This window comes from Rhinopithecus roxellana, chromosome 3 (genome assembly GCF_007565055.1).
Source record: "Rhinopithecus roxellana isolate Shanxi Qingling chromosome 3, ASM756505v1, whole genome shotgun sequence".
In the NCBI taxonomy this organism is placed as follows: domain Eukaryota; kingdom Metazoa; phylum Chordata; class Mammalia; order Primates; family Cercopithecidae; genus Rhinopithecus; species Rhinopithecus roxellana.
This window is the reverse complement of record NC_044551.1, coordinates 56174287-56318465: the sequence shown is the minus strand read 5'-3', so window position 1 is coordinate 56318465 and position 144179 is coordinate 56174287.

Here is a 144179-nt window from a genome sequence, read left to right as displayed (position 1 = left end):
GGGATGAAGCCCACTTGATCATGGTGGATAAGCTTTTTGATGTGCTGATGGATTCGCTTTGTCAGTATTTTATTGAGGATTTTTGCATCGATGTTCATCAGGGATATTGGTCTAAAATTCTCTTTTTTTGTTGTGTCTCTGCCAGGCTTTGGTGTCAGGGTGATTCTGGCTTCATAAAATGAGTTAGGGAAGATTCTTTCATTTTATATTGATTGGAATAGTTTCAGAAGGAATGGTACCAACTCCTCCTTGTACTCTGGTAGAATTCGGCCATGAATCTGTCTGGTCCTGGACTTTTTTTGGTAGGTAGGCTATTAATTATTGCCTCAATTTCAGAGCCTGCTATTGGTCTATTCAGGGATTCAACTTCTTCCTGGTTTAGTCTTGGGAGAGTGTAAGTGTCCAGGAAATTATCCATTTCTTCTAGGTTTTCTAGTTTATTTGCATAGAGGTATTTATAGTATTCTCTGATGGTAGTTTGTATTTCTGTGGGGTTGGTGGTGATATCCCCTTTATCATTTTTTATTGCATCTATTTGATTCTTCTCTCTTTCTTCTTTATTAGTCTTGCTAGCGGTCTATCAATTTTGTTGATCTTTTCAAAAATCAGCTCCTGGATTCATTGATTTTTTGAAGGGTTTTTTGTGTCTCTATCTCCTTCAGTTCTGCTCTGATCTTAGTTATTTCTTGCCTTCTGCTAGCTTTTGAATGTGTTTGCTCTTGCTTCTCTAGTTCTTTTAATTGTGATGTTAGAGTGTCAATTTTAGATCTTTCCAGCTTTCTCTTGTGGGCATTTAGTGCTATAAATTTCCCTCTACACACTGCTTTAAATGTGTCCCAGAGATTCTAGTATGTTATATCTTTGATCTCACTGGTTTCAAAGGACATCTTTATTTCTGCATTCATTTCGTTAGATACCCAGGAGTCATTCAGGAGTAGGTTGTTCAGTTTCCATGTAGTTGAGCAGTTTTGATTGAGTTTCTTAGTCCTCAGTTCTAGTTTGATTGCACTGTGGTCTGAGAGACAGTTTGTCATAATTTCTGTTCTTTTACATTTGCTGAGAAGTGCTGTACTTCCAACTATGTGATCAATTTTGGAATAAGTGCAATGTGGTGTGGAGAAGAATGTATATTCTGTTGACTTGGTGTGGAGACTTCTGTAGGTATCTATTAGGTCCTCTTTGTGCAGACTTGAGTTCAATTCCTGGATATCCCTGTTAACTCTTTGTCTCGTTGATCTGTCTAATGTTGACAGTGGGGTGTTAAAGTCTCTCATTGTTATTATATGGGAGTCTAAGTCTCTTTTTAAGTCTCTAAGCACTTGTTTTATGAATCTGGGTGCTCCTGTATTGGGTGCATAAATCTTTAGGATAGTTAGCTCTTCCTGTTGAATTGATCCCTTTACCATTATGTAATGGTCTTCTTTTTCTCTTTTGATCTTTGATGGTTTAAAGTCTGTTTTATCAGAGACTAGGATTGCAACTCCTGCTTTTTTTTGTTTGTTTGTTTTCCATTTGCTTGGTAGATCTTCCTCTATCCCTTTATTTTGAGCCTATGTGTATCTCTTCATGTGAGATGTGTGTTCTGAATACAGCACACTGATGGGTCTTCACTCTTTATCTAATTTGCCAATCTATGTCTTTTAATTGAACCATTTAGTCCATTTACACTTAAGGTTAATATTGTTATGTGTGAACTTGATCCTGTTGATATTAGCTGGTTATTTTGCTCATTAGTTGATGCAGTTTCTTCCTATCATCGATGGTCTTTACATTTTGGCATGTTTTTGCAATGGCTGGTACCTGTTGTTCCTTTCCATGTTTAGTGCTTTCTTTAGGATCTCTTGTAGGGCAGGCCCGGTGGTGACAAAATCTCTAAGCATTTGCTTGTCTGTAAAGGATTTTATTTCTCCTTCACTTATGAAACTTAGTTTGACTGGATATGAAATTCTGGGTTGAAAATTTTTTTCTGTAAGAATGTTGAGTATTGGCCCCCACTCTCTTCTGGCTTGTAGAGTTTCTGCCGAGAGATCTGCTGTTAGTCTGATGGGTTTCCCTTTGTGGGTAACCCGACCTTTCTCTCTGGCTGTCCTTAACGTTTTTTCCTTCATTTCAACTTTAGTGCATCTGACAATTATGTGTCTTGAAGTTGCTCTTCTCGAGGAGTATCTTTGTGATGTTCTCTGTATTTCCTTAGTTTGAATGTTGGCCTGCCTTACTAGGTTGGGGAAGTTCTCCTGGATGATATCCTGCAGAGTGTTTTCCAACTTGGTTCCATTTTCCCCATCACTTTCAGGCACACCAATTAGAAATAGACTTGGTCTTTTCACATAATCCCATATTTCTTAGAGGCTTTGTTCATTTCTTTTTACTCTTTTTTCTCTACACTTCTCACTTCATTTCACTCATTTGATCTTCAATCACTGATACTCTTTCTTCCAGTTGATCGAGTCAGTTACTGAAGCTTGTGCATTTGTCATGTAGTTCTCGTGTCATGGTTTTCATCTCTATCAGTTCATTGATGGACTTCTCTGCATTGGTTATTCTAGTTATCCATTCTTCCATTCTCTTTTCAAGGTTTTTAGTTTCTTTGTGCTGGTTACGTAGTTCCTCCTTTAGTTCTGAGAAGTTTGACCGACTGAAGCCTTCTTCTCTCAACTTGTCAAAGTCATTTTCTGTCCAGCTTTGTTCCATTGCTGGTGATGAGCTGCATTCCTTTGGAGGGGGAGATGCGCTCTGATTGTTTGAATTTCCAGCTTTTCTGCACTGCTTTTTCCCCATCTTTGTGATTTTATCTGCCTTTGGTCTTTGATGATGGTGACATACTGATGGGGTTTTGGTGTGGGTATCCTTTCTGTTTGTTAGTTTTCCTTCTAACAGTCAGGACCCTCCGCTGTAGATCTGTTGGAGTTTGCTGGAGGTCCACTCAGGACCCTATTTACCTGGGTATCAGCAGCGGAGGCTGCAGAAAATAGAATATTGATGAACAGCGAGTGTTGCTATCTGATTCTTGCTCTGGAAGCTTTGTCTCAGAGGTGTACCCAGCCGTGTGAGGTGTGAGGTGTTGGTGTGGACCTAGTGGAGGATGTCTCCCAGTTAAGCTACTCAGGGGTCAGGGACCCACTTGAGCAGGCAGTCTGTCCGTTCTCAGATCTCAAACTCTGTGCTGGGAGAACCACTGTGCTCTTCAAAGCTGTCAGACAGGGACATTTTTCTGTTTGCTTAATTTTTTAAAATAAACAGCTTTATATTCTGCATTATCAGCATTAAATATAATATGAGCATACATTTTTATTCTATTTGGGCTTACAAGTCATACAAGGTTAAAAACAGATGACATAGAAATAGCTTTAGAAAAAAAAATAGTTTTAGAAGATGGTTAGCTTCACTGTTATAGTAAGTGTGCCTGAAAATAGTTTCTACAATCTTTTTGGTAACTTGAAACCTAAAGTTACTACTCGGCTAATTATGAATATTCAAGGAACATATTATTCCCAAATAGAATACTGAAACTTTAATTGCTAAACATAAATGTATTTACTTTGGCTTTTAAATATTTTACAGAGAAACTTTTTGCAGAGATATTTGAGTCTGTTAATAAATATTCTTTTTTATACATTAAAGTATTTATAAGGAAAATGGCACCTATAGAAATTATGAAAAGATGTCTTCATACATTTGCTATTTTGATACAGAATACTGATATGTGATAGACTGACCACTTTCCAGTTTTCTTTGTAAAGGGTTACTAATGGTTAAGATTATACTTGATACATGTAACTGAAACTACTAATTATATGGGTGAAGAGAAACAACTTTGAAAAATATGCAACAACAGTAGGGTGTATTTTTATAGGAATTCATTAGAAGGTTTGAAGGATATGTTTTTATTCAGGAAAAAAGTAAGCAATTTCATTCTAAGGTAGAATTACTGATTGTTCTATAATAAGAAAGAGGAAAATGTGGGGTGAAAAAACCCTGAATGCATATAAGAAAGTTGAGAAAGTTTGTAAAAAAGCAATTTTATGTGTGGTTAAGCTGACAAAACATTTAAGTTAATTTATGTTTTATTAAAAATGAGCTTTAATATCAAAAGTATACCAATGTAAAACTAGAATTTTGTTTCCTCTTTGTTAAAATGACAAAGTTTTCTGAGTTACGGGTGCACTCACAATAAGAAATTGTAAAAGGTTTTTCTTTACCCTTTAAGTAACTTGACTAGGAAACTAAGATTTTGTGCTGTTAATCTTGATCATGTCCTCATTATTTAAGAGAACTGAGACCTCTCACTTTTAAATGAACTAAGGTTTTTACATTTTTGACAATTTTGCCTTCCCAAAATGAAATCCTTAATGAAATCTTCTTGTCCTTAAACTGAACTGCTTTCCCAGACAGCTCCTGGAAAATTTCAAAGGATTCTCTATTTCATCTTGTAAAATGTTTTTTAAAAATCAATTTATTTGATATATTAAATTGTATTAAAAACATTATCAAATTAGAAGTGATGCTTTAAACTTCCCTAGTTATAATTGTATGGAAAAATATTCTTAATATAAGTATTTGAGAAATTGTATGAAGTTCATAGAAATTTGCCAATAACTTCACTATCCATGACATATTCCGGTATAAAGCTATCAGTAATAATTGTGATTATTTTTGTTGTGTGTCAAAGAAAAAACCAAAGTTTCTTGTCAAATAAACTCTCAGCAGATATTTAACCATGGGCATTTTTTTTCTTTGTCATCCACAGATAGTTTTTGTTTAGTCTGATGCTTTCCTGAAAGAGCCTGCAAACAAAAATGAAATTTTTTTCTTCCTATATAATCGCTTCAAAATCTGAACCTCAGGCAGGGCGCGGTGGCTCAAGCCTGTAATCCCAGCACTTTGGGAGGCCGAGGCGGGTGGATCATGAGGTCAGGAGATCGAGACCATCCTGGCTAACATGGTGAAACCCCGTCTCTACTAAAAAATACAAAAGAACTAGCTGGGCGCGGTGGTGGGTGCCTGTAGTCCCAGCTACTCGGGAGGCTGAGGCAGGAGAATGGCATAAACCCCAGGAGGCAGAGTTTGCAGTGAGCCGAGATCCGGCCACTGCACTCCAGCCTGGGTGACAGAGCAAGACTCCGTCTCAAAAAAAAAAAAAAAAAAAAAAAATCTGAACCTCTTACTTACTACTCTTAATTTCATGGCAATATAATTATTTGCATAAGTTCAATAAGAATCTGTTCTTGCAGCAGGACACAATCGCAAAACTTGGTTATTTACGAAGGCTTTCACTGGAATGTCATATTTGAGAATGAGTCATAGAATATGATATGATCAGATAAGATCAGATAAGTTTAAGGAACCACGGTTGACTTTATGAATCCAATGCTCACAAAGCCCTCTTGGAAAAATTGGCCTACTGCCTGGCTTACAGGGTTCTCAACCTTAAAAATGGGTAGGGAAGTTCACTTTCTTGGAGGCCAGAGAACCCAAAGATATGAAAACCTCAAGATGAGAAGAATTCACCCAGATCTATAGGCACTGCAAGTGAAGTTTGCTGGTGAGTTCCTGGCTTGGCTTCCCAGCTTTGAGAGGCTTTTTAAAGTCTTAATTCCTTTCTTAAGATTCCTTATCAAAACCTCCAGCAAAGCAAACTGAAAAAAACCTATGTAATCAGTTACCATTTTTGCTGGACTTATGAAAATAATTGAGCCAAATCTAATGACACAAAATTTTGCAAACAAGAATATTACTTTCATTATCTTTGATAGAAATAGGGATGATTATAGACAGAAAGTGTATGTTTCAATGGAAAGCTATAGCACATCATACGTCGTGGTGGGTACCTGATTATAATCCCATTCACTGTTTTTCAGCTATTTTTTACCTCCATAAACTCCATTCTACTTTCTAATTTGTTACGTACCTGTAAACTAGATTGAATCCTAAATTTTTCTAGTTTCCTTTCATATCCAGCTATAACCCTCTAGACTAACATTTCCAAATTTTATCTTACCCTCCTGACTTGGCTGAGAACTAAAACAGAATCCCTGCAAGCTAAAGCTGGACAACTTGATATAAACTTTAAAGAAATAACTGTAACAGATCATGTGTAGTTAATGTTTGTGCCTGCACTATATGGGCCACTCAGAAAGTTCACCAAAACAACAAATGTAATCACAGAACAACCAATGCCATCACCAAAGACATTCAAATTGTAAACCAAGAAATTCCTCGGATGGCCACTACCATTCTCACTTCACCATCTAAAAATGCTTTCAGCCCAAGTTTAGAAATCTTGACCTGCTGCCCTCTGGAGTCAGAAACTGGGTTTGCAACCATTAATCTGTTTTTATTTTATTTTCGTAGAAACTCCCCTTATTAAATATCTGCTTGCTAGCATCATCCAGCAAATATCCTCTACTACCAATTTCCAATATATAATTCTGCAGAACCTTAAAAACAAAAGATGACAGAATGAGGCATGGACTTTTATTGTTCATTCTTCTTTCCTTGAACAAGAAGGTAATTGAAAGAGTCTCTTCTTGAACAAACTCTAATGTCTCCTCTGAACTCTCTTCTCAACTAGGCCTTGACTCTTGGGCTTCCATGTTCCTTCTGTATCATCCACTTTTAGCAGGAATATTGCTAATCAGTTTACCCAGAATATCCCACCCTCGATACCTGATCATCCTTGACACTTGGTTAGGTTCATCTTCTACCACCCTCCAGGTGATGTCTGATCACCCTGGCCTGCCTTCAGCAAGAATCCTGTTAGGTCAGTTTAGCCAGAATCCCCTGTTACCCCTGATGTTTCCTTTCAGTAATATTTCAGCCACCAACTCCCCTAGCTCATCTCTTTGGCTGTAAATTTCCTCGTTTTATTGGTGTACTCAGAGTGGAGCCAATCTCTCTCCCCAATGTAAAACCCCATTGCAGTGGTCCCTACACCTATTGTGATGGTCTGAATAAAGTCTCCCTTAGTGTTCCTGAATAATTAAATAATGTTTTTCTTTAACAGCCCCCACTCAGGGCTGACATGGACTAAATCTGTGTCTTTCACAAAAGTGGGGTACACACTCTGCCCAGGTAACATGCTGATTGGGAGTGGGGAAAATACCAATAAAATCACCTGCTGATGCTTCCTAGGCTCTTACCTCCCAGAGAGCCAAATGACTCTCTGTGAAGAGATAAACTTTATACTTGATTTTTATGAGCAGAGATGAGAACATTTCATTTACTTCCTGCAAGAACTGAACTTCCAGTAATGAGCATTTAATCTGATGTAGAGCTATGCAAAGACAATTTTGTTTGTTTATTTTCTTGAGTTTCTAAAACTGTGCCCTTTATAAAAACAGTCTCAGGGTACAAAAACCATCAAACCGTATCAGTAAAATACAAGAAAAACAAGCTTCAGTAATTAAAATATATGAATTTACTAAAGCATATTTTAATCGTATCTTAATTCATTTATCATTTAGGGTGCTTAGAAGTTCCAAGTACAGATGGATGGTGGCCAAACAGAATATTTAATGCAGACAAGGTGAGTGTCTCATTTGAAGAAATTATAAGAGTGTGGTGTTGCATGAAACGGACAAAAAGGATGACAACACAGCAAAACTGTCCTTAAAAATCACCACCAAGGACCTAGTAGTCACCTGGGCATACCAGTTAGACTACCCTGAGTCATAATTTGTGCCCTATGCTGGGACAGAACCCAAAACTGTCATTCTTATCTGGGCCTTGTCTAAGTTCCTGTAAGGTTGGGCTCAAAAAGTAGTTCTGACAGGCAGGACCCACCTCAATAATATTTTTATTTTTTCATTTATTCAATAATTATTTATCAAATATTTATTATGTTCAAAGTTTTCAGAGCTATACAGATAAATAAAACACAGGTTCTGTCCTCCAGGAGTACTATGGGCTTTGTGGTAAGAAGGTTTTTATCCATCCCCTACATATTCTTTTCCCCACAAATAACGTTCCATGATATTTTTCACTTTAATTGGAATGTGTTTATGTCATTAACACTAAAATCCTTGTCCCCTGCCCCCCGTCCCAATAATTATCTTAACTTGTGAACCTCCCTGTCAACTCAGTGTAAATGTATTGAACATAAGTTAATGTCAGTCTTTTGAAGAAAGAAAAGACACGTAATTATAGACAGGAATGTCTCACACCCAAGAAGCCCAAGTGATGCCAATAAAGGAAGACAGTATGTAAAAGTCTTTCATGTGCAGTTTGGGTTAGTGCACATGCCAATGTAGGGTTACTGTATTACTAAGAAACAGAAGCCAAAATTTACAACAGCAACAACAATAAAACATTAAAACAGAACCTAGTGATCTTAGATAATACTTGTTTGAAGTAGAGAAAGGGATGTATGAAGATGTAATAAAGCACTTAGAGAAGGTAACATGGGGTCACACTTCCACAAATTGAAAGAATCTAACTTTATATCTTTTCATTATTCTATCTTTGCATTTCCCACATCTCCACAAATCAGATCCCTACCACAGGAATGACTTTCCCCTTTCTCAGTTCTGTTGACACTTTGTAAAACTGGGATAACTGCAAATCCTAACTGGCCAGGAAATAAGTTTCTATGCCATTTTATGACTTTATTTGAACTAAGCGTGTGATACACAAAGCCTTCCTCACTTGCAATTTGACATCAATGGGTAGCTGGAATTGGCCTATCCAGATAAGGGGATGACATTCACAAGAGTAGAGGATAAGAATGGAAGTCTCATCAACAGCCAAATAGGAAGAACCCATGTGGAAATGACTTGGGAACATTCAGGAAGTCAGCCTCTGAAATCTCAATTCAAGAAGGCAGGGAAAGTATTTGGCCCATGACAGGAAGCCCAATTAGAGAATTTTGAAACTATATTCCAGACCTATCTCTCCAGAAGCCATGTAGACACCTCTATGAAAGTCCACTGAAAATTATTACAGATATTCTATTAAACATGGTAGATTGTTCCAAAAAATAATCCGTTTCCTTCAGAAACTTTAAAATTAGAACAAAGGAATCAAACCTGTGTGCCCAAAAGGAAAAGAGAAGTAGAAAGTAAATAAGAGTAGACAAGAAAGGTCATCCAAATTTTGCAAGATGGAAAATGGACAAAAGAATAATGGTTGACTTAGGTGAAATTGTACTGCTTGCAATTGTGCACACGGAGAAGCAAACAGATTCACCTGAAGGATCCTGGAGAAGCAAACCGATTCACTTGGAGGATCCCAGAGAAGCTCAGGATTTGGAATAAACAGGTACACAGAAGTCAAGGACAACACAAAGGACTGATATCAGATATTATTGAAAGTCTAGTTGGAATCCCAGATACCCTCACCCACTTGAAAGAAAGAAGCAACCATGCCTCCCCAGTTCCTGAAAGAAATTAGTAGATATGAATCTGGAGGACTGAACTGTGGAAGCTCCAGGTTCAGCAACACCAGGCACAGGCAAGTGTGGGGAGGCCCCGACTGAACAGAGAAGGCATATCCGACAGGTTGAATAACGAATGATGAGGCCTCCCAAATCCCACTCTTCTTACCCACCATCAGCCACCTTCCTCCACTTATGTCCAGGGTCACTGGAGCCCAAGCAGGAGACTAGAAGGTTCTTCTGTAGGGAAAAAGAAAATCCCCAGAGAGAAGTTCTACATCTCCACCAATAACCAAACTAATCACCTAAACTATTATGAAACTGTTGAAAATCTGTCTGAATTCACAAAACTTCTAAAAAATTTTAAGTGTTACCCTTAACTATGGACAAGTGAAGAGAACAAGACACTTGGAACAGAAAAATAATTCAAGATGAACGACAGAGAGAAAAACAGACAAAAAAAATCAGAGGCAGACAAAACTGGAGGGAGCAGTAGAATCTTTTATAGTTCTGTCATTAATATCCTCTGAGAGATAGAATGAGAAAGAAAAAGAAAGTGCTATTAAATAGGAAAGTCATAGAACATGAAAGAGCTTTTGAACATTAAGTCCGTGATGGCTCATATAAATTGAGCTTAATGAAGGGATTGGAAGATAAAATCAAGGAAATCTCACAGAATAGATCAGCAAAGACAAAAGATGCACAATATAAAATAATTGGAGCATCACCCAAAAGGCCCATCATCTGAATGCTAGAAGTTCCAAAAAGAGATGGCAGGAAAAATGAAGAGGAAGGGAAACCTTCAAAGAAAAATTTCCAGAACTGAAGCCTTTGAATATCTCGCTTGAAAGTTTTATCCATATTGTTGCGTGCAAATATAGATCATTCATTCTCACTTCTGAATAGTATCCTGTTTCTACCATTTATTCCTTAACATATATGCATGCAAAACTTTTGTTAAACAATAAAAGTTTCTATTAAAGAAAAACGTAAGCAAGCTATCAAATGCTTATTTTTAAACTATCTTTTCAGCCAATGATCACTTTAAATAAACAATTTTTTTTACAGAAATAGTTGGAGCTTCCTTTTATCCCTTTACATTTTTTAGGAAACTGTAAATTCCATTAAATTCTGTGTTAACAATATAGTTAATGTGAAATATTTTAGTGAGACTTTGCCACTATTTACAAAAACAATGCAGATGAAGCAGTAGTGAAAATATTTTGTAAATTGCCAATACAGCACAAGAGGTAGAAATGAATGGAAGATCCCTTAAAAAAGAGGCTGCAAGCTTCTTAACTCAGCCTTCAAAGCTGTCTAAGACCTTGTACTACCTACTTTTTCAGTTTATACTCTACCATATAGTAGATTTCTCTGCTCTAGTCACTCCAAGTATAACTTCCAACCCTCAGCTTTGTATCTTTCTCTCTTCCTTTGTCCCCATTCAAAAATGTTCTTTCCATTTCTTGCTGCCTAGCAAACTAAATCTATTTATAATTCATAGAGAATTTCAAATGCTGTTTTCCAAATGATTACTTTTCTAATCATTCCAACCATAGTAAACATTACCAATGTCACCTTGTGCACTTTTACAAACAGACTCCTGGGCATAATTACCATCTAGGTGAAATCCATGTTAAAAGAAAAAGAGAGACAGACAGACAGATAGAGGTAAGCTTTCCTGATGCCTCTGATAACAGTTATATTTAGGTTCCATTGGTCAAAGTTACCTGTTCATTAATTAGCATACACATACTACTTGTAATTAATGTCAGCCTGATGCCTCTTTTAGGCTAAAGTGTAAGTTCCATGAGTTCAGGGCTCATTTCTCAATGCATCAACTCCTGTATAGTCGCAGTGTGATCAAAGCATCAATTCAGTGGCGATTGCTTTTAACAAAAAAACTGTTTTCTTCTCATTGAGGAACCCAATCTCTGGGCACAAATATAATCAGGTTTTCTAAATGATATGGAAGGGGAGCACAACCTTCATTATTTAGAGAATTTCTCTGACCATCTTAATTATCTTTGTGGGAGCCATCACAGAGTATTCTGTGTGGCTACAGATTATGCTTTATTCCTCCTTCTGGTATATTCACCATGTATGGAGTGTCTATGTCAACACTATTTTTTCTAATTTCTACATAAAAACGAGTTGCCATGATTATGGAGAACTTGTATTTTATGAAATAAAGACATCAGAGCCTAAGAATTTTAATATAAACATGTAAATGTAAGTGCAAACACAGACACACAAATCCTGAAGTGCTTTTCCTCTTGGGGCCTTATCAAAATCACCCTTTTCAAACAGTGTTGTCACTGATGTAAATCTCATCCTAGCTAAATTTAACATATTGGATTATTTGATGCAAACCAAGATTTGGATCAGTTTTTCATTTTAATAAGTAGAAACAACTTGCTCAAACCTCAATATCAAACCCAAAGTGTACTTTTTTACAGATAAGCCACAAAATTGCTTTAAAAAATGTTTCCCTGGGCACATTTCAAAAAATAGCTCATGTTTTAAGTAGCAAGACAACGATATTTCAAAGTTGAATCATGTTGATTCTTAATGTATTATAAAGCCCTGTAATGCTTGGGTAAATATGTTGACTAGTCCCCCAGACTTCAATTATATCCCTTTAAAAATAGCTTAACCCCTTGAAACCAGAAGCATAGATAATTAGAATTAAAACATCATGCCTATTTATGTGAATTACCTGTAGTCTTCAAAATGTAAAAATAGTTAAGTTAATGCCTGCTATACATGACTCTCAATTTATTATATATCTTCTTGTATCTTTCATGTGAGCATACTTATTGGTCACAATTTTTTCTGGTGGCTGGTTGAGAGATGCTACAAATCATCCATAGTATATATGTTGTAGAATTTTTGATTTGTGAATTACCGATAATGAGTCCTAAGTTGTAATTTTGAGACCATATTCAAAAATGATGAACTAGAAATAATAATTAACCAATACATCATTCATATTTAAGCTTATATTTAAGTTAATCTGACAACTTTTTGCATCAGAATCCAACAAAAGCAACAGATTACATGTTAGTGTGTTAATATGGCCTCATTACATAGCAAATATTACTCAGTACTGGTTAGATGAAGAATGAATTACTTAATTTATTTCCCAATAACACAATCAGCTTGTTTTACCACTCTTATTCAAGGATATGCTTAAGGACAAAAATCCTTAATTACAATTAAGGATTTATCATTTATCATTAGAGGCAGAAGCACGCAACTTCACTATACATGCCTAGAGGCCCAGCCTAGAAGAGAAGGGAGAGAGAGAAATAATCCATGATAAAAGAGTAATAAGCCATTGGAAATAAGATAATTTAAATGGGTATGGTTGCACTTGTATTTTGCCGTTGGAATTAGCAAGTAATTAATCTATGTATCATGAACCTTTACCTGGAGTAGATTAACAGTCTTAACAATAATAATGTACTAAGTGATTATTTTATGCCAAGAACTATATTAAGAGCTTTACGTAAACCTCTCATTTGTTATTTACATAAATTCTGTTTTAAAAGATAGTATTAATATCTGACAACAAACTCTTCCAAGTGAGGAAATGTATTAAAAACTTGAAGTAATATATTCAGCAAATTGGTAGTTAAAGCATAGGTAGCTCCTCTTAGCCCTAGTCTTTTCCACAACCTCAGATGCAGTGCAATGTACAAGACAAGGAAATTAGGATTGCAGTTACCTAGAATGTAGTTAAGGGTACTTGGCTCTACCACTTACTAATATAACACTGCTGAACATATTACTTAACCTTTCTGAGACTACACTTCCTTGTTTATAAAACTTTGTCCTGGGTCTGTTATGTTTCAAGGTGTTTGATAAACTCAATTCAAAATCTGAAACATGGCAAACACTCAATTGTGGCAGGTGTCACTTATGATACAGAATTTTACATTTCTGTATGTATAAAGTGGAAGTCTATTATGCTTTATGTGCATTTTTGGAGTTCCTTAAAAGATCTTAAAAATCACACCAGAGTAGAACAGAGATCCATATGTCTCTCCCACAAGTAGCCAATCTCTTTATGGCCAGCATCCTCTGAAGTGACTTGGCATAACAGATTGGCCCAATAGGGACAGAAGTGCCTAAATGTCAATAACATCAATAACATCCCTTATGCTAGGGAGTTTGAATATGAAAACCTTAGAAAGAATCAGAAGTTGATGGCAGTGGGCATAATCTCAAATATATACTTAGAAAGGGCAGTACACAGAAGCCATGAGTAAACCAGAGGCCGTAAAGGAAAGTATACTTAACTGGCTGGTACTACCTGAAGTGTCCCTGATCATTAAAACTTGAAACAGCCTAACTCACTCAGAGCATATTTGGTGTCAGAATGACAAGCAAGGGGACCAAGTAAACATAGCTGATAAAAGAAAAAGAAAAAGAAAACAAAAAAAAACACCAAACACCTAACTGCTATATTGAAGCACAGTTCCCAAACTGAAAAGAATATGATGAGGAATACGATATCCATATGATTATTTAGGGAGAAAAAAGGATTAACAGCAAAAGGAATACCTAGTCTTCTCTCTCAGGACTAAGCTAGTCTCTTCATAGGATTATGCATTAAAAGGACAACTAGAACAACAGGAAAGAACAAGACTGAAAGAGTCCACTCACCTCATCAGCCACTTCCATCCAAACAGTGCTCATTGACGAATAATTGCAAAATGTCACAAGAAGCATTTAATTAAGCTGATAATGGCTGTTCCTGTTAGCTTAGTCTATAATTATTCTTTATTTCCTTAACATAAACAAATTAGTTGTAATGGCATGTAAGACAGTGTTTTTAATCTCCACAGGACTTCTAATTTGTAGCCTTTTCAGTTGCTGATAAATCAAAACTGCCGAGAAAATATGCTCTCAACCCCATGCATCTGCCCCTGTAGTGCTCTTCTGGCCCGGAATATCTATTAATTTACTTTCCTGACACTGGGACAGTTTTTTCCTTTGTCTTTAAAGGGATAATTTCACTTTCTGAACATGTGGTTCAACTCTAAGATACCAGTATAATTTTGATGATTTCATGGATATATTAGAAAATTCCCAGGTTTAAGGCAATTTTTTTCTTAATTTCTTAATGTGATTGAAAGATAAGACACATTTTAGAATTTAGAAATATCTTTCTCTGTCAACTAGCTTAAAATAATAAGTTGCTACTGGCATCTAGACATAATTAATGGGGATATCATATCTGTCTACAAATATGAAAAAGCCATTCAAATGAGAGACAGGAACAATTGAAAACATTCCCATCTGTGAAATAGGATGGGCTTAAAGTGTTGCTTTTTTTTTTTTTTCCCTGAATATCAAGGCATTATTCCTCATACAGACTACTGTTACCTCTGCTCCAAAAAGTGAGTCATCAAACATAGAATACCATGGCTGATATACGGCACACAACAAAGGACAAACACATTCAACTCTCTCCAGCCAACCCTCATTCCCAGTACATCCAATGTGTGCTCTTTTGTTGGTGTTTTTATAAAATGACATGGACCTGGAAGGGGGATTGTCTAGGTAGAACAATTTTGACAGTGGTCTCAACTGATTACTCCACAGTGGATATTGGTCTCTTATCCTAAAGCAGCATAATGGGCTGGCCCCTGTATTTAAAAATATATGTACTGTAACCTGAAGAAAAATTAATTTTATAGTGCAAAGGTAATCTAGCAATGTAATTTTAATAATTAGTTTCAGTGTATTTCTGTGTCAAGTGGCTCACTGTAGCTGCTCATCAAAACCTTCTCTTTTGCTTCCTAAAATGCGTCTTCCTCATATTATCACATGTCCTTCCTACAAACCACTGACTTTAAGCTTTCTTGATATGACCTAAATGCTTATCTTTTAGAAATCACTTGGAGACAACTAATGTGTTATGGAGATGAAAATAATGTGTTTCTGAGATAAACCAGTGAAAAGCAGCATCACAGTAGGCAGTCTCTTCCCGAGGCAAACATGTCAGAGAAACATCTTTTACCAACCCTAAACCAGCCCTTGGGTAACTCAAAGGCAGATTCCAATGTCTTTCTCTGTTCCTTCGGAGTTCTTTTTTGAGGCATCAGAAGTCCTACTCTAAGTCACTGCTTTAGCAGTCCCTCTACTTTTCAGTAATCCTTCAGAAATTGGAGGCTTTGGCTAGCGTATATCAGAATCACAAAGATCAACAGGAAAGACTTCCAGAATCTTTATAATAATGACTTTTAATACTTCAGGGTACTTTTTTTTTTTTTTTTTTTTAATGAAATGACCTTTCTTCACTGTTTAGCTGTGTTCATTCAGATGTATTCCTGGGATATTTAAATATTTCAGCTCAATTTGATTGAATTCTAGAACAGCAAAAGAACCGGTAAACCTTCAGAATCATTAAAGGTCAACAACAAAAAAAACTTCAGAGTAGGAAGAAGGAGGGTTGATATCTAAATATTAATGTTCTTAGAATCTGGTGTCATTTTTCATTCTCTTCTTCTCTGGTCCATAGCTTCGTGTGCCACATGAATGAGGAAATGTATGCTCGTTGCCTGAACATACTAGCCTTCATGTCAAAATTTTGCAGTAGGAAAGTGTTGATATTTTTCTTAACACAGTGACATTTTCCCTGGAGAAGGTTTTAATTCAATACATTGGGAGTAAAAGTTCTAAGTTTATTGCCCTTTCTGTTATAACTTTGTTTTTTCAAGATCTCCTTCCAGTCTAGAGGGAGAGTTCAACGTTAGATAATATCTGAATATTAAATAAAAACTCCTTCTGGGCCGGGCGCGGTGGCTCAAGCCTGTAATCCTAGCACTTTGGGAGGCCGAGACGGGCGGATCGCGAGGTCAGGAGATCGAGACCATCCTGGCTAACACGGTGAAACCCCGTCTCTACTAAAAACTACAAAAAACTAGCCGGGCGAGGTGGCGGCGCCTGTAGTCCCAGCTACTCGGGAGGCTGAGGCAGGAGAATGGCGGGAACCCGGGAGGCGGAGCTTGCAGTGAGCTGAGATCGGCCACAGCACTCCAGCCTGGGTGACAGCGCGAGACTCCGTCTCAAAAAAAAAAACAAAAAAAAAAAACTCCTTCTGTCTCCATTTCACACAAGCTGGTGAGCAAAGCTAAAAGCCATCTATTTGCTGGGAACCAGTGAAAAACAATGTTTAAGTTTAAGCAAATGATGTGATACTGGTTGTTGTAACATCACAACTGTAGAGGTGGGCTCCAAATTATCTGCAGAGATAGGACCAAATTTATCCATCTCTTCAATCTCTATAGATTTCTAATGCTTCTGACTGGTAATGCTTTATGACAAATTACGACCATCATTCCAAATAAGGAGTTGTTTCTATTTTTTTATATATCAAACTCATGTATTTTTTTATTCCCCTTGACTTTCAGAAACCTAAGCTATTAATTCAAGGACAATCCTTGCGTCAGTGCAAGGACTGATACAGCTTTTAAAACAGACAATGTTGCTCAGTTTTAGTTGCAAATTTAATTTGTTCATCCCATGGTGATTTCCAGGAGGCTCGATAGCTAGGCCTTATTGGGAGACAAAGCCTCCCTTTACATATCGAAGCCCTAAAGTGCTTCATGTCCATTGAGTTTTATAAATACTACTTTTGAAAGGATAGATAACATGACAAAAGGAAATGTTGCCATCTGAGAGGAAGAGGAAGTAGAAAATCTTTGGGAATTGGAAAGAGAGATGTGGAGAGAATAAGACAGGGAAATTTGATCTCTGGGTTTCTGAACACAGCGTTAAGAAAAAAAAATCTGAAAAACGGTCAGATTTTCAAGCTGGTGATAAGCTTCCTCACTGCTTCCAATATGGCACAGAACGAGACAGTCACAGGATAGAAATGGGTCTGGGTAAACCATGCTGGGAGATTGGACCCAAGTCTCCTTGATCTTCTGTATGATGTTAAAATAATCCAGATGTTCTCACATGTCCACAGGTGGTTGTGGGAGATGTTTCATCACAACGGGGAACAAAAGTTGCATTGGAGCAGAAAGACAAAACACTCAAATGCTAGATTTTAAAAACGGTGCTGCAGCCAGGCCTCCAAGGTTCAATCATGCCTTCAGGAAAAATCAGTGTGGAGCTCCATTAGGCCTTGGCTTCGTGAAAAGATCAAGCTAGAAGATATGCAAGCCCAGGCTGTGCTGCAGCGGCTGCAATGAGAGTCAGTCAGAGACCATGGAGAGCACTAAGGTGACCCAGACTCCCCTCCCTTGCCATGGTAAGGCTGCTTTCCACAAGCCTTCTCCACAGTTGGAGAAAAAAGAGGCATAAAGGAGAAGAGAGATGGAAGAAATTCAGAGAGGCTGAGGGTTTACACCATAATGTTAAGTCAGAGGGAAATAGATGGCTAAAGGATAGAAGAAAGTTACCTCAAATTGGCAAGCTTTCCTTTTTCTTCTACCAATATCAGATAAGGGCTTCATAAATAATTATATGGGAAGTTACATTTTTGCTCACTGTACCATATAAATAATGCCCACCTCTCTAAAATTGTAGTTTTCATTCATATCAGCTTATATTTATGAATCTTCTATTAGGTGTAATAACAATTACACCTCCCTCTGTGGTGCCTGTCATGTCAGTCTGCAGGGAAACCTCTCTGTTTCTGTCCTTTCTCTCTCTCTTTCCCCTATTAGTAAACAAACCCACTCTTTCTGCCTAACTGCAGTCATGTGCTGCTTAAACATAGGGATATGTTCTGAGAAATGCATTGTTAGGTGATTTTTGTCCTTGTGTGAACACAGTGTACTTGCACAAATGTAGATGGCATAGCCTACCACACACCTAGGCTGTATGGTATAGCCTGTATCTCTTAGGCTACAAACCTGTACAGCATGTTGCTATACTGAATACTATAGACAAATGTAACACAATAAAAAGTATTTGTATATCTAACCACAGAAAAAAAGGTATAGTAAAAATACTGTATTATTAACTTATGGACCACCATTATATATGGGATCTATCACTGAAATGGCATTATGCAGCACTTGACTATATTTTTAAATCTTTCCATTTCCCTCCATCTCCACTGTCACACACATAAGTAATAATTACAAGAGATTTCCAACTGGTCTTGATCTCCCTGCTTCCAAATTTTTTCCAAATCCATTTTCTCCTAATTCATAGCTAACACAACTCCATTTCTATTTCATTCTTTATACACTGCGTCTAAAATAATCCCTCGATATCCAGATGCACTCCATTACTTCCTTATGTGAAATCCAATAGTTCTTTATTTTCCTGAGGATAAACCCATGCATATTTAAATGCAGTATCAGCCAGGGTACCAATGGGAAAGATATAACATATAAAATTCAGGTGAATTTTATAAATCATGGGTGGGATGCAGGGAAACCATAATGAACAGTGTGGTGGAATTACACCATGTCAGTCTTTTTTTTTTTTTTTTACTGTATGGCTCTGGATTGAAGTTGACCAGAAGAGAAAATTATTTTGAGATTTGAAGGCAAGAGTGAGGCAGGGGTCATTACAATCTGCAAGTAGGTGTTTTAGAGTATTAAAGGACAGATACAGAGATGAAAATGGATCTCACTTGTTTGCTCTCCCTGCCCCATGTCCAGTTCTGCTGCTGACCAACTCCTGACCCTTCTGACCAACAGCGACCCCAGTCTCACCACAGGTGAGGACTTCTTCACCAGCTCTCTTTAATTGTCCCCAGGCCAGCAGCTTAATGTGACTAACTTCACAGATTCTCTGGCAAGTTCTAACTTAGCCCCCTCTGCCAGTGCTTCAAAAGGCTTATTTGTGACATTTCTCTGATCCTACAATTCTCCCCGTTAGACCATTATTTCCCCCCAGATTCTCCCACAGTTGTGTAAAGTCTTATTTCTGTAATAATTCTTTATTCCACAATAACATAGAAATTCTGCTTCCCTGATTTGCCAATAGTGTAGTAGTCCAGGACTATTGTTATCTCTAAGCTGAAAGGAGAAAAGGAGAGAATCATGTGGGACCTTGAATGTGGAACAAAGCTACTTTAAGGTGGCTCCATAGGAAGGACAGTGGGGAAGAAAATACCCTGATTTTATTCTCCTCCCCTCTCTCGGTTTACTGCCTGGGCTCCTCATTGACAGAATACAACCAGAACCCACCATTGACATAATCCACACGTGTCAGCCTCTGGCAGAGAGCAGGGCATGTGGAATCTGGAAGATATCCAGCATGCAGAGCTCATGTGACACACCAGACCTTTCTACCATCACTCACCATCATTTTCTCACACTCTAGATGCTACAGCCACTCTGACTGTCTTTTACATCCTAGAATCTTCCATATTTTTACTTTGTTGGGGACATTAGCACATAGTGTTCTCTCTGTGTGTACTATTCTTTCCTTACCTCTTCTCCCTTAGTTGAGTAATTCTCAGCTACCCTTCAGGTACCAGTTGAACGTCACTTTGGTATAGAGCCATCTCTAGGTATCTTGATTAAATTGTATGTCTTTATGTGGACTTCTGTACCACCCTGAACTCTCCCTATAATATCTTATATCACACTTTATTTTATTAACGATAATGTCTTTCTTGACAGAACATAAACTGTCCTGTCAGGTATATGTTGTTGTAAATACGCCATGTATGCATTGTTTACTGTTGTAACCCAAAATATAGCATCATGCCAGACACTTAGTAGGCACTCAATATTTGCTAAATGAGAAAATGAAAATAATGTGGACTACAATTCTACTACTAACCAGGTGAAGAAAATAAGGCCCAGAATATTTGTAATTGTAGAGTTTATGCCTAAATCCCAAGAGGGAGACCACTGGCAACATATGGTGCCCATGGCCTTTCTCTATAGTGGAATTGCATGGTGTGCTGGGAGCCTATGATCCTGAGAATATTGCCTTTTTCTGAGAGGGAAATAAAAATGAAACAGTGACCACTGTTTCCTTAACAGCCAAGTTTCAGATTACATTGGAACTTTCCACCTCCAAGTAGGACAAATTTAGTCTACTAGACAGACTCTTCCACAGAAAGCAACTTAAAATTTTGATAGACATTTTAAAAGCAACTATCTGAAGGTACTGGAGAATGAACAGAACACATCATATCTGATAGGAAGTATACACTCTCATGGAGTCATGGAAAGGGTATGTTCCACAAGTTAGTTCCCATCTTTTCTGGCTTTTAGCCTGAGGCTAAGTGCATCTCACATGCAGTATTGAGAGGGGCTCACATGGGAAAATGTGCAGTCTTTATGGTCTGGAGAACCGAAAAGTAAAGCCAGACAATGGCAAATATTGAAGAAGTGTGGAAATTCTGGAACGGTAAAAACCAGAGAAAGGATCTCCAATCTCTTCTGCCCATATCTCCAAATGACCCTGAATACACTCAAAGCAGAACAGACTCAATGCAGCTCAAAGACAAAAGATCTAAATCAAGATCAGAGCTGATGCCTACACAACAGACTTTACAGTTCATATCTAACCAAGATAACTACCTGCTGAAAAATAAAATAACCTTCTTTACAAAAAAATAACAAAATCCAGAATCTCTACAACTTGACTTTTATGCATTCAATATAATTCAAAATTGTCCAATGTTAAAAAAAGAAAATAGAATGCATTTTTAAGAGAATATCAATAAAATTTGACCCTGATATAAACAAGATGCTGACACATACAAGATTTAAAAATGACTTTTATAATTATCATCACTTAACTAAAACACAGTATTTTCTCAATGAATGAAAATATCAGTAAAGAAAGAGGAAACTACTCAAGGTAAAGAAAAGGAGGATAAAAGATTGGGGTTGAGGAGACAGACTAGGGAACTGATTAGATGATATCTAATGGTCTAATATGCATGTAATTGAAATACAAGAATGAGAAGAGATAGAATGAGGCATAAAAATTTATTTGAAATGTAATTGTTAAGAATTTCTCAATTTGGTAAAATATAGAAATTTTCTGAAATAAGATGCTATCTGAATTCTAGATATTAAGGATATTTTCTTTTAAGAATAAGGCAAATCAAAGACATTTTCAGGTAAAAGAAAACTAAGAACAGCTGTTGCCAGTACTTTTGCACTAACAAAAAATGCCACAGGAAATTCTTCAAGTTGCAGGGAAATTATACAGGGTAGAAACATGGATACTCTGAAAAGAATAAAAGGAAAGGACTTAATTCTGCCAGCAACTAGAATGAGCAAGGAAATAGATTCCTCTAGTGTCTCCCGAAAAGAATTCAGTCCTGCCAACAGCTTGATTTTAGCTCAGTAAGATCCATGTCACATTTCTGACCTACAAAACTGGGGGATAATAAATGGTTATTATTTTAAGCTGCTAGTTTGTGGGAATTTGTTATGGCAGGAATAGAAAACTAATATAAATATTAACCTTGCTCATGTTTTGAATGGAAAATTCTGAGGTGAAATGTATACTGCTTTTCAAAGGGTACACAACAGAACTGGGCCCTAGTTTCCCAAAACAGTAACCAGTTCAATGATACAACTTTGAATGGACTTTCCCTTCCACCTTGATTTATTCATCTCAGACCCCCAACTTTGAGTCTCTAGAATCATATTCCGAAGTAAGCTATTTGCAAAGCCAGCCTTTGTCTCAACTTCTGCTTCTAGGGGTGCTCAGGCTAAGACAGTTATCCTAGAAGTGGCCTTTGCCAGGAAATCTTCAGGCTGGTAGAGTCCCCAGGTTAGGATCCTTGATGATTCTGGATAATTTTCAGTCACTGGCAGTCAGGACCCCAGTGCCATTGCTAGGGGAAGTGGTGATAACAGATAGTTGAAGTAGCATTATAATGACTAACGTTCTAACCTATGGTGGACTGGGACAGGTTGTAGGTGAAAGAGAAGCATTGGTTTATGATGTAGGCATAGCTCTTGAAAGGTTTGTGGGTCAATGGTAATTATGAGCTCTGTAGAACTGGCTGCCTTAACTGCTTTTAGAGTCTTGAAAAAAAAAAAAAAAAAGACAAGCTCAAGCTACACAACTCAATTCGAAGCACACTAGGAAAGTCAGAAAGCTTTCATGGCTACATCTAAGGCCCTCTTAGGCTCAGGGTTCAACAGTATAGGTGGCACACTTACAAGGAGATGCAATATATTCAGCAGGACTCCTGCACCAAAACCAGGGCCCTAATAGAGAAAGTGATACCTAGGAAAAGTACGCTTGCTTGAAGGAACCTTAGACACACGAACCCCCAGGTTCATAGTAGCAAATACCCACTTCTTGCTTAAAAGAAATCTCCCCTGACTTGGGTATCCTGCAAAGACCTCACCTGGGACAGGTGCCTTATAAGATGATGTCTTTTCCATCTCTACCTGCAAAATACTAGCTTCAACTTGAGATATCTCTTTTGTAGGACATTTTTGAAAATTGCAAGAAGCCACAAACACATCAACATTCTGAATTTGTATGAAGGTAAGAACACATATCTTTCTTTGAAACAGAGTTTTGTTTCATAAAGAGAAGAGTGCAGTGAGAAACATAAAAGAAATATAAAAGATGTAGGTGCTAATGTCATTTAAAATCAATGTATAACCTACGATTTTTATGTCTATAAACATTACTGTTTAGTTTTTACATGGATTTTTTAGGCAGGAAATGCTATTTGATTTTTGTAAGCACTCTCAATGAACAACAATATTTAATGCAGGACTTAAGGCAAATAGGAAAAAAAAATACCAGGTAGTCAGTTTTGGTTTGTTCATATTGCTAAATCAGGTAAGAGAAAGAAATCATTTGTTTTAATTGAGAGAAGATATTAGTTTAACAGATATAGTTTGTGGTTTCTCTGGGCTCTAGGTACTTTAAATAAAAGGCCATTTTTCCAGAGATAAATATATTATTCACTGCCAAATACAATGAAATTGTGGAGTACCGTCACAAAGTTAGTGCTTCCTATACAGATGAAGAGATTTGCCTCTGCTCAGACTTGGCCCCTAAGTCAACTGAATGATGCTAACAAGTAAACCTTGGTAATTGCCTTGTCAACAACAATAACAAGCCAATGTTTATGAATGCAACATGGCAAGATATAAATAAATAATTAAGTGATATGCCCATCTGTGAGAAATGTGGTAGAATGAAATTAACACTGGCTGTGGGTTCAGAAACAATTGGGCTCAAATCCTATTCTTCATTTACAAATTACAAGGACTTGGTGTCAGATTCTCTAAACTCAACCCATCTATTCCAACACACTGATACAAAAACTATCCAGCAAATATAAATAGAGCAAACATATGTTAGAGAAATATAATTAAAAATGAAATTGGCCAGGCACGGTGGCTCACGCCTGTAATCACAGCACTTTGGGAGGCCGAGGCAGGTGGATCACCTGAGGTGAGGAGTTCAAGACCAGCCTGACCAACATGGTGAAACCCCATCTCTACTAAAAATTTAAAAAAAGCCAGGCTCAGTGGTACACGCCTGTAGTCCCAGCTACTCGGGAGCCTGAGGCAGGAGAATCTCTTGAACCCGGGAGACAGAGGTTGCAGTGAGCCGAGATCGCACCACTGCACTCCAACATGGGTAACAGAGCAAGATTTCAATTCAAAAAATAAAAATAAAAAAGAAAAGAAAATCTTCTGCCGTCCCAGATAATCTTTTCACTAAGGTAGAACAGAAACAAACATTTTATTATTGAATAAGCATTAAGCCAGAATGTGATGTACATCACAGGCAATCACTAAGAGACAGAAAAGGAAAAAAAAAAAAAAAAACCTCACGCTTTTATCTAGTCAGGCAGATACAGCCCACATGTTCTCAAGGTAAACAGTATCTAGTCCCCATTTGAGAGAATTTCACACCACCATTTGTCACACATAGTTCATCCTAAATTCATCTGGTAATTGGGGTGGCTATCTGTGTTTGCTAATTAGCTTTATCCAAAGGAAAAATGATCTTCTCATATCTTTGTGACAGGAGGTAGTTTTGCAACTTGGAGCAATGGGCCACCAAAGCTAGGATCCTACTCTCCAACAGAAACGGAGATAGGGATGCTATGTGCTTTGATTATTACTTTCCAAACAGATGGGTCCTAGGTCATTGAGAAAGATATCCTGGGGTCTTAGAGCTGTCAAGAGGCTTATTTAGCTTCTAAAAAGAGTTACATACACTTCAAAGAGACAGAGAAAGGACTTATAATTACAAATATTCTAAAGTAAGTGCTCTAAGGAGATTCTCTTCCCTTATTTTCAACAGGGAAAATTAAGCCTCTAACATTTGTTTATTCTTCCTTATATTGAGCACAATCTCCACTACATAGTAGATACTAAAAAACTGGTAAATTTTATTATCTCTTTATGCAGAATCTTAATTATATTTACATACGAAGTAAGCATGTTTTTCATTTCCTGCCAAATTTAAATTGGTACATAAAATCTCCTAAAATGTCTTCTGTTGTACTAAGTAGCAGTAAAACAAACAAAAATCAAGAAATGTATAGGCCCCAAATAGTATGATTCATACATGCAGTAAAAATTACTACAGATTAATATCCAGATGAATTACTCCAGAAACACTGTCGCAGGAATTTAACTACAGATAATTACAATCTTAAAAACCAAAACATTGGTCTACAGATGTTGAAGAATGTGAAGGAGGTAACCTCACCTCAGGAAATGAAAGAATATTTCTCTCTTTTTTTTTTTAATACTTTATGTTCTAGGGTACATGTGTACAATGTGCAGGTTTGTTACATATATGTACATGTGCCATGTTGGTGTGCTGCACCCATTAACTCATCATTTACATTAGCTATATCTCCTAATGCTATCCCTCCCCCCTCCCCCACCCCACCACAGGCCCTGGGTGTGTGATGTTCCCCTTCCTGTGTCCAAGTGTTCTCATTGTTCAATTACCACCTATGAGTGAGAACATGCGGTGTTTGATTTTCTGTTCTTGTGATAGTTTGCTGAGAATAATGGTTTCTAGCTGCATCTATGTCCCTACAAAGGACATAAACTCATCTTTTTTATGGCTGCATAGTATTCCATGGTGTGTATGTGCCACATTTTCTTAATCCAGTCTGTCATTGAGAGTATTTCTCTTTGCAATTTGCAGTGCTCATGAAGCTTATTAGGTAGACCATGTCAACATTAGATAGCACCGGAAGTGAAGCCCCTGCAGGTTCTAGGATTGTTATTTGGAAGGACAGGCCTCACAGTGGACTTTAATCAGGAGATGGCACAGGGCAGGGATCTCACATACCACAGTCCCATAATCTTAAGTTTTAGTGACCAACCCACTTTTGTCCAGCCTCAAAGTTCCTGGAGGAGAGAGAGGAAAAACAACAACAACTATTGAGGTAAAAGTAAATTCCAGGTTTTGGTAGGGCTATAGACAGTATAGGGTTATATTTTAATATAGCTCCTTATTAATATCTAGAGAGAGAGAACACAGCATTCTGAGTTGTCATTAGCATTTGGAGGACAATTGCTGGGCACAATGGGGAGCTCAGCAAGTGCATCCTCTCAGTCTGACAATTTGCTGGAGGCATGAAAAATGTCAACTCAAATGAGGTTACAGTCTACAAATTCCTTAGAATGACAGGTAAAGTCAGGAACATTGTGGAAAATAATATTGTTTTACAATCTATTGTTCACAAATACCTTAATAAATTATAGTATCAAAGAGAAAAACTATAGCCTTGAAATATATGAAAAAAAATTAATAGAATTACAGGGAGTAGTTGATAAATTGACAATCATAGCAAAAGTGATTGATACACTTTGAGTAATATTAGATTTTTTACAAAAAATAATAGAGATCTAAAAGATTGAACTATCACAGTTACAAAGCATGATCTAATGTTCATACAAAATCCTTCATCTATGGGCAGTATGGAAAAAGAGAATAACAATTAGAGAATACACATTCTCCCTAAACATATGTGAAACACGTATAAAATCTACCCACTATAAGCGCTCAAAGCAGGACTCAAAAAAAAAAAAAAAATCATAGGACAATATTCTAAGACCATGTTTTTTGACCACAGTGCAACAAAATATGAAATAAATAACATAAAAATAACAGAAATCCCCCAAATATGTGATTTTTTTAAAAAAATTATACTTCTGTACAATTCATACATCAAAGAAGAACTCAAGATGGAAATAAAATGGACCTCTGCCATGACTGGCTAAGGACAGAAAGAGACAAGATGCAAATAAGCAAAATACAAAATGAACAAAGGAAACCTGGATAGAGATAACAGATTCAAACAGAGTAAAGGTATTACAGTCTACTGTACTCTAATCAAGATGATGACCAAGATTAAATGGATAAATTATTTAAAAATTATAAAAAGCCAACACAAGTACAAAAAGCAATAGAGAACTTAAATAACTAATAAAAACTCAAAAGATAATGAAATAATAATTGCAACCCTTCCTCTCCCAGAAGGGTTTGCAGTTGACTGTTCTCAAATATTCAATATCAATATTAGGTTTTCCAATTAAAGCTAAACAAATATTGCTTCTTCTGTGAGCCTCAAAAGAAAAGTCAATTTTGGTCAATTTTGGAGGCAGGGAGTAGGCTCCAAACAGATTTTGTCGCAAATATATTTCTTTTTTTTTTTTTTTTTTTTTTTTTTGAGACGGAGTCTCGCTCTGTCGCCCGGCCTGGAGTGCAGTGGCCGGTTCTCAGCTCACTGCAACCTCCGCCTCCCGGGTTTATGCCATTCTCCTGCCTCAGCCTCCGAGTAGCTGGGACTACAGGCGCCCGCCACCTCGCCCGGCTATTTTTTTTTTTTTTTTTGTATTTTTTAGTAGAGACGGGGTTTCACCGTGTTAGGCAGGATGGTCTCGATCTCCTGACCTCGTGATCCGCCCGTCTCGGCCTCCCAAAGTGTTGGGATTACAGGCTTGAGCCACCGCGCCCGGCCGCAAATATATTTCAATGGTAATTGCTTCTAACTTAACACTTAAATGAGAATTTTCTACTTGGAGCTGGGTTTTATCCACAACCTGAAATATCTCCATAAGGAGCTGTGGGCAGGCCAGAGTAAGTCTCCTTAGGCTCAGAGAGTTCATTGCTTCAGGTGAATCCCAAGAGTCTGTGAAAAATTAAATTTCACACTGCAATGATAAAGAACAAACTATAATAAAACTGAGTTACAATGAGCTGAGACACATAATTTAAGAACCAGCACAACACCAGTTCTATTGATTGAACAGGTTTTGCAGATTGGCTGAGCATCTCAGCCCCTACTCAAGACAATGCTCCCTTGGGGAAAAAGAAAATATCTCATGCCCTGAGCAGCTGACTTGCAAACGGACTTTGGAATAAAGGACATCCTATTCCTTTTGATCACTGAAGCCTCATATGTCCTCAGCCCCCAATTCCCTATGTTTTTGTAACTACATTATTGTAATAATCTGTAACTATTAAGAAGGAACTTAAATTATCTTACTAGTTGTGGATATGACTAAACCAATTGATGACAAAATATTATTAAAAAGTATGCCTCTTCTAAGTGATTCATTAAAGAAGTATTCTCAAAGTGTAGTTCCAGGCCTCTAGCATCAGTATCACCTGGGAATTTATAAGAAATGCAAATTCCAGGCTATACTGAAGATCTACCCAATCCAGAACTCTGGGGTTAGGGTCCAGCAATCTGGTTTTAGGAAGCCTTTCAGGTGATTCTGATACACACTTAACGTTTGAGAACCACTGGCCTAAATAAGGTCTACAATGCAAAGCAGCTACTACAATTTATTAAGGTATTGTGAACTATAGATGGTAAAACAACATTATTTTCTACAACGTGCCTGACTTTACCAATCATCCTAAGGAATTTGCAGACTGCAACCTCATTTGAGTTGACATTTTTCATGCCTCCAGCAAATTGTCAGGCTGAGAGGATGTGCTTGTCTAGCTCCCCATCGTGCTCAGCAATTGTCCTCCAAATGCAAATGACTTGACAACTCAGGATGTCCTGCTTTCCCTCTCCAGATATTAAAATACCAATGCCCAGGCCCCACTGCCAGCAATTCTGATTTAAGTGGTATAAGTTCTTGATATTAATGCACACACACGTGCATGCACCCACACACATACAGACCTCTTCCTAGTATGTAGGCATGGTTGAATACCACTGTTCTTTAAAACTTCTGCTATCTAAAGGTTAAATATGCAAATTCATTTTCCATAGTTGGTCTATGAGAGGAAAATTTCTGGTGCTGAGTGCCCATGCTGGTCTTCCTGACCCTGCCCCATCTCCTCTTCACTTTCCAAGACTTATGACATAGAGACTAAAATGGAGGAGTAAACATAATTAGGAATATAATGCTCCACACCCCCACGGCTCACTTTTTAAACTTTCACAAATGAGTCTACACTCTAGGGAAAGCATTCAAACTAAGTCACTACTGATAGCCAGAAAGGTGACCCACTTTTTCTCACATCCCAGAGCCACATTCACTTTCCTGAGCGCTCATTTCTTTCTCACAATGAGGCTCTGATTTTGTTGGCATAAGAGCTGCTGTAGACTGGGAATCACTTAAAGAATAATGTCTCACTGGAAGAGTTTAAATCGATAATTGTGCTCGCTGTTCCATGCATGACAAGCTTTCCTGCCATTAAGTGAAGCCCACACTTAGGATAACTTCCTAGAATGCTTCTGCATTTGAAAGGAGAGTGCCCCACGTTGCCAAATGACACTCCATCTTCACTTCCAAGTGCTCTGAAATCTCCACAAAGAAAGGACTTTCCCAACATAGAAATCTGTCTTTTGCCACTTCCCCTCTCTCCAACATATGTATTTGCCAACTGAGGTGGCAATATCTGTACTGTGGAATTATACAGTGCCAAGTCAATGTTCACAGTCATAGTCCTGTTCAGAAATCATCTGGAAAGCATTTCATTAATACTTTTGTTCTGCTTAATCATAGACTCTGGATCCAATTCTATTTCCCAGAGAAGGAACAAAATCCATGCCCCACCCACTTCCCAACAGTGCTGGTTCCTCATTGCTCTCTCTCTACCTACCACCACCACCTGTGTGTATTAGCCTTTGAAAACTCATTGCTTTGAGGAAGTGATATGAAAGCTTAATGTAAAAGTGCATGTGGCTTCATACACATGCTACAGAGGAACAATGAGTAAAGCACTTTACATACTAGAAAACAAATTTATTTTTGGTATAACTTGCTGAATTGTGCCCCCAACAACAACAACAAACATTATGTGTTGAAGTTCTAACCCTAAATGGCTTAAAATGTCTTTGGAAATAGTGCTTAAAGAGGTAATTAAGGTTAAATAAGGCCATTGGAGTGGGCTCTAGTCCAATCTGACCAGTGTCTTATAAGAAGAAGAGAATAAGACACAGATACACACAGAGGGAGATTATGTGAAAACATGGGGAGGAGAGAGTGGTCATCTGCATGCCAAGGAGAAAGCTCTCAGAAGAACCAATATCTTGATTTTTGGCTTCTAGCTTCCAGAACTGAAACTAAATTCTGTTGCTTAAGCTGCCCAATCTGTGGTACTTTGTTCAGCAGGCCTAGCAAACTAATGCATTTGCCTTTCATGACCCACCTTTTCTCACATCCCAGAGGCACCTTTCTGAGCATCCATTTCTTTCTCACAATGAGGCTCTGATTTGGTCAGCAGGCAAAATGGAATTTTTAAATGTAATTTTTTCTCTCATCTAGAAGAGAAATGTTTCTCTCTCTTCTCACAGATTTTGTTCTCACTAGGATGAGCAAGAATAAGAGAAAGAGGGAAACTAAATAAACTTGAATTAAGAAAAAGGAGAAAGATGGATTTAAAAAGATATAGAATGAAGTAAGAGGGAAGGAGGCAGAGTCACAAGAGAAAAAGAAATGCGAAAGTACAACAGATGGTTTAATAGTAAGAAGCACAAGGATCAAATGATTCAAGATTACATAAAGGATCCCAGCATGGGTGTAAGATAAATATTAATTTAAATCAAATTAATTTAAACCAAGTCAAAACCAACAAAAATTAAATTATCAATTTTTAAAGCATCCACAATGGTGAAGGCATGTTCAGTGTTATAATAGAGAGAAATTTTTTCATAAAGGAAGAAGATATTCTGAAAGAAGATACAGTAGAATACTATTCAGCCACGAAAATAAATAATGAAATCCTGTCATTCACAGCAACATGAATAAGCCTAGAGGATATTATGTCAAGTGAAATAAGTTAGGCACAAAAAGATAAATGTCACAGGTTCTCACTCACATGAGGGAGCTAAAAAAAATTTAACCTTACAGAAGTAAAGAGGAAAATTATGGTATTAGATGTTGGGAAGTGTTGGGGGAGGGAAAGATATGAGAGGTTGATTAATAGATACAAAATTACAGCTGGGTAGGAAGAATCATTTCTAGTGTTCTATAGCACTGTATAGTAACTATAACAACAATTCCGTGTATATTTTCAAACACCTAGAAGAGAAGGTTTTCAATGTTCCCAAAACAAAGAGGATAAATGTTTAAGGTGATATCTTAATTACCCTAATTTGATCATTATGCATTGCATACATGTATCAGTATATCACCTTGTATCCCATAAATATGTGCAATTATTACACATCAACTAAAAATAAAGGAAAAAAAGTCCTGGAGAAACATTATAGGAATCCAAATTGAGAAGCATTCTATAAACAACTGACTGATTATTTCAGTTTCAAAAGGTGAAGATACATTTTGATAAAGGACAAAGTCAACAACAATTTTTTTTAAAGTAGAGTGAAAGAAGGCTCTGAGGGTACTTCTCCCTCCACAACCACTCTTGAAAGGCATACGTCACTTCTGTCTGCTCCCATTATAGCTTCCAGGATTTTCTCACTGTCAAACCTTCGGAAGAAAGGCAGGGCCAGATAGTGGCAAATAGGGGAAGCAGAGAGATTCGGTGGCCCAATGTGAATGAAGAATTATCAAATTGAAATTTCTAGCTCTTCCTCATTTTCAGATGAAACATTTCCCAATAATTTGAGTTCCAAACATACAGCAAAATATCATTCATATTTGTTGTACCTAGATCTTTTGACTTTTAAATTGATGGAAAGTAAAATTTTTTTTTTAATCAAGAAGCTGCCTGTTGTACAGATTAGCACATTTTCTAACAGGATATTACTAGCAGTATCACTAGACAGTTTTGCTGTCATGATCAGATCTTAATTTGCTGAGAACACTATCTCCACGGGAATGACTTTTAGCCATTCAGACATGATCTCTTTCTGAATGTTCAATATCCAGAAAGAATTACATGTCATTGTTCTTTTCCCCAGCTTCGACAAAAAGAAAACTTGATAAATTACAATGGAAATAAGCAAGGTTTTTTCTTCCCCTCCTTTTTTCCCTGAATTTATTCTTATTTTTTTTTCCAATTTAATCTGTTGCCTATTAAGCAGAAATTGACTTCAGATCTTTCATCAATATGGTTCAGAGACTCTCATTCCAATGGTTTAGCTTGACCAGTGGCCTGGCACCAATCATTGACCTCTTTGTGTTTTAATTATTTGAATCTCATGAAGATACTGTCCATAGGGCTCAAGTCATCAGGCAAGCTAGTAGGCATTGGAGGAACTGTTATGAGATCAATATGGCGAATACTTCCAGGAAATATAGGAATGCCTACATTTCACTCAGCAGAAGCATAAAGTCACACAGAAAGCTTAAATTGTTGTGATTTTTCTTTTGTGTTTTCAAGAGGCAAAGGGACAGGACTAAGCCATATATTGCAATTTGACTTTGCCACGGAACTGAAAGAAAAATAAAAAACGGGAGGGCGGAGCAAGATGGCCGAATAGGAACAGCTCCAGTCTCCAACTCCCAGCGCGAGCGACACAGAAGACCGGTGATTTCTGCATTTTCAACTGAGGTACTGGGGTCATCTCAATAGGGAGTGCCGGACAATCGATGCTGGTCAGCTGCTGCAGCCTGACCAGCGAGAGCTGAAGCAGGGCGAGGCATCGCCTCACCTGGAAGTGCAAGGGGGAAGGGGATCCGTTTTCCTAGCCAGGTGAACTGAGACACACAACACCTGGAAAATCGGGTAACTCCCACCCCAATACTGCGCTGTAAGCATACAGGCACACCAGGAGAATATATCCCAATCCTGGCCGGGAGGGTCCCACGCCCACGAAGCCTCCCTCACTGCTAACACAGCAGTCTGCCGCGATCTATCAGCAAGGCAGCAGCGAGGCTGGGGGAGGGGCGCCCGCCATTGCTGAGGCTTAAGTAGGTAAACAAAGCCGCTGGGAAGCTCGAATTGGGTGGAGCTCACAGCAGCTCAAGGAAGCCTGCCTGTCTCTGTAGTCTCCACCTCTGGGGACAGCGCACAGCTGAAGACCAACAGGGGAAGTAGCGGGAGCAGGTGCAGACGCGAACAACTCTGTCTGACAGCTTTGGGGAGAGCCGTGGATCTCCCAACGCGGAGGTTGAGATCTGAGAACGGACAGACTGCCTGCTCAGGTGTGTCTCTGACCCCTGAGTAGCCTAGCTGGGAGAAATCCCCCACTAGGGGCAGTCTGACACCCCACACCTCACAGGGTGGAGTACACCCCTGAGAGGAAACTTCCAAAGGAAGAATCAGACAGGTACACTCGCTGTTCAGCAATATTCTATCTTCGGCAACCTCTGCTGCTGATACCCAGGCAAACAGGGTCTGGAGTGGACCTCAAGCAATCTCCAACAGACCAACAGACAGTCCTTCTGACTGTCAGAAGGAAAACTATCAAACAGGAAGGACACCTATACCAAAACCCCATCAGTACGTCACCACCATCAAAGACCAGAGACAGATAAAACCACAAAGATGGGGAAGAAGCAGGGCAGAAAAGCTGGAAATTCAAAAAATAAGAGCGCATCTCCCCCTGCGAAGGAGCGCAGCCCATCGCCAGCAACGGATCAAAGGTGGTCAGAGAATGACTTGGACGAGAGGAGAGAAGAAGGCTTCAGTCCATCAAACTTCTCAGAGCTAAAGGAGGAATTACGTACCCAGCGCAAAGAAACTAAAAATCTTGAAAAAAGAGTGGAAGAATTGACAGCTAGACTAATTAATGCAGAGAAGATCATAAACGAAATGACAGAGATGAAAACCATGACACGAGAAATACGTGACAAATGCACAAGCTTCAGTAACCGACTCGATCAACTGGAAGAAAGAGTATCAGCGATTGAAGATCAAATGAATGAAATGAAGCGAGAAGAGAAACCAAAAGAAAAAAGAAGAAAAAGAAATGAGCAAAGCCTGCAAGAAGTATGGGATTACGTAAAAAGACCAAATCTACGTCTGATTGGGGTGCCTGAAAGTGAGGGGGAAAATGGAACCAAGTTGGAAAACACTCTTCAGGATATCATCCAGGAGAACTTCCCCAACCTAGTAGGGCAGGACAACATTCAAATTCAGGAAATACAGAGAACGCCACAAAGATACTCCTCCAGAAGAGCAACTCCAAGACACATCATTGGCAGATTCACCAAAGTTGAAATGAAGGAAAAAATCTTAAGGGCAGCCAGAGAGAAAGGTCGGGTTACCCACAAAGGGAAGCCCATCAGACTAACAGCAGATCTCTCGGCAGAAACTCTACAAGCCAGAAGAGAGTGGGGGCCAATATTCAACGTTCTTAAAGAAAAGAATTTTAAACCCAGAATTTCATATCCAGCCAAACTAAGTTTCATAAGTGAAGGAGAAATAAAATCCTTTAAAGATAAGCAAATGCTTAGAGATTTTGTCACCACCAGGCCTGCCTTACAAGAGACCCTGAAGGAAGCCCTAAACATGGAAAGGAACAACCGGTACCAGCCATCGCAAAAACATGCCAAAATGTAAAGACCATCGAGGCTAGGAAGAAACTGCATCGACTAACGAGCAAAATAACCAGTTAATATCATAATGGCAGGATCAAGTTCACACATAACAATATTAACCTTAAATGTTAATGGACTAAATGCTCCAATTAAAAGACACAGACTGGCAAACTGGATAAAGAGTCAAGACCCATCAGTCTGCTGTATTCAGGAGACCCATCTCACATGCACAGACATACATAGGCTCAAAATAAAGGGATGGAGGAAGATCTACCAAGCAAATGGAGAACAAAAAAAAGCAGGGGTTGCAATCCTTGTCTCTGATAAAACAGACTTTAAACCATCAAAGATCAAAAGAGACAAAGAAGGCCATTACATAATGGTAAAGGGATCAATTCAACAGGAAGAGCTAACTCTCCTAAATATATATGCACCCAATACAGGAGCACCCAGATTCATAAAGCAAGTCCTTAGAGACTTACAAAGAGACTTAGACTCCCATACAATAATAATGGGAGACTTCAACACTCCGCTGTCAACATTAGACAGATCAACGAGACAGAAAGTTAACAAGGATATCCAGGAATTGAACTCATCTCTGCACCAAGCGGACCTAATAGACATCTATAGAACTCTCCACCCCAAATCAACAGAATATACATTCTTCTCAGCACCACATCACACTTATTCCAAAACTGACCACATAATTGGAAGTAAAGCACTCCTCAGCAAATGTACAAGAACAGAAATTATAACAAACTGTCTCTCAGACCACAGTGCAATCAAACTAGAACTCAGGACTAAGAAACTCAATCAAAACCGCTCAACTACATGGAAACTGAACAACCTGCTCCTGAATGACTACTGGGTACATAACGAAATGAAAGCGGAAATAAAGATGTTCTTTGAAACCAGTGAGAACAAAGATACAACATACCAGAATCTCTGGGACACATTTAAAGCAGTGTGTAGAGGGAAATTTATAGCACTAAATGCCCACAAGAGAAAGCAGGAAAGATCTAAAATTGACACTCTAACATCACAATTAAAAGAACTAGAGAGGCAAGAGCAAACACATTCAAAAGCTAGCAGAAGGCAAGAAATAACTAAGATCAGAGCCGAACTGAAGGAGATAGAGACACAAAAAACCCTCCAAAAAATCAATGAATCCAGGAGTTGGTTTTTTGAAAAGATCAACACAATTGACAGACCTGCTAGCAAGGCTAATAAAGAAAAAAAGAGAGAGGAATCAAATAGATGCAATAAAAAATGATAAAGGGGATATCACCACTGACCCCACAGAAATACAAACTACCATCAGAGAATACTATAAACGCCTCTACGCAAATCAACTAGAAAATCTAGAAGAAATGGATAAATTCCTGGACACTTACACTCTCCCAAGACTAAACCAGGAAGAAGTTGAATCCCTGAATAGACCAATAGCAGGCTCTGAAATTGAGGCAACAATTAATAGCCTACCCACCAAAAAAAGTCCAGGACCAGATGGATTCACAGCTGAATTCTACCAGAGGTACAAGGAGGAGCTGGTACCATTCCTTCTGAAACTATTCCAATCAATAGAAAAAGAGGGAATCCTCCCTAACTCATTTTATGAGGCCAACATCATCCTGATACCAAAGCCTGGCAGAGACACATCAAAAAAAGAGAATTTTAGACCAATATCCCTGATGAACATTGATGCAAAAATTCTCAATAAAATACTGGCAAACCGGATTCAGCAGCACATCAAAAAGCTTATCCACCATGATCAAGTGGGCTTCATCCCTGGGATGCAAGGCTGGTTCAACATTCGCAAATCAATAAACGTAATCCAGCATAGAAACAGAACCAAAGACAAGAACCACATGATTATCTCAATAGATGCAGAAAAGGCTTTTGACAAAATTCAACAGCCCTTCATGCTAAAAACGCTCAATAAATTCGGTATTGATGGAACGTACCTCAAAATAATAAGAGCTATTTATGACAAACCCACAGCTAATATCATACTGAATGGGCAAAAACTGGAAAAATTCCCTTTGAAAACTGGCACAAGACAGGGATGCACTCTCTCACCACTCCTATTCAACATAGTGTTGGAAGTTCTGGCTAGGGCAATCAGGCAAGAGAAAGAAATCAAGGGTATCCAGTTAGGAAAAGAAGAAGTCAAATTGTCCCTGTTTGCAGATGACATGATTGTATATTTAGAAAACCCCATCGTCTCAGCCCAAAATCTCCTTAAGCTGATAAGCAACTTCAGCAAAGTCTCAGGATACAAAATTAATGTGCAAAAATCACAAGCATTCATATACACCAGTAACAGACAAGCAGAGAGCCAAATCAGGAATGAACTTCCATTCACAATTGCTTCAAAGAGAATAAAATATCTAGGAATCCAGCTTACAAGGGATGTAAAGGACCTCTTCAAGGAGAACTACAAACCACTGCTCAGTGAAATCAAAGAGGACACAAACAAATGGAAGAACATACCATGCTCATGGATAGGAAGAATCAATATCGTGAAAATGGCCATACTGCCCAAGGTTATTTATAGATTCAATGCCATCCCCATCAAGCTACCAATGAGTTTCTTCACAGAATTGGAAAAAACTGCTTTAAAGTTCATATGGAACCAAAAAAGGGCCCGCATTGCCAAGACAATCCTAAGTCAAAAGGACAAAGCTGGAGGCGTCACGCTACCTGACTTCAAACTATACTACAAGGCTACAGTCACCAAAACAGCATGGTACTGGTACCAAAACAGAGATATAGATCAATGGAACAGAACAGAGTCCTCAGAAATAATACCACACATCTACAGCCATCTGATCTTTGACAAACCTGAGAGAAACAAGAAATGGGAAAAGGAATCCCTATTTAATAAATGGTGCTGGGAAAATTGGCTAGCCATAAGTAGAAAGCTGAAACTGGATCCTTTCCTTACCCCTTATACGAAGATTAATTCAAGATGGATTAGAGACTTAAATGTTAGACCTAATACCATAAAAACCCTAGAAGAAAATCTAGGTAGTACCATTCAGGACATAGGCATGGGCAAGGACTTCATGTCTAAAACACCAAAAGCAACGGCAGCAAAAGCCAAAATTGACAAATGGGATCTAATTAAACTAAAGAGCTTTTGCACAGCAAAAGAAACTACCATCAGAGTGAACAGGCAACCTACAGAATGGGAGAAAATTTTTGCAACCTACTCATCTGACAAAGGGCTAATATCCAGAATCTACAAAGAACTCAAACAAATATACGAGAAAAAAACAAACAACCCCATCAAAAAGTGGGGAAAGGATATGAACAGACATTTCTCAAAAGAAGACATTCATACAGCCAACAGACACATGAAAAAATGCTCATCATCACTCGCCATCAGAGAAATGCAAATCAAAACCACAATGAGATACCATCTCACACCAGTTAGAATGGCAATCATTAAGAAGTCAGGAAACAACAGGTGTTGGAGAGGATGTGGAGAAATAGGAACACTTTTACACTGTTGGTGGGATTGTAAACTAGTTCAACCATTATGGAAAACAGTATGGCAATTCCTCAAGGATCTAGAACTAGATGTACCATATGACCCAGCCATCCCACTACTGGGTATATACCCAAAGGATTATAAATTATTCTACTACAAAGACACATGCACACGTATGTTTATTGCGGCACTATTCACAATAGCAAAGACTTGGAATCAACCCAAATGTCCATCTGTGACAGACTGGATTAAGAAAATGTGGCACATATACACCATGGAATACTATGCAGCCATCAAAAAGGATGAGTTTGCGTCCTTTGTAGGGACATGGATGCAGCTGGAAACCATCATTCTTAGCAAACTATCACAAGAACAGAAAACCAAACACCGCATGTTCTCACTCATAGGTGGGAACTGAACAATGAGATCACTTGGACTCGGGAAGGGGAACATCACGCACTGGGGCCTATCATGGGGAGGGGGGAGGGGGGAGGAGGGAGGGCTTGCATTGGGGAGTTATACAAGATATAAATGATGAATTGATGGGTGCTGACGAGTTGATGGGTGCAGCACACCAACATGGCATAAGTATACATATGTAACAAACCTGCACGTTACGCACATGTACCCTAGAACTTAAAGTATAATAAAAATAAATAAATAAATAAATAAATAAATAAAAGAAAAATAAAAAACATAGGTTGAACCACTAGTATTGAAGAAATAATGTCAATAGAGTAAAATATTTCCACTGGCCAGAGGCCTTTTTATACTATATAAAATTTAGGTAGCATCAAAGCAAGCTAAACTTTATATAAGCATCAATATGTGTCATCAATATAAGTTATCAATATAAATGTCTAAAAACTCAGTTGTATAGCAACTCTACCAGCTGAGGTTGAGAAACCAACTTATGCAACTATTCAAGCAGAACAGGCTATCAGCACTAATGAAGAGAGCTAATCATGGAAGATAATATCTATATAAGACTCAATGAGGTCTTAAATCAGGTTAGCTGACTCTCTTAGACAATGTAATTTGTGACTCATCTCTGGAAAGCGTCCTAGATGCAAAAAGGTTCTGAGAGGACACTTGGAAGGGCCAAGGCAAGGTAGCCCAATAGATAATATCAGAAAGATGGGAAACAATGTGGACAGAGGTCATATATATTTAAATTGAGTAAAAATTATCCATTTTTGTCTGGTTATCTATACAATGACATAAACCCTCAAAGACTGTGTGTACTCAGCTATAAAAGGAATAAACAAGACTGAAAACCAGAATTACTCGCATTCTCTGAGATTCAATCTAATAATGATAAAAGTAACAATAATAATATATTTATCTATAAATAACTTTCCTTTCCTTACTATTATGACTTTATTTTCCTAATAGCCCTATGAGATGGGTAAAGAAAGGTAAAATTGTCCCCCACTCTATACAAGGCCAAACCAAGGTCTCAATATCTTAATTGATTTACTTATATTAGCAATAAAACTAGGTTGAAAACTCAAGAAAACAGATTCTTTATTTCACAGGAGACACGAGAAAAGTTAATGTGATTCTCATAAAATGAATCTGATTACAGCCACAAGACACCAATGTGGGATTTCCTTGACAGATTTGAAAACAAAGTCACATTTGCCTATTCATTAGTCTGAACCTACCCTTCTGTATGCTTTTGCCTTTAGAAAATATAAAAAATAATACTAATGGGCAAATATATCTAATCTACTATCATTAGAAACTTATTTAGGATGTTTAAGACTTAAAAGCACAGTACATATAATGGACCACATAAAACATCGACATATAAAATTTTAAAAGATAGGATATATAAGGTGTAAACTCAAATATAATCAAGAATAGAAATAAATTTCTTTAACAAAATAAAGAGAATCTAGAAGATCCCTATAGTAAGCATCATACTTAGTGATAAGTATGAAAATGAAAAGAAATTCTTTTTAAAACCAGGGGTAAAAAACCCAAGAATGCCTGCTACTACTTTTATTTTTCATTATCATGCTTAATGTCAAAACAATTCATCAATAAAATAAAAGAGAAATTAACCAGGGATTAATATCAGAAAGGAAAAGTTAAAAACTATCTTTTTTGAAGTAATGGGTTATACAATGAAAAAGAAAAAACAATTCAGTTCTAGTTAAAATTTCTTTAAAAGGCTGGATATAGATGTTAATCCCAAAATCAATAGCTTTCCTATAACTCATTAATATCTAATTATAAAACATGTTTTAAGTTTCCATTCCTAAAAAAACAGTTATTTTTATTTTGAACTAATTACAGATTCACAGGAAGTTGCAAAGATAGCACACACAGTTCCCATATACTCTTCACCTGTCGTGTCCCAATGATTACTTCTTATAGAATGATAGTACAATATCAAAGCAAGAAATCTGATACTGGTCTAATGTGTGTGTATATTTTCACATCACGTTATATATATGTAGATTCATATAACCACCCAGAGCTGAAAGTTCTTCCACATGCTTCCCTGAGGAGATGTAGCACATGCCTATTCCCTTCCTCTCCACCATCCCTAACACCTACCAACAATTAATTTGTTCTCCATCTCTATAATTTTGTTACGAAGATTATAAATTTGAGATTTTATATATATTACAAAGATTAACAAATTGAGTTATACAGCATGTGACCATTTAAGAATGGCTTTTTCTTTTGCTTGGCCTAATGCCCTTGGAAAAAAATGGACATTTTGAATATTATGATGTGGCAATTCTAGAAATCTCATTCATCCCCTTCCTCAGAGGCTGTTTTTGTAGTTTATTGTAGGCACTAGCTTTTTGTTTAATGACTTTTCTAAACTATTTTTTTGTGAAGTCTGTATTCTTTGTGATATGTGTTCTCTGAAGTCTCTGTTCCTTTAGTTCGGATTCAGCTATTGTTTTGACAGATTTTCTTGAATGCCAGAACGCCAGAAGCCAGCTGAGAGGAGACAGAAGAAAATTAGAAGGTGGAGGGAAGGTAGGGGAGAAGGAAAAGAAGAAAAGAAGGAAGAAAAAAAGGAAAAGAAATGCTCTCCCAGTTTTTGCAGATTTGCTCTACACTGGTTCCCTCCTTCAATATTTAGTTAGGCTATTTACAGCCCTGCCTTAGCCTTTGATTGCTGCTTGCACTGAACCTAGGGATGAGTCAGAAGTGAAATGTTTCAGTCTTCTCAAGTCCTTTCTAACCATACCTTCTGCCCCAGATATGCATGTGGCATTTCTCAGCCTTTCACTTTGGTTTTGTCATGTGATTTGCTTTGGCCAACTGGTTAATAGACCCAAGCCAAGCAAGAGCATGAAATGTGCTTGAGCAGTTAAGAAGTGTTCCCTCTGGTGCTTCTGTCATTGTCATGGGAAGAACATGCCTCCTCCTCACTGGTCCAAAGAGGATGAAAGACACAGATTTACTTCTACCATGAGCCAACAAGATCCATCCATTTATGTGTATTTTGCTTTTAAGAACCCAGCTATCAATGAATAATAGTAAGGAAGGAAATAGGCAGGAAAGGATAATCTTGCCTAAGAATAGATAGAGAGCTTTAAAAAATAAGTACTTTAACAAGCACACACACACACACACACACACACACACACACACACAATGGAAGTGTTGGTTTACTGTGATAAGTACAAACTTTATATTCTCAAATATTTACACTAGGAAATAGCAGATATGGGAATTTGGTGAGCACAGTTTTTCAAGTCTACTTAATTCCTCATGGATGATCCCTCAGGTTTTACCTGTCTATGCCAAGTTTCTTATGTGGCCAGCCACATAACTCTGAACATCCTACTAACTACCTTGTATAGTTGGAAAGACTGACATTAGCAAGTCACATACAATAATGTAACATTTAGTTTTCCAATATGTTTTCTATCAACTCCATCAATGCCATCTTGTAAAACTTCCATAAGTTTGTAACAACTGGGCTTTGCACCTGTATAATCACAGTGTAACTTTATAAGACATTTCTGGTCTGCAAGGATAGAATACAGCAGATCTTACCTGGACCTACCACAGGAGATTTACCTTGTGTTTACAGCCAAACAGCAAACAATCTCCCAAATGAATAAATGAACATATTTACCCATTCTTCATATTTACATACTTTTTCCCTAGTAATGAATAGTAGCCCTTGTGTAGGTTTTTTAAAAACTTTTTATGTCAATAGCTTTTAGGATACAAGATTTTTTTTGTTACATGGATGAATTAGTGGTGAATTCTGAGATTTTAGTGCGCTCAATCCCCAAGTAGTGTACATTGTTCCTAATTTATTGGGTTTTTTTATCCTACCCTTCTCTCACTCTCCCCCTTCTGAGTCTCTAAAATCTATTATATCAGTCTGTATGCCTTTGTGTACTCATAGCTTAGCTCCTACTTGTAAGTGAGAACATAGTGGTTTTGGTTTTCCACTCCTGTGTTACTTCACATAGAATAATTAGATTAGAGATTATTCTATGTGAAAAATTACTTCACATAGAATAGTTAGAGATTATTCCATGTGAAGAGATTATTCTATGGGCGCTTAGGTTGGTTCCACATCTTTACAATTGTAAATTGTCCTGCTATAAACATATGTGTGCAAGTATCTTTTTCACATAATGACTTTTTTTCCTTTGGGTGGATACCTATTGGTGGGATTGCTGGATCTAATTGTAGATCTACTTTTAGCTCTTTAAGGAATCTCTATACTGTTTTATATAGAGGGTGTATTCATTTATGTTCCCATCAGCAATATATAAGTGCCCTTTTGCCAACATCTACTATTTTTTGACTTTTAGTAATGGCCATTCCTGAAGGAGTAAAATGGTATCTCATTGTGGTTTTAAATTGCATTTCCCTGCCAGGTGCAGTGGCTCACGCCCATAATCCCAACACTTCAGGAAGCCAAGGCGGGCGGATCACTTGAGGTCAGGAGTTCGAGACCAGTCAGGCCAACATCGTGAAACCCCATCTCTACTAAAAATACAAAAATTAATCAGGTATGGTGGTGCATGCCTGTAATTCCTGCTACTCGAGAGGCTGAGGCAGAAGAATCACTTGAATCCAGGATGTGGAGGTTGCAGTGAGCCGAGATCATGTCACTACACTCCAGCCTGGGTGACAGAGAGAGACTCTGTCTCAAAAACAAAAACAAAAATGCATTTCCCTGATGATTAGTGATGTTGAGCATATTTTTACGCATTTCTTGGACATTTGTATATCTTCTTTCAAGAAATGTCATTCATGTCCTTTGCCCACTTTTTAATGGGATTAGTTGCTTTTTCCCCGCCCCCCCACCCCCCCGCCGTCCGCCTTGGTGATTTGAGTTCCCTGTAGATTCTGCATACTAGTCCTTTGTTGGATGTGTAGTTTGCAAATGCTTTCACCCATTCTGTGGGTTGTCTGTTTGTTATTTATTTTGCTGTGCAGAAGCTTTTTCATTTAATTAGGTCCCATTTATTTATTTGTGTTTTTTTTGCGTTTGCTTTTGGGGTCTTAGTCATGAATTCTTTGCCTAGGCTGATGTCTAGAATAATTTTTCCAATGTTGTCTACTAGAATTTTTATGGTTTCAGGTCTTAAAGTCTTTGATCCATCTTGAGTTGATTTTTGTATATAGTAAGAGATTGTGATACAGTTTCATTCTTCCACATGTGGCTTACTAGTTTTCCTAGCACCATTTATTAAATAGGGTGTCCATTCCCCAATTTACATTTTTGTATGCTTTATTGAAGATCAGCTGGCTGTACATATTTGGCTTTTTTTCTGGATTCTCTATTATGTTCCATTGGCCTATGTGCCTACTTTTATACCAGAACGATGCTGTTTTGGTAACTACAGCCTTACAGTATAATTTGAATTCTGGTAATGTGATGCCTCCAGATTTGTTCTTTTAGCTTAGGTTTGTGTTGACTATTTAGGCTCTTTTTTGATTCCATGTGGATTTAGGATTGTTTTTTCTAATTCTGTGGAAAATGATGTTGGTATTTTGATGGGAATTGAATTAAATCTCTAGATTGCTTTGGGTAGTATGTTCCTTTTCTCAATATTGATTCTTCCAATGCATGAGTATGATATATGTTTTCATTTGTTTGTGTTATCTCTGATTTCTTTCAGCAATGTTGTGTAGTTCTCATAGAGATCTTTTACCTCCTTGGTTAAGTATATTCCTAGGTATTTTATTAATATTTTTTGCAGCTGTTGTAAAAGAGATTGAATTTTTTGATTTTCAGCTTGGTCACTGTTGGTGTATAGCAGTGCTACTGATTTGTGTATATTAATTTTGTAACTTGAGACTTAACTGAATTAATTTATCAAATCTAAGAGTCTTTTGGAGGAGTCTTTAGGATTTTCTAGGTATACAATCATATCATTTGCAAACAGCAAGTCTGACCTCCTCTTTTCCATTTTAGACTCCCTTTATTTTTCATGCCTAATTGCTGTGGCTAGTACTTCCAGAACTGTGTTGAATAGGAGTGGTGAAAGTGGGCATCCTTGTCATGTTCTTGGGGGATATGCTTTCAACTTTTCCCAATTCAGTATGATATTGGCTGTCGTTTATCATATGTGGCTTTTAATATTTTGAGGTAGGTCCCTTCTATGTCTAGCTTTTTCAGAGTTTTTATCACAAAGCAGTGCTGGGTTTTGTCAAATGCTTTTTCTGCATATGTTGAGATGATCATATGGTTTTTGTTTACAATTCTGTTTATGTGCTTTATCACATTTATTGACTTGCATATGTTAAACCATCCCTGCATCCCTGGGATAAAACCCACTTGATTATGATGAATTATCTTTTTGATGTGCTTTTGGATTCAGTTAGCTAATATTTTGTTAGGGAGTTTCGCTTCTATGTTCATCAGAGAAATTGGTGTGTAGTTTTTTGTTTTTCTGTTGTTGTTGTTTTTTTCTAGTGTCCCTTCCTGGTTTTGCAATGAGGGTGATACTGGCTTCATAGAATGATTTAGGGAGCACTCCTTTCTTAATATTTTTGAATAGTTTCAGTAGGATTGACACCAGTTCTTCTTTGAATATCTGGTAGAATTCAGCTGTGAATCCATCTGGTCCTGGGCTTCTTCTTTTTTTTTTTTTTTTTAGATGGAGTCGCATTTTATTGCCCAGACTGGAGTGCAGTGGTGCGATCTCACTGCAAGCTCTGCCTCCCAGGTTCACGGCATTCTCCTGCCTCAGCCTCCCGAGTAGCTGGGACTACAGGTGCCCGCCACCAAGCCCGGCTAATTTTTTGTATTTTTAGTAGAGATGGTGTTTCACTGTGTTAGCCAGGATGGTCTAGATCTTCTGACCTCGTGATTCGCCCACCTTGGCCTCCCAAAGTGCTGGGATTACAGGCGTGAGCCACCATGCCCGTCCTGGTTCTGGGCTTTTTTGTGTGTTGGCAATGTTTGAATTACTGATTCAGTCTTGCTGCTTGTTATTGGTCTGTTCAAAGTTTCTATTTCTTCCTTATTTAATCTAGGAGGTTTGTATGTTTCCAGGAATGTGTCAGTTTCCCCTAGGTTTTTCTAGTGCACATAAAGGTGTTCATAGTGGTCTCAAATGATCTTTTGTATTTCTGTGCAGTCAGTTGTAATATCTCCAGTTTCCTTTCTAATTAAGTTTATTGGGACCTTCTCTCTTTCCTGGGTTAATCCAGCTAATGGTCTATCAATTTTGTTTCTTTTTCAAACAACCAGCTTTTTGTTTCATTGATCTTTTGTAAATTTTTGTTTGAATTTTATTTAGTTCTGCTCTGATCTTTGTCATTTCTTTTATTCTTAGAGGTTTAGGTTTAGTTTGTTTTTGTTTCTCCAATGTCTTTTTTTTTTTTTTTTTTTTTTTTTTTGAGACAGAGTCTCGCTGTGTCCCCCAGGCTGGAGAGCAGTGGCGCGATCTCGGCTCACTGCTCACTGCAAGCTCCGCCTCCGGGGTTCCCGCCATTCTCCCGCCTCAGCCTCCGAGTAGCTGGGACTACAGTCGCCCGCCATGGCGCCCGGCTAATTTTTTGTATTTTTAGTAGAGACGGGGTTTCACCGTGTTAGCCAGGAGGGTCTCGATCTCCTGACCTCATGATCCACCCGCCTCGGCCTCCCAAAGTGCTAGGATTACAGGCTTGAGCCACCGCGCCCGGCCTGTTTCTCCAATTTCTTGAGGAATGACATTAGGTTGTCAATTTCTGCCCTTTCAGACTTTTTGACGTGGGCATTTAGTACTATAAACTTTCCTCTTAGCACTGCTTTTTACTGTATCCCAGAGACATTATGGCTTCTCTCATTATTGTCATTCGATTCAAAGAATTTTTTCATTTCCATTTTGATTTTATTGTTAACCGAGATATGATTCAGGAGCAGATTATTTAATTTTCATGTATTTGTAGAATTTTCAGGATTTGTTTTGGAGTTGATTTCTAGTTTTATTTCACTGTGGTGTGAGAAGATACTTGATACGATTTCAATTTTTTAATGTATTGAGACTGGTTTTGTGACCTATTATATAGTTTATCTTGGAGAATCTTCCATCTGCTGATGAGAAGAATGTATATTCTGTAGATCTTGAATAGAGTTTTCTGAAAATATCTATTAAGCCCATTTATTCTATTGTCATTTAAATCCATTGTTTCTCTGTTTACTTTAAGTCTTGAAGATCTGTCTAGTCCTTCCTGTGGTGTACTGAAGTCTCCCACTATTATTGTTTTGCTATTTATCTCATTTATTAGGTCTAGTAGTAATTATTTTATGCATCTAGGAGCTTCAGTGTTGTGTGAATATAAATTTTGATTGTAATATCTTCTTGCTGAGTTAATCCTTTTACCATTATATATTGACTATCTTTGTCTTTTTTTAACTGTTGTTGCTTTGAAGTCTGTTTTGTCTAAGAATAGCTATTCCTGCTCGCTTTTGGCTTCCATCTGCATGGAATACCTTTTTCCATTCTTTTACCTTGAGTTTATATGAATCCTTCTGTGTTAGTGGAGTCTCTTGAAGACAGCAGATATTTCTATTGTGATTTTGTAATTCATAATTCATTCTGCCATTCTGTATCTTTTAAGTAATTAATCTAGGGCATTTACATTCAATGTTAATATTTAGACGTGAGGTACTACTCTTCTCTTCATCATATTAATTGTCACATAGATAGGGTTTTTTCCCCATTGTGTTATTGTTTTATAGGACCTGTGAGTTTTAAATTTTCAAGAGGTTCTATTTTGGTGCATACTGAAGTTTTATCTCAAGTTTTAGAACTCCTTTTAGTATTTCTTGTAGTGCTGGTTTGGTAGTAACAAATTCCCTCAGCATTTGTCTGAAAATGATTTATTTCTCTTTCATTTATGAAACTTAGCTTTACAGGATACAAAATTCTTGGCCAACAGTTGTTCTGTTTAAGGGGGTTGAAGATAGGACCCCAGTCTGTTCTGGCTTGTAAGGTTTCTGTCAAGAAGTCTATTGCTATTCTGATAGGTTTTCCTTTGTAAGTTACTTGATTCTTTTGTCTTACTTCTCCTAGAATTATTTCCTCCATGTTGACTTTACTCAGCCTGATGACTATATGTCTTAGTGAAGATTATTTGCAAAATTTTCTCAGGAGTTCTTTGAGCTTCTTTGATTTGGATACCTAGAGCTCTAAGAAAGCCAGAGAAGTTTTCCTCAAGTACTTCTTCAGATAAGTTTTCCAGACTTATTTTCTCTTCTCCCTCAGGAACACCAATTATTCTTAGGTTTGACCATTTTACATAATCCCATATTTCTTGGAGTCTTTGTTCGTTTCTTTTTATTCTTATTTATTTTTGTCTGTTTTGGTTAATTCAAAAGCCTTGTCTCAGAGCTCTGAAATTCTTTATTCTACTTGTTCTAGTCTATTGTTAAAATTTTCCACTGCATTTTATAATTCCATCAGTGTGTCTTATTTCCAGAAGTTCTGATTGGTTTTTGATATCTCTAGAAAATTTTTCATTCATATCCCGAACTGTCTTTTAAACTTCTTTATGATGGTTTTCACCTTTGTCTGCTATCTCCTTGAGCAGCTTAATAATTGACCTTCTGAATTCTTTATCTGGTATTTCAAAGATTTCATCTTAGTTTGTATTCATGGCTGGAGAACTAGTGTGATCTTATGGGAGTGTAATAGCACCCTGTTTTGTCATATTACCAGAGTTATTTTTCTGGTTCCTTTTCATTTGGGTAGGCTATTTCTTCTAATTATTCTTAAATTTATGTTATATTTGACTCTGTTTCTTTTGTTTGTTTTTACATTTCTTTTTTCCCCCTAAGGATGAGAATTTAATGCTTACAATTAATTATAGCCTAATTTGGTTCTTGGTGCTTTCAAAGGAGAAGGCTCTGTAAGAGTTCTTTGGTTATAGAGAGTCTTCATATGATGACTTTCTCATATGCTGGTTATAGTAGCAATGTACTCAGTGTGTGAGCAAGTTCACTATCTCCTGTGAGGTTGGAATGGTAGAAGTCTCTTAAAACAACTCATTCTCCCATGGCATGCACTTTTTTATTTATTTCTCTTCCCAAGTATTTTATGTACTGGTTTGATTGTTCAGGCTTCAGGCCAGTGGGAGAGGTATCCCATAATAGGAACCTGTTGTGGCTAAAGCAGGTGAATAAATGAAGGCCTAGCCTTGATAGAGGTGGTTAGAGCTCTCAATGAGTTTTAAGAGGTCTTATCTGGGGGAAAGTTCAGAGCTACCTCAGCTCTCCTGCCAAGTCAGCAGGAAAGTTATCCACCTCTCAGACACACTTCTGACCCAGCACTCCAGCTATTTAGATCAGACAGACACCTCTTTTCATCTGCAGGAATGCTGATGTTCCAAACAGAGAGGAATTGTGACTCTGTCTCTCATGCAAACCTAAATCTGGAGGGTGCGCCTACTGCGGGGATGCAGTCACCCTGACATGTTCCAGAAAGGCTGTCTATAGTTGTACCCATGCCAAACTCCCATGGAAGAAGCCCCAACTGTGTGTATAGTAGTGAGCAAGGGGAGAAAGACTTCCTCTTTTCCAAGGCCGTTATCATACACCAGGATTATCTGACTGTTGGGATAGGGCTGAAGATTTTCCGTGCTGAACCCAGCACTTGTGCTGTGCCTCTGCTGAAAGAAGCTTTCCACAATGGAAGGATCTGGTGCTCAAGGCCTGTTGTTCAGATTCGTTTGTTCCACAAAGTGTTCCCTTGATATGGTACACTCACCTTTCCCCTAGGAGTGGGGATCCCTGGAAGCCAGACTGCTATGAATGTTGTTGCTCGTCTGGGTCTAGCCATCCACTCCAGGCTGGTGTTGGGGAATGTCTGTAAGGGATCCAGTGATATGACCTGTCCTCAAGTTTCCTAGCAGTGGGTGCCAGCGCCAGCTCTAATAGTGGAGGCAGGGGAGTGACACAGACTCTGTGAAATTCCCTGGTTATTGATAGCCTTGGTGTGTTGGTTTTCTTGAATACCAGTTATAAAAGTAATGAACTGGTCACCTGGACAGACTCAGGATCTCCTGGTTAGCCAGACTGGTACAGGCAGTAATGATATTTGAGATCACACAGCCATTTTCTCCTTCCTGGGCACAGTGTTATTCTCCAGGATACACTGTAATGAACTATGTTGGCTGGCCTCCAGTCAGGATGTGGTGCTTGCAAAAAAGCACCAGCTATGGTAGTAGCAGTGACATTTTTGCTTACCTTATTTTGCCCAGGGTGGGTACCTACTTTCTCAGGCAATGGTCAGGGCCATGTCACTCCCAAGAGATACTGTCTTTTGTGTTAAACTACCAGAGCCAGAGCAGGTAGCAGGGCAAAGCCATGAGGGGACTGGGTCCAGCAGGTTTGTACTCTGAGTCTCCATGTGCAGGGCAAGCAGGAGCCCAATAGGGTGCAGCCTCCTGCTTTCTTCAGGGTCCATAGATTTCTTTGGTTTTCCTGTTCAGTTCTGTGTCACTTCTTGAAAAACAGTTTACTGTGTGAATCTGTTCACCCTATTTTGTCCTTCCAAGTGGGGGAGGTATGTTATCAATGCCTTTAACCTGCCATCTTCCCTCCTGCAGGTCTCACACAATTATTGTATCAAAAATAAGTATTTTTGTGTACTAAATCACATATACATACAAAGACATGGTCTATAATTTATCTCTATACCCAGTAGGTATGAACACCAATGGTACTATTCCAGTGACCTATTTGTGATGCTCATCTTTTTTCCTGACACATTCATTGATTGTATGTGCACATTCTTCAGATGTAATCTGGTTTCCGTACTTGAGGATAATGTGAAAGCAATTGAAGAATGACTCAAAAACTCTCCATTCTTTGACTCCTTGGAGTATGATACAGTTTAGATGTTTACCCCCTCCAAATCTCATGTTGAAATGTGATCCCCAATATTTGGAGCTGGGAGGTATTTTGGTCATGGGGATGGATGTCTCATGAATGGCTTGGTGCCCTCCCCATGGTAATAAGTTCTTGCTCTGTTAGTTCACCCAAGAACTGGCTGTTTAAAAGAACCTGGCATCTCTCTTGCTCCCTCTCTCACCATGTGACATGCCTGCTCCTCCGTCACTTTCCACCATAAGTAAAATTTTCCCAGCGCCTCACCAGAAGCCAAGCAGATGCTGATGCAATGCCTGTACAGCCTGCAGAAATGTGAACCAAATAAACCCCTTTTCTTTATATACCCAGTCTTAGATATTTCTTTAGAGTAATGCAAAACAAACTAATACTGTCTATGTGTATGTATATATATGCGTGTGTGTGTGTCTTTAATGAAATTAAATAAATAATCTACCAAGGGAAGTAAAAGCTAATGTCTTATTATCATGAGTTCAGCAAGTTTCACACATTGTATTTGGCAATCATATTGGTTAAGGTAACTGTGTGTGTCAAGATAGTGACTTCAACAGCTGCAACAGTCAAACCTTGAAATCTCAGTGGCTTAACCCAACAAACATTTATTTTTTCCTCACATTATGGTCTAACAAATCTCATGAAGCTCTCCTTGGTGAATTTTCTCTCAGATGTTACTTAGCAGCCTAAGCTGCTTCCATTTTGCAACTCCTTCATTGAGGATTCTTCTCTTCCAACTACATGTGTTAAAGGACAGCACAGAGAGCACTGGCTTACTCTTAACTGTCCTGACCTTATGCAACACATCACTCTTGCTCATCCAAATTCCCTTTATTGCTTAGTCACTTGGTCCCAATCTAATTACATAGCAGGCTTGGAAATTCACTCTTCTTATATATCCAGGAAAAGAAAACTATGACACGAACATCTTTAACATTACAAATTTCTATTATTTCTTACTTATATAAAGCCCACACAACAGAGGACAGACTTGAGAGAGGGCAAGCTCTGTTCCCCACAATTATTGAGGGACCCAGTCTTACAGAGGTTTCACTTTGCTTACATGTAGCCTTGAAAGTTGTTTTGCAAGTAGAAATCCATCCAAAAGAGGAGAGAAGAGACAAAGAATGGAAAGCTTCCCTCACTTCTTAAGCACACAGTCTTAAGTAACACACAATAGTTCTGCTCATATAAGAAGAGTTCCATGAAGTAGTCTCATTTTATCACCTAGATACAAGGAGGAGGAGGGAATGTTGAGAAATGGAATTCCTAGCCAGACAGCAACTTTCCAGCAGCAACTCCACATTACAAAATGGAAGCATCAATGTTTGGTGGACAACCAGTCATTGCTAATTTGGTTCATTGGCCAGTTATCTCTCCCAACCCAAGCCAGACCCCAGAAAAGCCAGTGGTCAAGCTTTGCAGTGATAAGACAAAAGTTTTCTATTATAAGTTTTTTGTAGTGCAAAAGTTTCAAAAAAATCAAAATTTTTAAGAAAAAAGGAAACCAAGAATTTAATATTATATCTATTAGATATAAGTTATTCCAGCCATTAAAAATATAAGTTTTTTAAAAAGAATATAAAACCATATGCTAAAAATGATTGAGGAAACAGTGGAAGGCTACTTAAAAAGTTAGGTATTATCTACAGAAAAGTAATAATGTTAGATAAATAAGATTAGTAAGGATTTTTTTTCTTATTTTTCACACTTTCTTTTGAAATACTTTATACATTTTTACAAATAAATACCCACCAACGTACACATACACACACATACACACAGCCCAGATTGGCAAGATAAAAACTGATACCAAATAGAAATTTTAAAGTCTTAATGAACCCTTATAACTATGAAATATGTATGAAATTCTACCCTTATAAGTGGGTATCCTTTAATCATGCATTGTATTTTTATTCCAAAAAATAAGTTTTCAGATTGTTAGAGATAGAAAACATACATCTTTCAGATTGTTAGAGATAGAAAACATACATCTTTAAAAAACTTGTATTTTTACATCGTTTCCCTTTTCCCATTTTGAAAAAGCTACAAAGAAAGGTTCTGTAAGAAACCCAAAAATAAACTAGATCTTTGATGAAACAAACAAACAAATATTACTCTAACTTTGCGTGCGTATATATGTGACTCCCAATTGTAATGAATACTTGCCAGAATGAGAGAGGATACTGAAAGGGGAGGCTGAGACTGAAGAGCTCCTGCTAAACCCCTCAGATCACTGAGTTTTTCAAAATTAGGGGCAAAGCATGAGGGAAAATTCATAACCTCTTGACAAAATAATTCCTTGTCTGCAACAAGAGTAGGACATATGGGCTGCCGTAGGATCTTTCTGTTTGTGTGGAACAACACTAAATGCCACAGAAGGTCATGTTGAAGATGTTTATAACCATACCACACACAAGGCAGAGAAGACTCTGAGCGAGAATCTTGCACCAACAGGCTGGGCGCGGTGGGTCACCATTGTAATCCTAGCACTTGGGAGGCCGAGGCAGGTAGATAACCTGAGGTCAAGAGTTTCGGACCAGCCTGGCCAACGTGGTGAAACCCTGTCTCTACTAAAAATACAAAAATTAGCCAGGTGTGGTGGCAGGCCTCTGTAATCCCAGCTACTCGGGAGGCTGAGGCAGAAGAACCGCTTGAATCTGGGGGGCCGAGGTTACAGTGAGCCAAGATCGTGCCACTTCACTGCACGAGAAAAACTCTGTCTCAAAAAATAAATAATTAATTAATTTAAAAATTAAAAAATATATTAATAAAAGAAAAGGAAGGGTTAAACTTGCTAGCAGCATACACACCACACAGGAAAAATCTAGTAAGACGCTTCCCTATAAGCCAGGCAGATTTCTATCTACCCCTGAGTTTACCCTTTTCTCCTTTCCTTCACTATCAGCTAGCTCATCTCAGGAAGAACTTGCCTCATTCAAAGATGATTGGTAAGTCAAAAGAATAAGTACAAGATTTATAAGACTACTAAAGGAAAAGGAAAGAAAAAGATTTGGCAAATATTAGTCATGGGCTGGAGGAACATTTCTCCTTCACTCCTGATGCTTCTCTCTTTGTGGTGGAAGTTCCTGACCCTCTCCACACCCTCACATGTTACTCCCTAGAGGAAGAGGAGTGACTTAGTCAGATTGAGGGGTTTAAAAATGAAGATGGGCAACTGAGAAGTGAGTTATGTAAGGAGGATATTTCTCATCCCTTCCCCATGCTGTAGGTCTGTTCTAAGGTCTGCTGCAGAGTAACAGTACTAGGTGGTTTTATATTAAAAGTGTTCTTGCCAATAGATATGTCTCATTTTCCTCTCACTTTTATCAATAAAAAGTAGTATTTTAACTTCTTAATGCCTCACTCTTCATTTTATTATTGAATTATTTCCAAACTAGGTAAGAAAGAAGGATGTTGTCTATTGAATGCCTTGGAGAAGAAAAGAAAAGAAAAGAAGAAAAGAAAAGAAAAGAAAAGAGGAAAGGAAAGGAAAGGAGAAAAGAAAAGAAGGAAAGGAAGGAAAGAAAAAACCCAATAAAAGACCATTGTGTTCCACAATGGTTGAACAAGTTTACAGTCCCACCAACAGTGTAAAAATGTTCCTATTTCTCCACATCCTCTCCAGCACTTGTTGTTTCCTGACTTTTTAATGATCGCCATTCTAACTGGTGTGAGTTGGTATCTCATTGTGGTTTTGATTTGTATTTCTCTGATGGCTAGTGATGATGAGCATTTTTTCATGTGTCTGTTGGCTCCATAAATGTCTTCTTTTGAGAAGTGTCTGTAGGGACATGGATGCAGCCAGAAACCATCATTCTCAGCAAACTATAACGAGAACAGAAAACCAAACACTGCATGTTCTCACTCATAGGTGGGAATTGAACAATGAGAACACTTGGACACAGAAAGGGGAACATCATACACCGGGGCCTGTTGTGGGGTGGGGGTAGGGGGGAGGGATAGCATTAGGAGATACACCTAATATAAATGACAATTTAATGGGTGCAGCAAACCAACATGGCACACATATACATATATAACAAACCTGCACGTTGCACACGTGTAGCCTAGAACATAAAGTATAATAATAATAAAAAAGACCACTGTGATGAAGTCCTTTCTTCAGAACATAAGTCTACAAATTTTTAAGCAGTGAGTTCAAGTATGCAATGAAAAAATGGCAACACACAGGAGAGACAAAATATTACTTTGATGAAGAGGTCAGGAAAGAAGTAAAAACGTGTGAATCCAACAAAAAAGTAAAGATTTCCTGGAATCAACAATAAGTGTCATAGACAATACTGTAGTTAGGGGATAGAGTAAGGGCTAAAATAATTGGGTAAATTATAGATGAAGAACACAACCAAAACATGTTAAAAACTATTGCAAATATTCATATAATTATTGACAAAGATGGAGTGGAGTTAGGAAGTTAAGTCTTCCTACTTTCTCATCCTGGGGACAAAAATCATTATTTAAATCAAGTGATTGAGGCATAAGTAAATCCTCAGATGTTGCATTCAAAATGAAAATAATCAAGATGATATGGCTTAAAGTGCGGAGAGGGAAGGCAGGTGAGGTGAGAGGAAATATAGTAATTTTGTAATTATGCTTAGTGGAAAAACAGTAGATATATTCTAAATAAATGGAGAATTAAGTATACAATATAATTATATATGTGTATACTTTATCTTTAGGAAAATTAAAAATAGATGTAACACCTACAAAGTTATCAAAAGAAACATATGCAAACAATACATTATGTATACAGTTGTATATATATATATGTGTGTGTGTGTTATACAGTATAAGATAAAATTACAAAAGGAACATTACAAACAGAAAGCAAAAGTGAAATAATGTAATAATCCGAGACCAAAAAACATCTGTCATATCAATAAGTATAATGCATAAGCAAATAAATAAAAATCCAGATTGGATTGAAAACCATAATTCCAAATAATGTTTTAATAGACTCTCCTTGAGTAAAGTGACTCTGAAAACATTAAAAGCCAAATTATTGGAAAGTGACTTATTTTGAAAGTAATTAACCTAAATCACTATATTTCCTATATACAAATAGCAATCATTTGGAAGGATTACTAAAAGGAGAAAATATCTAAATTAAAGTTAATGCAATACAACAAAGATACATCCAAAGGGCAATTGTAAATGGAGCAAAGTTATTTCAACATGACAGATGAAGGGTAGAATTCCTTAAAATTATTAAAAGAAGACTAAAATACAATAGGAAATAAAAGTTTTCAGTTAGATCATAGAAATGAAAACATAAGTGGATCTGAATACTTTAAAAAAAGATGCTTAATCTTACTTATAATTTAGAAAGTATGAATTCACTTTGTAATGAGATGCTATCTTTCACTCATCAGATTGAAAAAAAAAAAAAAAGTTCAGTCACACAGTGTGAGGAATTGTATGGGAGAACAAGCACTGCCATACCTCAATGAAAGGCAATTCTGCAATATCTGTAAAGTATACATAAACATAAAATTGGTATTTCGTTTACTGTGTGTGTGTGTGTTTGTGTGGTAACTGGAGTATGTCTATTGCAATCTCTGGAAACTGAAAAGAAGAGTGATCTGTGAGACAGACAAGGATGAGAGGAAAAGCACTTTCCATTTATGCCATTCCAAGCCTCAAGTCCTATGTGCACTTATTCCAAAAACAAAGGGGAAAGGGTGGGAGATAAAGAATAATGATATAGTTTGAATGTTTGTCCCCTCCTAATCTTATGTTGAAATGTAATTCCCAGTGTTAGAGGTGGGGCCTGGTGAGAGGTATTTGGATCATGGGAGTGGATCTCTCATAAATGGCTTGGTGCCATCCCTTAGTGATCAGTGAGCTCTCACTTGAGATCACCTGAGTTTGCTTGTTTAAAAGTGTGTGGCACTTCCTCACTCTCATCCGTTGCTCTTGCTTTCCCCATGTGACATGCTGGCTTCCCCTTCACCTTCTGCCATGATTGCAAGCTTCCTGAAGCCTCTCCAGAAGCAGATGCTGGCACCAGGCTTCCTGTAAAGCCTGTAGAACCATGAGTCAATTAAACCTCCTTTCTTTATAAACTACCCAGGTTCAAGTATCTCTTTATAGTGTCACAAAAACTTACTAATACAAACAGGAAAAGAAGGGTGGAAAAAGAGAAAGGAGGAAAGGAAGAAAGAGAAGGAGAAAGAAGAAAAGGAACAAGGACCCTGACAGTAAAATTCTGTGGGGCTATTAAAATTGTTAAAGTGTGACATAAAAAGATCCTCAATGTTATATTATTAAATAAAAATGAATATACACTATAGTTTGTATAATGCCCTTTTATACATGAAAAATAAATGGATAGGCATAAGTAACTTCACCGTGGTCACACTCATAAGAAAGGTTGAAAATGAAAGATTAGGAACCCTTGACTTTGCTTTACATTTGATAAACATCATATAAACATTAGCATTTAAGCCTTTTTTTAAAAAAGTATCAATAGGATTTATCAGGAATTTTGGACAGCAGGTGATTTTTTTAAATGCTTTTTTTTTTTTTATTTCAAAAACTGTTAACAGCATTTTAAACATTTTTTCTGTCTCAAAGGAAAAAAATGTTCCCACTTTCATATATTATCTAATATGTATACTATCAATGTATTAGTTTGTTTTCACACTGCTATAAAGAACTACTTGAGATTGAATAATTTACAAAGAAAAGAGGCTTCATTGACTCACAATTTTTCAGGCTTAATAGGAAGCATGGCTAGGAGGCCTCAGGAAACTTACAATCATGGCAGAAGGTGAAGGGGAAGCAAGCATGTGTTACCATGGTGGAGCAGGAGAGACAGCACAAGGGGGAAAGCACTACAGTTTTAAATGATCAGATCTTGTGATAACTCACTCACTACCATGAGAAGAGCATGGAATAAATCCACCCCCATGATCCAGTCACCTCTCACCAGGTCCCTGACATTTGGGAATTGCAATTTGACATGAAATTTGGGTGGGGACACAGAGCTAAACCGTATCATTCCACCCATGGCCCTCCCAAGTCTCATGTCCTTCTCACATTTCAAAACCAATCATGCCTTCCCAACAGTCCCCTGAAGTTTTAACTCATTCCAGCATTAACTCAAAAGTCTAAGCCCAAAGTCTCATCTGAGACCAGGGGAATCCCTTCCACCTGTAAGCCTGTAAAATCAAAAACAAGTACAATGGAGGTATAGGTATCGGTTAAATGCTCCTGTTCCAAATGGGAGAAATTGGCTAAAACAACAGGGTTACAAGTGTCATGCAAGTTCAAAACCCAGCAGGGCAGTCATTAAATCTTAAAGCTCCAAAATAATCTCTTCTCACCCCATCTCTTACATCCAGGGCACACTGATGCAAGAGATGGGCTCCCAAGCCCTTGGATAGCTCTGCCCCCATGGTTCTGCAGGGTACATCCCCACAGCTGCTTTCACAGGTTGGCATTGAGTGCCTACCACTTTTCCTGGTGCATCATGCAAGCTGTCAGTAGATCTACCATTCTAGTGTCTGGTGGATGGCGATCCTCTTCTCATAGCTCCACTAGGCAGTGCCCCAGTGGGGACTCTCTGTGGGGGCTCCAATCCCACATTTCCCCTCTGCACTGCCCTAATTGTGGTTCCCCTTGAGGGCTCTACCCCTGCAGCAGACTTCTGCCTGGATATCCAGGTGTTTCCATATGTCCTCTGAAATCTAGGCAGAGGTCCTAAACTCTTGCCTTCTGTACACCTGCAGGTTCAACATCACAAGGAAGTTGCCAAGGCTTGGCACTTGCACCCTCTGAAGCAACAGCCATAGCTGAAGCTGGAGTGGCTGGGACTCAGGGTGCCATGTTCTGAGGCTGCATAGAGCAGCGGGACCCTGGGCCTGGCCCATGAAACCATTATTCCCCCCTAGGCCTCCAGGTCTGTGATGGGAGTGGCCATTGTGAAAATTTCTGAAATGCCCCAGAGACATTTTCCCCACTGTCTTGGCAATTAACATTCACCTCCTCTTTACTAATGCAAATTTCTTCAGCCAGAAGCTTGAATGGCTTCCCGCCAAAATGGGTTTTTCTTTTCTACAATATGGTTAGCCTACAAATTTTCCAAACTTTTAGGCTCTGCTTACTTTTTAAACATAAATTTCAATTTCAGACTACCTCTTTGTAAATTCATATGACTGTATGCTTCCAGAAACAGCCAGGTCAAATCTTGAATGCTTGGCTGCTCAGAAATTTCTTCTGCCAGATACCCTAAATCATCTTTCCCAAGGTCAAAGTTCCACAGATCCCTAGGGCAGGGTCAAAATGCCAACCATGTCTTTGCTAAAGCATAGCAAGAGTGACCTTTGCTCCAGTTACCAATAAGTTCCTCATCTCCATTCAAGATCACCTCAGCCTGGACTTCATTGTCCATATTACTATCAGCATTTTGGTCAAAACCATTCTCTAGGAAATGCTCTAGGTCAAAAACAAGTATCTAGGAAGTTCCAAACTTTCCCACACCTTCCTGTCTTCTTCTGAGCCCTCCAAACCATTCCAACCTCTGCCAGTTACCCAGTTCTAAAGTTGTTTCCACATTTTCAGGTATCTTTATATAGTTTTCCACTCTCCTGGTACCAACTTTATGTTTTAATTTGTTTTCACACTGCTATGAAGAACTATCTGAGACTCAAAACTACCCAAGTCACTGAAAAAGTTTTCATTGACTCACAGTTTTGCAGGCTTAACAGGAATCATGGCTAGGAGACCTCAAGAATCTTACAATCATGGCAGAAGGCAAAGAGAAAGCAAGCATGTCTTACCTGGTGGCAAAAGAAGGAGAGCAATGGAGGTAGTGCCACACTTTTAAACTCTCAGATCTCATGAGAGCTCAACTCACTATCATGAGAAAAACAAAGAAGAAATCCACCCCCAAAATCCAATTACCTCCTACTAGGTCCCTCTTCTGACACATGAGAATTGCAATTTGACATGAGATTTTGGTGGAGACACAGAGCCAAATCATATCAATCAAGAATGCTATCCAGATACTGGCCCTGATTTGGCCCCAATCTCACTAAAGTTGGTGAAACTAAGAGCATGCAAAAGGCAGCAACCAATATTCAGTTTCCTAAAGTAGAATGTGGACAGGATCCCTGTTAGTTGGTCTTCTGTGTTTCTGGATTACACAGCAGCACCTCAGAAATTTCAGCCAGTTGGGGTCCTAGACCATGTGGTGACCTATCAAAGGATCAGCAGTCAAGTTGGCAGTTTTGGAGGAAAAAGCATAGCAAAGAATTTTTTTTAATTTAATGTAAAATTAAATTTTATTTTTTATAGAAATACCATGAAGTTATTTATAATACTTATATTTCTAAACAATTTTTAGATACTTCAAGATCTTTGGAGGTCTGGTTCATCTTGACCAAAGGCTTTTATCACGTCAGTTCTATATTAATTATTTTGTGTTTTAATTTGCATGCCTGTCACCATGTTATATTATATTCCAAATTCACAGAACTGAGTCAATGTCTCAAAGGGATTCATTGAAATAGCAGCATTACTACTGCAGTTCAGAGTGGGGAAAAAATATAATTTTAAATATACTGAGATTAGTGACACTGTAGTTATAGTAATTCCCTATAGGTAGCCCTAAAAGCACAAAAGGAAAGTACAGCTAGAAAGTGAAATGATGAATATCAAAAAATCTGATTTTATTTGGTAGAGCAATCCATTTTGTCCTTTTTCAGTTTGCCACTGTCTGTATGAAAAATTATCAAGCAGCATTATAAAGGCACAGAATTTTACACATCATTTTAAGACAAAACACAGTGCCCTCGCTAGCAGGCAAATTGATCTTTTCCCGGAATCTTTTCCAGTATCAAATTCATTAACTTTGTGGCAAACATACACAGACTAATAAACATCACTCAAAGTTGCACCCTTTCTAGAAAATGCAAATTTCAGTCACCTTATTGACAATAAGATAGTAAAACAGTATAAAATTAATGGATGTTGTGTGCAGTAAAAAAGTAGAAAGAGCCATAGGAATGATTTTCAAAGGGTACTGCTAGACATAACACTATGTCACTGGCATTCAATGTGAGTGAGCAATGACTACTATTCTGTTTGTGGTGCCAGAGACTTAACTTCACACACACAAAGTGTATGAATCTGTTCTTGGTTTATGTGCAGCATATATATATGAGAAACATTTTTCTGTTATCCTTTGAAAGCACTTACTCTAAAAAACACATTATATAAAATACCTGATTTCAAAAAACCATTTTCTGAGCTGTGAAGGCTGGAAAAGCATCAGCACTGAGTACCTGCATTGCAGGTGCAGCCTCGAGAGAAACCACTGTGATCAAAAAATTGTATGGGAACCTCAATTCAGATGATGCTTCCTATGCAGGGAATGGTAGGGTTGCATGAAGAACATGATGAAAATTATGAATATGTCTAAGTGAAGATACTGTATCTTTTTTCCAATCTGATATTCCTAAGAAATATTCAGTAAGTTTAAGACATATTTCACACTGAAAAACATTCTCAGTTCAGACCAAAGATATAATTTACTAAGTGTTTTCTGGGTCCCAGGCATTCTACTTATATTGTAGTATTTGATTCTCACCACAAACCCTATGTGGAAGGTGTTTTTGTTCCAATTTACAAGGCAATAAGGACTTTTACAAGTTAAGTAACTGACATTTTGCTTTTAAAACTCTAACTTGGGACTTAAAAAGTCTTTTTTTTCCACTATATTTAGTAAATTAACTATATCCAGTATGCACTTTATTTTAAAATGAATAGATCACAAAGCTCTTTTGCAGTCAGCAGAATCTTCACTAAGACTAGAGAATATATAGTACCTGTCTATTTCTCTACCTATCTACCTATGTCTCTATCTCTGTATCTCATATATGTAATAGCACCTGACTCATCTTAAATATTCACATATAGAACTCAGGGTAAAATTTTTAAAACAGATAGTATTATACAAATGAAACAGCATAGATTCACAGATGGCATCTAAAATACAGCTACACAATTACTTGAAGGCAGGAACAATGTCATTTCCTCCTTATACTCTTGTATTCCACACTGCCCTAAGCATAGTGCTGTTAAACACAGTTTTAAAATAATATCACATAATAATTTACTTCAATAATATTATGAAGGAAGATTTGGCAAACAGACTGCTTGATCCATGTAGCCTGCCAAGTAGAGCAAAATATATTTTCCAAAGTCCATCTTCTGGACTAATTTTCTGATTTGATTGTCCTCATGTCCTTCCAGATCAAATTTAAAAATTTTGTCAAATTCTGCTTTTGGTTGACTGGACATATTTACTCAACTTGTTACTGTATTTAGGGAAAAATGCTTACTTCCCACACATGTTGTCACCTTTGCATTTGTGAATTAGGTCAATCTAAACAAATAGGATTTAAAGACATTATCTAAGAAGCAGAAATTAAAATTGAGTGTGGTTGTTGATCAGACTAAGGCCACTCTTTGGTCAACTCAAGCAATCGTGACGGCACAGATGGCAGGTCTTCCAGATAAGAGAATCTATTCTAATCAACAGAATCCAAAAGTGCAGCTCTCTTGGCTGCCTGGGCACACTGGTAACAAGGTCCAAGGCTAACACTGCTGGTTCTTCCTCCACACTTAGTGTGTGCCTCCATCATAGTGTTCATTTCTAAGTGCTTTATAGAATATATGTCTTGGAGTTTGTGCAGAGCATTTTTTTTTTTACCGTAATGATGAAGTATATTTGATTTATTGAACCCAAGGAAGGTTTTCCTTGATTGAAAAGACCATAGGCAAATTAAAATAGCTAGAATTCTTCACTGTTAGATCTTATGTCTTTGTTAACTTAAGCCTCCTTAGCATTTATATCCATAGATAATTCTTTGTCTTCTGGAAATTTCCTCCCAGAGGGAATAAAATTCTCAAATTTCTGAGGGGATAAAATTCTGAGTTGTCTGTGGGATCATCTGGTCCTCTTCAGCTTGCCCCCAATGGAAATATCATCAAGACTTCTAAGGCCTTTTCTTTTCCACTCTCTGTTGATAAGCTCTGTCCTGTTTGTTCCTCCTTCTTTAGGTCCAAGGGATGTTTCTGATAACTATGGGCTGCTTGAACATCTCTTTCAGGTTACTTGTACATATGGCTAGCTTGGGCTTTCTCACAGCATGGCAGACTTCTTGCATGACAACTGACCTTCCCCCAAAAGGTGTATTTCAAGGACAGGAAGTAGACACTGCTAGTAATTTACTGCCTGATCAAGAAACTGACACAACCTCACTTCCACTGATGTTAAGCGGTGAAACCACATATAGAATGTACCCAGATTTGAAGGAAGGAGCAACAGTCACCTTATCTAGATGGGGGTGCATACCAAAGAATTTGCTGCAAATCTTAATCTGCTACAATCATCCAGTTATAACTCAACTCAAGATGAGTTAGACTGCCTACTCCGATTCCAACCCTGGCTGCTGAAAGTTCCCAGGGAAAATCACACCACCGTGAAGGCTCATGTTAGCACAGAATCTTCATCTTCAATCTCATTTGCGACTCAGTGCTGTTCATCTCTCTCTTCTCTTCAATAACGATTATTAACTGCTACCCTTCTCTAACTTCCTAACCCACCATCAGTCTGATGCCTCTCAGGAGACAATCTTACCTTCTGCTTTACAGGAGAAAATAAGGCCGTCAGATAGAACTCCCTCAACTTCTAGCCACTGTAGCTATAGACTTACCAATATTCTTACCTACTCCCTCGATTAGTCAAAAGAGAACAGGTTCTTCTGTTTTCTGTGGCCAGTCTCTCTAGATCCTGCCCCTCCCTATCTCCTCAGTTATTTGTCATAATGAATTTCCCCTCTCATCCACCTTTACAACCTATCCCTCTATTTAATTAATTAATTTAGTTATTTAATTTTGAGACGGAGTCTCACTCTGTCACCCAGGCTGGGGTGCAGTGGAGCAATCTCAGCTCACTGCAACCAACGCCTCCTGGGCTCAAGCGATTTTCCCACCTCAGCCTCCTGAGTGGCTGGGAGTACAGGTATGCAACACCATGCCTGGCTAATTTTTGCATTTTTAGTAGAGATGGGGTTTTTCCATGTTGGCCAGGTGGGTCTCCAACTCCTGACCTCAAGTAATCCACCCACCTCCAATTCCCAAAGTGCTGGAGTTACAGGGGTGAGTCACCACAGCTGTCCCTAGCAATTCTGCCTCAGCCTCCCGAGTAACTGGGACCACAGGTGCCCGTCACCAAGCCCAGCTAATTTTTTGTATTTTAGTAGAGACGAGGTTTCACCGTGTTGCCCAGGCTGGTCTTGAACTCCTGAATTCAGGCAATCCGCCCACCTCGGCCTCCCAAAGTTCTAGGACTACAGGCGTGAGCCACTGCGCCCAGCCTGTCCCTCTATTCTTGACCTATAATTAGCCCTTAACCAGTCTCAAGTTTATCTTAAAAGGATAAAATTCCCCATAATTCAATGACTCCTCTAGCTAGCAGTCTCTCACTTCTTATTACATGAGGAACTTTTTTGAATGAAGAAAATGGACTATATCTTTATGGTATGTAGACATATACACTTCGGTATATGTCAAAATTTGTTTCCTTAATACTTGTATTAATTACTATTTGTCATTAACATATACACATATCAATATGTGCATTTATAGTATACAAATATGTGCATTTATAGTATAACATATGCACATATCAATGTGCATTTATAGTATAACATATGCACATATCAATGTGCATTTATAGTAAACACATATATCAATATGTGTATTTATAGTATTAAAGTATATCTCAGTATGAAAAAGAAAGCTAAACCGGCGTGAAATGCACCCAACTTCAACTTTCAACTATAGCTTAGACTGTACTAATATTTTTGAAAGAATGTTTATAATTTAGCTCTCAAAGTGATTTGTGATTAAAATCATCTAATTTATTAAGTATGATATTTCACTTGGGAAGTCCTGCTAATTAAGAAAAAATTAACCTATAAATCATTTGTAAATATAACAAAACATGGGTAAATATTAACAAAAATAGATATATCTCTCTTTTGAGGAAAGAGAAAGACCCTCTCATATTGTTTTATATTGTTTTATACTCAGTACCTGTTTTAAGAAAAAAACAAGGAAGTAAAACCAAAGACAGGCAGCCCGGTGCCAGGCCCGATACCAGGCCCGGGCCTGCCTGGCCTAAACCCAGTAGTTAAAAATCAACTCATAACTTAGAAACCGATGTTATTCATAGATTCCAGACATTGTATAGAAGAACACTGTGAAACTCCCTGCCCTGTTCTGCTTCTCTCTGACCACCGGTGCATGCAGACCCTGTCACATACCCCCTGCTTGCTCAAATCAATCACGACGCTTTCATGTGAAATCTTTAGTGTTGTGAGCCCTTAAAAGGGACAGAAATTGTGCACTCGGGGAGCTCAGATTTTAAGGCAGTAGCTTGCCAATGCTTCCAGCTGAATAAAGCCCTTCCTTCTACAACCCAATGTCTGAGAGGTTTTGTCTGCGGCTTGTCCTGCTACACTTTGAATTTAGCAAGCCAACTTTTGTAAATCTATAGAAATAGAAATGCCAGGTTTTTAAGGAACGTAGACAGATAAAAGAATAATTGTTTATAGAGGAAAATTACTGGAAATAAAGTGAGTGCTCATCAATATAGCATTAAACAAATTGTAGTCACATTTCTACCATGGAATGTGGCAAAAGCCACAAAAAGAATATTAGGTCTATACTAGGTTACTTAGTGGGGTTACTATATTTTTTAACGATATAAGCAAGATGCAAAGAAGTGTGTTATTCCAGTTTTTTAAAGCAATGGTACACAGTCCTTTTACTCAAGTTTATTAATGATTATATGAACAGGGAGAAATTTAAGAAAGAATACACCTCAAGCAGTTAAACTTAGTTATCTGTGTATGGTGGTGTAGGGAATAAGGTTAAAGAAGGAGAGGAATGTATTATTTTTTTAAAGACAGTGCAAAAAGCAATAACATATAATTTGGTCCTAAGTTAAGATTAACAAGTGAGAGACAGCTCCGTAGACCAGTGGTGTCTAAGTAAAAAGAGAGCAGTTATTTCGAGGGTGATGAAGACTTCCTTATTCATACATTTTGTGCAAAATTAAGCTCAGGAGGCCTTTCCTGAAATTCCTTCTAATGGACCTGAAAGGGCCAATCCTCATGGGAAAGAGACACTAAGCTCTCGAGTATCTATCTCCCCAGCTTTTTAGTCTAATATACCTTTTTCCCAATCACGTTTTCTGAATGACACTTTTTCTGTGTACTGTTCTCTTCTCCACCCTGCCTGAAAAATGTACAACCTAGATTTAGCATGCTTAGTGTGTAGATACTGTAGCCCACTCTGTCTTTCACAGAGGTTTGGCTTTTCTGCCTGTTGTTGGCTAATACTGGGTTGAAACGAAAAAATAGCCAGGCATCTTGTTAGTGTCAACACTTAATCTTTATTCCTCACCTTTCATAGGGACAGAAACAATATGTACACTACTGACCAGAAGGGAACAATCTGACTCTCTCCTGTCCCTCTTTATCTCTTCCATTGGAGGAGGATGTGACTTGGAGGAGGATGAGCTGGTAAGCTCAAGGAAGAAATTCAACTTAACCCTTCTAAATTCTCTGCCTCATGTCTTTCTGCCTGGAAAGGCCACCATGTAATGAGTTTAGCAGGGGAAGTGGTGCTCTTCAAGGGGAGGCCTGCTGTTGTTGCTTTTTTCTCCTTTTGTTCTAAGCTACGTGAGAAAAGAGGGGATATTTATGTCACGTGAGTCCCTGTGAAGAGACCCCCAAACAGGCTTTGTGTGAGCAATAAAGCTTTTTAATCACCTGGGTGTAGGCGGGATGAGTCTGAAAAGAGAGTCAGCAAAGGGAGATGGGGTGGGGCTGTTTTATAGGATTTGGGTAGTTAAAGGAAAATTACAGTCAAAGGGGGTTGTTATCTGGTGGGCACAAGGTGCTCAGTGGGGGAGGTTTTGAGCCAGGATAAGCCAGGAAAAGGAATTTCACAAGGTAATGTCATCAGTTAAGGCAGGAACAGGCCATTTTCACTTCTTTTGTGGTGGAATGTCATCAGTTAAGGCAGGAACTGGCCATTTGGATGTGTATGTGCAGGTCACAGGGGATATGATGGCTTAGCTTTGGCTCAGAGGCCTGGGAGTTGATATCCCATTTCTCCTAAAATCAAAACCTCTGAGATATTGACCTGTATTTTACTATAGGAACCTATTCACTTGATTGACCCTATACCCATTCAGTCAGTTTCCAGAGCAGAAATTATTAATCACATGAGTTTAAGGAATCTTTGAACACCATGAAAATATATGCATAATCTTGTATTCATTTGCAACTTTAATTTGCATCAGATTTTGCAAAAGATTCAAAACACTGGCTTAGAACTACTGCTCTTGAAATATCCCACTGAGCTTCTATTTCTTATACCCTGCCTGTTGCACCTAGTTCTTAATTTATTAGCAGAAGTAAATGGTCCTTTCTCCATCCAGGTAGTTATCTCTAATTGTTTCTGGAGGAATCTCTGACTGATATTTGCTTTTAAAAATTACCATTTTGCAATAGCAATGGATCTCAAACTTACAGAAATAGAAGGCACATTAGCAAAAGCCATTATCCTCACAAAAGCTCAACACAGAAATAATCAACTATACTCTATAATCCTTGGGGACAAATGGGTTTCAAAATTCACACTTTATCAAACTCTCACACTCTGGAAAGGTAATATGGTTCATATATTCTATATTACTCAATGTCTCCAAAAGGGTCTGGAGCAATGTTTTAGGATCAGATGCACTAGTTTTTCCATAAAACATAAATATTTACACTAGGTGGGATAGAGACTATAAATAGTGCCAAGTTTAGATCAGGTTTTTCCTACCAAATGAATTATAAAATATTTGTTTTTTAGTGTTTTGTGGGAGACGTGGCTAAGGGATTGTGAATGTCTAAAGACTGTCTTTGTCTCCCTTCAATCTTGCTTTGTCTGGAGCAAAATAACTCCATTCTTTTCAATATTTTCTTCAAAGTCTATTTGTCAGTGGTGGCCAAGATGACCAACTAGAAGCAGCTACTGTATGTCGCTCTCACAGAGAGGAATGAAAAAGGTGAGTAAATACAGGACCTTCAGTTGAAGCATCCGGGTACAAGCATTGGGACTAATCAGTGAAACAACTCAACTCATGGAGAATGGAGAATGGAGAAAAGCAAGGCAAGATGACTATCCCAGGAGCTACACGGAGCCAGGGAAAACTCCCTCACCCAGGGAAGCAGTGAGTAAACCCACAGTTCTCTCACAGATCTTTGCAACCCTAGGATCAGGAGATCCCCTTGGGAACCCACTTTACTGGGGCCTTCAGTCTGACACGCAGAGCTACATGGAGTCTCAGAAGAACAGCCACTCAGGCACACACACACAGCCCTGAGAGCCTTAGATGACCAGGCTTCAGGCAAAAGCAGTTGCAACTCTAGAAAAGTGGGAAGTTAGACCCCTGTACAATACCCCTGGGAAAGGGACTGAATTCAGGGGGCTGAGCAGCGACAGGCTACAGGCCTCGCTTTCACAGCCCTGGCAGGGTAAGACTCACTGTCTTGGAACTCCAGCCAGCCATGGCTACCAGTAGCCTTACACCAATCTGAGATGGAACTCCCAGGAGGGGGGTAGGCAGCCACCTCTACTGTTTGCTGACTTAGCTGTTCTTGCCTTCAGGCTTTGGGACTGACTCTGAGGCGACTGAGGGCTGGACTGGACTCACAGCACAGCTGCCCCACAAAAAAGTGACCAGATTACTGTTTTAAGCAGGTCCTTGATCTCATTCCTCCTCACTAGTTGAGACCTTCCAACTGGGATCTCTAGCCACCTTTTACAGGTGTGTTTGGGCTGGTAGCAGGTCTGTACCTTCCTGGGAGGCAGCTCCCAGAGGGAGGGGCAGGCCACCATCTTTGCTGTTTCACAGCCTTGGAGGTGACTAGGGACTGAAGCAGAAGCAGACCCCCAGCATACCACAGGAGTCCTACAGAGAAGTGGCCAGATTGTAATATGGCGGCCCATTCCCCTATCTCCTCACCGGTTAGGTCCTCTGGGCCTGGGCCTCCAGCCAACCACCACCTGGCTATAAAGCCAGTAGCAGCTCTGCAACTCCCTGGGACGGAGCCCCCAGTGAGAGGGGCAGGTTGCCACCTTTGCTGTCTTGTAGCCCTTGCCCTTTATGTCTCCAGGCTTGGGAGAGTCTGTGAGGACCAGCTTAATACCCCCAGTGAGAGAGGCTCCCCATGTTTCTTGGAGGTGGAGCCCTGAGGAACAACCAAAAGCCTCACTGCCCATTGCCTGTGCACTGGAAATACCCTTGCTACCCTTGGACTCATGAAGGTATTTAGGTGGAAGCTAGACAATATAGTGAGTGTGCTCATAATACTGAACAATAAAAACGTTCATTTAGTACTTGTATGATTGTACATTTCATCTTCAAAACCTATTAGGTTGGTGCAAAAGTAATTGCAGATTTTGCCATTTCATGTAAGTTTTGCCATTAAATGGCAAAATACTGATACTTAGTGTTAAGTATTAATATCTAATGCTTAACTTCTACCTAAATACCTTTAATAAAAGGAAACTCATTACACTGTTACATTTTAGGACAGCTCATTTTGTTGTAGGATGAAAGGATTGTTAGGTCCATTTCCAAGGGCTGTAAAAGCAAGATGACTTTTACAAATGCTTGGAGACTGCAGTTTAATGATCAACTATTTGCCATTAAATGGCATAAACAGCAATTACTTTTGCATCAACTTAATACCTGCACAGCATTTGTAACTAAGCCTTATTCCATTTGAACTTAATGCTCAAAGTTATTAACTAACATTTGGTCAACTGAAAATCTATGGTCTTTATTCTTTTATTGTCTGCAAGAATAAGCACCCTATTTAGATTCATAGGGTTCTCATCTCACAGGACTGCTCTTTCCAGAAGGGGTAAATAACTAGAATTCATTTCAGTTCAAATAGTTAATAGTAGTTACTGCAAACTTGTATCTTTAATGAATTGCTTAGTCTATTGAGGAAAAAGTTTATGTGTGTATATGTTCACTAGATAACAGCTCTAAGGACAACATCAGCATGCATAAAATAGCATGGTAAATTCCATAGCCAGGAATACAGAGATAATTTAAATAAAGAAAGAAAATTAAGAAGCAAAGCATTCCAATTGAGGAGTCCAGACTCTTACTATCGCTTGAAACATCTCAGGGCAAAGCTAAGAATTAGAAGATATTTGTAATCAGGAGACAAACCTATTTTTTTTTCACCGTTTCCTCCGTTGCGTATTCTTGGTTCTTCAGTACAAAATTCTTATTGAATCTTGACTCTTCTTCAAACTTGGTATTAGAAAAAATACTGATCAGATTATTTTCTGATTCATATTAGATTATATTGATGATTAAATAGTATTTGTCACAGTGATAGACACATTAGTAATCCCTAAGCAAATGGTAGCAATTATTATCAATTGGAATTCTTTTCTTTTTTTTTTTTTCTTTTTTGAGACGGAGTCTCACTCTGTCACCAGGCTGTACTGCAATGGCCCGATCTTGGCTCACTGCAACCTCTGCCTCCTGTGTTCAAGTGATTCTCCTGCCTCAGCCTCCCAAGTAACTGGGACTACAGGCACAGGCCACCACGCCCAGCTAATTTTGGTATTTTTGGTAGAGATGGGGTTTCACCATATTGACCAGGATGGTCTCGATCTCTTGACCTCGTGATCCTCCCACCTCTGCCTCACAGGGATAAGCCACTGCACCCAGCCAAACCATTGTAATTCTAAGAGTATTAACTGGAGATAAAAATGTGTAATAAAATAGAATATTATTTTAAAGAATATAAAAGCAAGTTACAGAAAGATGTATGTAAAATGATATCTTTGAAACACACACAAAAGGTACTGTATGTTTAAACATACTGGTTTAAAATATATTAATGTACATGGGAAGAATACACTCCCACTTAACAATAAGTGGTTTTCTCAGGCAAAGGAGGAGGTGGAACTATGAATATAACAATTTTATTTAAAAATAAGAGCAGAAAAATTTAAATATACAGAAAAGTATAATGAAATAAATAAAATCCATAAGCACCCTCTTAGTAACCATTGCCGATATTTTAGTTATTTCTGTTTTAACCAGTTATATTTTACCTTACATAGTTGAAATCCTTCTACCAAGATTTTTATAATCTACCTTAAGCATTTTCTCTTTTCATTAATGTTTATTTGGAAACATTTTTAAAATTATTCCTCTATTATGTTTTTTGAATTACAAGGTTAAAACACTCTCATAGGAAGATGTGGGGAGAATGTATGTATGAAGAAACATTTAATAATCTTCCCTCCCTTTTACCCTCTTCAATACCACCCTCTTGATTTAATCAGTGTTAACAAGCTGATGGGTGTATATATAATGCATACACACACATACATACACAAATTCATTCCAGCTTTATCCATGCTCATTGAATTTTTTTTTACAAAATTCATTTTAAGTTCATTCAGCAATTACTAATTAGGCATATTATGTATTCCAAGCAGTGAGGATCTAACTGTGTACAATACAGACAAGATCTCTGCATTCATGGAGCTCTCACTTCACATTATATCATGGTCATTCCTCAAGGTAAGTGCAGAGATATGTCACTGCATATTAATAGCTGCCTAGTATTTATGTACTATTTACTTATAATAGCTAAAGATAATAACGACAGATAGTTGGATAGATAGAAAAGCAGATAGAAAATAGATATTGTGTATGTATGTGTGTGTGTATATATATATACACACACACACACACACAAGAGACATCTATTGTATTACAGATAATCCTAAACCACACTGCAAAAGATTCATGTTTTTCCATGCAGTGTATAATTGAGACAATTTTCCTACACAGTCACCAGTTTGGGAAATTACAATATAGTTTTCCATTTTTGCCACTGTTGTTGGTAAAAAGAAAGACAAAAACATTTTATATCTAATTTGTTTTAATTTATGTTTGCTAATTTCTAATAAGTTTGGTCATCTTCTCAATGTCTATTTGATATTTGAAAGTTTCTGTAAAAAGTTTTGCACATTTTTTAATTCTATTTGTTCTCTTTTTCTTATCAAATTGTAGAACCTCTGTATATTAGTGATAGTAACCCTGTTTCATCTAATTGCAAGTATTTTTCTTTATCTGTCATTGGCATTTTTACTTTCTTATGGTAATTTCCACCCTACAATTTCTAAAAATATTTATATTGTGAAATTTTTTGTCTCTGATTAATGACTTTTTTATCTTTCCTGCCACAAAGTTATAGAAAGATTCTGCTCTATTTTCAGATTTTTTTCACATTTAGATATTTAACCTGTCAAAAATACGTATTTTGTAAATAATGTGCAACAGTCATTCACATTTCTTTTCTTATGGATGTAAAATCAAATGTGTGAGTATCACCTATTAAATACTTGCATTATAATATATTGAAAGAATACTATTATCTTATATTAAGTTCCCAACTATTCTTTATTTGTAAAGTCTGTTCTTCCCCAACAGTCTATGTGTCCAATCCAATACCAAAAGCATACTATTTTATTATAGTGACTTGACTATGTATTTTAACGTCTGGTAGGACAAACCCACATTGGTCATTCTGTTTATAAAATATTCTTGGTTATTCTTAGGTATTTATTATTCAATTTAAAAAAATTTAAACAGATTTACCCAGCTCCAAAATTAAACTCTCTTTTGAGTCTGACTGGAATTGCACTAAGATTGATGTAAATTTGGAAGCACTAGCATTTTTATATTATGGCTTCCCCTTTAAATATATATTGTATTACTTCATTTGGTTTTATAATATTTTACCTTCTTCAGTGATATTTTATTATGTATTTTAGAAGGAAACTTTGCCTAAGTTTTCAATTTCTCTCTCATATGTTTTTCCTCCATGACAAATATGAGTTTTTTGACAAATTTAAAAGAAAGCAATAGATTGTCATGTATTTAGCCTATATTCAGCCACTCTCCTTGGCCTATCATTAATTACACTATTTAGTAAAGTGTCAAATATTTCTAAGGTATTGTTAGTTTAATTTTTCAGTATTGTAATGCATGTTATTGTGGGGACTTATTGCATTTATTATGATTTCAAAACAAGGTTAGATAATGCTGCTGGTAGATGCCTAACTTTTTATTTTAGTGAAAACTGCTTTAATATTTTGTATAATATTTATTCTTAGTATGTGGTAAAAGTTTGTATTTTATTTATTTTCCCTTATTCTTGTTTCACTTAACTTTAGATCAAAAATCTTTTTGAAGTCTATGAAATCTTTCTTCAAATATTTGTATAAACATAAATGTTTTCTTTTTAAATTAACAATGTAATTATGTTGATAGATTTCCTATTGTTAAAAAATGTATATACTTCTGTAGTAATTAATGCATTGCTCTTTTAACACTACTGGATGTGATTTACCATTCAGAATTTTTATCTCTATGTGTATGTTAAATTTGTTTATAGTTTTATTTTCTTATCTTTAGTAAGACTTGGTACTGAAATTATATCTGCATTATAAAATTAAGTGATCAATTTACATCTTTTTTAATAATCTGAGTAATTTATTGGTTATTACAGGCTATAAATAACTCAGCTTAGATGACATGATTGTATATTTAGAAAACCCCATTGCCTCAGCCCAAAATCTCCTTAAGCTGATAAGCAACTTCAGCAAAGTCTCAGGATACAAAATTAATGTGCAAAAATCACAAGCATTCTTATACACCAGTAACAGACAAACAGAGAACCAAATCAGGAATGAACTTCCATTCACAATTGCTTCAAAGAGAATAAAATACCTAGGAATCCAACTTACAAGGGATGTCAAGGACCTCTTCAAGGAGAACTACAAACCACTGCTCAGTGAAATAAAAGAGGACACAAACAAATGGAAGAACATACCATGCTCATGGATAGGAAGAATCAATATCGTGAAAATGGCCATACTGCCCAAGGTAATTTATAGATTCAATGCCATCCCCATCAAGCTACCAATGAGTTTCTTCACAGAATTGGAAAAAACTGCTTTAAAGTTCATATGGAACCAAAAAAGAGCCCACAATGCCAAGACAATCCTAAGTCAAAAGGACAAAGCTGACTTCAAACTATACTACAAGGCTACAGTAACCAAAACAGCATGGTACTGGTACCAAAACAGAGATATAGACCAATGGAACAGAACAGAGTCCTCAGAAATAATACCACACATCTACAGCCATCTGATCTTTGACAAACCTGAGAGAAACAAGAAATGGGGAAAGGATTCCCTATTTAATAAATGGTGCTGGGAAAATTGGCTAGCCATAAGTAGAAAGCTGAAACTGGATCTTTCCTTACTCCTTATACGAATATTAATTCAAGATGGATTAGAGACTTAAATGTTAGACCTAATACCCTAAAAACCCTAGAAGAAAACCTAGGTAGTACCATTCAGGACATAGGCATGGGCAAGGACTTCATGTCTAAAACACCAAAAGCAATGGCAGCAAAAGCCAAAATTGAGAAATGGGATCTAATTAAACTAAAGAGCTTCTGCACAGCAAAAGAAACTACCATCAGAGTGAACAGGCAACCTACAGAATAGGAGAAAATTTTTGCAATCTACTCATCTGACAACGGGCTGATATCCAGGATCTACAAAGAACTCAAACAAATATACAAGAAAAAAACAAACAACCCCATCAAAAAGTGGGCAAAGGATATGAACAGACATTTCTCAAAAGAAGACATTCATACAGCCAACAGACACATGAAAAAGTGCTCATCATCACTCGCCATCAGAGAAATGCAAATCAAAACCACAATGAGATACCATCTCACACCAGTTAGAATGGCAATCATTAAAAAATCAGGAAACAACAGTTGTTGGAGAGGATGTGGAGAAATAGGAACACTTTTACACTGTTGGTGGGATTGTAAACTAGTTCAACCAGTATGGAAAACAGTATGGCAATTCCTCAAGGATCTAGAACTAGATGTACCATATGACCCAGCCATCCCACTACTGGGTATATACCCAAAGGATTATAAATTATTCTACTACAAAGACACATGCACACGTATGTTTATTGCAGCACTATTCACAATAGCAAAGACTTGGAATCAACCCAAATGTCCATCTGTGACAGACTGGATTAAGAAAATGTGGCACATATACACCATGGAATACTATGCAGCCATAAAAAAGGATGAGTTTGCGTCCTTTGTAGGGACATGGATGCAGCTGGAAACCATCATTCTGAGCAAACTATCACAAGAACAGAAAACCAAACACCGCATGTTCTCACTCATAGGTGGGAACTGAACAATGAGATCACTTGGACTCGGGAAGGGGAACATCACACACTGGGGCCTATTATGGGGAGGAGGGAGTGGGGAGGGATTGCATTGGGGAGTTATACATGATATAAATGATGAATTGATGGGTGCTGATGAGTTGATGGGTGCAGCACACCAACATGGCACAAGTATACATATGTAACAAACCTGCACGTTATGCACATGTACCCTAGAATTTGAAGTATAATAAAAATAAATAAAAAAATAATAATAATAACTCGGCTTTTAAAAGAGAAGTGTTAATTCCTGTGTAATAGTAAAAATTTTTATTACCATTCCTATATTGATGAATCAAGACTTAAATACCTAAGAAAACAAAATAAGTTAATGAAAGGATAAATGTAATAAGTATCATATAAAGGAAGAGCATTCAAATGTCAATATTTTATTAAGACAGATGTGTGAAAGACAAGTTTTAGACAAATGCCCAGTAGCTTCTGAATTCCAATTTTACAAATAATACAATTTGTGGTAACAAGCCTCGACAGAGGCCCCCTTATGAAATTTGCTCCTTTTGAGTGTGGGCTGGACCTACTGACTCATTTTTAATGAATAGACTACAAAAAGGTCATGAGATGTCCCTTCTCAAATCAGGTTACAAAGAATCTGACTAACATCTTGTGCTTGTTCTCTCACGATCTCTCTCTTTTTTCTTTTTCCCTCAGTTTGGGAGAAGCAAGCTGCCATGTGAGCTTCCCTATGAAGATAGTCATATGGTAGGGAACTTGAGTCTCTGGCCAGCAGCTAGTATGGACTTGAGGCCCTCTCAGGTCCACAGGAGGACACAACAGACTTTTCAGTGGTCAATGAATAGATTTCTCTGGTAAACACAGAGTATTTTTGCTCTGATTTCCCCATCACAAGATTCTAAAATTTTACATTTTACAGCTGGGGAATTTTTGTAAAATTCCAATATGTGGTTTGACTAATTACACTTTCTTATTATAACTACTTACACCTAACAGCTTTGTCACCATCTTTTTCTAAGTGTAATATTTTAGAATAACAATTCTTTTTCTCAACAGCTGAGAAGCTAAAGGTGAAACAGAGTTTTAGGTAACCATGTACAGGAGGATTGCAGTGAATTACCAGCACCAGAGCTTCTGTCCACTTGTCACCTTAGGAACACTGAATTTAAAAAAAAAAAAAAAAAAAAAAAAAAGATTGCAGGAAGAGAAGTCTTTTTCTTCCCTTCCATTGTTGACTTCTCAACACCACACATTCATACACAAGACATACACAGAGGTACAGACTCATTCTTCTAGTCAACTAGAATGCTGCAGAATTTGATATGACTCTAAAATGTTAACTATGTTCCTGACTCATTAGAATAGCACTTTTACATTTGCTTACCCAAAACAATGACAGTGGAACCACATTTGAACCACTTTCTTCTTTAATGAGAAGGAGCATTTTAATGAAGTTCAGTTTCACTGATTTATGTCAGCCAGTAGGAGATCTCTAATCAGAGCCTTGGTGTGATTCCAGTTGGCAGGACAGCAATAAAAGGCATGGAAAGAGTTGGCCCATTTTAGTAAAGCAAACCATTGCGGCTAAGAAAGTGCAGTCTGTAGTGAGTTCTAATAAAAGGAATTAGATTACCCGTTTCCATCTTATTACTACAGTATTTTCTTCTAAGCTATTCTGAAATATTAACAATTTAAAATTTGGAGGTTTAACACTATCTCATTGTTTAAAAAAACATTTTCCCATTTTCAGATTTTAAGGGTATTTTAAACTACTAAAATTTTCCTAAATACAAATAAGAAAACAAGATAAATTTTGCATTTCTTCAGCCTAAAATTAAACCAGACTCTGCTATCATCTTATCATCTGACTAGATTCCACTCTCTAATCTCTAAAACTTGGCTGTTAAGTCATCCATATTATACAGTATAGCAGCAAATAGAAGCAGGTCAAAAGAAAGAAGCAAATGTTAAAAAAGCAGGTTTGGCTTTTTTTCCCTAAGTACATTAAAAATATTTGGTTATACTGTAGAGTGACTAGGAGTGCTTTCTGTGAGATTTCATGGAGGATGTGTTGTATAATAGAAAGAAAAGCTCTAATCTGCTTTGCTTTGTTATTTTGTAAAGGATAAGGTGAAGAAAATGAAAAGAAATGCATATTTAAGCCTTGTTTCCCCAGAGTGTGTCTCCTGTTGGTATCTTCGATTTAATTGATTCCATCTCAAAGCTGAATTCCCTGGCTTGCAGAGAGTACAGACAAAAATAATCAAATTTTAAGAATCCAGGTTGTATTTTGTGCTACTTGTATTTACTCAAATCATTTTTTGCTTAAATCTGTTTCAGTGCTTGAAGGACTATGAGAAAGCCAAGTCCCGAATGTAGGTCTTTCCTCACAGAAGGAAAGGTTCTATCCTCCCAAACCTAAATGTAGGGTTTTATTTTTCCTTCATCAAGTATACCAACAAAAACACTCCTGATAATTCAGTAAACAATAGATGTTGTGCCTTTTAGGAGAAAAATACAGCAATTCCAGAGAATGAGAATTTCCATTTGGGTGTAGGCCTGAGCAGACAGTTCTCATAATGGCACTGAAGTCTGGCTGGCAACCTTTCCTAGTGGTGGTATTAGTGGCCATGTCCACTCTGCCTGATGCTCAAGTGACCATGACATCAGAAATAAACAGAGTCAGCCAAGCAAACAGTCAATTAATAAATATGTTCTAAACCTTCTGAATATTCAGCACTGTGCTAGGCACCATGACGGACATAAAGTATTACACCTCAAGAAGCTTGCAGTCATCCAGCAGAAAAATGAATGCTGTTGACCAAGATAGGTAAGTCGATCAAGAGTATTAAGATGCAATCCAAAACCCCAGACTATGGTTTAACTTTGTGACCTTGGGCCAAACAGAAAACTCTGGGTCTTCATCTCCTCATGCAGAAATTAAGGGGAATGAGCTAAATTATTTCCCATAAAGATTTAATGATTGATCCTATGGATTAAGTTGTAAATTATATGCTCCTGAAGAGAAACTGAGTAACATAATACATAAACATGTAAACTCTGTAGTCTGTAGCTAAGACTACCTTGGCTCAAATCCTGCCCCTGTCACTTACTCACTGTGAGAATTTAAATGAGTAACCTAATCTTGCAACCCTAGATTTCCTCAGTCAGTAAGTAGGAATATTAATAGTATTTACGTCATTGTATAAGGAAGCTTAAATTAAGTAATATACTGTGTGAGTTTGAGTTAGCTCTGGCTTAGAAACACCCCATCCAAAATACAGTGGCTTAAAACAATAAGCATCTTATTGTTTGAGTCTACGGGATATCTAGGTATTTCCATTGGTCTTAGCTGGGCTCACTTTTGCATCTTCAATCAATTGTGGATCAGACAGGCAATTCTATTGCATGTTTGGGGTCAGCTGGTATAGACTAACCTGGGAAGATCTTAAGAGGGACGGCTGGACTCTCCTCCACATGGATATCATTCTTCAGCAGGTAGTCAAAGCTTAATCCCATAATGGAAGGGTTTCAAGATAGAGAGTAAAGATAAACAAGGCCTCTTGAGGCCTAGGTTCAGAACTGGCACATTATCAACTTTACCACATTCTATTGACCAAAGTAATATACAAGTTCAGTCTAGATTCAAGAGACAGAGAAATACATTTCACCTCTTGGTGGATAAATAGGTATGGATACCCGGAGAGGGAAGGGGGGATTGAAGAATTGAAGCTGTTTTTGCAATTAATCTACTACATTCTTTAAAGAACTTTAACTGCCTGGTGCTTAAGTATCAATTATTATCACTATAAGTTTCAATAAGAATTTAGAGAGTAGAATCATAGAATGCATCATATATATGGGATCGAAGCTGGACATTCTTAAATTAACAGAGACAGAATTTCCATGTAGATGGCATGAGAAGTGAGTAACATGGAACATAAGAATTGAGTGAGGAATGGAGAATACTAGACAATATAAGGGTCACTACTCAGTATTAGAGGTATGTCAGGAATAAACATAATGGAAAGGTAGACCCTAATAGGATCCATTGGCTTGAGTGGACATTGAGCATCCCTACCAAAGTAGGGCTACAACTTGCCAACCTGTCCTCTGTTCTTCTAACTACCTTTATTCAGAAGGCAAAGCATTTGAAAACCAATAAGGCTGCAATCAATCTTTCACTAAGTAATCTTGGCCAATCCAGTGCAAATAATTAAGGATAATTATTTATTTGCATATTTATTATAATTAAGGACTAGCTGTAGATAAAATAAGTGATACTGAGACTGGCAAGATGGCTAAGAAGCAAATGTGGACAATGCAAATATGTCTGCTCCAGGACCTCCTGGGAGAGACGTCCATATCTGTGGCTACAAACTAATGACTTTAACAGGAGAATTTTCAGCCGGGGGGAAGAAAATCGGGGGAAAGGAAAAGCCTTTCCATGCTACTTATTCAGTCACAGGATGGACTTATCTTAGAAACCAACCAAGCTGTATGCATTTTTTTTCTATAAAAACTTGGCAACATATTGTGAAGGTTGGGGCTTAGAAGAGAAAATGGCCAAAGATACGAAAATTCCTTTGAGTAGATTCCATTATATTAGCAATCAATAATTCCTAAACATTATTTACATTCAAGGCCTTGTAGGTGCTACATTGGCTCCATATGTGAACATGACACAATCCTTGCTCCTGAAAGCTTTGTGTTCTTACTATCAGATGCAGGAAATAATCAGAATAGTGGCTTGTCCTTTGAACATTGATAATCCCTCAAGGCGAACAACATTTAGCAAGTTCTAGCAACCAGAAAAGCTGCTTTTATCAAAATCAGGCATTGTATGAGGTCAACTTTCCAAACTTACTTCTGTGTACACGCAGTTTAACACAGTGAACTAGAATCAAGGTTTACAATTAGAAACCTCGCTAACTGGGTTTCGGTTTTAAGTCCTGGCTCTGATGTTAGGTCATAGGAAAGTTTTTTTAAATTCCTTAGGCTTCAATGTTGTTCACCTGCAAATTAGGGATAAGTAATAATTAGCTGCCTTACAGGGTTAAGTGTGGGAATTAAATGTGATTTAAAAATTCCTTAAAAAAGTTCTTTATTATCTATAAATTGCTTAATGTCATTTATTTAGCACCTAAGAAGTACCCAGCACCATGCTAACAATTCATAGATAAATACAGGATTTTTCCTTAAGGAACTTGTAAGTTATTTGGGGAAATATTGATACCTAACTACAAAACAGGTTGTGATAATGATAACAAATTGTTATAAAGGCCAAAAAGGAAAGATTAATTAAGAGAATAGACAGAGAAATGAGCCGAAAGATAACAAATAAGGTGTAGTATAAGAACTAGGTCTTAAAAAATGACTAGAAATTTGTGTAATAAACTGTAACAAAGGCAAGCCCTGCATGAACACTGGCCAAACACTTGGGAAATAACAAGTTGGCCCCTGTGGCTAGTCAGGAGAGAGTTCTTAGAGGGGCATTCTACCCAGTTGTAAAAGATCTCATTGTTTTGAGAAGAATCAGGACTCTATTTTGTTGGCCTTGTGTGGACATCAATGCTTTTTGAGCAGGGAAGGAAATAATGCACCTCAGTTTTAGGAAGATCAATTTGAAGACAATATACAGAACCAGAATTGGAGATATGAGTAAGAATCTTGTTCCACTAATCTGGATGAGAGCTGATGAGACAATGAACCAAGAGAGAGATGGTGCAGAGAGGTGGAGACAAAGGATGAATTTGAGTACTGTTTCAGAGGAAAAGGAAACAAACTTCCTGACTGACTGAATATGCAAAGTGAGAGAGATCAAAGATGACTCAGAGGCTTCTACCAGAAGAGTTGTGTGGATGGCAGTGCCATTAACCAAGACACAATCCTCAGAAAGGAATATATTTTGTAAGAAGGAAGAGAATGCATTCAATTTGGAGTAAGTTAGGTTTGACAAGTCAGCAAGATATCCAGATGGAAATGTCCAGAAGGCTGGGGAACAGATGTAAAGTGAGCAATTTTATTTGCCTTTCTTTCTTCCACTGCAAAATGGATGGGATATTGCTTGCCACTTCTCTCCAAGGACCAGAGAGAGGATTAATGAGGCAGTGTTCACATTTATTCCACACCAAGGATCAATGAGAGCTTGGCAAAGCATTAGGTTGGCATTCCATTATGTTAAGTTGAAAACAAAGCAGCTTTGACAGGAAAGTCTTTGAGAGAAGAGAGTGCAAACCTGCAAGACCACAGGCGTGGACACTAACCTGTTTCCAGCTGAAAGCAAAGAAAGAAAAGCCTCCTTTCAATTGTCTGCCCTTTCTCTTTGTCTTTCTTCCCCAAGCCACAAGGACTCAGCCAAATGTGAGTTTAGGAGTTGGTCAAATAAAGTCCTTGCAACACTTTCCAGTAAAACTCATTTCCAATTTCTCAATCTGTCAATAACATTGATTTCTGGAACAAGCAGTTAGCTGCTTCTGTCCAAAGTAAGAGTACCTTTGCATTATCTCATATGCTCATGTTTGCAACACTGAGATTTTTAAGTGTATAGTTCTGCAAAGAAATCACCAGGCAACACATGCCTGAGACCACTGCCAAGCCAGCAACACATATCTGAGATGTCTCTTCTAAAAATGGGGACTTGGAGATAGAATTATGCCTATTCCTATAATCGGAATCTTCCATAATTCAAAACATTTTAATTCACAAATTTTATTTCCTTTTCCTAAACCTCAGAAGGTGTGAGGAAAAAAATTGCGTGAAAAATATATAATAGAAAGAACATGTTCTTTAACGAGACAGATAGACCTGATTTTAAATTTGTCACTTACTGTGTCCAGAACATTGAGTCTGGTCTCTCTGCTCCTCAGTGCCCTTATCTGCAAAGTGTAGGGTCATGAGGCTCCACTCTTGTCAGTTGTTATCTGTGTGATCTGGTGCAAAATACTGAGACTTTCAGCTTCAGTTTTCCCATCTGTGAAATGAGGATAATATTACCTATCACAGGACATGTCACTGTTAAATGATATAAAATGAAAGTCTTTAGCCTTCAGTCTGACACACGGTAATTACTAAATAAACGACAGTTGTTATGCTGCTGGTGGTGCTGCTGCTGCTGATGATAATGTGATAATTTGGAGATTAGTAATTACAAAGCTCTAATAAAGGTAAATTTAAATATGGAGGGTGTAAGTAGGGATATCACTGTAAGTAGGTCCTGCATAATATAGGTGGTTACAATAGAACTGAGAGGTGATTTTAAATAGGAAAATAATGAGCTGTCCGGAGCCATGAGGCCCGGAATTAGCCGACCTCTGTTGCTTGATCTCCGCAAAGCGAGACAAGACAGCACATTTCCGGGTTCTTTATTACAAACCTTTCCCGCACGCGCCTAAACCCTTCCCGCGCGCGCCTAAACCTTTCCCGCGCGCGCGCAAACATTTTTCCCGCCCAGGAAGATATGCAGCCTACAGCACAGGCGCGATCCCGCACCCGGGAAAATTCCAAACCCACGGCGCATGCGCAATTGTAATTTGAGTAAACCCAGCCTCCTGTCACTGCCCTGGCCCAACCTCTTCCTCTGCCAGCCTATATAAGGCATTGCACCTCCACCATTAAACGAGACTTGATCAGGCTATTTGTCTTGTCTCCATTTCTCATGTTTTCTTGTCTCCTCCATTCCCACTCCCCCTTCCAGGGTCTGTTCGACTGTCCTGCAGGTCGGGACAATGAGCCAAAAACATCCTTGGAGAGATAAAAGGACAATTTTACCTGCTGTGCTTTGGTTTAGATAAGAAAGTCTAATAAATTGTTTAGACATAAAAAATACTAAAATACAATAAAAACATGAAATATTTTTAGTTTCTCTACGACAGAGCCAATTCCTTCAACCCCAGTGGTAGTTCTCCTGATGCTTATGGAAAGAGTCTCAGAAGCAGGCCCAGGGACATTGGCCTCTCCTAGCCTTAGCCTAGGAAAACCTCTGAATATGCAATGAGAAGAATGTCAGGGATATCTTCAGCCACTAGGATAATCAGCAGAGAAGACGAGACAAAAGTAGATGGCCCCTAGCTTCTAGTCCAGTAGTTTCAGGAACAGGTAGCACTTTCTGTGAAAGTCAGAATTACTTTGTTTTATAATGATTTTCCTCTCTTTCCTTACAAAATAGATGGCTTCTCCTCCAGTATGTTATGTGTAGCCACGTTGGCATTTTAAAGCAGCTTAACCATATATTCCTAAAAGACAAGGTCATTCAGGAATAGAATCAGGAAGTAAGCAAAAAAGAAAAAAAACAGGGACTCCCTTTCACCTCCCTTCCCGTGATTACAGGTAGTTGAAACTAGAAATAACCTAAAGCCACTACTAACCAGGAACCAAGTCAGGGATAGAATATGGTTTCAAGATTACAGCCTGGGTCAACCCAGAAATCCCATTACTGAGTATACCCAAGGGAATACCCATCATTCTCTTGTGAAGACACATTCATGCATATGTTCATTCCAGCACAATTCACAATAGCAAGGACATAGAATCAACCCAAATGCCCATGAAAGATAGACTGGATAAGGAAAACGTGGTACATATTACACCATGGAATACCATGCATCCATAAAAAAGAATGAGATCATGTCCTTTGCAGGAACATGGATGAAGCTGGAGGCCATTATCCTTAACAAACTAATGCAGAAACAGAAAACCAAATACTGCATGCCCTCACTTATAAGTGGGAGCTAAATGATGAGAACACATGGACGCATAGAGGGGAACAAAACACACTGGGGCCCATCGGAGGGTAGAACGTGAGAGGAGGGAAAGGATCAGGAAGAATAACTAATGGGTACTAGGCTGATACCTGGGTGATGAAATAATCTGTACAACAATCCCTCATGATACACGTTTACCTATATAACAAACCTGCAAATGTACCCCAGAACTTAAAAGTTAAAAAAAAAAAAAAGAAATGACAGGTGATCTGAAAAAAAGATTATAGCCCATATTCTTTCAATTAGTTCCTGCTTCTTAACACTGCTGTTTCTGCATGCTGTCCCTAAATTCAGAGTTTCCAATCCCCCGCCCAGTGTCCTCTCCACTCCCAAGCACCTAAGATTACTTATTCCATTCCTCAGAGAAGACCTATGAATTTAATCGTCCTCGGGAAATAAGAATTTATTGTTATCTCTCCCAGGAGTATCTACTAATCTCCCTGGGTAAAAGAATAATTGATCTTAATGATGTAGACTTTGTCCCGTCTTCTATTCCACTTCATTCGAATTTGGAGGAATTTGTCCGCATCTCCCTTTTACTGCACCCCTCTCCACAACCACTGTAAGGGTGGAATTTCAAGCAATTGCATCTAAGGAAGAAGGGGAGAAATATAAATTGTAATTTGCCCTTCTTATCACCTCCTTAAACCACACCATGGGTACCATGACTTATTTTATCTCTTAATAGGAACAGCACTGGTTATAGGAAAGCAAAAAATCATCCATAATAACAGTAACAAACAACTGTCCACATAAATTAGTTTCCACTTCCCTTATGCAAGTTGCTGGATGTGTGAATAATGGGACAGCTTGCAATGGAAGGGAGGAAGGTTTATTTTATATCACACTCAAAATCTGTCTGATATTTATGATGTGTTCTTTGTTATATACATTGTAAAAACTAATCTTCTGTATAGAATGCCAGTTGCTTTGACTAACATGGTACTTTGCTGAATAGAGAAGTGAAATATTTATAAATAATTTGGTTCTCATTGTCAGCAACAATATTAAGATGTTTCCTTTCATTGTAGCACAATATTGCTATTAAAGTTAAATTATTTCCAAAAATGATTGTGTAGTTGGCCAATTAACAATTGTGGTGACCTTTACCTTTCATTTCTGCTGAAAATTAATAACTTTTACACACTGTTTTGCCCCAAGGAATATCAATGTTTGAAATTATTTGTGAAAATATAACTTCAGCTGACTGACCTCATTACAATATAAACACCAAAACATATAGCTGCCAAATTCTAGAGATTAGAGAAACAAAGTGAAGAAGTATAATTCCTAAAGGTGAAAGTTCTTACAGACAGTAATAAGTGTGCAAATATTACAGCATGTATTATGTTTCTCAGGAAAAGTGTATTACAATTTTTTTCCATACTTAGTCCCCCAAAATGGATTTTTAAGGCAGGTCAAGCAAAAGTCATATGCAATAAAACCTTTATGACAAGGATTATAATGACAAAAAAACTGAAAAATAAATGATAGCCCTGTAGTATTTGTGGTTAAGAACATAACCTTAAAGTTAGAAATAAGTATTAAAACAGAATATAAAGCGTGGCACTCAGATTCATGACATCTATAGGAAAAAAATATTTGCTCAGGAGGGACAATTTTACTTAGCACCAAACTCTAAGGGGAATTTATAAAAGTTTCATTAGATAAAGAACATTAACTAATTATTGAACAATGAATAAAGTATCTGTTTTACCATACAGAAACCAAATTTATGTGATTAGGTTCTATATGTATCCATAAGAACAGTCACAAAATATTCCAAGAGAATAATAAAATCATAGTTCTGTGGAGAGTTTCTTTTAAGTGTTATTTTACGTTCAGGGGTACATGTGCAGGTTTGTTATATAGTTCACTCATGTCATGGGGGTTTGTTGTGAAAATTATTTCATCACCCAGGTACTAAGCCTAGTACTCCATAGTTATTTTTTCTGCTCCTCTCCTGCCCCCCACCTTCCACTTCAAGTAGAACCCAGTGTCTGCAGCTCCCTATTTTGTGTTCGTGAGTTCTCATCTGTTGGGAGTTTCTACCTGGCTCTAAAATGTTGCATTTCACCAATGCTATATTTGGGGGCCTAGTTGATAACAGGAATAAAACCTCTCAAAGGAAAAGGCCACCTCTTGATGTTTGAAACAAATTGCTCTATGGAGGCTCGGTAAGCAACAGAACTCTTTATGACTAGGCATGTGGTATAGGCTGAATGTTTATCCCCCCATTTCCACCAAATCCATTTACTGAAACACAATCTCCAATGTGATGCTAGTAAGTGAGACCTTTGGGGGTGACTAGGTCATGAGAGTGGAGTTCTCACAAATGAGATTAGTGCCCTCATAAATGTGGCCCACGGAAGCTTGTTTGCCCCTTTTACCAGGTGAGGACATGGTGAGAAGGTGACACTTATGAACCAGAGAGTAGCCCTCACCAGATACCACGTCTGTAGGTACCTTGATCTTAGACTTGCAGCCAGTAGAACTATGAGAAATAAATATCTATTGTTTAAAAGCCACCCAGTTTACTGTTGTTTGTTATAGCAACCTGAGTGGGCGAAGACAGCATGGCATCATCAATCAATACAAATTGCTCATTTTTCACAGGGTTTTGGGGAACCTGGGGTTCAGGAATTGATGGACTTTCAGAAGGGGGAGTGATATGGAGTTGGTTGATCTTTATCATGGAAGTGTCTGTAAAAATAGAAATATCTCTTTAGATGCACGAGTGTCTCTAAAAGTCACCCACTATTGCTCATTGGTTGACCTTCAGAAATGTGGCACTGTCACCAACTGGGTGGTTTTCAGAAGCATAGTTATAAAAGCAAGTTGTCAGGAATTCATTAGAATAGATTAAAGCCAAAAAAGAGCAAATCTTTTCCTTTTTTGAGTTTAGAATATAGAAAGTTTTCATTCTTAGAGCAGATAATCTAGAAATGATTTTACTCCTTCCCAAGTTACCTAAGCTAGAATTTTTAAGACGCTCTTAAGTAGTCAAATTAAGGTTTAGTCCTCATTGAGTCCTTGAATAACAAATTTTCATGCTTTCATTATAGGAGAGCAACATTGCCTTGGAAATCAGATGTATAAGTAATAAAGCTAGCATATTGTTATAAAAGTGAAGAATCTAAGTTAATTACTCTCCTATATACCATCAGTGAATAATAGTAATTTGTCATTAAAAAATCATTTACGGCCGGGCGCGGTGGCTCAAGCCTGTAATCCCAGCACTTTGGGAGGCCGAGACGGGTGGATCACGAGGTCAGGAGATCGAGACCATCCTGGCTAATGCGGTGAAACCCCGTCTCTACTACAAAATACAAAAAACTAGCCGGGCGACGAGGCGGGCGCCTGTAGTCCCAGCTACTCGGGAGGCTGAGACAGGAGAATGGCATGAACCCGGGAGGCGGAGCTTGCAGTGAGCTGAGAGCCGGCCACTGCACTCCAGCCTGGGCGGCAGAGCAAGACTCCGTCTCAAAAAAAAAAAAAAAAAAAAAAAAAAAAAAAAAAAAAAAAAAAAAAAAATCATTTACATTAGCACCAAAAAATTGCTTAGGCATAAATATTTTTAAGAATTATGTACAAGATATACATGGGAAACTATATAAATTATAAAACTATAAAACTTTGATGAAGAAATCAAAAAAAAGTCTATATAATTGTAGACACATTTTATATTCATGGATAAGAAGACTCAATATTGTTTAAGATGTCAGATTTTCCCAACTTGATCTATAGATTAAACACAATCCCAATAAAAATCCTATAAAGTCATTTTGTAGATATCAACAAACTGATTCTAATGCTTATGTGAAAGGCAAAAGACCCAGAGAGGCTAACACAATATTGAAAGAGAAGAACAAGGTCACAGGACTGGCTACAAGACTTACTGTAAAGCTACAGTAATCAAGACAGTGTGGTATGGTAAAATAATGGACAAATGGATCATGAACAGAATAGTCTAGGAATAGACCCAAACGAATATAGTCAACTGATCTTTGACGAAGTAGCAAAGACAATTCAATACTGTCTTTTCAACAGATGATGCTAGAACAATTGAACATCCTATTGGAAAAAAATGAATCTAAACACAAAATTTACATCTTTCACAAAAAGTAACTCAAAATGGATCATAGACCTACATGTAAAACACAAAACCATAAAACTTGTAGGAGATGAAATATGAGAAAATCTAGATGACCTGTGGTTTGACAATGAGTTTTTAAGATACAACACCAAAAATGTCATCTATGAAAAAAAATGACTAGTTGCACTTTATTTAAATTTTTTTTTTTTTTTACTCTGTGAAAGATAGCGTTAAAAGATTTAAAAGATGGGTAGCAGACTAGGAAAAGATATTCACAAAACACATATGTAATAAAGGACTTAATTTGAAATATAAAAAGAGCTATTAAAACTCAACAATAAGAAAAACAACCCAATTTTTAAAATGGACAAAAGATTTGAACAGATATCTCACCAAAGACATACAGATGGCAAATAAGCATGTGAAAGATGCTCATCATACGTCGTTAGAGAAGTGCAAATTAAAATCACAATGAGATATCACTACACACCTATCAGTATGGGCAAAATCTAGATCACAGACAACACTGAATGCTGATGAGGATGTGGAACAACAGTAACTCTCACTCATTGTTGAAGGGAATGCAAAATGGTATAGCCACTTTGGAAGAATGTCTGGCAGTTTCTACAAAGTTATATGTAGTTTCACCATACAGTCTAGCAATCGCTCCCGGGTGTTTAGCCAGTTGAGTTAAAAATGTATGACCACACAAAAACTTGCACTGGATGTTTATAGCAGCTTTATTTGTAACTGCCAAAACTTGGAAGCAGCTAAGATTTCCTTCAAAAGGTGAATGCATAAACAAATTGTGTTATAGCAATACAGTGGAATATTATTCAGAAATAAAAAGAAATGAATTATCACTCCATAAAAAGAAGTGGAGGAATCTTAAATGCATATTTCTAAGTGAAAGATGTCAATCTGAAAGGGTTAACACTGTATGAATCTAATTATATGATATGGAAAAGAAAAGATTATGGAGACAGTAAAAAGGTTAGTGGTTGCCAAGGGCTTGGCAGAAGGACTAGAAGGATGGATAAGTGAAGCACAGGGGATTTTTAGGGTAGTGAAACTATTCTGTATGACACTGTGATGGTGGATATGGAACATTATGCACTTAGCAAAATCCATAGCACTGTACAACACAAATAGTGAACTCTAATGTAAACAATGGCCTTTGTTTAAAATAATGTATCAATAATGATTCATCAATTGTAACAAATATGCCACACTAACGCAAGATGTCAAACTGGGTGGGAGGGGTATAGTGTGGGGACAATTTCTGTTCAATTTTTCTGTAAACCTAAAATTACTCTAAAAAAGAAAGCAAATTTATGTTATAAACAAATGAAGAATATGACTTGACTTCTTGTCCAAATGGAAGTCATCCTATGCCTACAAGGAAATAAGCTAAATGGTCAAATAATGAGGCATAAGTCAAGACAAAACTTTTCTCAGGAAGCAGATTTAGATTTGCTCATATGGTCAAAACTGAGGTCATTTGCTCATATGGTCAAAAATTTATATTTTATAATTTTTAAAAAATCCAGTAGGACTCTGAGGACACATGGCTTATCCTTGGTTCTGCATTTTCAAGTGTCCTTCAGCACATCAACAAACCACTTCAACCTAAAGACCATTGACTTACTTTCCTAGATCTGGGTAGGATTATGAGTTTAATGCAAAACACCTCTTGTACAACAATCATGTATGAAGCAGCCTTGGGCACAAAGAGTGCTGTGATATCCTGTCAAAGAGATAGAAGAAAGCAGAAACAAGTGTAAGATTGAGGCTAAGATTGAAATAACTGGGGAGAGAAGACACTAGTCCAAGTTATAAAGTCCCAGATAGTATAAGAAAACTGGGGCTGAGCTAAATATTGATAAACAAGTGGTAGAATCATGTATCAAGCATTGTATGGGGACATAGGCATCTTAATGACAGAGGTGGTCAAGTCAGGTGGATACCAGAAATCAAGCTCCATTCAGGGAGAGCCCTACTTGGAAAGGCAAAGGAGTTGGGGGCTCTAATCCTACAGACTAGAGTTCTAAGGACACGATCAAGTCCCATTAGCTAAGACCTAGAGTAGAAACTAGTTTCTACGGCTCTGGCAGCACGTCCATCACATGCAAGGGAAATGGAGACTATAGATCCAGGCTCATCACCTGCTAGGGCTCTGCTCCTCCACTGGAAGTTTTCTGGACATTCCAGACCACATTCTGGTGGGGGTAAAAATAAAGCCCATAATACCCTGTAATATTTTGTTCTCACTGGTTTCAAAGTTAAGTGGAGCCCAGTAACAGACCTCTAGTAGGTCTTGCTAGCCTGAGCAGAGGTAGTCATTTTCTGAAGGACTTGATAGAAAAAGTAAATTCTAAAGTGTTGAATTCCTTGCCAAAGAGGCTATGACTTTGTCGGACTTCCCTGTGGGCAGCAGTTAAGCCCAAGAGCACTGGGAGAGTTGGTGGTGCAAAGGCTAGAGGGCCAGAACAGAGGAGGGTAACAACTCTTTAATGTCATTCCTCCCAAAATACATTTGGAAGTGTTTGCAGACATCCCAACTCCCTCTAGGGAACTCTGACTAATATAGTCATACAGTCTGGCATTCTGACCTTTTCAAAACATGCAATTTCATTATGGTTCAGATATGTAAGTGATGTGCTCTTTTATACCTTTTGCCCAAGGGAGAACTCATAATGCAGACAAGAGCCCACTAGAGCTCATGCCCTTTGAATCTCTGACATTCTCTTTTCCAGGTAAACTCTATCTGTCAACAGAGAGGAGATTTTCTAGTTCCTGGCACCTGACAAAATTATACATACTGTCATACAGGATAGAGGCAAAAATACATCACTTACGGTGCAAGAAATGATAATTCAGATCTTAATTTTGTTCCTTTGCTACAGCTCCCTAAAATGTCTCTTGACAGATATAACATATATAGAGAGAGCAGTTTATTAAGTACTAACTTACACGATCACAAGATCCCACAATAGGCTGTCTGCAAGCTTGGAACAAGGAGAGCCAGTCCGAGTCTCAAAACTGAAGAACTTGGAGTCTGATGCTTGAGGGCAGGAAGCCTCTAGCACAGGAGAAAGATGTAAGCTGGGAGGCTAGGCCAGTCTCACTTCTTCACGTTTTTCTGCCTGCTTTATATTCGCTGGCAGCTGATTAGATTGTGCCCACCAGATTAAGGGCGGGTCTGTCTTCCCCCATCCACTGACTCAAATGTTAATCTCCTTTGGCAACATTCTCACAGACACACCCAGGATCAGTACTTAGCATCCTTCAATCCAATTGAGTTGACACTCAGTATTAGCCATCACAGTGACTGTTATGTAAAACTCATGTTTAAAAAAAAAAAAAAAAAAAAAAAATCAGCAACCTTAAAGTATCTGCAGAATGATTGAGGTAGAATTATAAGGATTACAGTCTTTAGCTTACAGCTACTCATTCATTTTGGTTTTACCAAAGTGTCTGCCTTTGACCTATTTCTCTTGGTCGACTGCTTGTTAACTCTAAGTTCTTTCCAAAGAAGCCAGAATTCCCCTGAAAGAATTCTCAAGAGGCAAAAAGTAACCTTGGGAAAGCCATTAACACACCCAGTTTGTGAAATATGAGCTTTCAAACCCAAGTCTTGAAGGTTGATCTCTTCAATGGTTTATCAAAACTGAATTCTCAAAAAAATCAAGGACAATGATTATTTTGAAAGTTGCAGGTTTTAAGTCAATCCTTATCATATTGTTATTATTATTGCTGTAGTCATAACTATTTGTAATATACTGAAGATTATTTATTTATTTAAAAGTAAACTGTACTAACCTAGGCCCCATCTTTACTAATGTCCCCAAATGTCTCACTCCTTTTCTCCCTCTAACCAGCACACACCCCCTAACAAACTTCTACCTATAATTCAAGAGTTAGCTGGAAACCTCACCTCCTTTGGAAAGTCTCCCTAGTCCCTCAGGCAAAGTAGGCATTATAACCTTTGGAGTCATCTGACATTTTGCATATGATTCCATTTTAACAATTATAATGTTGCATTATATTTGTGCATTTTCTCATAGGCTTTTTTGAAGGAAATAACTGTTTCTTATTCACTTTTGCTTTCCAGTACCTAGTAAATAATCAACTCAGAGCAGGTATTCAAAAAACATTGTTAAAGGAATGAATGAATAAATAAATGAAATTTAATTCTTAAATATCCTCTTCTACTTAGATACAATCAAGATATTTAACATGTTATCCAGTCCATGGCATTTTGGAGGCAAAAATGAATCAGAAAATCCTATATCCACTAATTTAATCACTTATTCTTCTATTTATTATTTTAACAAATATTTTAGTGCCCAATATCTGCCAGGCACAATTATAGGGGCTAAAGATATAGAAAGCGGTCTTTATTTTGCATTTAAGTTCATATTTAAGTTGTTTTATATGTTTAAATATTTGAGAAATGTGTCATTTACTGTCAAGCAGTACCTAAGCAGTAGTACCATGGTGGCAGCTGCAAAGTTGCCTTCCACACTTCCACAGATTCAGTTGATAGGAAAGCAATGAGTCCAGATGGAGTCCAGATGAAAGCAATGAGACAGTTATTACTTTCAGTAATAATAACATCTTGGCACCATTTTTCCGCAAGCTACAGTTTCCATGGAGTGATATCATGAGGTCAGGTATTGCGTGCACACATGGTGGGGATACATTATAGGAGAACCCTGAGACTGAGAGGCTGATCTTAGATAGGGGCTATTAGAAAATGTGTCTATCCTCTCCACTGGAGAGATGCATTATTCCTTTTTCCCTGAAACATAAGCAAATCTTTCTGTAAAAAGGAAGGAAGTATCTCTATCTTTTATGTTAGGAATATAAGTAAATTTGCTCCAGAGGGAGTCACTCCTCCGTCTTTCCAAGGCCATCTATTTATGCCAACCTTTCTAAAAAGATAGTCTTGGAACATTTGGCTAGTAATGCCTAGACATGTAGAAATTTGAGAGATTTATAGAGAATGGTCTCCCAACAGTCCTTTATAGCATATTATATTTATATGTTAAAATAAAATTGTTATGTACCTCTTTTAACTGTACAAATAGAATCTAAATAGCATCACAATACTCACTGTTATTCATTTAAAAATTATATAAACAAACTCTTAGAGATTTTAATTATTTTTTTCTACTTGAATTTATAGTTCCATTCCACTTTCAGCACATAATTTAATCCTTATAATTTTATATCTGAAAATATTTTTATTAATGATTCTATCATGTTTATTTATAATTAAAATTTGTTATGGTACCATAAAATTCTAAGGATTAAAATTTAATGCATTTAAATTAAAATTATATTGGAAATGCATTTTTATGTGATAAATAGCCTTTATAATTTAGCTTATGTATTCCATCTCTTGGTGAGTATCATCTACTACCAGGACAAAACAGTTTCAAGGTCAGTTCTATTCTATTTTTTTTTTTTTTTTTGGTAGAAACATGCTAAAAATCTCTATGTACCTAAAAATTAAAGGAAGTCAGATGAATTTTATACTGCAAATTACACACTAATCTGTCATACAAAATAGTTTCAATGATCTATCAGCTCACAATTATTCAAAAGAAAAGAATTGGAAAACAAATGACTTGCGAAAAGATTTGTTATAGCCATCATTTTTTAAACATTTATTAGAAGTGTATCTATATAACAAAGAAAGGTTTGTCCCTTGCCCATCTCCTGGAAGGTAACCCCTATGCTCTTGGAATATCTTACCTGGTAAGGGTGTCTCTGTATTCCTGGAGGCCTTGAGCCAACTCCAGATAATGTATAATGATGATGTGGCTTATGGTGAGGCCTTGGGCCATGCAACACCATCTTGACCTCTGAAGGGGCTAAAGACTAAGGTCAGCCATGTAGACATTCAACTTTGCCTATGTGACTGAGCTCCAACAAAAACCATGGACACCAAAGCTCAGGTGAGCCTCCCAGGTTGGTAATAGTCTGTGCATGTTGTCAGTCATCATTGTTGAAAAATTAAATTTGTCCATATGACTTCACTGCAAAAGTTCAACAGGCAGGTGGTATTTGGTGTCCCCTGGACTTTGCCTTATGTGCTTTTTTCTGTTGCTTATTTTAATCAGTATCCTTTCACTCTAGTAAGTCATGACTTTAATAAATCATGAGCATAACAGCTTTTTTGAGTCTGTGAGTCCTTCTAGCAAATGACTGAATGGTCTTGGAGACCAGGTGAAGCTATTTACCCTATGAATTTAAACAGCTTCTCATGAAACTATTACACACTAACTGAACTGTGACATCTGTTCCCTTTTAGCACTGATCAGATGCAGGTAAAATCTCTCCCTTTCTGAATGCTACATATTGCAGCTAAGGTAGAAACCAAGACCTGAGAGTATGAAAGTGCTCACCAAGCTCTTTCTCATTCACGAGAATGGTGAAAGTGGCAAGGGCATCCTGCATTGCTAAATTGTTTCTGAGAATTTTACAAATCTTATTTTCCTGTTTATGAGTTCTATAGGTACATAAGGTATATAGCCTTGCCATGAGTTTGTCATCTAGATGAAAGGAAATGCTGCTATCGCTATTTTTTTTATGATGCTCTTCTTGTTCTGCTCTCATGGTACACTTCCTCAGTGCAACATGTCAACAGATCATGGAGTAAAAGTAACAGAGTTTTGTAAAAACAAATGTTTAACCATTTCATTGCCCATTAATACTACATACTATATCTGAATTCAGATTATCTCAATATAGGTCAAAATATCAATTTCTAATCCAACATTTTTCTTCACATATGTAACACAAATAAATCTAAAATAAGAAAAGACATGAAACACTACCACAAGTCTATGATGATTTGATTATAAAGAGCATCACAGCACTCCCAGTTCTGCCAAGATGAAGTAGGTTCATTCCTCCCAGTTCTGTCCTCTTACAACAAAAAACCCTGGACATAGCAAAACAAATAAACATAGAAAGATGCTGAAAACAGAAAAGAAAAAAGTCAGACTGCCTAGAAACGTCAGGATCTAAGGAACAACAGAAGAGTGAGCTCCCCAAGCCTTTTTACTGCCTCCTGTATATTTCAGATAGGGCACTGCAAGACCCTCCAACTCAGAACCACCAATAGGAACAGATTTTAAGAAAGCTCCAAAACCCTGTTTATACTACATTGTTTTCTACAAAATACTGTTTATTCCAAAGGCAACATATGTGTATATTTACGTTTGAAGAATTACTGACAGAAGACAACAGCAAGAACATAGAGTCAACTCTTCACCTCCCACTGGAGAAATAATTATAAAGTATGTTTCTGTCTAGACTAGTGGTTCCCAAACTTTAGCTTTAATCACAATCACCCAGAGGGTCTGTTGAAATACGTTGCTGGAATATACACTCAAAGTTTCTAATTCAGTAGATCTGGGATGGGACCTAAGAATTTATATTTCTAAAAAGTTAATATTAGCACAATCCAAAGATCAAGTATCTAAACCAAGCAATGCTCAATCTAACTGTATTGAGGCTCTCCCACTAGATCATGTAATTTAAACCAAAAATTCCAAATAACAATGTACTGATAATAGAGAATTATATTCTACTTGTACCATGCAAAGAACAAAGACATTATCCTCTGGGTAGATAATATGGTTTACCTGGAAGGACGAGACTATCACCAGTGTCTATCATAGTGAGAAGAGAGATTCAGAAGCAGAAAATTAGCAAGTGGAAGGCCAGCCTTAGAGTGTGAAGTCAGATGCGTCAGAGGAACATTTCTTCTTATTGAGTTCCATAGCTATTGAAGGTTGGATACAAGAAGTATAGAGATGAAACCCTTCCAAGACTAAAGTCATGGAAGTTAGTCTTTTTTAGAAGGCTAAACAAGTAGCACCATAGTCTGTGAAAAAAGAGACATTAGGTGTTTTGGAGTTAGAGTTGATACTTACGTAGGAAAATAGAACAGTGGTTTGGGTTCTATACAGTGGCAGACATTCCATAAGTGATTCTGTCTCAGAACTTCTGGAGCTAACTACCTGGAATGATGGTAAATAGCTTATAATGGGCTGAAATATATTGACACTAAAAATCAGACAATTTGGGGTATTCTTAGTCAAGCTCAGCACTAAAGGACTGTCCAACCTCAAAGAACTACAGTAGCCTCTGCAGGAATCTGGGTCACATAGACCTCATGATATCAGAGATTCCATACTAATTCTCTGACGGAACAGGACTGAACTCAAAAGTTTAGTGTAGCAATAGATGTCACGGCAGGGGACTGGTAAGGCCCCAGAATTCTCTCTTGTTGGAGCAAAAATATGAGCTGCTTTGGTGCTGTGTCCGATGCTGAAGTTCTGTACAAAATAAAGGCAAAGGGAAACCCCAAGAGGGAGATTCTAGGTTTCCTGATAAATAAGAAAGTTGGGTACTGAAGTGATTAATTGAAAAATTAAGGAGATGTGACCAAAATGGTCTTCTGAGTTAGTGGAGCATTTCATACCAATTACATGGTTGTTGTTAAATTCCCTGTGGCTGGTTGGCTCATTGGTTAAATCATGATGCTAAGAAAAAGTGGGAAGATTTAATTTTGCACTTGAAGAGGCTAGTTTGCTCGTGGTCATGTACTCTGGATTCTCTCCTAACACTGGCCAGTAATTTTACAAAAGGATGAAGATAATCGAAATTAGGAGCTTGAAGAAATCATGGCTGATGAGTGCAAATTCATTACCAGAGCTGAAACAAACAGCTCTAAAATATGTCTAATGCCAGTGGGCAGTTGTATCAACTTGGTATTTCAATTTAACTATTACGAAAAAGCACAATTCCAAATTAACTAAGAAATGTCATTTTTACTTTTATGGAGATCCTTAAAATTAATTCAAAAATTTATTATATGCCAGACATGCTATGCTAAATGCTTTAATATCCATTTAATCTGTATAACAACTATATGAGATAGGTATCATCCTCCAATTACAGTTATAGAAACCATGATTTAGAGAAATTTAATTATGCAATTTAATTTAATTATAATTTGAAATTATAATTGTGCAATTTAATTTAATTATAATTTGAAAATTTTTCTGAAAGAAAGTTCTGAGTTGTTAGGGTGGTGCTATCAAAACAAGTTAAGTTTTATCTACTTAACATGGATTTCATTGAGTCCAATCAGTATACAGGCATGAAATAACCAAGGTCAGAATTTTATCAAAATGATTTGTACCCATGTAATTATAAACTAACATTATGCCTGATGAATTCCTCTGAGACTCTTTAACGTAGTTTAATTTTAAGGTTCCAAACCTGTGTATGAAATTTACTTGGAGAACATTTTTTTTTAGTAAGATTCCCTAGTTCTACCCAAGAGTACAAATCTATATTTTGCTAAAGCTCTCCAACGTCTTTCTGATGCATAGTCAAGTTTATAAACCACTAGTTTATTTTGTTCTTTGTCCCAAAGAGCTAGAATAAGCAATACATACAGACAGAAGCCCAAAGAGTGTTACAGCATTTTGTGACACATCAGAGGAGGTAGGTTGAAAAGCTCATTTACTTCAAATAACATAGACATTTTGTAGATTACCATAAAGAAATTTTTTTGCAAATTATATGGAGAATAATAAATACAGTAAAGTATACAAATCATAAGCATCAGCTCAATGAATTTTTACAAACTGAACAAACTCATGCACATAGCACACAGAACAAGATACAGAATATTATACACATTCCAGAAGCCATCCTTATGTTCTCTTCCTGTCACTACTCGAACCCAATTCATCCTAGGATAAGCACCATCTGACTCAAAATAGCACAGATTAGTTTTGCCTAGTGTTGTATATAAATTAGTCATATGGTACATCTTTGCTGTATAATTATTTTTGTTGTCGATGGTTGAACCTCAATGCAGTATAGAATTCCAGAATGTATCCATTCCATGCCACTATTTATTCATTCTATACTCAAAGCGCATTTGGGTAGTTCCCACTTTTCAGCCTCCACAAAAAGTTCTGCTCTGAAATTTTTTGTGCATGTCTTTTGATGAAAACATCCACCTTTTTCTTTAGGGTATATATCTATAGGTGTAATTGCAATATCATAGGAATGTATATATCAGTTTTAGTAAACACAGCCAGTTTTACAAAATGGTTACACTCCCATCAACAGTACAGGAGAATTCCAATTCTTCCCCATTCTAGTCAACACTTAGTATTTTTTATCTTTTTTATTTAAGCAAACTTGGCTTTGTTGTGATATCTCATTCTGATTTTGATTATTATCCTGCTATTGGTCGATGAATTTGCTTATATTTTCATGTTTATTGGTATTTGAATAAAAGATAGCTCCTGCTATCTTTTTTGTTGTATCCGATCATCTCTTTTCTTTTTGTTGGCTTGTAGAAGTTCTTTACAAATTCTGGATATGATAATTATTTGTTGGATTCATATTCTGAAAATATTTTCTCCCACTGTGTGGGTTGCCTTTTCATTCTCCTAATGGTATTATTTGGTGCACAAAAGTTTTTAATTTCAGTATAGCTCGATACCAATCTTTTTATGGTTTTGTATTTTGTTCTGTTAAGAGATATTTGCCTGTCCCAAGGTGATTAAAATTTCCTCTCCTGTTATATTCTAAAATCTTTGTTGTTTTATCTGTTACAATGAGATCTCTAAGCTATTGACATTTTAAATAAATTTTTGTGTGTGGCATGAAGAGTCATGGTTCATTTTTATCATATATATTCAATTGGCTTAGTACAATTTACTGAAAATACCATGTTACCCCCACTCAATAGCAGTAATGCCTTCATTGTAAATCTGTTAAACCATTTGGATGTGACTGTTTCTAGACTACTTTTTTCCATTGTTGCATTTTTCTGTTCCTTCACTAATATCACACTGTCTTAATACTATAGCTTTATAGTAAGTCTTAATACCTCATAGTTTGAGTTTTCCCACTTTGTTCATCTTTAAGATGTTATTGGCTATTTGAGGTCCTTTTCATTTTCATGTAAAGGATAGTACCAACTTGTCAATTTCCAACAAAATGGACCCTGGAATTTAGATTGAGATTGCATTGAAACTATGGGACAATTTGTATAAAATCAAACTGTCAGCAATATTGAATACTATGATACATGAACACAGAGTACTTGTCTTTTTAAGTCTTACTAATTTCTCTCAGCAAAGTTTTGTAGTTTTTCATATTGAGGTCTTACACAATCTTCCTTTGAATTATTCTTAGCTATTTAATTTTTTATAATATTATAAACTTCATTTTCTGGCATTTGATGCTAGTATAACAGAAACAAAATTGATTTTTGTATATTTACTTTTATCCAGCTGCCTTGCAAATTTTGCTTATCAGTTCTGTTTATAGATTCCTTTGAATTTTCCATGTACAGCATTTTATGATCTATGAATAATAACAGCTTTCCTTTTTTCTTTTTAAGGCTCACATCTTGTATATATTTTTTTTAATTTTATTGCCCTGTTTCTCTAAGATATCCAAGAACAATGTTGAATGGAACTGGTGATACTATGAGGTAACCTCTTGTTATGTTCCAGAACACAGAGTGCGTGTGTTCAATATTGCAACACTAAGTGTAGAGTTTAAGATTTTTTGTAAATTTATCATATTAAGAAAATTATCTTTCATAATTTCTGAGAATTTACCTCCAATAGAAACTAAAGAAAATTATAAAGCAAACACTTTAAGCAAAATGAGTCCAAAAAAGAGTCTAAGATGAAAGAAGGAACAATAAGTATATATATACATTGGTAAATGTAGACAAGTACTTATTTTATCAAACTTAAAATAACATCTGATTTGAAGGGGTTTTAAATAAACATATTGATAGAAATATGGCAGTAGCTTTATTTTGAATCTTCTGGTTTCTGCTCCAGGAAACCAAAAAGAATAAAGTGCATTTCCTGTTTCTCTCTTTCTCACTCTCTCATTCTCTCATTTTCAGGGAAACTAGATCCAGAAAAATCAGCAATCTCTAAAATATATCTAATGATACCAAAATCCAAACCAGGCCATAAGAAGCTGTGATGGTGCAACAGGGGGAGACAGGATGTCTAGGGCAATCCTATTACAGCAGTGATTTAACAAATACTCACTTTCAGGAAAAAAAGGCCCCAGTGACCAAACTGACATGAGGGTGCTGAGATGCAACTCTACTTTTCTGTGGAAAGTAAAGAAAGAAGTTCCAGAAAGTACTCAGGGCAACCACAATGGAGCAGATCTCAGAAAATACTCTTAAAAATGACTCAGCCACCTGGCAAGCAGAAGTCCCTGGATGATGGTTGTCTCTCAGCCAGCCTGTAAAGAAACTTGGCAGTCCCAGGAGTGACCCTGGAACTTCTACTGAAACAGATGATATTCTGAGATTCAGAGAAGCTTCAACATACAGGAGAACCATATTCTGTGGAAATAGACTATAGTTACAGCAACTAAAGGAACTCTGAACTGAGAGGTTTGTGAAACTACCCAGGCTTCTCCCACAACCATCTCCCACAGGAACTTCATGCTAATAATCTAAGAAAAGTCAACTCAATCAACTTTGAGTAACAACAAAAATAGATTCTGTTCAATGTCATCAGAATAAAAAGGGAAATAAACAGTACAACCATTTAACAGATGATGAAAACTCACTGGAAAAATGGAACTGCAAAGCAGATAAAAAGTATAAACCAGGCTTGTGGTTTCAGCTCTGAGATGTTAAGAGTTTTTAATACATTACTCTGTATTTACAAGAAGAACAAAAAACTGGAGAAACTTAAAAATCAAGGACTTTTCTTGAACTCATCAGAGAACTGAGGTTGCAGAGCAAATCAGCACACTGAAATGTGGAGAGCCAGGTACAGCCAGAGGGATCTAGCTCCCGATATACATTTATTTGAAAGAGAAGCTGCTAGATGTCATAAGCTGGTATGAAAACTGAAAGGTATTTTTGACAAATTGCTGGAGACTGGGTATGGACAAGCTTGAAAGTGAAGGGTGTTGGGACCCACAGTCATAGGAGGACACCCTCTACGTGCCCACTGTCACAGACTTTTCCTCCAGGAAATCCAGTTCAGGGGAGCTTTCAACATCAGATAATCTAAGATATCCAAGAATAAAGAAAGCATGTATTTCAGTGATAGAAAACTTAGGGATTAAAGTTAGTATTTATTATATAAATATCATTAAAATTTTTTTAAATCTTAAAGTACAAAGTTCATCTGTGAGCTAAACATTACGTTTAGAACTTTTATTATAAGAACACTTGGTAACAAATGATTTTTGGTATAAAATAATCCATATGAAATTGAAAACAAATTTTAAAGTCTCATGTTTCTATCTTATCTTAACAAACTTGTAAAAATCAAGATTTTAAAATAACTATTAATCCTGAAAACGGCTAATTTTAGAAAGAAGAAAACAATATTATAGCAATGCTGTTTTCCCAAGAAAGAAGACACATAAGATTTAAGAGATTCTTTATAAAAGCATTATTTAAGTATAATTGGTTTACATGACTACTTTTGAAATAAATTTAATCTTTAAAACAAAATGATGAAGACTGTCAAATAGTGGAAGAATGTGTTATTAACAAATACCTTGAAAGAATTTCACTTTTTATGAAGCAATTTAATACAAATTCAGCAAAATTTTTAGAGTCTGTATGTGGAAAACTACATGATAAAAGAAATCAAAGATAAATGTATAGATAAATGTAAAGATAATAAATGTAAAGATAATCAGTCAATATCCATTAATTGGAAGACTTAATATTGTTAAAATGTTAATTATTTCCAATTTGGTCTATAGATACAATGCAATCCCAATCAAAATCCAGGCTAGTTCTTTTTGTAGATATTAACAAACAGATTCTAAAATTTATATGGAAAGGCAAAAGTACTAGAATAACCAGTACAATTCTGGAAAAAAAGAAAAAAGTTGAAGGATTCACATTACCTATTTTCAAGATTTAATGTAAAGCCATAGTAATCAAGGCAGCATGGTATTGGTAAAAGAATAAGCATATATATTAATGAGACAGAATAGAAAGCCCATTTATACACCCACACTAATAGAGTCAACTGAGTTTTGACAAAGATGCAGAAGCAATTTAATGGAAACAGGATGAACTTTTCAGCATATGGTGGTGGAAAAATTGGACATTCGTTACCAAAAAAATGAACCTTAATACAGACCTCACATTTTACATAAAAATTAACTCAAAATGGATCATAGATTTAAATGAGAAAGGCAAAACTATAAACATCTAGAAGAAAGGAGAAAATCTGAAGGACCTTGGATTTGGTGGTAAGTTTTCACATATCACATATCAAAAACATGATCCATGACAGAAAAAAAATAATCAGTTGGGCTTTATTAAAAACTTTTGCTCTACAGAAAACACTGTTGAGAGAATTAGAAGATAAGCTACTGACTTAACATTTGCAAATCATGTATCTTATAAAGAATGTATATCCGGATATACAACAAACTTAAAACTCAACAAGATAAGGAACAATTCTCCAAAATGGGCAAAAGATCTGAACAGACATCTCACCAGAGAAAACATACAAATGACAAAGTGTATGAAAAGATGCTCAACATCATGTCAAATAATGTAAGCTGATATTCCCCACTCAAGGAAGTGAAGAATAACTCCCTACCCCTAAATTGTGGGCTACACTTGATGACTTGCTTCCAAAGAGCAGTACAAGAAAAGTAACTTTACATTGGAGAAAACTGGCAAGCATTATCCCAGCTAGGTGATCAATGTTAGCATCATAAATAAGAAGTCATATGTCATGTTGATAGCACATACTTTGTTTTCAATTTTTTTATTTTCTAAGATATATATAACATTTACCATCTTAACCGTTGAGGGTATGTACTCTTGATATTACAGTAGTCCCCTTCTTATCTGCGGTTTCACTTTACATGTCACCTGCGGTCAACCATAGTCCAAAAATATTAAATGGAAAATTCCATAAATACACAATTTATAAATGTTAAATTACACGCTATTCTGAGTAGTGTGATGAAATCTCATTTTGTCCTACTGTCCTGTTCAGGGTGTGAATCATTCCTTTACCAAGAAGAACCAAGTAGTAAACCCTTTCTGCCTGTTAACCATTTAGTAACTGGCTCGATTATCAGAACAATTGTAGCAATATCGCAGTGCTTGAGTTCAAGTCACCCTTATTTTACTTACAAATGGCCCCAAAGCACAAGAGTAGTGAGATATGTACAGGAAAAAACATAGTGTATATAGAGGGTTCAGTACCATTGGCAATTTCAGCCATCCACTGGGGGGAGTCTTGGAACATACACCCTGTGGATAAAGGGAGACTTCTGTATATGTTTAAAACAGCTTTCCTGTCAGTGGTCTTCCTCTCAAAAAAAAACCCTAACTTCTCTCCAAACATGAGAAAAACTCGATTGAGAGATAGTCTACAGAATACCTTATCATTACCACTCAAAACTGTCAATGCCATTGAAAACAAAGTCTAAGTGTATCTAAGTGTATCTAAGTCAGGGTTCTACTACAGAAATAGAACCAGTAGGAGAGAGAAAGAGAAAGACAGCAATTTAAAGAAGCTGTTTTATGTGATTCTGGGGACTGGACAGTCTGAAATCTGCAGAGCAGGCCTACAAGCTGGAATTCTTTGCGCAGGAGCTGACAGTGCAGTCCACAGGTGGATTTCCTTCCCCAGGAAAACCTCAGCTCTGCTCTTAAGGCCTTTCAACGTATTGGATGAGGCCCACCAAGAGCAGCAAGTATAATCTTTACTTAAAGCCAACTGACTGTATATGTTAACCACGTCGACAAAATACCTTCGTAGCGACACAAATGTTAGTGTTTAATAGAATAATTGGGGACCTAGCCAAAATTGACACAGAAAATTAACCATCCCAATGAGAAACTGTCACAGTTTAGAGGAGCTGAAAGAGATGTGGTCACTAAATGTAATATGACAGCCTGGATAGGATCCTGAGACAGAAAAAAAAAAATAGTAGAAAAAAAACTAATGAATCTGAATAAAGTATCATGCTTATTTAATAACAATGCATCAATATTTGTTCATTAGCTGTGATCAATATACCATAATAAGACACTAACAATAGATGGAATTGGGTTCAGGATACACAATAACGCTCTGTATTCTCTTTGCAACTTTTCTGTAAATGTAAAATGATTCTAAAATTTAAAAATGAACTTAAATTTAAAAATGTATAAGCTAAAGCTTCAGCATGAAGAAATATGCAAACTTACAAAAAATACTGCATACAACAGGTGTTTGAGGACAAGACAACTACAGAATATAAGATGGGAACTGGTAAAATTCTTTTTAAATATAAAAGACCAAACCATTTTAGAAAAGAAGACTAAGTAACAAAGATTGCCCCAGGAAAGCATAATAAGCAAGAGAAAACAGAATAAGAGTAAGCAAAAAGAAACGAAATTATACATACTTAAAAATTAGAGAGAGATGGAAATGATAAGCAAAGGAGATCCAAAATGCAGATAGGTGAGGTCTTTGAAAAAAATGAAACCAAACAAAAGCATAAAAACATAATTTAAGAAAGTGATCATGGAAAAAAAAAGTTACTGAAAGAGCATTCAATTTACAACAAACAAACAAACAAACAAAAAAAGAAAGAATAAAAGCCAAAATAGTCTCAACCAATGAACACACTAGTAAAAATAATTGGAGTTTAAAGATAAAGAAGGAATCCTTAAATATCCAGGCCAAAAAAAATGAATCATTTATAAAGAAACTAAGATCACTTCAGCATCATATTTCTTTACTACAACAAGCAGTGCCAAAAGACAATAGAACACCTAGGTAGTACTCAAGCGGGAAGAAAAGATAAAAAGCACAAACCAAGAATCTTACATCCATCTGAGTTCTAAATGGCCAGTTATAAAGGCTTCAGACAAAACATTTTGAGCTTTTGAGAGAACAGGGAATATTATTCTCATGAGTCTTTCTTGAGAAAACTATTAGAGGACAAATTCAACATACTTCACTCAAAAACTGAGTGGAGAAAGATCCAGAAAGAACTAGTGCCTAAAACTTTTAGTAAAACATAAAATAGAAAGCATTATCTCAGAGCGAATGACCTGGTTCCTCATTTTAAAGGCAATGCTTATATTTTACTTTATTATATAAGTATCCTACAGGTTATCGGCGGTGACTTTTATCAGGTAAATAAATTCTTCTCTATCCCTAATGCACTCTGAAATTTTCATCATGAATTGCTGCTAAATTGCAAAAGTTTTTTTCTAAACTTATTGTTCTTATTGTCTATTCCTTCTCCTTTTATCTCTTTTTTATATTCCTGGGTTAAATTTTACTTGGTCATATTATTTTATGTTATTCATATGTTGCTGCTTTGAATGTGTGCTCACTTTTTAAGAATATTAACATCCATGTTTATAAGCTAAATTAGCCTAAAATTTTCTTTTTTTAACTGTATTTATCTAACTTTTTATATTAAGATTATACTAACATAATAAAATATGTTGGAAAAGTTTTCCTATGTTTAATTTTCAAGATTAGTATGTATATGACAGAAACCATGGAGCTTTCAGAAAATTGTCTGAGCCTGCTGATAATTTGATATGTAAATTTTAATCATGATTTAATTTTTAATGTTTATAAATATATGAAGAATATGTTAACTTATAGTTGATAAATTATATTTTTCTAGAATATTTTCATTTTCTTCTGTTATTAATTTATTGCCATAGTTATTTCTATTTTTCTCTCATGACATATGAATCAATGAGTCAAGTTCTATTTTTCATTATTATTATTTTATAACTTTGTACTTAAGTTGAGCTTAGTGTAGTGGTTTCTGTGTAAATCACTAAAGTATGGAAATATTATGTATAATTTGCAAACCTGTAGAAGGAAAACTAAGTAGAATGGAAAAAAGAAAAAACAATCAAGTTTAAAAAGCAAGAAAGGAGAAAAAACAGGACCCAAAATAAAGTAAGAAAAGTAGAAATAATGAAATAAAATACAAAAATAAGCCCAAATTTGTTAACTTTAAAAATAAATATTAACAGATTAAGATTACAAAACTAAGCACTGAACTTCAATCATAAGGAAAATAACAAGAAAGCCAACATATATGGAAAGACAAATTAAAGATAAGAACAAAATTAGTATTAATGGGATATAAAACAAAGATAAAACACAGATTATTTTAAAAGGTAGATATTGGAATTATTAAACAGATGAATAAAGGATAAAACTGGTGAGTTGTCAAGGTAAAAAGGAAGGCACAAATTCAACAGCATTTGGAATTAAAAGAAGACTACAGATAAAGCAAGAATTTTAATATAAGAGGATTCTATTAATGTAATAAACCGTTAATTACAAAACCTTAGATGAGATGTCAAACTCCAAAAAAGATAGATAACTTTTAAAAACCAGCTCAAGAAAAAATAGAAAACCTCATTATTGCTGTAATCATTTCCTAATTTGAATAAGAAGTTAAAAACATGTTCCCATAAAAAAAAATTCCAAACCTAGGCAGTCTAATAGGTGAGCTCCACCAAACTATCAAACAACAGATAATTCAAATTTATAAACCTTTTCCAGAGAGGATAAAAAAGAGCCCCAAATCCTGAAATTATTTAAGAAACTGATTTAACTAGACTTCACAACCAGATAAATACAATATGAGAAGTGAAAATAACAGATTGATAGACTGATAATAGACTCATGAATATATATTCACAATAAATAAAAATAAACAAGCCAAATAGGCATTACATAAAAAATACATCATAAAGAAAATATATCATTTTAAAAAGTTGTTTTTTTACTCAGGACTGCAAGATAGTTTAACATGTTTTAAAATCAATTAATTTAATTTACCACATTAACATTAAAAAACAATAGAATCTCATTATTAATGAGCAAAAATATAATTCAATAAAATTTATCATCCCTTTATGATAAACAATTCATTGTACAGACCAGAAAATACTTACCAAGCTAGTAAAAGAAGAGAACTATCTCAACTTGATAAAATTGTATTTTTAAAAATGTATAGCAAAAAGAAAAATGGCTAAATGTGTGGTCGGGGCTTTATCTTATGGGTTAAGCTAAAAAGCAAACTTTGAACAGTCTCAGGAACATTATGAGGAATATTTCAAGGAGATTGTATTTCTTGAAAAGATATTTTGAAAAGATATTTTATGAAATATGTAAAGGAAAATTAGATTATAGGTAGCAATCTACATTTGTGATGCATAACTGAAATACAGTGGAATTGGTAGATCTAGAAAGAAAGGGGGAAATACAAGAGATATTAAAGAAGAGCAAGGTAAAAGACTTGGAATGTATTGCCTCTACAGAAAGGAGAAGCAGAAAGATGGAAGATGTTCAGGTTTATAGAGTGGACACTGGGAGGATAGGGTACATCTCACTACATGAAGGAAGACATGCAAATGGAAGCACCCTTCGGGCAGCAGAGAATACAAATGCAAAGCTCTGCCTAAATGTGAGTGGCAACAGAGACTGGACTGCTTGAAACGATTGGTTTGGATGAGGTCATCCAAAAAGAAAGTACAGAGGAATCATTAATAGAAAACCAAACAACACAAAGAAAGCGGAGCACAAAAAGGAACTAGAAATGAACAGCCAGAGAAATCAGAGAAGAACTAGGGGAAACTTCTATCATTAAAGATTTTAAATTAAAAAATGTTTAACAATGTGAAATACTACAAAAGCTTTAATTCCCCTTTTGCCTCCTTTTCATCAATCATAAGTCATCAAATCACATAAGATTTTGTACAAAGATTACTAATGAATGTAGGTGATCCAGCACTCTCAGACCTGTATCAAGGAATGAACTTTTATTCCCACCTCCTAGCCTTCCTTAATAGAAAACTCGGAACTTCATCTCCCCTTCAGAAGAGTAAAGCAGCTATCATTATGCAGACATCTGTTAGAACAAAATTTCTACTAACTGAATTATACCTAAGAATATAATCATACATTGGAAAATGTTTCTCAGAGAAACATTCTCAGTGAAACAAATAATGCAAATACAATTCTGAATGGACTTCCAATTACTTAGCTTGACAGAAAGAGAGTAGCACACAACCTAAAACAAAATGTTAGGATGAAAGTGTCAAAAGTTGACAATGGTAAAATTGCTTAGGGGAGATTAATGCTATGTCATTTAAGCCCACTTAAGAGCTTATTTCCAGGAATTTAATGAAGTATAATGTTTTCTATTTCTCAGAAAAACAATAAGTGCAACATTGATTTTTTTAAAAAAGGGTAGATTCTACGTAATTATTTCAGCAGTCCTCACTTTATTCCAAACCAAATTCTACTCTCCAGAAATGACTTCTTACTAGCTTTTTTGAGGTATAATTGACATACAATAAATGCACACACTGAAAATGTACACTTTGCTAAGTTTTGATGTTTATATACCAAAAACCATCACCCACAAGCAAGACAATGAACATATCCATCACCCCCAAAAGTTGTCTAGCATCCCTTCATAATCCTTTCTGCCTTCCTCCTGTCTCCAACCACGCACCCGAATTTCAGGCAAGAAATTCTAATTTCTAATTTCTGATCTAATTTCTATCACTAGATATTAGTTTGTATTCTCTAGAATTTTATAGAAATGGAATCCTATATTGTATTAGTTTCCTGGGGCTGTGACAGCAAATTACAATAGGCCAGGTGGCTTGAAACAACAGAAATGTGTTCACTTACAGTTCTGAGGGCTAGAATTCTGAAATCATGGTGTCAACAAGACCAGTCTCCTTCCATAGGCTCTAGGGAAGACTTCCTCCTTGCCTTTTCTAGCTTCTAATGGTTTAAGACAGTCTTTGGCATTGCTTAGCTTGTGGCAGCATAACTCCAATCTCTGCCTCTGTCTTCACATGGACTTCTTTCCTGTGCCTCCTCGATGACTTTAACTGTCTCTCTCTCCTTTTTATAAGGGTATCAGTCATTGAGTAATCCAGTATGACTTTATTTTTATTAATCTTCAAAACCTCCAAACAAAGTCATATTCAGAGGTAAAGGGGTTGGGACTTTAACATATTTTGGGGGAAGACACAGTGTAATCCACAATATTCTGCCCTCTGGCCCCTTGAAATGCATATCGCTCTCAATAGCAAGATACATCACCCTATCCCAACATTTCCCAAAGTCTTAACCCATTTCAGCATCAACTGTAAGTCCAAAATCTCATCTAAATTCAACTGAAGAAGTCCCAATTCTCATCTTCTAAATTATCTACATCAGGTGTGGTGAGATTCTGGGTGTGGCCCATTCTGGGAAAAAAATTATTCTTCATTCGTGAACCTGTGAAACTAGAGAACAAGTTATCTGCTTCCAAAATACAATAATGAGACAGGCATAGGATAGACATTCCCACTCCAAAAGGAGTTGTGGTTCCCAAACATGTCTCAAATCCAGTGAGGCAAATTCCAGTAGGTTTCAAAGCATGAAAATAATCCTTTGTGGCTTGATGCTCTGCCCTCTGTGCCCACTGTTAGCCCTGTCCTCTGTTTCCACAGAACCCTGTTAGTCCTGCCAACTTCTGAGCCACCCTCAGAGGCATTCTTCCCTTTTCTTGAAGAATAACACATTTGCAGGCAAGTGGCTTTATAGGACTGTTTCCTACCTGTAAAATTCCACAAGTCTGACATCCCTTCATCATTTCATCCCATCTCTGTCTCTTTGTTTCAAGCTGGCAATGTTTTTGGTTGGCATAACATTCTTAAAACCCTTGTGGCTCTTCTGTATATATCAAGGGGGATTGTTTTAACTAATGACATCTGTAAAGTCCCTACTTCTAAATAAACTCATGTTTACAGGTTAGGACTTAAATATATCTTTCAGGAAGATACAATGCAACCCATAACATATAGTACATATTCTTGTTTTTTGTATTCTTTTATTCAGCATAATTATTTTAATATTCATCCATGTTTTGCATATCTCAATAATTCACTCCCTTTTATTACTGATTAACATTCCCTTTTATGGATAAATCCCCTGTCAATGGTCATTTTGATTGTTTTCAGTTTTTGGCACTGCAAATAAGCAGCTATGAACCTTCATGTGCAAGTCTTTGCATTGACATATGCTTTAATTTCTCTTGGGTAAGCATCTATCAGTGAGCTGTTTTATAAGGTTAGCAAAATGTTTAACATTTTTCATTACTGCCAGTAGGTTTCAATGCATGAAATCCCACTTTACCTTCCCACAGCAGCCTGTGAGAGTTCCAGTTGCTCCACATCCCCTCAACACTTTGTATGGTATTTTTAAATTTTAGACATTCTAATAGTTACATAGCGGTATCTCATACAGAGAGAATGGTATTTATTATATTGCATTCCCTGATGCATATGATGTCTAACATCTTTTCATGTGCGTATTTGCCTTGTGTTTATCTCTTTAGTAAAAGTATCTATTCAAATCTTTTGCCCATGTTTTCACTGGGTAGTTGTCCTGTTATTACTGAGATTTTAGAGTTCTCTGCATATTCTAAATACAAATCCTTTATCAGATACATGATTTGCAAATTTATTGTTGCTGTCTGTGACTTGACATTCTGTTAACTTGTCTTTTGAAGGAAGTTTTAATTTTGATCAAGTCCAGTTAATCAATTTTTTTCCTATGATTCATACGTTGAGTGTTGTTTCAAGGACAGCTCATTTGGTGTTAACACCAAAGTCCTCACAAAGACCTATGAGACTCTAAATGAGGTTCCCTTCACGATTATCTTCCTGACCTAATTTTTGCTGTGGATTTTTCCCTTTACCACTCTTCTCCAGTCCCCTTGCAACTTCTCAAACAGATAGAGGTCTGTCTCAGGACTTGTACTTGCTGCTTATTTGCTTAGAATTCTCTTTTCCCAACTACCTACAGCGTTCACTCTCTGTTTTTTTTTTTATGTCTTTGTTAAATGTCAGCTCAGTAAAGCCAACTCTGACTTTCCTCATAATGACTGCAATTCTCCAACATTGCCAAACTTCATACCCTGCTTTGTTTCCATCCATAGCATCTTTTATCATGCTATATGTTTTTCTTGTTGATCAGCTCCCCCACTAGAATTTAAGCTCAGTGAGGCCAGGGAGTTTTGTCTGTTCACCAGCGTATTTACAATTAAAACACTACCTGGCATTTAGCGAAACTCAATGAATATTTGCTCAATGCATGAATGAATACATGAACATATATTGATTTTGCCTTTATGCTTATTTGATAGTTTGGCTGACATTAGAATATTAGTTAAAAATTACTTTCCCTCACTTTTTTTTAAACAATCTTATTTTGAAACAATTTTAGATTTACAGAAAAGTTGCAAAAATAGAACAGAGAGTTCTCATATCCTACTTTCTCAGCTTCCTCCATTGTTAATCTATTACATTACCATGATACATTTGTCAAAATAAAGAAAGTGACTTGGTACAATATTATTAACTAAACTCTACACTTCCCTCACAATTCTAAAGTCAATCTTTTAATACTTTCTAGTTTGTAGAGTGCTAATGATATATCTAATAAGTCTGATTTTCATTTTTCTATGAGAGGGTCCATTATAGACCCAATTTACAGTTGTGGGGAATCTCAGCCAAGATAGGCACAAAACTACTATGTATTTTTTTCCTAGTCAAAGGAAAAAAATATCTACCTGACAGGAGAAGAGCAGTTACATTTTCTAACAAATTTCCCAGTCATTCTAGATGCAAATGAATGATGGCCCTTCTCTCTACCTGAAGAGAGTCGTAATTAAGACCGGGGCATTATATGATCTTAAACAAAATCAGTAACCATGTAAGCAGGACACCGAAATCTAAGACTATCTGAAAGTAGGAGGCTCAGTAAGTACCATCTCAGAGAATTGCACATATGGAAGTTCTGGATGGAGACTGACATCTGATGGTGCAAATGGCAGATACCTGTGATTTAGGCTGTTATCCTTCGCCTCCTTCAGAGGAGGAGGGTCACAGAAGTGTCTGAAGCTCTGAAAAATAAGGTAGGTCAAACTTTTTGCTCTTCTAAAAAAGTCTCCACTCCTGTTTTCTCAGATTCTCCGCTCTTAATATGTGGCATTTGTTAAATTGTTAACTGTCTGGGACTTCCCCAAGGCTGATAAGACCTTGGCATCCCCAGGCTGATTGTCACAGGAGCCCAGGCTTCCATTTGATCATCAATCTTAAATGTTTTAGGATTGACATTGCTTTAGGCCTATAGACTACTTAAAATTTAAGGCCAAAATCCCCTAAGATTAAAATAATTTTCATTTGTTCAGGGAAATATGTGCTATGCAGATAGTATTATTGCCAATAATAAGTGTATATGAAGTTTTAAAGAGTCAAGAAGTTTGAAGCCAGTTTATTGAATCTCAGTTTAGGGATTAAACAAGTAACAATTATTTTTCCAATAACTGACTCCCAGTTGTGCTGTGATAAATCCTTTTCCCAATAGATAGCAGATTCTTTAATGGCTCCTTGGCCAGATTCCTTAACTTTTCTGTCACTTTTGGTTATAAGGCCTTATTTTAGTATGCTAGAGTCTTGTATATGATAAAATTTAATACAACTTATTTTAAAACTTCATTCCCATTTTTTTTCAACACCTGTTCTTTCCCTCTTTCAGGATCAACAAGGCCGACCTATGGGTAAAGTTGCTTTTGAGTAGGGTCTCGTTTCACACATTTCCCATTCTTCTGTTTACTATTTTCTTCCTCTTTCTCTTCTCTTGCTATCCTAGATCTTCCTGGACTTTCAAACCCATCCACCACCAGCAAGGGCAGAAAGGACATTTTTCTCACATGATGGACATCAACCTAAGGATCTGCCACAGTTCTCTTCCATGGAGAGCCACAGCAACGTTGATTCCCTCGCACATCTTTTCTCAAGACTGCAGAGAGCCCGGATGTGTTGAGCATTCTCCCATATTCCTCCCAGGACTTCACTGCCATGTTCCCTTCAGACCTGTTCGGCATGGGCTATTCCAAAAGCCTTGTTTCTTCTGAATCTGGCATTAGTTTCTCAGTTCACATCTATACTAAAAATTCAGGGAATACATATTAAGCAACCCTCTACTTGTAACAATGAGACACGTTCTCGGGTCCCAAAAGGCTCTCCCTAGAATGCTTTCAAAACACTTTCCTCCAGCAATGTCATAAAAGTAGCCTTATAGGTTCTGCAACCCAGCAAGCATTCAAGCCAGGAGGAAAGTTGTCCATCTCTCCTTCTTGCAGATGCATCCATTTTTAACACAATTCTGTTAGAGCCCTGCTCACTGCTTCTTCAGAGATAGAAAATTACTTCATTCCCCAACTCCACAATGAGGGAAGGAAATAGGTCCTCTTTGCAGAGCATAAAACCAATTTTCGTCTCTCTCTTCTAAATCTTCTTCAGGATCTCCATCCAGGGAAGAAGGATGGGGCTGATTGATGAGCACATCACAATAAAGGGGAGATGACTGACCTGAATACTAGAGGAGGGAATGTGGAGTGCTTCATTTATTGCAGTACATGGGAAACACTGGAAATTCCTGCCTATTCTTGAAGATACTACCCTTGGAGATTGTTGCCAGGAGACTTTGTACTTAAACTCTGTGCTAACTGGGGGATCAATTTAATTTTGTGCATAGGCAAACCCCTGAGCTCAACCTGAGCCGAGGACTCTCCAGCTTGGTAGTTCTCTGGGTAGGTAGTTTAAATAAGCTTAACCCATGTTGCAAATTGCATTTTTCAAAGATGTTCACAGCAATAGATCCCATTTCACATATTTCCATACAATACAGTCTGTAATCAAGTGGTGGGGGTCTATGACCTCAGTCTTGAATCTGTGTATTCTTGTGACTCAGAGTGTGGTAGAAGTGACTCATGTGACTTCAGAGACTCAGTAATAAAAATCAATGTCACTTCTACCTTCCTCGCTGGGATACTTGCCATGTAAGAAGTCTGATTACCCTGAAGCTGCTGTGCTGTGAAGAAGCCAAGCCACTGAGTGAGGCAACACGGAGTTATACAGTCAACAATCATAGCCTCTGAATCTCCCCAGCCCAGGTGCCAGACATATGAATAAATGAGCCTTCAGATTTTTTCAGCCCCTAGCTATTGAGTCACCCCACATCTTTGAATATTCCCAACTGAGGATCCAGATATCATGAAATAGAGACAAACTATCACCAAAGCACCCTTCCTGAATTCCTACCCCACAGAATTCATGAACATAATAAAGTGTTGTTTTATGCTACTTAGTCAAAGATCATTGATTTTACAGCAGTAATAACTAATACATCTGGGATCCTTGACAATGAGTCTATCTTGTCAGTCACCTATGCTATTTATATATTTAGGCAAAAATGCCTTTCTTTGAATCTGATTAGTATAATGGTTCTTGGAATGCTTCTGGACTATCACTGTAAGTAGAGCAGATAAGAAGCTTAAAAGTGCTTCCAGGTACTGTTGTTATACTTCTAGGGAGACACAGAGTCACACTGGTAAGCAGGGAAAGTAGACCAATTTCATGTGTATTTACAGGTATTAAGAATTCTACTTCCCCACTTATTTTGGTATAACTTTTTAATCATGAAGGATCTTACTGTCCATCCCTAAAAAAAAAAATATGTAATAAGGAGACTATGCCCTATTACCAACTTACATGTTTTAATTTTATCTAGCAAAAAATCCAGAATGACATTCCTCATTCCTCAACTTGCTTGGTCATGTTAATCATGGAAGATAGGCCGAGGCCAAGTTTACAATGGCTATTTCTTCCTCTAGATCTTTTTAAAAATTTTTCCTGGGCTGCAAAGCTGTTTATTCATGTTGACTCAATTGCATCAATTGATGCAATTTATTATTTGCATATCATGTGTGGGATCTTTCTTAACCTATTCAGTTCCCATTCCTGGCGCACCATTAGCTGCAGTCTCTTTACCCTGAATGGTCCCTATACGGGTAACAGGGAAGCAAGGTTAGCATTGTGTAGCCCTGCACTGACTTCAAGGGTTCAAAACTTAAAGCTGGGCTCTGGGAGTGGCAGCAAGTGCTTATTATCCTCTGTCAGTACACTGCAATATGATTTCTGCATTTTGTCTGTGTTTAATAATTATAGTAATTACACTCCCATAAAAGAGAGTAGTTGATGTGTAAGTTATGTCCCTTCACCTTGAGGAACTAATCAGTGCTTAGAGTCCTTAGGAATGTGCTGAAATCTTTCAGTCCCCCAGGTTCACAGATGCAGATGTAGTAGGAGCAGGGGGTGACCTCCAACAAACTGGTCTACAGGTCCAGCACAGCACTTTATATTCAAGGCCAGCCTCCACCCACATCTTTAACTTAAATAATATGATGTTATGCCCAAAAGAGGGAAACAAAGGTATTATTCTTTGATTCTCTATACTGCTGAGTGATTATATCAGACTTACATAAGCACTGAAGGTATTTATACAATTTAAGACATAGGATTTGGGAAAGTTGGTGAGCTGGACTAGTGACATAATAATTGTAGATTTACCGGACTTAAATATCTAGGTAAGCAGATATAGGATGGGAGTTTCTCCAGTAGTCCTAAAATTATGGCTAAAACTGAAGAAGTGCTATTTAACCTATAACCTAAAGTGAGCAAATCACATATCCCTAATAACAAGATTATTAAAGAGCAGAAGCTGAAGAGATTCAAGAAAACAGGGAGGATTCGTTGCATCAAGCTCACATGTTTAAAAAGACAACGACCAAAAAAAAAAAAAAAAAAAGACTGCCAGATCCAGCGATTAGGAATGGTTTCAGTAGAATGATAGAAGTTGATGCTGAGATGCAATGGGTTGAAAGACTACAAACAAATGAAACTAATCAAGATAGAACATCCTTCCAGAATTTTTTGAGAAAGGAAAGAGACTGAGGGGAGCTAAATTTAGAGACTCTGATAAAGAAGCCAAGAAAGAAAAATTGCAGATATTCAAAGAAAGAAGCTGGGCAGTGAGGTAGGAGATGATGGAAGACAATGAAGTAGATAAGAGTCATTCATCTGGGACTCAAAGAACATTCAGAAAAGTTACTTAACAGTATCAAAGCAGTGATTTGGTTCATTCTGTAAAGGAAGTTCTATAAGTATTCAGTTAAAGAGTCCAGTTGATATTCAAATTCCAAGTTCTAAATTCCTGTGTTCAGCTTTCTGATCACTCTGCCATTTCTTCTAAGTCATCACAAATGAATAATATAACTCCTCTAGCTAATATATATTTGACAGCATGCTTTGTAATGAGCTATTACAGAATGTAATACAATGGCAGCTAGTAATCTTTTATACCACTAAATCAAACTTTTAAAAAGCATCTTAATTTCTATGTTATCAGGCTTTAACATTTTTATGCATAAGAAAGATATCAAAAATATGGACTTCCTCTAAAAATTACCAGAAAGTATTAGATGAGATCTCATTTAAATGATAATAAAATTTATATTTTCACTTATCAGACATTTTTTCAGAGTTAACCTTATTTGGCCATGATTTATAGCAAAATAATAAAATAGACTTTCAAAAAGCTAACTTTTTGCATTTCTAGAAGATTATAATTATGTCTATGCCCTCTGAGGCTTGTAATTTGACAGCATGCCACTCTTAATAAATAGCCCAATTCTGCAATTCTAATATAATCCTATCACGTCTTAATAGTAGATGATCATTAACACTTAAACCCAGTGATTTATTCTTGCCCTCTGTTAATATACACTGTCATCACTTGTAAAAGAGATTAAAGGAAACACAGAATGCGTTCTCCCTGGGGAGAGAGATGCAGTTGGTGCTAAACTGGCAAATAAACTGCGTGACCACCTCCTACACCATGTCACATTTTAATCCAAACTTTTAACCTGTGCCAAAATATTGCTGGGACATAAGGAGCCTAAGCACAAACATGCGGAGAGAGAATCTACTAGGGCAGTATCTTTACTCAGAAAACTAAAGTACCACATCTAATCATCTACACCTATTTTCTATTTTAGATTTCAGGAGCCTATAGAATAGTCAGTTTGCCCAAATATTGAACAGGATGCTAACTATCTTATAAGAAAAGGGCACCCAGGAATGATTTGACAATTCTATTTTAGTTCATTCTGTGTCCAAGTTGGATATCCTAGTTATGAGGCTTTCACAGCTGTTCACATTTTCTATTGGGAACTTTTGATGTGACGCTGAACAAAAAAGATTCTCAAACCTAAAATTCACTCCATCATGTTACCACAAAGCAAAGAGTATTTGAATGAAAAAGAAATCAGGAAAAAATAAAAGAATACTCAAGCCCATTCTCTTCAGTGGGAGTGGGTTAGTAAGAGGAAGAAAACAGTCCAGGCGCCATGAAGTCGAGCAGAAGAGCACGACTGGAGAAAGCCTCTTGAACTCTTTTCTGTTCATCAGTCTCCATTCAAGATGTGGCAGCTGCCCTTAAAAATTAGGTCTCCAACAACAGAGAACAATGGCCTTGTAAATTACTGTTTAACTGCTTCAATATTTGGTTAAATAGTAATTTCCTCAAGTGGCTAAAACCAGACAGGATGTTTTGATATTCATGATTCTTGGCTGTGATGGTTGTATTTCATTTTAGATCAAATTGACAGACTCTTAACCTCTAAAGCAAATTGAATTATGTTTAAATGCAGCCATCAGAATACCCAAGAGGAAATGTAATAGTGCAAGTTGCCAACAGGAGAAAAAAAAAAAACTTTTCAAAATTAAATTTTTAATGACTCCTAGAAGGGAGTATTAGGAATCCTTCTGCTGCTGCAACTAATGAAGTCTGTGCACTTAAAATGACCCAAAGCAAATTTAGAATATTCATTATCATTTAAAAAGGGCTCCTCTGTCAGGAAATGTGACCATTCTAACACCAATAGAACAGGGTAGAAGAGTTGGAAGAAAGTTCATCAAGAACCCCCAAAATTTGAAGCAGACTAAGACAGACAGTTGTCTTAGCCAGAAGCTGGCTGAAGTTTTCTTTCAGTGTTTTCTTAGAAAGGAGGAAGTAAAATGTGAATCTCAAAACCTCCACTCTATGTTTCAGTTCTTGAATCTATAAAATAACTGTATATTCTATATAATTCTAAGCCCGTAACTTATGTTCAGTTATTTGCAACAGATCTTTTTGTTGTTCTCACAAAGCCCGCCTGGGAGTACGATTTATAGTAGTAAGGTCTGGGTGATCCCTGTTGAACACAGACTGTGAGCAGATTAGGCAAGTAGTCCCACCTTATAGAATAGGACCTTAACATTTATTCTGGAGTAAGAGTACTAGGCTTGATTTTATTCATGCTTTGAAAAGCATTCATTGAATACCTACAATGTACACTGCCTTGCAAGTAATACAAAGATTACAACTCAACAATTCATAAGTGGGTAAGGAGAGCATTGTTAAGGCTTATAAATAAATTCTAAATGAATGACAGATCAAACATCTCCTGATTCTCTAAGAAGTCAATATCCAAGCTGTCCTGTAATGACACCCAGCCATGCATTCCTTACAAACATTTCTGTTCTATTGTAATAAGCTAATGGGGACAAGGAACTGACATACTCAAGTTCATATTCCCAGAGTATTCTGAAGAGAATAGGTGCTTTGGAGTGAGTTTTCAGAATCAATTAGTGAATCCAGAGGACAGAAACTGACTTTCAGCAGAAAACAATAGGTGCTGGAGAGGATGTGGAGAAATAGGAACACTTTTACACTGTTGGTGGGATTGTAAACTAGTTCAACCATTATGGAAAACAGTATGGCGATTCCTCAAGGATCTAGAACTAGATGAACCATATGACCCAGCCATCCCATTACTGGGTATATACCCAAAGGATCATAAATCATGCTGCTATAAAGACACATGCACATGTATGTTTATTGCGGCACTATTCACAATAACAAAGACTTGGAATCAACCCAAATGTCCATCTGTGACAGACTGGATTAAGAAAATGTGGCACATATACACCATGGAATACTATGCAGCCATAAAAAAGGATGAGTTTGCGTCCTTTGTAGGGACATGGATGCAGCTGGAAACCATCATTCTTAGCAAACTATCACAAGAACAGAAAACCAAACACCGCATGTTCTCACTCATAGGTGGGAACTGAACAATGAGGTCACTTGGACTCGGGAAGGGGAACATCACACAGCAGGGCCTATCATGGGGATGGGGGAGGAGGGAGGGATTACATTGGGAGTTATACCTGATATAAATGATGAATTGATGGGTGCTGATGAGTTGATGGGTGCAGCACACCAACATGGCACAAGTATACATATGTAAGAAACCTGCACGTTATACACATGTACCCTAGAACTTAAAGTATAATAATAATAGAAAAAAAAAAAAAAAGAAACTGACTTTCAGTTCATGTGATCTGGAAAGACTTCAAGAAAGCAACTTAGCAGATCTGAAAGAATAAAGGAATTGTGACGGAAAGCAGTGGTGGTGGAAAGGAAATTTAAAAGAAAATGAATCTGGAAAATATAACTGGAGGCTTTACAATGTATCTCTGACTTCAGAGTTTCCTTCCCCTAGGTCTTTCCTCCTAGACCACCCTTCAATATGAAGTGCCTTCAATATGAAGTACCTACAAGAAAATGAACAATTACTTAAGATAAGTAAAGCAAGCTGATTTTTATTTTACTTCCATTTTACCAGATGTACTCAGTTTATGGAAGGAAAATGTAAAGCTTTGACTTAAATTTTACAAGTGAATTATAGCTGTAGACAAAGCTATATGCATCCAAGGAGTCCTCTTCTGTTAGGACAGTGTGCTTATTTACGGAATTCTGTCTCCCACCAAAAAATGCATTTGTTGAAGTCCCAACCCCCAGAACCTCAAACTGTACTTGCATTTGGAGATAGAGACTTTAAAGAGGTAATTAAATGAACATGAGTTTATTAAATTGGAACCTAATCCAATATAACTGATCCTTCTAAGGAAAGGAAATATGGGCACAGACACATTTATACCAGTGAAAGGGAATGTGAAAACACAGGAAAAAAACACCCATTTATAAGCCAAAAAGAGAGGACAGGAACAGGCCCTCAGAGGGAACCAACCCTGCTGATGCCTTAACCTGGGACTTCTATTCTCCAGAACTGTGAACAAACACATTTCAGTTGTTTAAGCTCCCCAGTCTGTACTTATTACAGCAGCCCTAACAAATCAACACACTGCACTGAAGTCTCCGAGCACTTTGACCATGCTTCAGTAGGTTTTTCCTTCATTTGTTCCAGGTAATTGGAAAAGTCTGCCCATTTTCGGTATTTAGATTAACTAACAAGAAGGTGGAGCGTCTCCAACTTTTAAATGGAGTCGGGCTGACTCACTGACTCCCCTACAAAATGCAGTCATACCAGCCATTGATCTATCTCTTGAAAAGGAAATATTTCTATAACAAGGCAATGACCTCTACTGGAAGCAGTGCAGAATTACAGAAATCCCAGTAAGTTTCAAGCTAGACAGACAGACAGACAGAGAGGAAAAAAAAAAAAAAGATTTTAAATCTTAAGAAGCAATGACCCACATAGGAATTTTTAAGGGAATTTTACTGTTACCCCCAACCACTAAAGAAATCTAAACTGAAAGATAATGTAAAAGAATGAAAGTAGGGAAACTATTTGAAATCACATGTTGCTGGATGTTGCTGAGGGTAAGGTTGGGGAGAGGGAAGATCATACTGGCTGAGGAGCATCTCCACACTTGTGCCTCAGAAGGATTCTAGCTCCTTCCTCAGGAAGTAGTCTACCAACTGGCCATCAGCAGAGGTGCCACCTAGCCTTCCACCCCCAGACTTCATGAGAATCTATGTTTCAGCAAGTCTCCCCAGGGGCTCTGTAAACACATTAAAGTTTGAGAAGTACTGCCATCTCCCTCATTCAGAAAGAGTGACATGTCAGTGGTGTCCTTAGTCCTCTTTAGCATTTCCCAGGGGGAAAATGCAAATCAACCAAAAGAAGGCAGGATACATGAAACACTCTAGGTTCTAAGTTCCTAAGCTCACTTGTCTTCACTTAAGTACATATAACGCAGCTACTCATAAAATATACAAGTTGAATTAACAAATGTTTAATTCACAATTGGTTTTTTTCCTTATAAAACCTTAAAACTAATGACAGCTTTGGAACTCTCTGATTTCTAGAGTTTTCCACGAAAATGCTGATCCTTCTAGTTCTGCTATTAATCATCCTTCTGTCAGGGAAGCAAGGAGTTTGAATTTTCACTCTCCTTAATGAATATATTTCACATATACCAAAATGACTTCAGCAATTTGCTCAGCAGCTTTAGAAGCTATTACTAAATTGCAGCTCAAATTCTTTTCATCTGTTTTCTAAACTGGCTCTATAATTTATCTTCACAAATTAGCCTAAAGCCTGGTACTAAGAATCAGCTATTTTTATTCATCAGGAAACACAGATTTTCTTATAAATGCCCCCAACAGCAGAGTACATTAATTTGTTTACCAATACATTAATTTGTTTACAAATACAGTTTATTTCTGGAGGTGTTCTGGTGAATGTTTAACAACCAGCTCTCAAAACAATAGTTTGAATTTTTGTTATTTGCCAATTGCCATAGTGTAAGTTTTCCCACCTTAACCAATTTCAAGACACTAATGTGATCATGGAGCTAGGAAAAGATGAACATAATTGCCTCCTGGCAACGCAAGCAGGTTGTAGCGCACCATTATTTACTCTCAAAATATTACCAAATACCCCCTATTCTTCAGACTACTTCTGGCATTGATTTCAAAATATATGTCAGCATGCAATAGATGTGCTGTACAACTGTACAAGCTAAATATTTACCAAAAGAAAACAGGTTTGAGATAAATTATTGGTTTTATTAATGACGTGATTGTTTTATTATTACAGTAAAAAGGCTGCTCACTAAAAATTTGATGTAACTGTTTTTTTCTTATGAAACATTCGGGAGAACAGATACAAAACAGCTGCTGACTCCAAAACTGACTGTAATAACCATATTCTGCCCACACTTCGCTGCAGGAGCATTCTTCCATTATTTCATTAAGAAAGCTCAGTTTGCATTTGGTGTCCCTCTTATGTTTTTACATTTTATTTCCTTTGTATGTATGCATCTGTACCCAAATTTCTTTTTATAAAGATCAGTTATATTAGATTAGGGCCCAATCTAATGAACTCATTTTAATTGAATTACCTTTTTAAAGTCTCTATCTCCAAATGCAATAGTAGTCTTCCTGGATATAGCAACACTTCCCATCATAGTTCAGTTCCAATCACTTTCTGTTGGCAGGTCAAGACCTTTCAATCTGGACTGGTCCTACCCCTGGCAGTTCCTGCTCCATCTTTAGTCTCTCCAGCTCACACCAAAAAAACTTGTCTGTAATTTTATTCATTTTCTAAGGATCTTAATTCTACTCATAAATTATTAGTTTTTCATCATCAATGCCACAATAAAATGTTGCATTACGGGTTGAATTGCGTCTCCACAAAAGATGTTGAAGTTCTAACCCCCAGTACCTTGTGAATGTGACCTTATTTGGAAACAAGGTCTTTGCAGATGACCAAGTTAAAATGAGTTCCATGGAGTGGGCCCTAATGCAATATGATTGGTGTCCTCATAAAAACAGTAAATCTGGGTAAAGACAGACATGCCTAGAGAGAAGACAATGTGAAGAAACATAGGAAGAAGCCAGCCATCTACAAGCCAAGAAGAGGGGCCAGGAACAGATCCCTCCCTCACAGCCATCGAAAGAAACCAACCCTGTCAACACTTTGATTTTGGACTTTCTAGCTTCTAGAATTCTGAGACAATCAATGTTTGTTGTGTGAGCAGCCCATTTGTGGTGCTTTGTTATGGCAGTCCTAGCAAATTAATACAGTCACAATCAGAAAAGCTGTGTCACAAGTAAATTTTTTATTCATATCAAATTTGGAAAGTTAGTTATACTTTTATTTTTGTAAAACTTGAGCAGGTTTAGGTTATTCTATTCCACTCTTGCGATCTGCCTTTTGAGATACATTCTGAGTAGGAGGAAACAGCAGGGTTATAGCTGGATTTTGTCCCGAGTCCTAACTATGTCTCTGTGAGGGTGAGGCACCTGCAAACACCCTGAGCCATGGATGTCCGAAAAGGAAAAGTGGCTGAGAAATGCTAAAATATCTTCTATTAGGCCATTATTAACTCACTAATGCAATGTAATAACCCATTAAAAAGAGGATGTATGAGTTACTAAAGATACCTCACCTTAATCCATTCTTCGAATGGAGAAATTTCTGAAACTCAAAGCAGGTTGGTGTGGAAGATGTTCTGGGGAAGAAAGACCTCCTCAGATCCTTTCAATGAACTCCACAGTCAGCCACAAACTCCACCTACATAAAGGTGAGCTCTGTGAGAGAATTTCTAAATGCAAAGGCACAAAAAACAAAAGTGACTGTTGGAACCATGTTAAAATGCTCCTTTATAGAAACATAACATTTTTAGAGCCTAGAGGGACCTGGGAGACTCACATTTTATAAGGATGAAGTGACACCCAGAGGTACTTCTCCAAGGTTACAATTACTGGGAGACTCGACCTCGTACCTTAGTTTCATTTCGTTTTGTTTCTTTTTTTTTTTTTTTTTTTTTTTTTTTTTTTGGCGACAGAGTTTTACTCTTGTTGCCCAGGCTGCAGTGCAATGGTGTGATCTTGGATCACTGCAACCTCCGCCTCCTGGGTTAAAGCGATTCTCCCTCCTCAGCCTCCTGCATAGCTGGGATTACAGGCGCCTGCCACAATGCCTGGCTATTTTTTTGTATTTTTAGTAGAGACAGGATTTTACCATGTTGGCCAGGCTGATCTCGAACTCCTGACCTCAGGTGATCCACCTGCCTTGGCCTCCCAAAGTGCTGGGATTACAGATATGAGCTACCACACCCAGCTTCATATCTTAGTTTCTTTCATTCTAAGCCCCAATTATCAGAAGTGAATTATATGAACCTGATCATGTCTCCCAGTCACTTGAGCTTTTTTAGAATGTAAATTTCCAAGGCCCAATCTCAAAAATTCTGATTCAAATCTCAAGTTTGGCTCATGGATCTGTAATTAAACTCTTGGAAAATTTGGCCAGGTAGTCAGGTTTGAAACCACTGTTGGAAAAGATTCTACCTAGAGACCTACTACCTTTTGTCCACTTCTTATTCCACTCAGACCCAGCCCTGTGTGATGATGGTCACATCTTCTCTCATCCTAAGGAAGATGCTTAAGGTCCCCGGGCCAGCTTCTGATCCCTGGCACATTCACACTCAGCCTTGCACTATAGAAGCTGCTCCTCCTGACTCCCAGGCAAGTCCTCAGCACAGAAAATATTTGAGAGCAGGAGAGGGAGAAGAAAACCCTGACATTTCTTACTTAAATACTTTCATTTCATACACAGTTCTGTTTCTTAATGTACTTGAACACATTCAATTTGCAGCCTCCAAGTAGCTATTTACCCATTCACCAAGGGCAAGATGATTTATGTAGGGTGAATTGTAATAAGCACAGGTTTCATTTATTTCATATCATTGCTGTATCTCCTAGGGGAAGGAGGGTTGATTTAAAAGCAAAACAAAAAATTAATCAAACTATGGCCTAGTGAATCACAATTATTTATACATTTTGGTAGTTCAAGCTGGAACACAGGGCTTCCTTGGGAATGTGAAGACTGAAGAGAATACAGAAGAGAGCTGAATGTAAAAGGTTTGGAGCTGTAAATAAACTGTGCTGGTGGTCACAATGGTCGGGGCTGTATTACTAGAGTGAGGTTGTGCCTACTTTCTGGGCTTCCATCCTAAGCTTTCTCACCCTCACAGTTGAAAATCACAGTCAACAACACCCAACAGAAGAGTGACATTACAAAATTCAAGAGACATGGCTACACTGGAGAGTTGCCTTTGAAACCTTTCTCAAATGTTTCTTCTCTTTCGCATCCCCACTCTACCTCTTCTCATCAACTCTCTTCTAAATGGCTCCAGGAACCCCTCACTGCCTTCCTTGCCTCTGGGGTCTTTAATGCTCCTGCCCTTTCAACAATACTCCCTGACCATTCAGGGTCTTCATTCTCAGTATCTCCAAACCCCAGTCCCTGCACCCCAGGGATCATGAGGCCTCTGGGAAATGGGAACTACCTCTGGTTGGCACCTGTTTGGAGATTTCTGCTGTAGAATACAGGCTCAAGCTGGACTTGTGTAACCTACACAGCCTGCAATAGTACCAGGGTTTCTATGCCAAACTGGAAATCCAAAGAAGGTTTGGAGAAGTCATACTTTGAGATACTGTTTTTTGGGCTGTCTTGCCTTGGAAACCTATTTATTTCCAATGGAAAAAATAAAATGGTAATGGGACTCTTTTGGAACTTCTGCTTCCAACTCTAGAGCTGACGTTTTCTTGCCTTTGTTTCTAGCACTGAAACATGAGGCCAGCTGGGCTCATTGGCAGACAGTGTGATTAATACTAAACTTAAACTTCAGATTCTTTCAGGCATCCTCAGAAACTGCATCCTGAACCAGAATTGGCCTCTTTTTAAAATAGTGAGGTAGATATATTACATCTTTATATTGATTTTTATCTGACTATGGGTTTCATCAATGACAAAATAGTTTCAGAATGAGCAAGGCATCTTCTGCCTCAGAAACGTGCTGAACAAATCACATAAGGGATATAAACCTGTGACATTTTAGGTTCAGGACAAGCATTTACACAGTTCCACAATATCACACTAGAAAAGGGCTGAACCTTCTAGCCCTTATGTACTGGCTCCCCTGTAAGTGAGAAGGAATTCAGAAACTCAACTGCAAGATGTCAGAGAGATTAGAGTCACTGATCTTCCTTTTAGGAATGTCTGCAGAGTTAGAGAGGATCAGAATGAAAGTCTATATTCAGATCCAGACTAAAATTTTAGGGGCTGTTAGGTAGTAGAGAATAAAACAGATACTGCTTGCTTGTGCTTTCAAAGCGTTTTTTATTATTATTATTATTATTTATTTATTTATTTATTTATTTATTTATTTATTGAGACAGAGTCTCACACTGTTGCCCATGCTGGAGTGCAGTGGTGCTATCTCAGCTCACCACAACCTCCACCTCCTGGGTTCAAGCAATTCTCCTGATTCAGCCTCCCGACTACAGGCATGTGCAATCATCCCTGGCTATTTTTTATTTTTTATTTTTTTGGTAGAGACGGGGTTTCACTGTTGGCCAGGCTTGTCGAACTCCTGACCTTGTGATCAGCCTGCCTCAGCCTCCCAAAGTGCTGGGATTGCAGGCATGAGCCACCATGCCCGGCCTCAAAATGTCTTAGATTGCCTTGGATAGATTGGAAACTTCAGACACAACGACAACATAAATGGCTTAATGACCACAGAGAAGACATTAGGCCCAGTAATGGGGTGACCGCTAAATTGGAATGCACAAGTCCCTCTCTTCCTTGACTTTCAAAGACTTTCAAAATGAAAGAAAGAAAAATTAAAGCATTCTCTTCTCACTGGCTTTCTTCACCCTGCATCCCATGACTCTCACGTGAACAAATATACACAGCAAAGCACTGTTCCCTAAATAAGAACTTAGGAACCGTGGAGCATAAATCATAATGAAGCCAGAAGAAATCTCAATCTGGTAACTTCTCATATTTAGGGTACAAACAATCCTTTTTTTTAATAATAAAAAACACACACACAATGTAGCTATAGAGTCCAGCATTTTTCTACTTCAGGCTATTTCTTTGATTCTACAACTTTTTGTCTCCCACTTTGAGGATCACCCCATTCCTGGGCCTGATGTCTTCTCTGTGATCATTAAGCCAATTATATTGTAGCTGTGTCTGAAGTTCCCAATCTATACATAACTGTCAGAGAAATGTGTTTTAATTCTGCCTATTTTCTGTCTGATTCTTAGCTGGTGTGCTCTTCTCTATGATCCTACTCCCTGGCTGTGTGAGGCTCTTCATGTCTTCAAAGGAGATGATGTACACAAAAGCATCTGGTGGTTGGTAGGTACGTACATACTGGTTTCCTTTTCCCAGGGTCACTCTACATTAAGCTCAACACTGGCAGACTTCACAAAGACTTCACTTATTCTATTCTCTACCACCAAAAAGTCATTACAATCCTAATTTGGATCTGAATATCTACTTTCATTCTGATCCTCTCTAATTTAAACCAGCTCTTTATTTTTGTTATTTTCCCCCTCCATGCTTCTTCCTTAGATAATGACTTCCTCGTTTCAATTAACTTTCTCAAATACCTTAATTTATAAAAACTATAAATAAAATACCATTAATGGGGGTGTAAAAGGCATGCTCTGGTGAGAATTAGTATGCTGACCTAAAAAGTCTCCAAATGCCCCAAAGGAAAATAATCACTTTGGACAGATTAACCAAAGGGGCCCAGTTTTTGAGATCGAGAAATCAAGACCCTCCGAGTTATTCCAGCTAAAAACCAAGATGCATATAACAGCTAATAAAGTTAAATTCATGCATTAAGGAGAAGGAAAATTTCAGTCATTCTTCCTGTGCTGTAGAAAATTCATGAACAAATAAATATATTCATGCAAATAGCTCCCATCTCAAAGATGAGTTTGTAGGTGGGTGTTTTTTCCTTCAATTAACCTGCATTTTAAAGCAAGTGCTCCCCAACTGGCAGTAGATCTGGCAGAATCAGTGAGTAGGAATGACCTTTATCCAGACTGTAATCTGTACATATAATTGACGACAGCCTCCAAAAAGATACTAACATTTTGACCTGGTACTATTACATTTCAAGGTAATTTGTGTCATAATGGTTCACTTGAAAACAAGTACAAGCAAGTTTATGCAGCACTGAATATAATTACTTGTTCACATTCTCAGGATCTAGAAGAAGTGGAACAGGCTTTTAAAAAATCAATACACAAGCCTGAACTTAATGGATTTTTCACTGGAACCTGCTCTGCTGCACGGCAGAATATGCAACCCAACATAGGTCTCAGCAGAGCTGGATTAGACTGGATGAGTCTATCCTACCCACCTCCCAGGCCAAGGATATTCTAGTGTCAGGAAAAAAGATAGCTGCAAAGCAGTCTCCGTGAGCAAGAAACGAGAGTTCAAGGCTTTAGGATGAGCCAAGTTCTATGTTAGAGCGGAAAAGAGATTTGGCTCAAAATAGCAGCCTGATTTATTTTTCACTCCTTTGCATGTATTGTTCATAGAAGCCTAAAATTTGGGAGAATTCTAGATTTGGCATCTTGGAGAAATAGCAGAAGAAGGTGTAACTGGAGAGAAGAGTACTAGAGAACACTAGAGCTCCAGGTGAGGGAACATTTCCAAACAGAGCATGTCCTGGCTTGCAAGGAAAGGAAATCATGGGGTTATTTCGACTTAACAAACGATTCTAGGGAAGGTATTTCTTAGACCTCTGTGTCTCAGTACATTTCTGTGCAAAATGAGTGCAGCGAGGAGGGTTTTATGTAGAAAAAGATACTTTTTTTCCAGTATCATGAGGCACTGATAAAAGATAGGTACAGGTTCCTGGATGAGGGATACTCCCCTGGCCTCGACTAGGCCCACTGACCTAGGGGACAATAGGACCACACTAAGGGCCTGTACAACTGATATTGCCTTAGTACTAGGACTCCTTGGTGTGACTCCTGTCATAAAACAGGTGTGACATTCAAGGTACTTAAGGGGTGCCACAGCATTTTGAATATGAAAAACAGGAAATTCGATTCATTTTTAAGCATTCACATAGCCCATATAAGAATTTGGGGCTTGTAGGTATTTTCGGAAGGGAAGGGGGGCAGTGAGGACAGGGAAAAGGCTATATCCATGGGCCCGGCCCCTTACTCTCAAGAAAAATAGATTAGGAGAAACTAGTTCTTTACAGGATAGCCAAATATTGAGTATTTTCATATTAAACTAACTCCAGTGACAATATTCTATAGTCATTCAATCAAATGCAATGTTACATTTACAATATCCTTATTTACTTTGCTATTAGAGACTGATTTTATAAGCCTTCATTCCAGACCACATTTTCTAAATTCTATAATTTGGATTCTCTCATCGTAAATTAGACATTTTCAAACATTGCTTAGTCATTAACAATTTGCTTGCATGAGTTCAATTTAAAACATATACATAATACTTAATTTTGTTTTCAGTACACAATGGAGATAAACTACTCAGAACACTCATATTTACCAAAGTAAATAACCCATACCTACTTTAACAATAGTCATCTAATAAATGAAACTGGAGGAAATACAATTACAGCATTATCAGGTAAGAAAAAAGCAGAATCATGAGCAGATATAGTTTGCTGTCATGATTCATTTTCCCAATAGTCTTCACAATGATGGGAAAAAAGCATCTAATTGAAACATTAACTCAGGGTTCATACCAAAATCTTGCTAAGCGAAAATTTTAATTCCTGTTTTTTGTTAGTAGGAAGTCATACATGGACATCATTTATACCTAGGGTGTTCTGGTAATTAGAAAAATGAACCTTTTCCACAATCTGTACCTCACCACCAGGGATATGAGGACCAAGTATCATCTGTTCTAGACTGAAGCCTCCACCTGGAATTTTTAGAAGCTAATGTGCATAAAAATGCTTAGCACAGAACCTAGCAGGCGCTACATAGCTATTTGTTTCTCTTTCCATCCTCCTTGCAACCTTAGGAATTCACCTGGTTGGAATTAAGTCTTGTTCTTTTTAAGTCTTTAGAGCTTGAAATGAAATATGAACAAACTCTACCATCACAAAACAAGTAGGCTAGTACTTCTCACTTTCTTGTAAGTGTCCTGTGCCTATAGAAACCATTTTTCTTAGGTTCAACACCTGTGTACCTATGGGTCACCATCATGGTACTCTGCACACTTTCTGCACAGCATTGTGTCCCCCTCATAAAGTCCTCCATGTCAGGACTTGTGGGGATCCACAGGAGACTGCTAGGGCTCCAGGTATTATCATTTAGAAGGGGCTCATTTACTACCAAGTATAATCAAGTATCATGCCAGAAACCGAGTAATACAAAATAATACTACCTCCAGGGTGAATAGATATGGCATAAATTTCAATGTGAGTTGGTTATAATAATAAGAGAAGGAAAATATATATCCTTAAATTCAAACCTCCTAGGCTTATTATCTTGTTTCTTGTTTTTCTTAATATTTTCTATCGCCTTTACTATGGATTGTTGATTTAAAACCTACATGTACGCACTGCTTTACTAGTACTGACTTATTTAACATTAATGTGTTATTGTGTGAACCAGGTTTCACCATTTTCTTTAATAAAATTTTAAAATATTAAAATTCACTGCTCTGGGAAACTACCTAAAAGAAATGTTCCCACTGAATACTCTAGTGGCCTCTCTTGTGTTTTACACCTCTTATATAACATATATCATTCATTCACTACACAAACATGTATTGAATGTCTATCAGGTACCAGGTACTGTAGCTACCAGGTATTAAAGTTACAAGAATGGTTCCTCCTATCACGGAGATTACCTTCTAGTGAGGAATCTCAAAACTAAGCAAGCTAAAATTCTTCCTAAAGTCTTTAAAACTGAACAGGGTGTTTTGATGGAGATTAATAAAATGTATTAAGGAGATATCTATTAAGAAGAAGACCTAAGGTAGACAGAGCAATCAGGAAAGACCATTTCTTGAGGTGATCTGCAAACCAACATTTAAATAACAAGAAACAGCAACCTTGCAAAGGACAGGAGGAGGACGATCCCAGGCAGTGGGAATAGCTAGTGAGCTCTACCTCCAAAAATATTATGGACCTTAACTATTGCCTTGAGAAAGAAACGATATATGGATTTAGATGTGATCACATTCCCTGAGCTTTCTCTTCTGTTAACCGTGATGTATTCAGGAACACACACTGCACTTTGAGTCAGGTATGTTCTCCCACTAAAATTTCCTCCCCAGTGTAGCATCAAAACCTCCCCCTAGTGTTTAATCTCACATGGCTAAAGGACTTGCAAATAAGCGACAAAAAAAATTAGTCATATTAACTATACTTTCTGAAAATCCAGAATGTATGGCTAACACAGTGGTTTTCAAATTGCACTCCGCAAAGACAGAGGTTCACTCAGACCCTGCCCCACATAAGACCAAGAGAGTAGGCTTCTCCTTCACCACAACCATTTTCACCTGTTTAACACATTGAGCTTCTGTTGATTTTATTTAATGAAAGGGTTTTGTGAGTAAAAAGGATTTGAAAACTCTGGTTTCCAGCCTGTTCTAGGACCTTCAAAGGAATCCAGCTCTTTCAAACATGCTAGAAATGTGTGCACCTTATCTTTAGTTCTTCCAGGCCACCTCCTATATTTCCATCCACTAAACCTAAATCTCTTCCGGTTCCCCAACTCACACTGCATTGTGACTTTGGCTTTATATCTTGCCTCCAGTTCTTAATTAATTGTGTTATAGATTTAAAGAGCCAACTTCTTCCTCCTTACTTTAGGATAAAAAAACAGAAGAAGAAGAAGAAAAAAAAAACTCTTACAATTAAAATGCAGAGATCATTAACATATACAAGGTAGTTCAATCCAGAAACAAACATCTCCAGTTCATTGAATTGAATTACTGATCTTTGGTGGGGAAAAAATTGAGAAAACTTAAAAGTCAGATAGCCAGGTTTTCAAAAGAAATGCATGAAAACATTCAAGGTAATCCAAAAAAAAAACAAAATAAATGAAAATATGCTTTGTTGCATAAACCAGTTTTCACCATTTTCTTTAATAAACTTTCTCTAATACTCAAACTATTCCTCATTAAATTCTAGTCTCTGATTATCACCCTCCCATTTGATAGGATCTCTCTCCTTTACATCAAAAGACAAAGTAACTCTGGAAGGAGAAAAGGACTAAATCAAGGGTTAAAAGGACAAAGAAAAAAATACGAAGACTGAAAAAAGTAGAAAGAGCAGGACAGTTACAGATGAGTTTAAAAACACAGGGTCATCTTTCAAACTTCAAAAAAACTGCTACTTCTAGAATTATTCATCAGATGTTGTTGCATAGTGATTTCTTACCAGTACTTTATGAAAAGAACATTCTGTAGAAGGTCCTCCTATTTCTTTTGAAGCGTCTCAATGGTCTCGCTGCAGTGCAAGCCCAGACGGATTGTTCCTTACTGATTTGCAGGGCAGCACTACCAGGTTTTTGAACTTCTTTTTCAGGTTTTGTTAAAATTAGACGCTAGGGCACTAAGAAACAGGGGGCTCATTTTTAGCTGTTACAGATGCCCAAGCACTGCACAGAAGACACTCACATTGCTTTATACGTATTGGAGAGGTACAGTTAATATCTTGGTCAAATTTATTTACCTGTTATGCTGAGTTCATTTCTACCACGCAACTTCCAATCAGAAGCATGAAATTAAAATCAGCTAACTCCATTCTAGCTCACAATGCTGTGTAATAAAGAGTAGAATTAAAGTCAGCTGGGTTACCACTGCTTAGAAAATTAGTGAAAACCTCAGATTCACAAATCAACAGGATTTATGTATGCAGTGAACCCTTAGGAAATGTCCTGTTTTTTAATACTAAAATAAACACATTTGAGCACTAATATTCAAACTACTCCTCATTTAAATTATAGAGTTGAGAACAGGAATAATTTACTGGCCTATTTGCACATTAGCACCCATGGAAGGCTTTAATGACCTCTCTTTCAGGAAGGTGTCTAAACCTGACTCATTAATGGGTTTCCTCAGCCTTCTGATGTAGAAAATAAATTTTGAAGTGTATAGTACAAGAAGATATTCTCTTGGATTTTTTTGGAAAGAAATATTATATTAAAACAAAACCACAAGTGTAAGATGAGAACTATCAGTTTACAGTTATCCTTCAGAGCAGAGACAATGTTCACTTAACATTTTAGGACTTAGTAATAAAGAAAATTAATTCTGTGATCTCTAGTCATGTCTTAAAATTAAAACCTGGGCTCCACTGTAGGTCTAGAGATATGAATAACTGATCCCTTCTGGAAACAGTTTGGAAAAGAAGCCCCTAGCAGAATTGAGCAAGGTTTACAATCTCCACCTTCCAGGGTATGCAAGCACATCTCTGAAGAAATCTAGAGGGGCACCATTTTTGCAGGCTAGAAAACAAACAATAGTTAAAAGGCAAAATGGATTCTTTCACTTCTCCCTAAAATGTGGTTCCTATTCCAATCGCAGCCAAATAGCCTTATACTGGCTTAGAGGAGATAGAATTTGGAGGTGGAGGTGCTTACATATCTCTACTGAGTCCCCCCCACCCAACCCCTTGCAGAGTAATGAGATTATGGTGTCCTCTGACATGACACTTTGTCTTTGTAGGAACGTATTCCCTGAGTTGTCCCTCACATTGCTTCATCAAAAAAATAAAAATAAAAATAAGCAAACTCGCTTTATTTACTTATTCTATAAATATGGTTTTCATTACAATTCCAACTGCATTCACCCTTTTGTAAAATTACACATGAATGAGCATGTTTGTTTTCTTGTTTGTCATAAGATATTTAAATATATTTAGAAGAAAAATAAGTCCTTATACTTAAGTACTGTTAAAAGACAAATACATCATAGTGTGCAAATAAATGGAGACTCTAAAATGACACATGTATATCACCATAATTCATAAATATTATACTTAAGAAGTCATATAAAGTAACATTGAAGTATTGGTAGAATTTTAAATTTCTCCCTGTCTATAATTAGAAGCTAACTCATCAATCATTTCCACTGAACAGCATTTCTAGTATAGTTTATTATAGTAACGCCATTACATAATCAGTATGTAGACCAGTATGTGGCAATGCTTTGTATGTCTTTTTACCCATCATAATTAAAGACAATATTATAAAACAACACTTTGATTCTTTATCTTGACTACAAATAAATAAATGGATTTAATGAGTCTTCATGGTCTAATCTTGGTGAACTTAATCCACCACTATGACAATGTATAAATAGCTCTAGCTATACAAGTTAGTTATATTAATTTTTCTACCCAATAGACAAACTAAATAACTGATAATCTAGGAGTTTTCTTCTAAGAAAAAAGAATCTAATTTATTACTTTATCCAGGAGAGGATAGACTTCATCATCTTCACCAATAACTGCTATGTTCACTCTTCCCCTCTGGACACACATCTGCTAAACTTCTTTGGTGTCCTCAGGACATCAAGCCAGTCACTTCCCCCAAAATCCACCCCATTCTCATGGATGCTACCACTCTAAACTACTAAGGGGATCCAGGCATGCCTCATGCCTAAGATTATGGAAGGCAGAGCCTAAACCTTGAGAGAAAAATCTCAAGAGCCTAAACCTTGAGAGAAAAAACTCTTTGAATTTGAATTGGCATTTGGGGGTGGGAAGATGCAATTAAAGGACACAAGTTCATTATATGGGGTATGTTGAAAAAAGGACAAATCATGCCTGTACTCCGAGAGCAGGCTCTATCCTCTCCTCCACCTCATGAAAATTTTAGTTCTTAGGTAGGAAAAAGATTGCCAACTACAGTAACATTTGCAGTAAACACAATTTGACCATTTTCCCTGTGGAAAATGGCCCTTTTTCTATGGTCAAAGTTGGCCCTTTGACCATAGAATTTTTTGGGTGAACTTATAATTGATAATATCCTATTAAATGCCCCTTAACTTGGAGGCGTATTACTAAGTTCTCTCTCCTAAAGAAAAATGAAGCAGAGATTACATGAATCATGAAATGCAATCTAACCAGCTGAATTAGAAGCTTTCACAGAAGCATAAACTTAGCCACCCCCAATGGTTTCTTCAGGAGCAGGTTGTGTCATAAGCACAAATACATATTTTAATGTGCTTGAAGCCTCTAGAGAAGTTACTATAACACATTACAATGGACTAATGTCAACATTTTATACACAATTTTTTTTTTTAGGTACCAAATGACTGACACTGATTGTTTTGACTAATATTCATCAAGTCAATTGCTAAACTGGCATTATTATTAGAAAGCATTTTAAAGTTCAATTTGATAGCTATGTAATTCCTCTTAATCACCTCAAAGACCATGTTAGAATACTTGGCAGATCAATACCCAAGGCAAATCCAAGAACTAAACCAGATAAACTCATGAGCTGGGTATACATCAAACCATTAAAACTTTTCTTTTTAAGATGGAAAGACACCATAGGCAGATACAGTAACAGTAAGTAATATTCAATGTCTTCACCTTGAAAAAAAAAAGAGAAAGAAAGAAAGAAAGAAAGAAAGAAAGAAAGAAAGAAAGAAAGAAAGAAAGAAAGAAAGAAAGAGAAAGAAAGAAAGAGAGAGAGAGAAAGAAAGGATTATTATATTAGAATCCTTCATCTAAGTAGATGTTTTCCTACCTTAACTCGTACCTAGCTTACTTAGACCTCAGATCAGACTTTCCCCTCATGCTTCCAGAAGTTCCCTATGACCACAAGTTCTCCAATAGAACTAATCTTCCCCCTACAAATCTATTGCCGATTGATCAATTTAGTATTGTGCTCCTTCTCTATGACTTATTACGCTTACCTTTCTGTGAAATTTCCCTGCATGTATAAGACATTGGATTCTCAGATACAACAAGGATTCCCCCTTTTTTTTCCTGCCTGAATTTCTTAATCTTCACATTCCCTGGAGGGCCTTCCTCTGAGATGCTAAAATCCCAGGATTGATCAGTAACACTAGGCACCATTAACAGCCCAACTGCACACACAGTGTTTCTTCTCACCTGTTGGAGCATAGAGACTACTAGTGTCACTCCAAATTTCAGGTCTAAACAACCCTTTAGGATATGATACCAGCAGAAGATGAAGCTAAGAGCAGTTCAGGAGTTAGAAAAAGGTAATTGGTGGAGATTAAATACAAATGATTATAAGAAGAGTGAATTTTGAGGATATTAAAAAGGATGGTATGAAAAGCTATATTAGGATTCTCCAGAGAAACAGAACATATATATATATATATATATATCTCCCCTATACTTACGGGAATTGACTCACAAGATTATGGAGGCTAAGTCCTATGATAAGGCTAAGTCTGCAAGCTGGAGAACCAGGAAGGCCAGTGGTGTGATTCTCTCCATGTGCTAAGGCTTGACAACCAGGGAGACGACTAGTATAACTCCCAGAGTCCCAAAGCCCAAGAACCAGGAGCTCTGATATCTGAGGGCAGGTTAAGATGGGTGGCCCAGTTCAAGAAGCAATAGAATTCACTATTTCTCCAATGTTTTGTTCTATCCGAGCCCTCAATGATTTGGATGATGTCCGCCCACATTGGTGAGGGTGGATCTTTGTCTACTGATTCAAATGCTAATCTCTTCCAGAAACATTTCCATAGACACACACAGAAATAATGTTTTATCAGCTATCTGGGCATCTCTTAGCCCTGTCAATTTCATACATAATCAACCATCACAAAAGCATGAGAAAAAAAAAAAAAAAAAAGCTTTAAAAACTAAAAGAGATGTGTTGTCTTGAATTATATTTTTTCAAGTTTTTGAAAGATGCAGCCCACCCAATTCACTGGGGATGCTATCAGTAGTGAAACTAATGACCATACTACATCATACATGCTTTAGAAAAGGGATTCAGGATTGGAATTCAAATGTGTCCAAGTCTTAATACAGTTCTTTTCTATTATACAATCCTACCTCTAGCTCTGGCTACCTATGTTGAAACTAGGATAGTAAGTTTCTTTATTATTTAAAATTTCTGTTTCAGAAGTTTGTTCTAAATCAGATTAATATTATTCTGTTTCATTATTCATATTCATTCAACAAATATTTTTAGAGAATCAGTTATATGCAGAAGCTGTACTAGTTAGCACATCAAAAATATAACTAGAAATTTTGTTGAAAGGATGAATATTTTCTTGGCTTCTTCATTGTCCTCATAGGATCTGAGATGCCTTCTGTTTCTTTCATCCATCCTGCCCTAGGTTTTACAATTTTTCTATATTAAATCAATAATCCCTTACAATTCTTGACCTCAATTTAGTCACCATTCCTGACAGATTATTCAATAAGTCTTTTAATGTATATACATCTTATTCTCATAAGCTTCATTTCTCACTTTCTTACACTCTAATATTCACTTCAATTTCTTATTTCCTTCCTGTACTGCTGCCTTGGGGACACTGGGAAAAACACTTTAATTTATAAATGTTATCCTCAACTAATTTGTTCCAATTGTATCACTATCTCCATAGAAAATTCCAGTGGCATTGTATTCTTATATTAATGGTATTTCTTCTCTCTCCTTGTAAGAACCCTGTATAATAGATACCCAGGTGACCACTAGAATAGTATTGCGAAAGTTGTTTTGGTTACCTATTTTTTACTATCTGAATTGAAGTTTTTAAAAAACAGTGAAGAAATTAAGACTAGAGTGTGAAGCTACTATATACCCAACTGAAGAAAAGTAAAGACAGTGATCTCATCCTAACTTAAACATGTTTAATTTGGAAAGCCCCTGATTCAGTGAGAGACAGTATTAATAAAAATGAAATACCTGGATGTATGCTTCATGGTTCTTCACTAAATAGTGGATTATCTATAAGCAAAAAAGTTGAATTCATTTGTTATTAAAAATAGTTTAATAAAGAATTCATGTGACAAACCAGTATTTGTTTTAGCTTGAAATAATAGTCCTGAGATGCTTTGTAAGAAGAAAATGTCATGGCTCACTAAGGATACTTTACCTTGGTGTGTCAATGCCTCACTTATTGTAAAGTATTAGGCTAAGCCACATAGAATTACTGATATTTGACTATTTTTGATCTATGAAAATGGGAATTTCACACAGTTCAAAGTATACCAAAAGGCTTTGCTCATTTTTAACTATTAACAACCTACAAAACATCAACTTCTTATGATTCAATCTAATACTTAATAAAAGCCAAATCTCATTAAGTATTTGGAATATGCCATTTTCATTTAATTTTCACAATTGTTTTAAAATGTGATCATCATTCTCATGCTACAGATAAGAACATTAACTTTAGAAAATGCATTTGTGTCATAGAACTATGGATGTTAAAGGTGCGTCTGGTGAAACTTTAAAAGGAAATAATGGACATGTTTTCGACACTGGAGGAAAGGTGATCCTTGTTATAAACTGGCAGAAAACATGGGTGAACTATGTTCTAATGTTGAAATATTATGGTGGAAGAGAGAATAAACTGTTGTGGATCGAATTGTGTACCTAAAAAGATATGTTGAAGCCCTAACCCCCAGTATCTATGGATGTGACCTTCTTTGGAAATAGGGCCTCTAAAGATATAATTGGTTAAGATGAGGTCATATTGAACTAACTGAACCTTAAACTCAGTATAACTAGCATCCTGATGAGAAAAGAGGACACACAGAGACAGAGGAGACATAAGGAAGAATACCCTGTAAAGATGGAGACAGAGATTGCTGTTACACTGTCTCATGCTAAGGAACCCAAGGATTGCTGGTCACCATCAGAGCTAGGAGGAAAATGTGGAACAGATTCTGTCTCAGAGGCCCCCCAAAAGGCAAGCAGCATTGCTGACACCTTGATTTTTTACTTCTGGCTTCCAGAACTATTAGAGAATACTTTTCTGTGGCTTTAAGCTATCCAGTTTTGTTAATTTGTTATGGCAGCCCTGGAAAACGAATTCAGAGAGACAAGTAAAAGGTCAGCCATCTAGTAGGTAGTAGAGACAGGATTCAACCCAAACAGACTGATTCCAGAGCTCATGCTATAAATGACAATGAAGTACTGTCTCTATAATCACATCCATTATCTTATTTTTATCACATTCTATTAGGCAGGCATTAAGGGTTATATTTTATAGATGGGGACACTGAATCTCAGGAAATGAGACAACTTGTTAGCCAGTGGCAATACAAGCATTTGAACCCAAATAAAGTTATTTCCATAAACGTTCCACTAAAAACCCAACCCACATTTGGTACTCATCCCCCACAAAACTGTATTTATAACAAGAGTATTTCAATAGAGTGTTAATTTCTCTAGTAGCTTCTGGATTCATATGCATGTTCTGCATTCCTGGGGAAGATTTGAGAACTAAATCAAAGGCTTAACTATTATCCACCACCTCCGTATACCTTCGTAGCTGAGATTTATGAGACCCCTTCTAGTCTTCTTTCATGGGAATGAATCCCAAGGGCTGGTGTTCTGCAGAACTATTAGCTCTGCAACTATTGCCACATTAAAAGCTTACTCTTGGCCAGGCACGGTGGCTCACACCTGTAATCCTAGCACTTTGGGAGGTCAAGGCGGGTGGATCACGAGGTCAGGAGCTTGAGACCATCCTGGCTAACATGGTGAAACCCCGTCTCTACTAAAAATACAGTGGCCTAGATCACACCACTGTACTTCATCCAGCCTGGGCAACAGAGTGAGACTCCATCTCAAAAAAAATAAAAAAGCTTACTCTTTGCCTTTCAGAACTCCTTAAACATCTATAGAAGTAGATGGCCCCAAACAACTGAAGAAAGTTTGCGATTTTCAGATGCAGCTAGGAAAAGCCTGCTCCTTTCAACTGTTCCACAGAGCACAACTCAACCAAAATTAGAAGAGATTTGAACAAGTTTTGAGAATAGAAATGTAGAAGATTAGATAATTGTTCAGAACATAGGCACACACACCTCACTTCTGTTTGCATTGTTTTGAGACAGAGTCTCACTCTGTCGCCCAGGCTGGAGTACAGCGGTGCGATCGCGGCTCACTGTAAGCTCCACCTCCCAGGTTCACGCCATTGTCCTGCCTCAGCCTCCCCAGTAGCTGAGACTACAGGAGCCCACCACTACGCTTGGCTATTTTTTTTTTTTTTTTTTTTCTGTATTTTTAGTAGAGACGGAGGTTTCACCATGTTAGCAGGATGGTCTTGATCTCCTGGCCTCGTGATCTGCCTCCCTCAGCCTCCCTAAGTGCTGGGATTACAGGCGTGAGCCACCACGCCCAGCCTCCCACCCTATTGATGTTGGGTTTGACCATATGACTTGCTTTGGCCAGTGAGACTTTTAGTGGGCATGTCACAAGCAGAGGTCTAAATTGTAATCCGAACTGGGGCTTGCTGCCTTGTTTCTTTGTTATTGCCAAGGAAAGAATAGCCCGGTGGTTCCAAAGAAAGGACAATGAGTAAACTCAGCTATGCCCAGCCTAGATTTTCTTAGCCCCCACCAACCTGCAGATGCATAATGGATAAATGTTATCATGTGCCATAATATTTTTGTGGTTGATAATTACCATAGCACTATTGCAGTAATAGCAGCCTGATATAATACATAAATGTTTTAATATTATTCTTTAGAGAGTTATATCCTAATTAAAAAAAAAAAAAAAAAAAAAAACCTAGTCTTCTAAATGATTATTTTTCCCCTGCCTCTGAATAACCTTGAACAACTGAACCTTTCTTTTATTGCTGCATGCTTTTGTTTTATTTGGTCCCCATTTTCTGAAAGGCAGCATGACAAGAGATAAATTCACTGGGAAGAATAAAATGAATCCATTTCATAAACAGCTGCAAAGTCCCAGAAGAATCACTGTGTAACCCTGCATGGTCACTTTGGTTATAAGAGGAGCCTCCCCTAAGGTAAGATTCAAGCCCTGGATATACTGACTAGGGTGCCAGGACTTTCTGTAAAGCATTATTGTCTTAATTGCTCGGTATTTGTTAAATTTGTGAAAAATATTATTATGTATGTTTGCATGCTTCAGGATTACTTTTCATTTATTAAACAGTTATAGAAAAATACAATTGCTTATTTCATGTAATCTGAAATATTTCTTTGGACTTCCAGTATGATGTTCAGAGAAATTAAATTATAAAATAAAAGATTGCTGCCACATGTTGCCTATGGGGAAATCTCTCATATTAATGAATTCCACTTGTATGCTTAAAAGTTAGCTAAACAGGCTGGGCGCAGTGGCTCACGCCTATAATCCCAGCACTTTGGGAGGCCAAGGCGGGTGAATCACCTGAGGTCAGACGTTGGAGACCAGCTTGACCAACATGGAGAAACCCTGTGTCTACTAAAAATACAAAATTAGCTGGGCATGGTGGCGCATGCCTGTAATTCCAGCTACTTGTGAGGCTGAGGAAGAATTGCTTGAACCCAGGAGGCAGAGGTTGCGGTGAGTCGAGATTGTGCCATTGTACTCTAGCCTGGGCAACAAGAGCAAAACTCTGTCTTCGAAAAAAAAGTTAGCTAAACAAACTGTGATTATACGGATAGAATAGTCTCTATCTGGATGTTTTACTAAAATAACCTAAAATCTAGAAATTTTACACTATTCCTCAGGAGTCTTTCATATAAAACTAAACTTTCATAAAATAGCAATTCTTCACTTGGAAATTCTAAGTTTTCATGTCTGGGATTTTTTTCAAATTTGCAAACATGGGTAAACAATGGTCAATAGCAATAAATTCCAATAATTTAAGCATAAATTCACACTATATTTATACAAAACAAACAGATTAAATACCAAGAACAAAAGGAGCTATTTTATGAGAATGAGTGTACATTTATTGCAAAACACTCACTCTAAAAAAAAAACACTTAACAAATTACCTAGAGGAGAGGTTTTCCTAATCCACCCAATTATTCAAATGAATGGGAAGGGTGCAGTATTCGAAGTATGATTAATATAACAAGAACAGTTACAACAGAAGCCACTTTACCTGACTGCAGATCAGAATACCCTGGAAAATAAATAATGTGCAAATATACTTGAAAATACAATTCTTTTGAAACTACTTCTATAAAATGTATGTTACGAGTGTGACCAAAAGACAATCCTTTTGCCTGTAACTAGTTAAGAATAAAACAGTAGAAATGGATACAGAAGAGGGAAGAATTGAGCTCTGTCCTTTGAAAAGGTATACTACCTTACTCTGTTCTTTCTTCCCCTGGACATTTAGGTTCAGTAGCCCACTTCTCTTATCAGTAAAACAACTTCATATACAGGAGGAGCCTGACATGCAGGCTGGTGGAGAGGGGAAAGCCTGGAACAGGCACTCAAAGACCTCAGTTCTGAAATGGCCCTGCCCTGGCCAGTGGTGAGTGCTTGGGAAGGGTCATTTCACACCTGAAGGCTAGGTGAAATGTGTTCCCCGCTTTCAGATAGCAGAAGCATTTGGCATGTGGAAGTTCTCCATCATATCAAACATAGATCTAACTTAAAGACTGTACCCTCCAAAAATGATCATGACTCAATATATCCAATATTGCTGTGATCTATGGTGCTTTGTTCCCTAAAGTACTACGAGGAAGAACTGGCCAGAACTTAAGACAGTGAGTTCCAAATCAGTTTTCTTTTAAAATTGATTTGTTTCATTTCTCAGCCTTTTAGTTAAGATCCAGTGCAGAATCTGTTATTTTCAGTTTGAAATTGATTTCTTTCCTATCCTCTACCCCCACCAAAAAAAAAGTCTGCAACAGTGATTCTCAAGCTTTAGTGAACCTCATTCCTGCTATACTTATTAAAAATACATACCCAAGACTCATATTACAGGAATTATGATTCCATAGGATTTGAGAGGAAAACAATAAGCTGCATTTTGAAAAATTACTCATAGTAACTTGGAGGCAGATGATAGTCTGTGAACCACCCTTTGCTTCTCACCCCATATGCCACCCTCCAGCCTGGAGGAATAAATAATGAATCATTAAATGGGTTACCATTGGATGGTGTAATCACAGATCGTTTTCCTTATCCATATTTTCTACATTAATTTGTATTATTTGAGCAATCAAATAATCAATCACAAAGGATTTTGCAAATCAAATTGTTTTAAGAACTCATATGGTAGATCCCATCCTGGAAACAAGAGAACACTCTTGTATGTAATACTGTAGCAGACAGTGGCTGAGAGTTTAGTCATATAACTCAAGACAGTCTAATTCAGTCCTGGCCTTAGAAAGTTTTCAAAGAAAGGAATTTTGCAATGAAAAGGATATTGTGAACTAAAAAAGGAGGAGGAGGCAGTAGCTGAAGATTAGTAAGAAAAATGTCAGTATTGTTGTCACTAAATGAAATTTCAATTTTTCTCTAATTTCACTTTTTCTTTAAAAGTATCTTTTCACACTTTAAAATAAAGTCTTCAATTCTTGAAAAAAAAATATATTTGCCTACTCTTCATTCCCTCACTATTCCACTTTATTCTTACATTTTCCTCTCAGACACCAGTTAAGCAATCTCAGAAACCTGCATCCGAAGTGGAAAATGATAGCTTACAGCCATTTCAAAAAGGAACTTTATTTTTGTTTCACAGCTCTCAATTCAACTTTCCCAGATCAGCTACTTTTTAAGTGTGCAATAGACTATTTGCCTCCTAAGGAAAGAATTGTGCTACATTCACTTGTCCTCCAGAAAAGCACAGAAATGGTATGGAACAGTTGGGTGTGGTGCTCTTTCTTCTTCACTGTTATGTACTCTGTGGCATACCCTAACAGAAACAAGCCATGTTCAGGCATGATACAGAACGGACCACGCACCTTTTCTAGGCACAGCTTTCGTAATATTCCTTTCACTTGAGGCCCATCAGTTCAACTCTATAACCCTAAAAACATATGGAAGGTTTCTTTTAACTTGAAGCTTTAGAAAATAAGAGGCATCTGGGAAGAAATAAAGCAATACTTTGGGATGGCTTATGCATATTTTATTAAACAATGATATTTAAAATTAAATGTCTATAGCAAAAAATATACACAGCTGGTGAGTCTGAGTCTTCTGTTGTCAATATTACCCCACAAGGACATTGGCAAAAGTCTATATCTTTGGCAGCCTTAAAAAAAGTAAAGCGACTGAGGCTTCTTTTTCTGTCATCATTCGAATTGTATGCAATACATAATTGTCTTCTGTATTCAGATGCTGTCCTCATACAATTCCACATCAGTCCATGCTAGATTGCTCTGTGCCTTAGATCAGGACTAATACACATGCCATAAAAATCTGCAGCCTCTGCTCACATTATTCAAAGTCCAGACTTCAAAGACAGAGTTTTTATCAATTTGAGAAAATACAGGTTAATACAAAACCTGTAAGTGCAATTCGTGCCCACTTTTACAAATAGGTTTGTTGTAACTGCCTGTAAATAGCCTGTGTTTCACTTCCACAAAATGTTTTCTAAGCTCTTAGAGGACTTTTGAGAGACTGCCATTGCTTCTGTTATGAAAGCATAACTCTTAGGCCGAATGCTACTTGAAAAACTGTTTTCTTGTACTCTGAAATCATTTTGTATGTTGTATCATAAATTTTTCTACACCGTCATTGCAGTGACTATAACTAGGGAAAAACTGTGTATTAATTCTTCTCCTGACTTTTGGCTATATGTCTTAGCTTGGGTTCCGAAAGGAAGCAGAGCTTGAGACTGGAGCTTGCAAGCAAAGACGTTATTTTGGGAAATGATCCCAAGGAATGGAAGTTGGGACTAGGAATTTGGGAAAGAAGGAAAGTCAACCCAAAGATGACTTATCAGGTTAGTAACTGCTGTCATTAATGGGGATTCTGTCTCACTGGAGACCCCTTAAGGAGCTATGTAAAATAAACTTTAGAGCTTTCCAGTCGAAGGACAAAAGAGAATATTTATCTGCTAGTTTCCTTCTGTTATTAGTCAAGGGTTTCTTCTTTGAAATAGAAATGATTCTGAGAATAAGAACTTTTTAAGCTTTTAAGATACCAATGACAATGACAATTGTGGTGATGGTGATGATCATGATCATGATAATAATATCCAACATTACCTATTATTGACTCTGTTTCAGGAATTGTATAAATCATTTAATTTGCATTTTCTCATTAGGTTCTTGTGATGGTTAATTTTAT